Source organism: Convolutriloba macropyga, chromosome 15 (assembly GCF_964194025.1).
Source record: "Convolutriloba macropyga chromosome 15, txConMacr16.3, whole genome shotgun sequence".
Lineage (NCBI taxonomy): Eukaryota > Metazoa > Xenacoelomorpha > Acoela > Convolutidae > Convolutriloba > Convolutriloba macropyga.
In genome coordinates this window covers 33,048,034-33,192,212 of record NC_134482.1, presented here as the reverse complement: position 1 = coordinate 33,192,212, position 144,179 = coordinate 33,048,034, and the positions used below count along the sequence as shown (strand labels likewise).

General features: G+C 35.4%; 3 protein-coding genes across 3 annotated transcripts; 1 reads left to right on the top strand and 2 right to left on the bottom strand.

Moving 5' to 3' along the window:
• Positions 1-2,822: 2,822 nt before the first annotated feature.
• LOC142354160 (uncharacterized) lies at positions 2,823-6,331 on the bottom strand. Its single transcript, XM_075406424.1, has 4 exons — positions 6,284-6,331; positions 4,434-5,895; positions 3,652-4,137; positions 2,823-3,499 (listed from the first exon to the last, which is right to left on the bottom strand). Exons 1-4 carry the CDS (start codon positions 6,329-6,331, stop codon positions 2,823-2,825), a joined length of 2,673 nt encoding a protein of 890 aa, XP_075262539.1.
• A 30,572-nt stretch (positions 6,332-36,903) lies between these two features.
• LOC142354429 (uncharacterized) lies at positions 36,904-102,125 on the bottom strand. Its single transcript, XM_075406724.1, has 9 exons — positions 101,920-102,125; positions 89,016-89,067; positions 88,772-88,862; positions 77,179-77,292; positions 76,549-76,686; positions 71,989-72,239; positions 59,275-59,383; positions 38,460-38,611; positions 36,904-37,158 (listed from the first exon to the last, which is right to left on the bottom strand). The coding sequence occupies exons 1-9, from the start codon at positions 102,094-102,096 to the stop codon at positions 36,995-36,997; spliced, it is 1,248 nt and encodes a 415-aa protein (XP_075262839.1). The 5' UTR covers positions 102,097-102,125; the 3' UTR covers positions 36,904-36,994.
• LOC142354430 (myosin-2 essential light chain-like) lies at positions 45,733-50,171 on the top strand. The gene is made up of 3 exons (XM_075406725.1): positions 45,733-46,007; positions 48,542-48,732; positions 49,858-50,171. Exons 1-3 carry the CDS (start codon positions 45,924-45,926, stop codon positions 50,039-50,041), a joined length of 459 nt encoding a protein of 152 aa, XP_075262840.1. The 5' UTR covers positions 45,733-45,923; the 3' UTR covers positions 50,042-50,171.
• Positions 102,126-144,179: the final 42,054 nt, after the last annotated feature.

Genomic DNA, 144,179 nt, shown 5'->3' with positions numbered 1-144,179 from the left:
TCATGTTTGCCCTGTTTTTAAAACATTACACGCTTTGACCGCGTTTCAAAAATTCTGCTCGTTTCTAACTTGATGCATACTACTCCAGACAAAATCCGTACGGGCCGGACATTTTTGGAAGCCTGATTTTCTCGGCCCAACAACACCGGGGTGGGACGTCTAAATTTTTTAGAAATTGGAATAAAATGTCCCCCCTTATTTTTAGGTTTTAGTCAGTTTTTTTAAGATTTTACGGTGCTATATTATTATTTCATTCGTCTAAAATTTTCTTAGGCTAATTGAAACCAGTTCTAATTCTTTGCAACTTTCGCAACTTTCCCGCCAAAAACTAAGCAGAGCTAGACATAGGCGCGTTAATATGTCCCACTTTTATACCACTTATCTCGCCATTTCTACGCAATATTGTTCGCCGCTGCTAACTTTTGCAAATTTTAAGCGTGCATTTATCCGATTTTAACAAAACCTAAACAGATTTTTAGCCAAAAATGTTCCAAATTTTCGGTTTTTTTGGTCCCCCTCTAGGTTTTTGCGGCAAGATCTTAGAAAAATTTGCCGACAGATCAAAAAATCAAGATTATGGAAACCTAATAAAGGGTTTGGGGGACTCAGGGAAACGAGCTTGAAAACATTTTTGGCTTAAAAAACACATAAAGGGGGTTAAAAAAACATTGTCTAGATCAAAATTGTGTGATACATCGTGCTCCAGAATTAAACTTTATCATTTTCCTTTAAGCAGCTCTGGATCAGTTGATCAATTTGTTAGTATAAAGCCAGATCTTAAATATTCAGAGAAAGAAACAGTTTATCTTTTGATCGACTCACTCACTTTATCTTCAATCTCCAGGAAACCAGTCAATAATCGAAAGCGAATTTCTCAATACTTTTCTTTTTCCAAACAGAATAATTTTCATTAAGTGGTGGGGGGAAGTGGATGTGGAGGTGGGGGAGGAAGTGAAGGTGGAGGTGGGGGAGGAGGTGGAGGTGGAGGTGAAGGTGGGGGAGGTGGAGGTGGGGGAGGAGATGGAGGTGGAGGTGGGGGAGGAGCTGGAGGTGGAGGTGGCGGAGGTGGAGGTGGAGGTGGGGGAGGAGGTGGAGGTGGAGGTGAAGGTGGGGAGGTGGAGGTGGGGGAGGAGGTGGAGTTGGAGGTGGGGGAGGAGGTGGAGGTGGGGGAGGTGGAGGTGGAGGTGGGGGAGGAGGTGGAGGCCAAGGTGGGGGAGGAGGAAAGTAAATTCACAATGTCCTGTAAATAAGAGGGTAGAGGGAAATTTCACCAAACAGTTCTTGAGTTAGGGGATTTCAACAGGTTTCAAACAAATGGTAGTGTAGTTCTAGATAAAATTTCTGAAACAAATTGAGAAATTCGCGAGTTTTCGAGCAGCACAAGCCCCTTCTTACAATTTTCAACGGAAGAAAACGTTTGCCATGGAAAACATAAAGGTGAGAACTGATAGTAGAAACAAGCAAAAATACTAGAAAGAGGTATAATCATTTTTTCAAACTCTTTTTAATCCTTGGATATCGAGTAATTTTAATCGACTAATAGATGTTAGTCATAGGACAATTCTGACATTTTTTAAGGTTGAATACATTTGGTTTGTTCTATTGGGCTTCAATGACCTTAAATTTCTTATATCTGTTTGCGGGAGTGGGGGTCAATTAACAAAAAAATCTTGTTCAACTAAATGAACGAACCTGTTTTTTTAGTCAGGATCAGACACCTGTCATTAATAGATATCTGCTACCACATTTAAGATGGTTCCAACAAATGTGAAGACTCCACTAAGACGTGAGTTTCCTGAATTTGTTATTTGTTTAATGACATTTTGTCAAATGACAGCATTGACAAACGTTTCAACAGAGTTGGTCTCTTAACTTTGAAATGACTCTGGTTATAGATTGAAAAAGTCTATGAAGCAGGAAAACCTGTTTTAATTTTCTTTTGTTTAAGCTATTAAATTGTGTCTCAACCGTGGGATTTGACCTCCATATTTGCCACTGTGGAAAGGGCAGGAATCCGAGGATTTTTGATATTCAAGATCGAGTTATTCAAGAGGGTGCAAACGGACAACTTCATATTACTCTACGCAACCATTGAGTAAGAAAAACTTGTTATTGCATGGGTTAAGGGTAGGAACTATATGCTCTATCCTGTTTTTTTCTGTTTAAATCATTCCTTTTTTTATATGAACCGGATAAAGGGTAGCAACTTTGGCTTTTAGAAGAATCTGGCTGGGATACATGAATATATTGCAAGCTTTTAAAAAACTGCCTCTCTCAATGTGTGTCAGTGTGTTTTGTGCTCAACACTTGCTTTTAGAACGTTTAGCAACAGCGTCAATTACCATAACTCCACTGAGCTATTATATATATGAAGTTTAAATTAGACATCACAAGGCCTAAAGTACACCAGGGACTGAAGGGGGAAGAACCACGTTTGATCAACCTAGGCTTTCGGGGTTGTGATGACCGATTTAGTACCCCGGAAACCAACTTGATTAACAAGCACCACCATCACAAAAATTTACGAGTGCCACAGTTTATATAAAAAAAATTTAAAGGTATTAGATAAGCGAGGAGGGAAAAAGGTTTTGTTTAGCTTCACCGGGGGTGAAGTGAACTACCTTTTTCTTTGTTTCATAGCCAAGATGAAGAGAATCAACAAAGTCTACTACATCACTGAGGTACGTATTAGTTTATTCATCTTCGCTACTTGAGTCCATTATCACAGCTCGACGTTTTTTCGCCTTCGAAATTCTAGCTTTTCTCATGTTTTGTCTTTTACTTTTGTTTTGCCTGTGATCTGGTAGAGCCATTTGCTCCACTTAATGACTCTCTGTGTCTGATTCTACCGCTTGACTTAGTATAAAACCATCACAAGCTGGGTCTGTAGAGGATCCACTGTCCGATAACTCTGACAAATTGTCAAAATCTACCAAATTTTGATTCAATTCGTCCTCACTATAATTTCGCTGGTGAAAACCTGGGTCGGGAATTGAGTTTAAACTTGTGTTGAGAATACTGCTTGAATGTGTAATGTTCGTTGTTTGTTGTGTTTGCTGCTTGTTTTTGTACTCTTGTTGCTTGTGCTGCCTGCTTTCCAGCACCTGCTGCTGGCTTTCCTGCGGCTGCTGCTCGCTTTCCAGTGCCTGCTGCCCAGCTACCGAAGCCTGCTGCTTGTTTTCCTGCTCGCTTTCGCCCGAGTTATCCGCGCCCCAATCGGGCTCATTCATTATTGACTTTAAGAACATATCATCTCGTATCGAACGATGACCATAGGGCAGCATGGAAACTTGGTCACTCATAATAAACCACTTGTCATCGTAGCCTGACAAAGACTTCTTGTTTAAAGCAATTGTGTGGAGCCTGTGGTTGCTTGAAGCTATTCGAGTGTTCAGCAAACGCACCACCTCGCCGCCCAAAAGAGTTCGTTTGTACAGCTCGTGGGTCATACTGCGGCGGGCATTTTTTGTCACTCCTTTTGCTGACTGCTTAGCAGGACCTGAAAAAAAACTTGATCATTTGCAATTCATCCGAGCTTTCCTGCCAGCAGAAAAAACTTGAACTATCTGAATGCCTAATGCGCGCTTGTTTTTATAGAATGATTGCGTTTGGATGGCGATACAGTGGTACTGAAAAAAGACTTATACTTGCCTTCAGCGAGCTTGATTGAGTACAGCTTCGGCTTCAGACCACAAAACTCTGCAATTGGCTTGCTCCCCATTTCGTCTTTGAACTCTAACGTGACTCGGGCACTGTCCCTGCTGTACAAGGGGTGTTCTGGTGGAAAATTTGTGAAATCGAACTGCTCAGCGACCCACTTTTTCCGCTGTAGCTCCGCAAAAAAGTCTCGTGAACGCACCTCATATACGAAGGAGTCTGTGTCTGAATAAAGCAAATTGCAATCAAAGTTTTTCTTCATGACTTTGTAGTGAAACTCGAACATGAACTTCTTTGCCAAGTCCAATATATAGGCACCCACTATGGTTGGCTTGTCCCAAAGTATTTCTGATTGCTGAAGGCATACAGTGACAAGATCTTCACTAATAAGTTTTGACGATTGGTACTCGGGCTTGTCTGTCCACTTTAGCGTTTCCTCTTCAGTGCGGGTTAATTTGACTTTCATTCGGTTTCGCTTTCCTTCACAAGTTTTTCCAAAGGACGAACTAACCATCAATTTAAAAAAATCTTCCTCAAATTTATTCTTTGCTTGCTTTCGCTTTTCCGTATTCAGTTTCACGTATGGGGCGAGCCACTTTTGCTGTTTGAATGAAAGCACTCTATGGAGCTTGGTCACAACCAATCCTAGTTCGACATAGAGTTTGAGAGTTTGTTAGTGCAGTGTGTAATTTTGTTTATCAAACAGCGTCTGAATGAGCTTTTTCACCTGCGGTGGTTTTTTAATTTGCATATCGGCCAACAAGCTGCTTTGGTACTCGCTGAGCCAGCATTCATCAATCGCTTCTTTTGTGGGTGCCAAGGAAAATCAGAATGTAGATCGTGCAGGCTGTCGGGGTAACTTAAATCGATTTCAACTATGTATCCCTCTTCATCGTCATCAGGCGTATTCAATATTCGGCGCAAAATTTCTTGGGCCTGCTCATTGGTCCATTCACTTTTGTCAAACATTTCGAATTCATGGAGGGGTAGGGAGAATTTTTCCATGATTCCTCCGTACAGATTATTGGCGTCGATCATTATTATAAACGAAGAAATGTTCTTTGGTTTGTAGTCCGAAAGAAACTTGTTGTTTGCGCGACAAAGCCGCTTGCTGTATACCGAGCTCACGCCTCCTCTTATGAGACTTTCAACCATGTCAAGGTGTTCTCTCTCTGTTAGAAGATGTAGTTTGGGATTGCATATTTTGAGCATTGCATCCCCTGACAAGTTGGAAGCGGTGTAGTACTGACAGCAGTTGAGTCCATACGTGTCATAACAAACTTTTCGAAAACACAGTACTACTGCAGCGAGGAGAAACACATCTGCTGTCAAATACAACTTGTAGTAGTCACCAATGTTCCGGCACTCGAATAAATTGAACACTTCGATGGCTCGCTTGTATTCATCTTCACTCACTGTTACCTCGTACTGCTGCAAACTGTTTGTCCATTTATTGAGAGGGAGAAGCTGAGCCTCTTGTAATTTTTCAAAGCTATCGACGAAGCAATAAGGGAATGAGCCTTTTTGTTTTAACAAATTTACCGACTTCGTTGGCCGAGATAAGAAATGTTGTTCCAATAAGGTGAATTGATTAGCTGGCAGGTTCTGCACCAACTTGTCGAGCGACGCATTCATGAATTTGAATGAGTCCAATAGTCTGATATACTCATACTGACTGGTCCAAACACCTTTCTTGTTTTGTGTTGTTTTCATATGCACTCCAATTTGCAATGAGATGAATTTCTCACTTGTGCTTGGCACTACCAAAATTGTATTTTTCTCATTCAGGTTTTGCAGTGCCAATACTACGTGATGAAGGTCGTAGTTTGCCAAGTTGTGAGCGAATAGTGGTGTGAAGTTTAAAATTTTGCGTTTCAAGTTGCACTGCGCATGTGCCCATCCCAGAAATTTTCCTGTGAAGTGACAGTGGTCTAGAACAGTGGGATCTTTTGAAGATGTATTTAGTTCGGTTTCACAAATCCAGCACATGGTAGTCTCATCTTTAGTGATTGTTGGTTCGCCGGAAAAATTTTTGTGTTGTTGTTTCACATCGTATATATCCCTAGCAATCTGCTCCAGTGACTTAACAAATTCAACCATGACATTCGGACCACATTTGAGGTCGAAGTAAAATGGCTTTGTTTCATTCAAAGCAACGAAGAGAAGAGCATAGCTGCATGGTTTATGTTCCTCCAATGCCCTAGTAACTGAGTTTTGTTGTGTTGTAATTGTGGACAACTGGTTCAATTATTGACTCCAGATCGAAAAATCCAACTATCGGCGCAAACCATCGGGCTTGAATATTTTTGAACTCAAAGTTTTGCTGTTCCACTTTGGGCATTTTTATTATTGCTTGCGTGTTTTGATGACAAATTTCTTGATGTCTCCCATGTCTATCCAATGAAGTGCTGATATGGAAACAGTTACGACACAAATGATTGTCAACGCGCTGGTTTTTTCCAAGATACGCATGGATAAGCCCCCTGATGTTGGTGATCAGGACATAGTGATGCATTGAACCATCACTTAGCAAGAGCAGATCCAGGTTGAAACTAAAGTTTCGATTATTTGATATGCGGAAAGGAATCAGTATCTTATTCGAGTGTCGGAAAACATTAACGCGTACCTGGTTCAACTCTTCAAATTTTTCCATTTGGTGAAAAGCCGTAGGCATCATGAATTCACCAACTGGTTGTTTTGCTCTCAGATTTTCCGAACTGTACATGATTGGATTTGTTTTTGTCTCCATGGAGCATTAGGCGGTATCAATTGTGGCCCAAATGTCTTATGAAATTGAGCTGTATAGCAGTAGAGAAAACATTTCTCGTCTTGTCGGTTGCGAATATTCAGCAGGTACTGGCTTTTTGCTAGGTCAGTAGGCAAGGCCAAATACGACGATGCTGCGATCGGCTTTGATCTGTCGAGTCTCAGTTCAATATTTTCAATTCTATCTACTGTCCAACCGCTACCATGGGATGCAAAGTTGTTCAGTGCGAGCAGCATTTGTTCAACCATTCCAGCGAAACAGGATTTGCTCAAGCCTGTGAAGTCGACCCGCTGCGTTTTTGAGTTCATGTATAATTTGATGCGATCTGGCTGACTGCTAACGTTTTCATCATTCGATGGTTTTGTGAGTTGTACCAGTGCGCTAAACTGAAGTTTTTGTGCTTGATTTTGGGTGTTGAGTTGAACAACGTTTTCAATCTCATCACGTTTGCTACGCATGAAACTAAGCAAGTCTATTTCATGCTCCCCCACTTGTATGTCATATGTTTTCAACACACCGCCGAATGCTTGCTCGGAATGAAGAATTCCCAAGTTTTGATTGTTTTCAGAATCAGCATCCCATACTGGCAGTCCATGATTTTTATTAATGTGCTCCATGTACTTGAGGTTGTCTGTGAAAAACTTGTTGCAGTATAGGCAATAGCGTGGGTGGGTTGAGTTGTGTTGTTGTCTCATATGCGTCCCGAGCTCGACAACTTTTTCATTAGCAAATGCGCACTCATCGCATAACTTGATGACCTTCTTGACGGGGGCATAGCATTGGCTCAAAGGAGGAGTTTCATCGATACTGACATCATCAGAAAAATTGTTGGCAGGCAACGGGAGGCTTTCCGGGGTTTTGGTTTCATCACATGGCGACTGATCAAAATTCCAAAAACCAGATATTTGCTCAACTTCTTCTAGCTGCCCCAATTGATTCTCCCAGATTTCAATGCAGTCATGATCGTAGTCTGCAAAAAATTTTCTTGTTCGCTTCGCCAATTTTTTCACATCCTGCTTTTTTGTTTGAATGGGAGTAATACATCCATAATATCGATGACCATACGGAGACTCTTCTTGGCCTAACGATTTTTCTGGCGTTTTTGTAAGATGAAATAAATCGTTTTGTTTGTGTATTCAAGTATTGGTTCAAGGTAAGTAACTGGAACAATAAAGCTGTTTTTTATGTGCCATAATTCTGTCTTGTCATCAAAGCTTTCCTGCACAAGGACAATATTTTTGAAGTTGTGACACATTCGCACAAGGGTTCGAGTGCCTCGCTCACTTGTCTTTGCAATTTCTAAATATTCAGCAGCCATATTGCAGATGATGGATAAACAATTGAGATGTTTTTGTTCCGATTTTACGGATTTAAATGGTAACAGAGCAAACAGTTTTCTTTCAAAGAAATTTTTAAAAAGACTTAACAGCAGAGTCTAGAACCAATTCTAGTAAGATCAGAACTGAAAAATTGTTTTTTATATGGTATGGAACTGCAAGGAAAAGCAGGATGAAAGCAAATTCAAGAAGAAGGTTAAGTAACAAAAGACTTGCAGTAATGTAATAAGATGCCAAAGAACTAAACAATTTTCACATAACTTATATTGAACAACAAGAAAGAACAATGGCGGATAGATTGAAAAATTGTTGCAGACGTTTTTGTTTATTTGACTTAGCCATTTCATCATTATTCCGTCATGTCTATAAATAGAATTATGTCATATTGAACTAAGTTGAATTGGGGTTCTCTCGGGAAATATAAATAGACTCGAGGAGGCGAGCTAATTTATCCATTGCTAATGAAAATTTGTCAGTTTTTAGATTTCAAGGTCGGGACTTGTAAAACTGTTTTCTGCTATGGCCTTTATAATGCTTGGCCCGGCGATGTTGCATTAGTGAATGGAAATTTTTAAATTGCCTTGGACAATTGTGAAATTGAATGGGTCTTGATTCAGCAGGGTATATTTTTTTCAGATCTTTTGAATTTCATATTTCGTATAAACATCAGAGCTGATATAGAGGAGTATAGATTTGTTTACACGCTAGGGTGGGTGGGTTTGTTTGCTCAGCTGTTATATTGTCTAGACATTTTGGCGTGGGGTTTAAAATTGTTTACATTCCAACAAACAGTAATGTATTAGTCATTCATCATTTCAGATTACTTTGATACAGTTTTGCCTCGATATATACAACATTATGGGTAATGTTTTGTCTAAGGATGCTGAGTACAGCGACTTTCATTTGGATCTCTCGCTCAATGAAAAACGGCTTGTTAGGGCTGCTGTTAAGACTTATCATACCACTGGCACCTACTTATCCTTGAAATTGTTCAAACGTGATAGTAAACACGTCGATTGGGATTTCAATCAAAAAATTACACTTTCGGCGCCAGAGTTTCGGTTGATATGTCAGAACATAGAAAAACTAGAACAAATGCTTGATTAACCAGTTGGCTTGATCGATTAACTTCTAAAACCCGATTCAACTGATGACTCAAAACGTCCAGCAAAACGAGCCGGCAAAACACCAACTCAGCGCCAAAAGAATTTACCAAAAACGTCTGTAAAAGTCGATGAGGATTCGGAATAATTTCTATTATACCTTTTGCTTCCTGTCATTGTTTATGCATTCATAGTTAGTTAATTAGCTTTTTCTTTTTTTGTTCGATATGGTTGAGGCAATGTATGAGAACAGTCCCGAATATTTCAAGAAATTTCAAAAACGTTTCAAGTACAATATTTGTGAGACGGAACCAAGACTTGAAAACACAACAATTGAAAATTATGCATATGATTATCATTCATCTGCAACAGTTATCGAAGGTTGTACATTTGGCTCCAATCATTATCATGTTATGCATGAATTTGGTTCGCAGGATGATAATATATTCGATTCTCTTTATGTACCTGCGGTGATACCGTGTCTCGTTAACTGTTTCAAATTACTTATTCAGCCAACGCAAAAAGACTTTGTTAAACGTGGTGCAATTATTTCACGACTACATGTTGCTATTGAGTGCCTTTCAAAATCAACTTCTTCTTCAGTTACCAAGAACCAGAAACAACTTCCAGCACCCTTGAGTAAGGCAACAGCGAAATCTATTAGTACTTTTACGGCCAACAAACGTTCGTCTACAGTCCCTGATGTAACTTTGAAAAGATTCTGTCAGCTTATGCAAGGTGAACACTCCTCAACTCTTTATCAGATAATGGATATTCTACTTAGTGGCCACGGGAGTTTTGTGCGAGAAACCTCAAACTCTTTCATAACCTTTCAATTTTGTAAAAATTGATATTCAAAAAATGTTGTTGTTTCAAAATTAAATTAAATTTTACTTCATATGTTTTACAAAAGCTAGCAACTCTAATTCATTTACATCAGGTATGAATGGAAATTTCTCACTATAAAAATAATTAACAATATATAAGCAAAATAAACCACAAAACTGGGAGTCCGAGGATTGCAATGGAGACTGAATGTCTCTTCTATGTTCCATGATATCCATCATTATCTCCAAGTCTTTACACTGTTGTAAACGGTTGAAAATATCCTTGTAGGTAGTCAAGGGTAGAGCCAATGGATCTGCAAAGTATATTATTGGGTATGCATATCGTTTAGCTAGCACTACCCAGTGGGTTCCAATAGAGTTGGATCGTGATGCATTAACAATGATAAATGTATTGGTTTGCAAGTTCAGCGGAAAATTATCAGCGGCATAAACCCCTCTGAATTTGAATTTGAGATGTTTACACTTTTTCACTTGATGATGAATTTGGTCTTCGTCCATTAGTATGTGATCATGGGAGGAGCGTTTTTAGATGCGTTTCTTGCGGAGTCAATGTAGATAGTAGATGCTTTTTCTCCAAGAAAAAAAATTTCAACGTTATGAGCTAACGCTGCATCGAACTTGAGTTCAACGGACAAAGATGAATTTGTGAGCTCTGGATGAATAAAGTCATGAGTTGCCTCTTGATTGCTGGTCAGATAAAATACCATTATATAATGGTTTGCGAACTCACTCAGAGGTATTCCGTGGCCATTTTCTACATAGGCTAATGCACTCATTGAATTGTAGTACAACCTCTTGTTATCAGTTGTTGACATTGGAGTTCCAGCCGTCGCAAAACCATTTCGATAAATGGTTATCTCTCTTAAACCAAATTTTTGATAATGGAATGGATTAGTGGTGTTGGTACCGATGAATGCTGTACCAACGCATAATGCAACAATGACTCTTCTGATTGGCTCTTTAGTGAAACTGTTTCCAGCTTTGTTGGCCTGTTGTAGCCAAGAATGTTTTTGTAATTACTTCATTGTATCGGTAAATTGCCGGAGTTTTCAATAATGTCTTCTCAATTGCACCTACAACATTATCTGACACCGTCATCTTCCTGATAAATAAATTAGCCTCATCTATTTTGACCTTGTAGTGTTTCGCTGGGTCCTCGCTGATGACGGCAAAGTCATCTTGAGATCTTCTCATTTAAATGCGTAAGGTAACTCCACTAACCAAATGTTTCTCACACGAAAAGAAATCAACCGCCAACTTTCCATATAACGTTATACGTGCGGATTGTCGCACTGTTCTTTTTCTTATATCTGATATTGCTGTTGGAATAGTGCCGGGGTTTTCTTCATACTCGTAACCCTGACATTTTAGCCAGGTTTTCTTTGCGTCTGTACCGTGAGAGAATTCAGTTTCTATGAAACTTTTGTGTGCATAGTGTCCATTAGCTGTTGAAATTTTGATACCAATTGCAGAAACAGTACAGTCGGCGAAAAGTGAATGAAGGATATTATTAGCAAAATGTGGAAGATCACTGGCATTAGCGTCACCAGTTGTGTAGCGCAAATCCGTTCCATCTGTTTGAAGTATTCGACACTTGATCTCCAGGTAAATTTTTTGCAAGTCAAAAAAATTGTTGCGATCACCAACAACTTCAAATTCCAATGATGATCCTGAAGGCGAATAAAGCGGTCCTGTTTTTTGCTCGAATGATTGATCAAATGTTACCAACAAAGGTGGTTTTTCAAATAAGTCTAAAGAACTGTGAGTAGCTTCAGATGGTATTACAATATTAGTTCGCATTTTTCACTGGCGAGAAAAAATCCAGACGACTCCTTTTTGGACGGGGTTTTTGAGAAATGATTCTTCTGGAGATTTTTCGTTTTTGGTTTGAGAGAGGTCTCGTGTATTGTCGTCTTTTTCGTCTAATTATTTTACGACCTCATGCAATACGTGATTGAAGAGATCCACCTATTTGTTTGCGAGCTGTTTTGGCTACTGTACTTTTCAGTGCTTGTTTTGCTGACTTTCTTTTGGTTGCAACTTCTACTAACTCTGGTGCTCACTGAACCAATAAGTCACGCCCAATCTTTTTTGCTGCGGGCCAGAGAAATTTGCGTGCTAATGGCAGAGCAACTCTTCCAATACCTGCAGCAAGCGCTCCAAAACCGCTGCCCCTTTGTCTCTAGTGTCCGGAAAAATGCGGCATTGATTGAGATGCTTGATTGTTGTAGTATGCTTCCATATCAAAAAATTTTTTGAAATTTTAAACTGACTATAACTTTTCCGGTTCCAGTAAAAGGAATTAGTTTTCCAGTTTCGTTTCTCAACTCTACCTGGATGTTCTGAATGTTTTTTGATAATATTGGCTTGTAATCCAAATTTGTGTAGGACTTGTGTTGTATGGGCGTCACTGTGATTATGCTACCGTTTCTCAAACGTCTTTCAGACTCAATGATTTTTATTACCGGAGCTCTCACATCACCAACGTTCTGATGTTCAATTATATCAATGTATACAAATATTAACTGTGATCCACAAGTGATATCAACTGGAAAATCTCCAACATGTCGGTTCAAAGAGTTGCCTGCATTTTCTGACTTGTAACCAATATGAAGAAAACCATGATTCGAAATATCTCTTATTCCTTTAAAACCAAGAATACTGGGTACTTCTTCATCTTCGAATGACAAACCTTCGTTAGGTCCAAATTTCAAAAATTACTTTTGCGTTACAGTGTCAAAATCATAGTCAAACTGTTTCAATTGAGCGATTCGAAAAATTTCTTCCAGAAGCTCTTCTGATCTGTTGTATATACCTTTGCGAATTCTTCGAAGTTGTCCGGTGCGGTTATGTGAAGCATCAAGTTCAGCGCCAGAACTGACATACGCAACTATTTCGGCTGAGTTTACATTATTGATGTTTGATGGAAATGATATTGAAGCAAGGGCAACTTGCCAATCTCCATCTAACTGTAATGATTGGGCAAGTTGATTTCGAAACTTGGCCATAGTATTATTGGTAAAAATTCACATTGATGCATTCAATATCAAATCAATAGTAAATTCTTTATTAATACTCATGTTTAGTCTTCGACAGGAATGACGTTCACTTGGACTAATTCTGGTTCATAAAATTTACCTTCAATTATAACGTTGTTTGCGTCTATAAGGTTGTATGTTGGTGGACTGAGGGTGGCAACCTTGAATACTGTGAAGACTTCGTCTGTGTAATTTTGTTTATAACCTTTCCTAAATATTTCGTCTGGCTTTGCAATCCGAACCAGGTCTCCTTCTTCGTATTTCAGCTTGTACTTTTTTGTGCTAATTGCTAGGGATATTAGAAACGGTTCATGTTTTTTAAAAGTTTTATTAGGTGCAAGTTGGGTAACACGATTAACACGACTGTTTAGAGTATTTACAAACTGGGGCAATTCCTTAATATAAGTCCAAGTCCAATTTTCCTCCAGGTATTTGTGAATAATGTTTTTGAGCGATCGAATATTCCTCTCAGCAAATGCCGACTTGGTTTCGTTTTCTGTTGTATATAAATGAATCTCCTTCTTTTCACAAAATGTTTTGAATTCACCTTTAAACTCGGATCCCTTGTCTGTCCAAACCCTTTCTGGTTTTTTCTGCTTTATCATTTTTTTGAACGCTTCAACAGCATCTTTTGCATATAAAGCCTTCATTGGTTGCACCCGTAGGTATCGCGATAAAACATCAACAGCCACCAGTAAATATTTGACTTCACTGTTGTGTTGGGCAATTTTATCCATATACTCCACATCGACAGACCAGATTTCGTTTATTCTGTATGCAACAGCTTTTAGTCTCGGAAAAGTTTTTCTGAATTGTTTGTATTTTGTGTGTGGGGCTTTCGACTAAAGGTATTGAACCACTTTGGATCTTGGTAAACCACTGGCTTTCTTCAAGTAAGCAATGCTACCAAAAGCTGCACTACCTTTTGTGTATAATTTGTTCAATTGTTTAACGTGAGAGGAAGTAATTTGTCCACGAGCTAGACGGTTGGATTTCGTCTTTTGCATCTTCAAAGCTTCCTTCATCGTCGCCAGAAGCTTTTGATTCTTCTGTTCTCGAGACTCCTGATTTTTCGTTTTCTGGTTCATCCTCAAACAACTGTAACTTTTCGTTTAGTGATAAGGCAAGAAATTTTTTTGCTTATGTATTACAAGTTAATAGTGAACTGATATCTAGAAAAGTCAGGACTTTGTAATGTTCAAGTGAAAGCTTAGATGTTGTTTGTTGTAGATCGTAAAGAAAATCTGCGACAAGAATTCCCGTGCTTGACTTATTAACCATTAGTCTTGATGTCTGATCCAGCGATAGAGATTCTGACTCTTCTATTTTTTCCAATATTATGCTCGCTTTTTCAAACTTTTTTCTGTCAAGGTGTTTAATATCTCTCAAAACTCGCTCCCTGGAAATTTTTGTATCAATTTTGTCATCTCTAGTCTCATTCAACTCATCTTTGATATTCTCTAAAATATTATCGGTCTGCTGTTGCGTGTCTTGTTGCGTGGTAGAAGGTGCTGGTGGAGACTTGCTTCTTTGCAACAGTGATATTTATTTTGCTTTCTCTCGGACATTTTTATTGTTGAGAAGTTGGGCAATTTGAGGTTGTTCATTCGCATACATTTGACGGTGAGTTAGCACAAACTCTTCAGTGTGCATTTTGCTCCAGAAAAGCAATAAAAGGTAACGCAATCAGTTTAATTAGACGAATTCCAGAGTCTGATCGAAAGATTTTGATTCTCTCACTTTTTTCAACTCGCCTGTCTGCAAGTTTACGTAGTGGTTTCTCGAATTTTCTTAATTCAACTTTATTGATTGGTACAACTCCAGAGAGCACGTTCATCACACAGTCACTCAAGAACCAAATGAAATCGCCCTGATGTAATATTTCTATTTGAGCTGTGTTCTCATTCCTCTTATTTGCCCATTGCTTCAGCATAAGCAAATGTTTCTTTTTCATTTGTAATTGTTGTAATGACTGCTTCAGGGGACGAAATGTAAGAAATAGAAGGATCCGGTCCAATTAGTTGCGATGAAAAACGTAAACCCTGACTGATTTTTGGGTCGAGATCAATCATCAAATGTCCAAAGGGCTCCGCAGTTGCTAGTTTGTATGCTTCTTTTATCAGTTGGAGACAATTCAACTGTTTTCCAAGATATTCAATTTGTTGAATGTCACGAAGCGACTTGAATAATATTATGTGTGTTGTATTCAGATCAATGGTTCTGGACCATTTGCTTTGATGGAACAAATTATGCTTGACGTATATAACATGTAATTCGCGATGACGTCCTGAGGTAGCTATTTTTACAAATTCCTTATCGTTGAAGAATTCTTCACATGAATCGTCATAGATAAGCAGACAATGTGATAGATTTTTTGTTATATCAAAGCCCGAGTATTTTAGAAACTCAATCCCTGGTATAACTCGTTGCATATCTTTGAAAAGTGGTTGGAACTCTTTGTAAAAATAATAAATTTTTTCAAAGCGTGGATAAAAGGTCGAACCTTTTAGCATTCGAAACAAGAGTTCAGTTTTACCACAACCACTTGGTCCTACAATAGACATGAATACCCTGTCATGTGTTAGAATAACTTTGTTCATAGTTTGGGGTTAGTTAAAATGTAACCAACTAAACTCGATAAGAGAGCAATCCAAATTAATTTCTCTTCACAGTTTTCTGATAATAGAAAGAGCATAGAGAAGCAAAGAATGATCATTAAAACAATGATAATAACTTGAACAAAAAATTTTACTTCGGACCTTGGCACTGTTGAATTTGAACAACAACGCCATGGGGGTCTCTCTTTGTTGTTCACATCAAAGACTAAATTACTGATACCGGCGTCAGCATCGTCTCTTTGATTCATTGGAGAAAAATAATTATTTGAAAAGTGAATTGAAACAAGGATGATATAAAATGTTAAATTTTTGAATTATTTACTGGGCAACTGTTTCATGTACCAGAACTCAAACAAATTGAAACCTTTAATATGACTTTTTATCTCTAGTTTATAACAAACGGTTGATGAGTCATTTTCCTCGAACGATGGTTAATTGAAGACTTTTTCAACTTCGGGGTGCTCCAAGACATATAACCGCAACTCATTCGGCATCTCATTAAGTGATATCTCACGTTCTGGTGGTGTTTTTTTTTTCAATCTAAATTGAGGAACTTTTTTGTCCGCCCATTGCTTCCAACGTGGGATTCGCTGCTCTTTGGGGTACTGCATAGGCTTCTGATTTGTTTTGTTCATAACCATAATTGATCTCATTCCGATATTCTCGAGCTCTCTGTTTATTTTTTACGTACAGTTGGAAGTGATAGAAATTATCTATCACGGGCAGGAAAGCCCTAAAGCTGTCCAGCTCGTCGGGAGAAAGAGTAATGGTTGCAAAATAACGTTTTGCTGCTGCACTATAAAGTGAGTTGTAACGCGGTTGTTGTGCTGTGTTTGGCTTGTTGTTGAGATAGTTCGCTCGGTTCTGTTGATCACTTGAAAAATTATTCTGTATTGGTGGAGAGGAATCCTGAACTCTGTTGAATATTACAATCGGCTGATCGTCAAGTGGAGTCAAGCAAGTGAATATCTTCAAGTTGTCTGACAGATAAGTTGTTAAAGTTGCTGTGTCTTCTCTGTGCATCACTTTGTGTCCACTGTGAAAATGTTCTTGCTTTACCTTCCCCGCAGTGGTTTGATAATTGATCGTTTGTTGAACGAAAGTTTGAATGATGATAACAGGAGGGAACTTGTTCTTCTGATATTATCTCTGAGATTCGGGGACAATTTAGATCCTCCAGATTATAAACAGTTTTTTGTAAAAGCTTACTGAGGAGCTCACACTTTTAAATGCCTTTGGCAAAAAAGTTTTTCCGTGTGAATCGGAAACTTAAACTCAGACAGATTGTTTTCAAATCACAGTAAGGTATATCACCTTCGTCCCAATCAAGACCGTGTAGGTTATTGGTCAGCCAAATAGCAGTTTGTCTATCGTGTGCGGGTAAATCAGCGAATTTAAGCTGCGGTTTGAAAAATATTGTATCGTTGTAACTGGAACACAAACTCAGTTCTTTTGTAATGGACCCAAGTGACTTGAGTTTGAAACCTTCGAGATCGAGGACAATAATAATTGTGGTTTTGCTGCCAAAATTTTCTAGCATTCCAATTCACGAAACAATTGTGAATGAAAAATTTTCACTGATAGAATGAATAATATTCCTGTCAGGTGCCCGAAAAGACAATTGTTTACTGGTGAGTAACGGAAAGCGTAAACATATCCAGGGCCTTTGTTTCGGCAATCTTTTATAAATCCAGCGGCGTCATGCAATGCAGCATGAAGTCGTAGCACTTTGCTCCGTTTCAATAAGGGATCTAGTATTGAATTATCAATTCCAATGAAACCACCATAGGGTCTAAATTTAAGTGCTATTTCTCCGTCAACTTCTGGATCTAACAAAGAACAAGCAGCTACGAAATATAATTGTCGATAAGATATGTGTGTATAGTTTATGTTACCTCTCAGTGATAAAATTTTCTCATGAATGAGCTTGATGTCTTTTGTTCCTATTGTGTTCATTATTTACTGTTTACTGAACGTGAGCGTCTAGCGTTTTTGTTTATAAATCTTTCAATTCTGATTGGTTGTCAACTTGAATAATAAATCAAGCACTCCGATTGGTCAATTTGTTTTGGAAAGTTTTGTGACCCTGAACATGTTTGGGCATGATCTGATGACTCTCCAATTAATATATCATTAATGATTTTATACATCTACTAACAGGTTAGTTGTTTTACTGTTGTTTTCACACATTTATGTATGCATTTATGGACATAGGTGATTATGACCATAATTGTGTACATACTTAGGTAAAAACTTGTTTTTCTTGAAATCTGTATGTATGTATGTATGTATGTATGTATGTATGTATGTATGTATGTATGTATGTATATATGTATGCATGTATGTATGCATGAATCTATGTATGTAGGTATGTATGTTTGTATGTATTTATGTATGTATGAATGTATGTAGGTATGTATGTATGTATGTATGTATGTATGTATGTATGTATGTATGCATGTATGTATGTATGTATGTACGTATGTAGGTATGTATGTATGTGTGTATATGTATACATATATCAATACATACATATATAGACACTCACATACACATACATGCATACATATGCATACATAAATACATTCATACATGCATACAACAAAACACACAAATATACATACATACATACATACATACATACATACACATATATACATATACACGTTACATATATACATGTATATACATATATACATTTACATAATACATACATACATGCATACATACATACATATACATATACATATACATATATACATATACACAATACATATATACATGCATATACATATACATAATACATATATATACATACACATATATACATATACACAATACATATATACATGCATATACATATATATATATATGTATGTAAATATGTAAAATAGGGGGGACATTTTATTCAAAATTTTCAAGTGTCCCACCCCGGTGTTGTTGGGCCGAGAAAATCAGGCTTCCAAAAATGTCCGTCCCCCCCGGTGAGGTTCTAGTCATTTTTTTATACTACTATGATATACATACAGCAAAGTATTTTGGATCTCAGTTAATGCAAAAGCGTTAATTGTGTGCATTTTTTCTAAATTAGTGGTAGGTTCGAAAATATAAAAAAGATATCTTGCTTCAACTAGGTTTTGGAAAAGCAACTAAATTAATGGAATTTAATCATAATATTAGACCTTTCTCTGAGTATTTTGAAAAACAGAAAGCACTTTTAGTTTTCATTTGGATTTTAGTAGTAAACTGCCGTACAGTAAATACCACTGCGTAAAATCGGCGACAAGAAATTCTGATCACACTCAGTTAACGAAGTCGAGGGTGAAATTTGTTTCCGATATCAATGTTGGGTTGAATCAAACGAACAATTTACATATTTGAATTTTGGTCGTTCTTTTTGTCCTTCTTACTTGACGTACATGGAAAAAAACTAAGAAAGAAACTTTAGTTCCGGTTAAAGAGATTATTTTTCGAAAAAAATCAATTTTAATGTTTTTATATAACTATTTTGGAGAGCGACTGGAAGAATTTTTTTAAAATGACGATTTTAACTGCTGAGAATTTGATATGATTTTTTGCCATACCAAATTCAATGTTGAAGTAGGAACTGTTCAACTTCAATTCCAACTCCAAATTATCAATGACTCATCGAAAAGTTCATATCAATATTTTGGCGAATTAGATGGCGAGCAAGCATAACATCCGAGGAAAAGAAGGGTTTATAGGTTCCCTATATCTATTGAAGATCACGGTGTTTTTTTGGGTTTGCATTTACTGTTATAACCTGTGAGCCAAACTGTATATCCATTAGAAACTTACAATTGTTTTGTACTAATGTACGCTTCATTTTCAGTAAGTGGTAACTCTGAAAAACTTTCATAGAAGTTTTTATTCTGTCTTTTGACATCATACGGCTTCTTACGACAAAAACGGTCTCCCTATCTCCAAAACAAGCAAATCAAATTTGATCGGTAGCTAGTGTAAATCATATCGCTGTCAAAAAGCAACAAAAATATATATCAAACTTAAGTAAAATTTCGCAAAAATGAAATCCCAACTTTATTCAGTCAACAAAAAACTTTTATGAAGAGAAAGGAAAACAAGTAATGAACATCAAATGAAATTGTATGTCAGAAGAAAATAGTGAGCAGGTTCGCTGTAGGTAGTTTGCTTTAACCCCAAAAAGGACATCAAATTTCCAACCCTGGTTACCGCCATTTGATTGTTTGCTATTCAAATCGATTACCGCTGGTCTAATCAATAGGAACTGTTTCACAACTGGCTAGTCCATACGTATAAACAAAGGAACAGCGTATATTACAATCCAATAATTGGATTGTATTGGGGCGCTGTCTTTTTTAAGATCTGTTCACACATTTTCATGATTTTTGAAGTGAAATTGGAATAGTGATTTCGGTAACGCTGAAACAGGAAATTGAGCGGAAACGTGAGTCGGTTTGCGGCATGAAATTTTCCAGTCGATTTTTCAAGTAGAGAGAGAAAACGGTGTTTGTACAACAATTCACTCAGTCGATTGTGATTTTTTTTGTTCAAGTGCGGTAATTTGTCCTCTGTTTTTACTTTTTTGATTTTTATGATCGCAGTTTTTTCCAAATGGTTTTCCCAATGCATTCATAGTCCATTATAGCTATAGTTTTTTGTTTAGTCACTGAAAATTCTTTTAATTGCAAATCAAGACTCGACCGGCTATGTTTTGTTTTATTTTGTTGTCAAAATTTTGTTACAACCATATGACGTCACAATTACTTCAAATATGTTTTTTGTTCGATCGTGCATGTAATTTCAAATCAAACGTCAGTTTTCACTCTCAGTAGAACTAGTTATTTTGTTCATTTGCTTGATTAAATTGTTAGTCACACGTGACTTACTTCACTCTTGATCATGAATTCCTCACTCTCAAATTGACTTTTCTGTACTTGAATTCAGAGAGAGAGAGAGAGAGAGAGAGAGAAAGAGTCAAGTGAGTGTGTGTCACTCTACTTGAAGGATATGTAAGAGCAGCTAGTAGAAGCACCATTAATTTGTACATTTTTTAATCAAACTGTAAAATCTCAGCCTTTAATGAAAAGATAAAAAAGTCGTGAACTATCTTTTTGAGACTGTAGATCTACGAAGCTGCTATCGTGGATAATTTCTGGCAAGCTGCCAGCTATGTTTTGTTTTAAGATCTTCCAACTTTCCAACTTTTTTTCGGTGTCTGCACCTTGGTGAGAAATTAAATTAGACCGGTGATTCTATTCACGCTGGGTTGTAAACGGAGCACTAAAAATGAGTAGGTTTTCGTTTTTTCAATTTTTCAATTTTTTGTTCGAAGTACCTCTAAAATTGATTGAGAAATTGCAATTTGAACAAGTTTTTGGTTTTTGAAAGCAATTTTCTTCATTTGTTCACGTGCGGCAATTTTCCTGGTATTCAGTTTTTCTTCTCTTGAGTGCTATCAGAATGATAGCTATGTGTTCTATATTTGGCTATTTGCAAATACGTGAACTCATCCTCGGACAGTTATTGCATTTATGACTTCGACACTATTTATTGTCATAAAACAGCCGTTTTTTGACTTTTGCCCAATTTTTATTAATGTTCGTTGTCTTATAGCCTAGTATCATTATTGACAAGTCTCACTGGTTGGCAAAGAGGCATAAATTGACCTTAATAACGGATCGAGTTCCTGACTAGTGGTTTTCGTGACTTCGATACTATTTAGTCTCAAAATATTTTTTGAATTTTCAGTTTTTGAGAACATTTGTTGTCCTTTGGTTTTAACATTTAATTTCATTGAGAACAGATCTTGTGATAACCCTGACTATAGGGTACAATCGTGCTGTGAATCCACGTAGATTTAGATGTATGGATTCGAGGTACGAATCCAAGTTTCCAACGTCAATTGGATTGTTACTTTTAGAATTGACTACAATCGCGGTGCGAATGTAGGTAAAATAAATGATGATGGATTTCGCCTTCAAATCCGCTAAGTTTTTATCTAGTGGAAAAGAGATTAGATTGTGAACGACTGAATTCAGTAAGAAGATTCAAAAGAATGAATAGTTGAGTAAAAGTGGGAGGTGTGAACAGTATGAAATAATGACTTTTTAGTCGGCGGTAATTTGTAATTATGTGAACATTGACTTTTAGTTTTACAAGGACAAGTATAAATTAATTAAGTAAAATTTACTAAATGAGAACTAAATTATGGTACAACCGTACCACATATCCTGCGCTGAACGAAAAATTTTAAACTGCATCAGTATAAAATTTAGAATAATATTAAAATATGTACTGGTTATTATAGATAGTATACATAATGAGTAACGATAAATGAGTGTCGTAGGGTTAGTGTATTTGAGTCTCGAATGTAAGAGAGAACGAACATAACGGAAACTGACGACATATGCAGTAAATTTTATGCACGCGATATAAATTAATGCACAAACGTGATGCGAATCCATCCAACTTTATAATACGCGAATTAGCGTTACAAATGCAACATCAAATTAAAGGAATGTAGAACTAACACACAATGAGAATTAAAATTAAACGAAAACATGAAATGAATGGAAAAGCAGGGCAATTCCGAAATGATTTTAACAATTACAGATTGGAAATAATTCAATAAGTTAACAATGACAGTTTGAAATAGTTTTAATTTGAATTTGGTTTTCCGCATCGAATACACTCATGCTAACTTCACGAGCGTAATCGTCTTAATTGTATTCTTCAGGGGACCAAGTTCCCACTGGTGGTGGTGCAGAGGGGCTTGCAATCGTCAATTCATAGTCTGTTTCGGGAACTGGCGGCCGTGTAGCTTCTTCATGGAGAATTGTTTCGATCACCGGATTTGTTCGTTTCGGTTTCTTGGAAACCGGAGCTGTTGAATCATCACTAACCGAATTGACCGAACTTTCGAATCCGTAATATTCTGGGGCTCGTCGGTTTCGTTTAGTATTAGTATTTGAGGGAGACGTGGTTGAAGACGTTACTGAAGGGGCGGCAACAGACGATGCATTTGACGTATTCAGACTCACCGATGTGTTACGTGATCGTTTTCCCCCGACTTGGGGCTTTCGTGGTTTTCGTGCCAACATTGCTTTTGAAATGTTGCTGTTTGCAGATGACACACCCGATGCTGCATCTGACTGTGTTGGACGGTGTCGAATTTTGATCTCCCCGCGAAACTTCTTCTTTAAGTCCTTCGTGTGCTGTGAGATTTTCTCTTCCGTGGTTTTATCGTAAGGGAGGGGTCGACGTTGCGCATATTGCCATAGTTCAGTATTCCTTTCGGCGCGAGTACCGAATTTAGCAATATCGCTATTGCGAACACTTACTTCAGGTACTCCTGGTTCTTTGATGACGGTTGTCGTATCTGATGTACGAACAACCGTACTTCCTGGTGCCAGTGTTTCCCAAAAACCGCGAAGGTCTCGTTTGGAGCGTTTAGTCACCTTGCGCGCGAGCTTCAAGTCCAGTGACTTTTCCGATCTGGGGATGGGGTTATTCAGTTTTGGATGTAATATGAAGCGAGAGACAGATTTGTTGTGTTCGCCGTTGTAGCGGCGTCCGGCGTCAACTTGTGCCCTTTGCATTGCCTCTTCAATCAGGATGTCGCTTCTGTCTCCCGTCACCCATCCATTTTCATCCAGGTAGTCCTCAACAGGGGCAGTATCAGCGTCTAAATAGTGGTGAAGAATGTTTTCATATGACAGATTAGATGATTTAGGTGTTGTACTTATATTACTTAGTGGTGTGTTTGGCTTTCGTCCAAAGTGTGCTTGGAAAGGTGTTACATTTGTAGTCTTTTGTTTACATATACGTAATTGATATACAATTGGCTTTATTGCTTCTTTAATTGTGAATGTTTTATTTCTATTGTCTAATTTCATGCAGCCTAAGCGTCTTTTAATTGTTTGTATCAAACGCTCCACTAATCCTATGGCTCTATGATCGTTTACAGGGGCAGGTAGTATGTTAATATTATGTTGTTTGCAAAATTTTTTAACTTTATAACCTATTAAACATCGTGCTTGATCAAGTCTAATATTTCGGGGAACACCGTGGATTTGAATGTAGTCGTCTAAAAATTTTAGTACATTTGGTCCATTAGCTTTATCAAATACTTTTACAGAAGGATATTTGGAAAAACGATCAATACATGCAAGAAAATATGTGTCTTGATCTTTTTCATTCGTGATAGGACCTCCAAAGTCAATATGTATTTCTTCATTCGGCTCTTTGCATGGCAATAAAGGTTTCCAATTTGACGCCGGAATAACAGGTTTAAGGTTTTTACCAATATCCGTGCAAGGCTCGCACGTGGCCGCTTTATTTAGAATTTCGCGGTGCATGTACGGCCAGAACGCGTATTGGCCAAGCGTTATCATCCCTCAACTTCCTGGATGCGTTAAGTGGAGGCTTTCCAAGACCGCGTCTTGAATGGAGTGTGGAATCGCAACGCGTTCGTCCACACAAACACATGCTGAGCGGACGTGCAAGTCTCGCCAGTACAAAAATAGGTACGGGTTGAGTTCTTTGCATCTCTGGGGGTCATCTTGAAGTATGCAATCCCGTACCTCCTTCAGAACCGCGTCCTTGCTGGTCAGTACTGCCAGAAAGCCTTTTGTGAACAACTGTGTCAAGTTGTTCTCAAACACCTCTTCTTTTGACAATTCGACACTAGGGGAAGGGTGTCCATCATTTGAAGATCGGGTCCTTCCTGAATTTGGAGTGGATTGAAATGTCACTCGGCTGTGGGTAGGGGGAGTTTGCGGGTTTCGGCTGTGGGAAGGAGAAGTACTCATTTTGTGGTTTTCAATTACGTGGATATGAGTTTGGTTGGATCTAGTATTTATTTGTGACTGGATTTGAGTTGAATTTGTACTGGTATTAGAATGAGATTGCAATTGTGCTGCGTGTGCAGAGTATTTAAGAAGCAACTGATTTGTGTTTCGATTAATGGCAGAAAGCAAATTGGAATAGTTTGTTGAGCGAGGATGTGAGGCACGTGTGGAATGTGTGTTAATGACGCTGTTAAAATGTCGTGATTGGCAGGTTTGTGGTGTGGTATTTACATAAATTGCTGCAATTGCGTCAAGAATGCGGGTAATTGTTGCTACTGCAAATCCCTCGTCATATTTGTTTGTAACTTTTGCTTTTTGATTTGGTTGGCGGGAAATATAATCTACCAGCCCCATTTTTGCACCGGGGATATGTTCAATGTTAAAGTCAAAAGGTAAAAGACGATCAATCCATCGTGTTAATCTACCAATAAGATTTGTTTGATCTGTGTTCTTTCATGATTGAGAGTAATGCTCGATGATCTGTGATGATTGTAAATGATTTGCCAAATAAATAATATTTAAAATATTCGACGGACCACACAACACCTAGTAATTCAAGTTCGTTAATGCTATAACGTTCCTCATTTGAGTTAAGGAATCGAGATGCAAATGCAACAGTATGCCAACCTGTAGGTGAACGTTGTTCTAGTGCTGCTCCTAACCCTGCTCTAGAAGCATCGCATTTGATCCGCGTTTCCAAGTGAGGATTGTAGTGTGTGTTTTCTGTGGCGTTTGCTACTCTATTTTTAATTGCTTGGAAATGTGTATCATGTTCTATGTTCCAAATAAATTTTGTGTTCTTTTTTAATAATGGACGAAGAGGATGACATAATTGGGATAAGTTAGGAATGAATTTACCAAGGTAGTGTACAGAACCTAAAAATGATCGGAGTTGTTTTAAATTTTTAGGTGCTGTTAGTGATGCGATTGCCGCTGTTTTTGACTCAAGTGGAGCTATTCCAGATTGACTGAATTTATGTCCTAACCATTCTATTTCGGTTTTTGCAAAATGACATTTAGGTAAGTTGATTCGTAGATTATCCTTATCTAATTTTTGTAAGCACTGGTAAACAAGTTTTAAGTGGTCTTCTTTGGACCCACGGCTAACCACTATAATGTCATCTAGAAAGCAGTAAGTATTTTTTAGTCCGACTAAAGTATAGTCCATTACTTTTTGGAATGCTGCTGGCATATCAGTTAAACCGTAGAAACCTGTAATGAACCGATATGTTCCCGTTCTCTCACCGCTGATAATATTAAAGTTACAATGTCTGGCCGTTTCCGGATCTAATTTAATATGGCTGTATGCGTACTTCAAATCCAGTGTGGATTAATATGCTGTTTCCTGTGATGCGGATGTGTTTAAGTTTTGCTGAATTGTGTCAATCAAATTATCAATATTTGGCATTTGATATTTGTTTTTGTGAATAGACTTATTTAAAATTTTTGAATCTAGTGCTAATTTAACTGTTTTATCTCTTTTAACTGTAATAACTATAGCTGAGATGAAATTTTTGTCGGAACAACTATTTATTTTTATGATGTGTTTTTCATCAAATAATTTTTTAAGTTCTATGTTAACTAATGGTTGCAAATTAATAGGTACTCGTCTTCCTTTTTGATGAGTAGGTGTAAATTCACTATGAAATGTAGACTTTACTGAATGTTTTAAAGATTTACCGACGCGGGTGATGAGTTCAGGAAAGTCAAAAGAAATTTGCCGCTTAATTGGGCATTGATTTTGATCAATGTTTGCCAATTGTTTTGATTGGATTACTGAGAAACCTAGTTTTGGGAAAAGGTCTCGTCCAATGATTGGTCGGTGACCATCTTCAACGACAGTTACATCAACATCTGTGGCTATCCAGTCGTTACACTTTATTGATGTCTTGATTATACCTATTATCTTGATTATGTCATTGGAGAAAGTTTTTAAATCGTGTATTTCAGGGGACTGTATCCAATAGCTATCTTTGCATTCCGATACCACTTTGTCTGCTAGACTTTTGTTTACGATCGTACAAACACTTCCTGAATCGACCAATGCTTTGGTGCTTGTATTTCCAACTCGAATGTCCAAATTTACGGGTTCTACCTCACGGGTGTCGGTATTGTATGAGATTGCCGCTACACAATTGTCATCGTAATCATCGTAGTCGGAATCGTAATTGGCATCGTATATGCTCTTTTGTTGAAGAAGTTTGCTAATATTATTTACTTGTTCGGTCACTGATGTCGTGGTGCCGACTGTAGCCGCTTCCGAAATTGAGTCATCTACGTAATTTACTCGAGATCTAGGTTTGTTAGCTTGTTTTGGTTTTCGACAAACCTTAGCGAAATGGTTAGAGATTCCACAATTTTTACATATTTTCCCACCGGCGGGACAATTTTGTCTATGAGAGGGAGTCCAACCATACCCACAATTTGGACAGATTGTCGGTTTTACGAATTGATTTGTAGATGGTCGCTTTCTATTCCACGATCCTTGGACATTGTTTATCGAGTGAACTTCATTAGTTGAATTGGTTGTTGAGGTTCCAGAGATTTTTAGTTGTGTTTGTATGCCCGTTTCGATACTGATCGCTACTTCGAGAGCTTTTTTAGGTTCTCGTGTTTCTTTTAGCAATTCTCTTTGGATTTCTCCATCTTGAATGTTAGCGATAAACACATCCCGTATTATCGATTCCTCACGGCTTCCTAAATCACAATTTAGGGAAAGTTCTCGAAGGCACCCGTAGAACTTTTCCACTGGTTCGCCTTTCATTTGTTTTCGAGATAAAAATGTATATCTGTCAAATGTAATATTCCTTTGTTTGGTGAACACTTCATCAAGGCATTCCCAAAGAACTTTCATGGTCACTCTGTCAATTTGGATACTTGGTTCCTGTGAACCAAAAATTCGTCTCCCTTCAACTCCCAGGCTGAGATACGTTAGGGATACTGCTTTACTGTCACAGTATTTCCAAGGCTTTTCCCCATATAGTATGCCCACAAGTTCTGCTTTCTGGCATCGGTTAAGCCATGAGTTTTTTAGCTGTTCATTCCAAGTACGTCTGTCTCTTTCGCTTTGAGCAGTGCTGTTTTGAACGTCCTCCTCGTAGATGGGTTCTGGAGGAAGGGTAACTTTGTCTGGGGGGTCCTCAAGAAGAGTACGATTGATATTCCTTCTTTAGCCATGATGGCTAACTTTAGCATGACCTGCCATCTGTCCCATTGCAATGGAGGTTCCAACGTCGGTTTTTCCCAAAAGGGCTCGATTCCCAAGAGTGCGCGTTCTTTTGTAGCTGACTGCGCCATGTGATAACCCTGACTATAGGGTACAATCGTGCTGTGAATCCACGTAGATTTAGATGTATGGATTCGGGGTACGAATCCAAGTTTCCAACGTCAATTGGATTGTTACTTTCAGAATTGACTACAATCGCGGTGCGAATGTAGGTAAATTAAATGATGATGGATTTCTCCTTCAAATCCGCTAAGTTTTTATCTAGTGGAAAAGAGATTAGATTGTGAACGACTGAATTCAGTAAGAAGATTCAAAAGAATGAATAGTTGAGTAAAAGTGGGAGGTGTGAACAGTATGAAATAATGACTTTTTAGTCGGCGGTAATTTATAATTATGTGAACATTGACTTTTAGTTTTACAAGGACAAGTATAAATTAATTAAGTACAATTTACTAAATGAGAACTAAATTATGGTACAACCGTACCACAGATCTAATAGATTGCTTATAGGGTTTATTTCAATTGCTTTTGTTTCCGTTCGAAGGTAAGGCTTTCTTTGACTTCGACACTAATTGTTTTCAGGAAAAATTATTTTTTTTTGTTTTGCGATTTATTCATGTTCCCAGTTGTGTTTTTTCTGTTAATCGCATTATTGAAAAGTCTTATCTGTGGCGAAGAATGCGCAAATTAATTGGATGATTTCTTTCTGATCATATCTACTTTTTGTGACGCTGTTAGCTTTCAGAATGTTTTAGAAATTTCTCATTTCTGCTAGTATTTCTTGTTGTTATTGCCGTCTTATCACGTTATGTCATTAATGACAGCTCTCATCGGCTGCTTTTTTGAACAATTTAAAGGAAATAATTGTTTTATCACGTAATTGTTGCTTTCCATGACTTTTCCTATTATTTGATTTTAAAAATTACACAACTTCGGATTTTTTTTTGATATTTAGTCAATTTAATGTCTTATGATTTGGTCTCTACAGTGACAGGTTTTGTCGCTTGCGAATGAAAAAAAATTGACCTAATTAGTTGCAGGAGTTCTTAACAGTCGAGTTTTTCTCTTTTGGCACCTTTTTTTAAAAAAAAATTTTAGTTTTGTTGTTTCCTTTGTGGTCTTTTCGGTTAGTCTTAAAAGTTAAAAATCAAATTCAGAGCTGCCAGGTAAAATATGTCTTCTGAGCGCTTTATATTATGCTGCGGTTTAGGATATAGGCATATAGTTATGCGGTTCTCTTATCTTGACGCCACCGACAGAGATTCTGATTTTACCAATATTCTTAGTTTTTGTCTCCTTTTTGATTTGTGCCATTTTTCTACAATGTCGTTATTTTGTGTACACACTCTAAAGATACGTAGAGTCAAATTTGCCCTATTGTTTGAGTTTCTTAAAGCACTAAGTCTCGAAAAACGTTATTTCTGATTTTTCCGATTTTTTGTGTGATTTTGTGTGCATATTGGGTCAAGTGTTTTTTTATCTTTTTTAAATGCCTGTTAAAATGTTAACTGCCAGGTCCCTATTTATTTCAGACCTTTGGATTGACATTTAGGACTTTTCGTGCTATATTTTTTTGTAAGACGTTTTTACATTTTTTTCAATGACTAATCTTTCAAAACGGGATAAATTTCATTAGCCCAAAGCTGTTTTTAGTATTCCCTCAAGTGCTTAGAGTTGTGCAGCTGCTGAGAAGGCCTTCAGTTGAATTTAGTGTGTAGTTTTTAGGATTTAGCTCAAAACAGAGCAATTTGTCACGTTTTTTGTTATTATCGAGTTTTTTGTTTAATTAATGTTGGATTGAAGTTGATAAAGATCTCCTGTAAGTAATAAAAACAGGAAAAAATTATACATTTTTTTCAAATTCTTTGTGATTGAGTTTTGCCAGCCTCACGGGCCTCTAGTGTTTGATAACAGATTGCTGCATAGTTTATAGTGGCGATGGACTGGTTTTTATCAGTTTAATGTCATGAATTTTGTTTATTTTTCAAAAGACTTTCAACTTTCAAGGTTTCTAAAATTTTTATTATATTTTGAGATTTACCAGCGTTAGGGGCAAGAAAACATCCTCTAGAGTCTGTTTAAAAAAAGTTACTGAATAATTTTAGTGGTTAGTGGCAATGGAAATGATTTCAGCATTTTATAAATATTTGCAACTTTTTGAAAAAATTTGAAATTTTTTCGTGTCATTCTCGTTTATCAATCTTACTGAGCAAGTAAACATTTTATTTTTGTTACAGCGTAGCCTCTAAAGACAATGAAATGGTTCTGAATATATTATTATTCGACCTTTAGCAAAATTTATCAAACACCGCAAATGTTTTCAGATTTTTTCTTTTTCTGAATTAATCGCTCTTTGAGGGACCTTGAAACTTTTTCATATGTTGCGGATGGGTTACTTGACAAAGCTCAGAGACAAAAGTGGTTATGAATGTTTTATATTGCGAAATTAAGAAACTTTCTTACAATTGCACAATGTTCGTTTATCATATTTGGACTCTGACTGCGGCCTTTGCTTAAACGTGTCTTCACTACTGTACTAACAGCGTTCGACTGGAGCTAGGAATTAGAACCAAACTCGTGTAGAGCCGCATGAGAAAAAATAGTCAGAGCCGAAGGCTTAAATTTGACTGCCCAAATTTGACTACCCTGATCTGCTTGGTTAAAATTGAATACAACTAGTCTAACACATGGCGAATTAAATTATCTTAATTGTATGGTCGGTTTGCCACCAGGGGAGAATATTCGGAGTATCGATTAACGAGAGGGAGACCTTTTCACTGGCCATTTATTAATAAAACGCCGCAAATTAAGTTAAGATGTTTCAAAGACTGAACGAGGGCCATTTAACACACAAAAGTCAAGTAATGAAGTGAAAAAACGTCAGACAAAAATTGCTGTATAAAAGAACAGAAAAGACTGGAATAATTGCTGGAGACTTAGTCAAAGAGTTATCAAAAGCCTTTATATCACAAAGCTGCTGTTGGGATACCGAAATCCTGGATCAGAACGGTAATAGTCTCGATTATGCTCCTCGGCAACTAAATCAGGGAAGGTAGACAGAACTCAAAAACTGACAAGTAACTCTGGAGAACCACACAGCTCAAGCTCGTGATTAAGTCATCAAAACATGGCCCAATAATTTCAGGCGAACTGCTCTCAAACAGGAGGCGGCGGAGAACAGCGATTGCTTGCTGGATACTTCAGCCGGCAGGAAGGTTCCTCATTATCCAGCTTATTTTATATTAATGTGCAGATTTAGAGTGAAAAAGCAACAACTTTGACGCTTTTTTGTCTTGAATTTCCTGAGTAAATGGGTAGCCTGTCGAGTTGAACCGTTTAACATTCTGATTGAGAGCAAGTAAGCTGCAAAAATAAAAACAGGAGGACAAGTCCTGACGTACAATTCAAAGAATTTTCATTGACTCAACAAAAAAACCAGACATTGCACGAACTATTAGAGAATTGAGAAAACAATTTCTACAAAAAATCAGTTACAAAAAAATAAAAAAGAAAATCAATGTCAAAAGCCGCATGAGAACAAAAAACCACCAGCGAGAAATCGAAATTTGATTCAAACAAAAAACTAGGCCTAGAATGAATTAAGAATGGATTGGGAAAACCATTTAGAAAAAAAACCGAGCCAAAAAATGGAAAAAACATTAAAAATTAAAGTGAAATTGCCTCATATGAACAAAAAAGAACACTAGAGAGAAGGCGAATCTTTGTTCAAACACAGTTTACTCACTCTACTGAAAAATTAGAGCGAAAAAATTTAACGCCCCAAAACTACTCGCTTTTTCGCTCCACTTCCTGTTTCGGCGTGACCAAAGTCACTACTCCAAATTGACTTAAATTAAAAAAAGACAGCGCCCTATTACAATTCAAATTCTTTGAATTGTAAAAAAATCAAGAGGCACCATAAGCGACTAATGTCCACCGAATTGCTCACTAGCAACAGTTGCGAGCTCAATTCTATTGCAGCCAGCTTTAGTGTGGAGGGAAGGGGGAGGCAGCAAGGCTCTTCAGATCCTAAACAACCAACTAAACTGCTCTCAAGCAACTGACGAGCAACAAAGAAATGTCCTTCACATCTCAATTTACATCTCAGCAGCTTCGATGCACTTAGAGACTGAAAAGCCCTAAGGGCGCTGCGCAGAAAATTAATACATTCCGGGCTTTACCTGTTTTTTCTGTGGAAAAAAATGCAACAAATTTTTTGACGATTCAGATGGTAAATTGAGGGAAAATAGCTCATATAGTTCTATTGACATATAGACACATTTTTTTCTTTAGAAAACAATCCTTTTGCCATCAATTGCGATACATTTAGTTAGACTCACGTAATGTACGGCTGCCCTCAAATAATCTGCAATTATAGTTAGACGACCTTAAATCCTTCTATTAAAGTAAGCAAAAGTCAACTTAAGAATGAGGAACAGTCTCTCATTCTGAGATGTGGCACGTGTGACCAAATATTTATTCTCCCGCACGAACAAAAGAATAACTCCAAAATGAGTAAAATTGACGTCCACCACACAACTGTCTAAAAACTAGATAACTGATTGAACAAAAGCCGGCAGGAAGGTTCTTCATTGACCAGCTTAAAAGACCAATAACAGCTGAGCCCAGCTATAGCTGCTATTAAAATTGTCCGTTGACTTTTAGCAAACTGCCGCTGAATGTTCAGCCGCTCGAAATCGTAAATTAGGGAGCAATTCAGATCAAGCAAAAAATTAAAGGGCGCAAAAATCAATCGAGAAGTCAATATAGTCAAGCATAAAATTCTGCATAAAAAACGGACGACTACTATTGCTTCAAACATGTTTTGAAAGCATTTAAAAATTCACCCGAAAAGTCAGAATCAGAATTGCTCAAAAAAATTACGTGACCCAAATAAAAGTTTCGCCTGAACTATGAGATAAACACACCCGGCAGATTGCCGGAAAATAGCCGCCGTTGATTCCCATAACTCTATTGGGATTGGAAGAAAAGAAAATATCAACAAAATTGATTTTTCTATGAAAACATAGCCGGCAGATTGCCGGAAAATAGCCGCGATAGACGCTTGGGGGCCTTCCATGATTTGAAACAACTAAAGAGATTAGATAAGAGATCACTAGCACTAGATTTTTTGGGTTAGCTTTGGACTGTCGTTTTTATGCGACAAATGAGCCCTAAGGAGAAAGCTTTAATAGGGCTTTTCAAAAATTAGGATTCTTTCCCTTTTGTGCCACCTCAGCTTAGTGGGCGCATATTATTTGCACCCCTCAGATGCACGTGCAATAATTTTTACAATGACTTACTATGTAATGGCACGTGCTCTGTAACTGCGGGGCGCATAACGCTAATAATCAAGAATTAGGGCATATATGTTTGGCACTACTTAGATGCACACTATTGACTTTTAACAAGTAAATGTTCATAAAACTTGAAGTTCCATAAGTCAGTTCGGAAATCATTTTTTGAGTGAGGTAAGTCACGCAATTGGCCTAAAAGCAGAAATGACGTCACGCACACAAATTTTAACTGCACAGCAGTAGAAGTCACTAAAGTCAATTCCGAGAAGTCGATTCCAAGAAGTCAGACCGTAAGAATCATCGATGGAGACGACGAATTAAAAAAACATAGCAGGACAAGTCCTGAAATACAATTCAAAGAATTGAACGAGAAACTTAAAAGTACTCTACCTGGCCAGCAGATCAATTGAACAAAGCCAGCCAAAACAAACAAAATCATCTCAAAAATTGAGAAACCAAAACAATCAAACAAACTAAACAAAAATACACTCACTACTAAAACTCTTGAAGCGTTTTTCCCTGAGGCAAAATGTCATCCCTTTAAAAATACATGCTTCAAAAATATGTTCAAGACCATTTTTTTGTTTTTGAAATCGGTCCAAAATTATATTTGCATGACCTGAAAAAATTAGTTGGCCCTTGAAGATCGATTAAGTCAAAAACGACCAAAAAATAAAAAAGGAAATCAATTGGAAAATTTAATAAAATTTGATAAAATTTGATAAAATAAAATTTGATAAAATTGTGATATTAATATCTTCAGAATCACTTCAGTGTCTCTGGAGGCTATCCATTAACCCGATTCCAAGCAAGTTAAATTTTATCAAAAAATAGCTAAAACTCGTGTTATTGAAACATTGATAACCAATCCATTTCCTCTAGCAGCTATACAGTAACTTATTGTCCATCCCAGAGGAGGTTCCTGTACCCTTGCTGCCGGAAAAACTCGCTGCTGAAAAAAATTAAGAGAAAAATCTTGAAAAATTGCAAGTTTATTAAAAAAAACTGCTGAAATTCAAGATATTAAAAACTTGAAAACTATATCCTTGTCGATAAAAACCATGTTGTAACTTATTATCAAACCCTAGAGCAGGTTCCCTGGCCTTTGAGGTTGGAGAAACCAAAAAAATGAAAAATTTCCAAAAAAAACTTGCAGGTTTATCAGTAAATCGGTAAATCGCTTGATTTGTAATATTAGAATGTTGAAGGCCATTCCATAGCCAATAAAAATTATTCAGTACCCTATTATCAAACCCAATAGGAGGTTTCCTTGCCCCTGAAGCTGGAAAAACTTAGATAATTACAATAAATGTTAAAAGATGTGAAAAATTTGCAAATTGTTCTAAAAATTGCTTAAATTCGTTATGTCAAAATGTTGGAAACCATTCCATTACAACTAGAAACAACACAGTAACCTAATACCAAACCCTGCGGACATTCGCTGACACCGAGGGCTGAAAAACTCAAAAAATTACAAAAGTTTTCAAAGGAATAGAAATAAATTGTAAAAATTAGTATAAATTTGCGTGTTTCTTTCGAGTACCAAAAGATATAGCTCTTAAAACAGTCATTAAAAAATTTTTTCTTGCAAATAATCTTTATGAACCTTACAAATTCTTTTACTTAACAAATAAGTCAAAAGAAGTCGAAAAAACGCGAAAAATTCCAACATTTTGGGCTCAAAAATTCCTAAAAATTACATTTTAACCTTGAAATACGGACTTCCCAGTATATTCGCCACTCTAAACACCTGAAGGACTACTAAACGTTAGTAAGGGCCTCTAATGAAACTTGATGCCCGCTGAGCTTTACCTGTTTATCTTGTTTTGAAAGCTCAGAGTCATGAAAAAAAGGTGTGAAAACATCTTACAAAAATAAAAATAAGACAGAGCACCAATACAATCCAATTCTTGGATTGTAAAAAATTTAGGAGCGCTATACTTGGAATTGAGGACGCGGCTATTAGACATTTTATACGATTTAAGTGCAATTTATTTTGATGTCATTTCGTAATTGAACATACTTCTGTCTCTCAGTGAGAGGCTACAGGGTCTAGTATCAATACCAATAAGCATTATAGATAGTAACTAAAACTTATGAGAACAAAGTTCAAGTACAGGGCATCTAAAGACGGGCTTTATGGGTTTATGCCGTTTCTATTTCAGACTTTGATTTTTTTATACTGACTCTCTTCATTTTGAATTGCTTAGCGGAGCAGCTGCTGTTTAAAAGGACTTTGAGCAGATTGACAGAAGAGTGAAACTAGCCTAGAAAAGTCAAAAAGATTTCACGCAAAATGTCGAAAAGCGGCAAAATGGGTAAAGCGAAAGAAAAGTTCGACGAAGTTAAAAAAACATAGCAGGACAAGTCCTGACGTACAATTCAAAGAATTTTCATTGACTAAACATAAAACTAGACCTAGAACGGACTATGAATGAATTGGGAAAACTATTTAGAGAAAAAACCGATCCAAAAAATCGAAAACAGTAAACTTCAAAGTGAATTTGCCGCATCTGAACAAAAAACCACTAGCGAGAAAGCGAATTTTTGTTCAAACACAGTTTTCTCACTCTACTTTAAATTTAGAGCGAAAAAATTTCACGCCGCAAAACCACTCGCTTTTTCGCTCCACGTCCTGTTCCGGAGTGACCAGAATCATTTCTCCAATTTGACTTCAAAAATCATTAAAATGTGTGAACAGATCTTTAGAAAAAGCCAGCGCCCAAATACAATTCAGATTCTTTGAATTGTAAAACAAAGCCGGCAGATTGCCGGAATAGCTGCGAAAGAATAGACCTGCGTACCATATAATAGGGATAGAAACAGATACAGATCTAAATTGAAAAAAAAATCGACGCAGCTCAAAAAAACTAGGTAAAAAACATTCAGCGATAAATTAATAACGCTTGTTAAAATTCATTCCACAGAAGCCTTTTACTAGGGACCTTTACTGCACATATGAGTTCCTTTGAACTTAAACAAATTCAATTTAAACTTAAGTTTTAGAGCGCAAAAGTCATTTTATTGAGTGAGGTAAGTCACGTATGATCAAAATCTAATCACGCAAATAACCTAAAAACTTTTGCTAAAGCGTGTGAGAAATGACGTCACGCGCGCAAATCCCGTTAGTGAGAGGAAAAAGTTATTCAGAAAATTTGACTTTTTCAGCTTTGCTGTGTGAACAAATGTAAAACGAAAAAAGAGCGTCAGACGAACCAAAAAAACATAGCAGGACAAGTCCTGACGTACAATTCAAAGAATTTTCATTGACTAAACAGAAAGACTAGACCTAGAACGGACTATGAGTGAATTGAGAAAACCATTTTTAAAAAAATCAGAACAAAAATTAAGAAATAAACAGAAAATCATTGTCAAAATACCGCATATGAACAATAAAACCACTAGCGAGAAATGAAAATTTAATTCAAACAAAAAACTAGGCCTAGAATGAGCTGTGAATGGATTGGGAAAACCATTTTAAAAATATCCGATCCAAAAAATCGAAAAAACAGTAAAAATCAGAGTGAAATTGCCGCATGTGAACAAAAAACCACTACCGAGAAACCGAATTTTTGTTCAAACACCGTTTTCTCACTCTACTTTAAAATTAGAGCGAAAAAAATTCACGCCGCCAAAACCATTCGCTTTTTCGCTCCATTTCCTATTTCGGCGTGACCAAAATCACTACTCCAATTTGACTTACAAAATCATGAAAATGTGTGAACAGATCTTAAAAAAAAGACAGCGCCCCAATACAATTCAAATTCTTTGAATTGTAAAAAACCAAGAGCACTGCAATATAGCTACGCTCAGCTTACAGCTTCGCAGCTATAAAAAAAAATAGGAGCGCTATAATAGCCGGCTGAGAAGATGAGGGCGGCTATTAATCAAGAAATAGTCCGCATGATTTCTTGCTTGAATAGCAAAAAGTTCTGCAAGTTGGTTTAAGAGGTAAAATTGCTATATACCTTAACGAATAGCGATTAATCTCTGCCCGACAACATTCTCAATCAAGTTCGTTATGAAAAAAGGGTTTAAATCGGACACTCTTCTAGACAACTTCGGAAGTAAGAATTAGTCTGAGAACAAAATAATGAGGAGAAGGCTGGCAAGAGCCTCCAAGACGCTATCGATCAACCTTAACTATCAGCAACACAAAACAATTTTCATAAAATCATAATTCATTATAAAAACTAATAGAAAAATCGTACAATAAATATATAATAAATTTCGGTTTTAAAAGTTTGTAATTCATGACGGTTCAAAAAACGCTAAACAGGTGAGAGGTTTGAGGTTGCTCTGTTTCTGATGATGGGAAGAGGATGGGAAGTGCTTGTCCTCTTCAAGGGGTGGCCACTTCTGCTTCAAGACACCTTTGCTCAGATCCCAGCACCTAATTCGTCCATCCGATGACACTAAAAATAAACTCTCATTCCACATTAATCCAGAAAAACAGAATGTATACTATATCTCTTTTAAATATTAGACTTTGGTTAGCACCATCGGATAGTAAAAACATAGCCGGCCCCGGAAAATAGCCGCGATAGACGCTCGTGGCCTTCCATGAATTGAAACACCTAAAGAAATAAGATAGACAGATCAACCACCAGTCCTTCAATAGACCACTAGACTTTTCGGGTTAGCTTCGGACTGTCAATTTTTTGACGCATACGTTCTATAAGGAAAAAGCCCTTAAAGAGCTATTTCAAAATTGATATTCGAAATCAAAAACTCAAGACTAATAATCACGAATTAGGGCATACAAGATTGGCACTACTTAGATGCACGCTATTAACTAGTAAATCTTCATAAAAAATTGAAGTTCCATAAGTGAGTTCAGAAGTCATTTTTTTGAGTGAGGTAAGTCACGCAATTGACCTAAAAGCAGAAACGACGTCACGTACATAAATTTTAACTGCAAAGCAATAGAAGTCACTGAAGTCAATTCCAAGAAGTCAGGTCGTAAGAATCATCGATGGAGACGACGGATTAAAAAAAAACCCCGATGTCCCCAATAATAGCCGCTATCGCTTCGCGGCTATTAAAAATATTTAAACATAGTTAAAAAAAACTCAGTGCCGTATGCTCAGAATACCAAAAACAGTCTTCGACTTTGCCGCAAAATTGCACAGATTGCTTTGCAGACCTGCAGTGTCAAACATCCATCCATGCATCCATACGTTCCAAAACAGCGCAGCTTGTTACTCCAAAATCATCCAAGACTAAACCGTTAACAATGTCTCTTGAACATAGGGGTCGAGTTTTATTCAACTTTCTGTTGCAAAAAAAGGTCTTGATAAATGCTGAAAAAATGACTTGGCGTAAAATTCAGAATCTTGTCAACCGTTTCCAATATAGTTTGATATTGCAGAACAGTGTAATAAAAAAACTTGTGTTCAAGTAACCTGTTTCTTTTTTTTTCGAGGCGTTTCATAAAGATACGAGAGTATCGCCAAACGTCCACTCCTGCTAATCTATATCGATTGATTAATCCGTGTCGTTTTATCATTTGAATGGGAGAAATTCAATTCAATTCAATTCAAGTCAGGATTGGAACCTGTAAGCTGGCAATAATAAATGTACAAAAGCTAAATAATTTGTCTCTATTTGTCTAAATTTGTCTAAATAATAATAATAAATTGGTATAAATTTATCAAAATTTGTCTTCCAAAGTTTTCAAGCTCCAATTTCATAACCTGATTTGTTTATATTCTACCTGTGATCAAGTGTGCAGAGTCCTTTGTGAATGCACAGTCCCAGTACCAGTTGTGGGCTGTGATTGGGTCCTCAGAGAGAGTGTAGAGCAGATTGAAGTCAGTTGTGGTCCACACTTTGCCACTACTGTCCGCACTGCACGTGGCCAACAAACTAGACAACAAAGATCAAACATAGGTACATTGACTACTTGGGTGATAATTAAAGCATTATATCGAAATATCTACCATAGAGACCAAAATAAGTCGCTATTTTTTCAATGAGACCCTACATGAAACATTTCGTGGTTTTGAAAATTGTTAAAACAGGGGCATCGAGGCTTTAAAATATTATTTTCGGATTAAGGACTTTATTGTATTTGAATAATGTTTTTGATTTTTTTTGGCGCCACAATCAACAACCATAACCAACTAACGTCGGAAGAATTCTCTTATTGTTTGTAAATAGCAACGTAAGCTTAGGGAGGCTAGCCTTAATGGGATCCTCGCTTGCAAAGAATAAATACAACATAACAAAAATCAAACCAAAACAGCAGAATTTACAATATAATATCATAAACATAGCCGAAAAATTGCCGCCGTTGACCCGCTTGACGCACATTGCGATTGAAACAGAAAAAGAAAAAAAATGAGAGACAGCAATTGAAAGAATTTTTCTGAGTGTCAAAGTTCTTATGTGGTGTTCAAATTCTGCATATTCTGTTACATTCTAAAATAACACTTATTCAGCTTCTAAACTGAACGCTATTAGGCAAGACAGTAATGCAAGCTAGTAATTGCTTTAATGAACTTTGATAACCTAATGAATTATGACCGAGCATTATATGATTATCCCGTTTCTTTTCATTTTGCTCTTTTGACTTTGACCATATTCACAAAATTACGTAATTCAATGAGCAAACGAACTTAAAATCCACTCAGTTGAAACAGTGAGTAAGGTAAGTCAAACGTGAAAAGGGTGACTTATGTAAAACGAAAACCGTGATCAAAAGGTAAAGCTAATTAAAAAAGGAGAGCGCATAACTAATAGCGGTTGAGGGGGGCTATTAATCAGCAAACAACATTAAACTTCGAGCAAGAAAAAAAAACACGCAAAGAGGTCGTTCGACCTACTTCACAGCTTGCCCAGAAATATACCGATTGATGCAGGAACACGTGACGTTTGCTTCTGTAAGCGTTAATATGCCATACAGGCTGATAACAGAAGTGAATTGTTAAAGCATTAAAAATTTGCTCAATGCTTTGAAACAATTTTTTTTGAAAATCTGAATCTAACGTTTTTTGATAACTTGATCATCTATAATACAACATAGAAAATTTTTTCAAAACTTTTTATTTCAGAAAATACTTTTTCAAAGCATTGAACAGAACATAAATGCTAATATTTAACAATTCGTTATTGTTTTCAGAATATATGGCATAATAAAGCTTACACAAGTAGACACCCAGATTTCCTTAATTAATAAAACTTCTTAAAAAATGCAGAATGTAAGAGAAAAACGGTTTAAAAAACATCTTTAAAAGATAGAAATATTAACGCTGAAATCGAATCGCAGTCCCTTTTACCAAGGCACTAACTATTTTGGGGTAAATTTTAATTATTTTGTAAAGGAAGCATCAGTAAAAACAGGGTTCTCAAAAATCAGCCATAATACTTCACGTTCTTCGTTTCCAGGAAAATAAATTAGGATAGGTCATAGAAAATTGGCCAGCAGTGGAATTTCCAAAAGAGTGCTAAGAGTCTTTCAACTTTCAAAACAATGAACAATATTGTTACCCGACGACCTAAAGATGTTGTTCCAATTTAGAACTGCATAAAGGCATATTATGTAACATGACTTGCGCAGGTCTTGTTGATAGGTTGTGTCTTTCGAACTGAAACATAATGTTCAGATATTCGCCGGCATGTAAACTGTTTATAGATATCAAAATAAAATTCAGCAACTCATAGATGCAATTCAAGAAGTGATAGAATATTGCTTCCGCTTAATAGATCTTCGCTTTGATCAAAACGTTTCCAAGAGTAAATTAACTTAATAGTTCTCTTTTGTAGCTGATGAAATGAAGCTAAGAAAGCAAATATCGATTATCATTACACCAATATTACACATTATATTATAGACATGACACACTTGTAATGATCTATTAACTGATACCGTGAAGCAAAATGACTTAACTATGATATCACACCACATTGCCTACCAAATCTTGCAATGACAAAATCTAAATCAAAGCAATACATTAAATTTGAATCAATTATATTATTTTGCCTAGATATTTACATGGTTCCAAACTAATTTTGTCCGATGATATGTGGAATTCCTCTATGGAAGCACTTGCTTCAAATTTTAACTGAGAATTGTTTCGCATAGAGCTTAATTTTTTTTAGCATTAAAAAGAGCTGAAGCATTATCTAAGTAGCTTTGAGCAGATATTGGCGAGCAGCCAAATTTGCAAAGGCTTGTATTATCAGGAAAAATAATAAAACAATTTGGTTACACACTATAGCTAAACTTATTTATATAAATGGGAAACAGAAGCGGTCAAAGAATGGAGCCCCGAGAAACGAAACAAGTCATGTTAACGAAGTTGAGGTCACGTCAGCTATAGTGACCGTTTGAGCTCTATCAGATGAAGGGCTTGCAAACCAATTCAAGCAATTGTGACGAAAACCGTAACTATTTCGGTATAAGTTATGTGATTCTGATGAAGTCACTGAGAAAGTCTAGCATTAATCGAAGCTGTCCCAGAATTTCAACAGAGTTTCGAATGGACTTTAGCAGAGTCAAGTAGCCTTTTTGAAATACACGCTGTGCAAGTTAACTGAAACACCTTTACCTGCAAAACTGATTTACAAATTTTCATTGCAAAAAATAAAACTTTGAAAATCCACATCCCCCACCCAATAAGAACTTATAACTGCACCCACACTACAATTGCACTCTCTTGCCAGTAAGCTAAACGCCACATTGTAGGTTAGGTTGTAGGTGATTTGGGGGGAAACAAATAGCTGCTGATTTTTTCAGTAAAAACCAGGAAAATTACGTTTGCGGACAATCAGCCCTTTTCTTTTTGTGATGAAACTCTTTTATGAACCATTTTTGACTTCTGAATCAATTTGGGATCTTTTCCGTTTGCTTCTCCCCAAGCATAGAGGGTTCTATATGTTTAAAACCCCAGATGCATTTCTTAAATAGTGATTAAACATATAGCAACATCTCTGTAACTGGGGGAGCATAATGTACTGGCGGGTGGTGCACAAACGGATGAGATCCCATTTCTGCTATATGTATATATTGCATTTTATCCAATTGACTGTTTTTTTTCAAAAAAAAGAAAAGGGTTAATTTTCCTAGTCAAAAGATGGCAGACGAGGATACACCACTGGCAAAAATGACCTGTATATGAAAAACTTTAATGGCTGTAAAAACTTTGGGAGTGATCAAAGTATTGATTGAGATGAAGAAAGATTCGGATTCTGAACTCTTTGGAAATTCGATCGACGGATCTTTTTTGTTTTTGCCCCCTGTCACCCACAATACGTTATGCATCTCCCCCGTTAGAGAACATCCCCAGTTTAGTGGGGTTCTATGTAACAACTGTACATTCAATTTCAAATGAAACACACGGTTTTACGTGTTTGAGTAATTTAAGATCTGGCACTGTATAATCAAAGATCTGGCATTGTTAATATCTGGCCTTCTAAAACTTGCACATGCGTGTTTCAACTTATCAAGCAGAATTTGATGATTCGTGAAACAACGCTTTAAGATCGAGAAAACTTTATCCGTATCAAATTTGCTTACCATTATTTTTTCCGTCAATTCTGCCAATGCATCTATAGTAGAGTGCTTTTTGCGGAAACCATGTCCCGAAGACTAAAGAAAATGGAAGTTTTCCAGGTATTTCTAACCTCTATTGAAGATTGCAAAGAGAAAAGCGCCTATAATTGTTCTATTTTCTCTTCTTGTCTTGGCCATCTTTGTATAAAGGAAAATTACTTTCGCTTTTTTGAGCTCAGTTGGGAAAATTTCTTCACGAAGGGACTGATTAATTAGGATTGTCAGGTATTTGATGACAACAGATCTAGTAGTCTTCACTACAATATTACAAACCTTATCTTCAGCGGACGAGGATTTATTCTCGGAAGTGATTCAATAATTGCACATATTTCCGTTCCAGAAACTGGATAAATCCTAAAAGACAAGGATTTATTCTCGGCTGCGATTCAATAATTGCACTTATTTCCGTTTCAGAAACTGGATCAATCCTAAAAGACAAATTAACCCCAATTGGAAGCGTGATTGCCTCGAAGAAAAGTACGCTGAAAATCTATGCCTAATTAGAAAAAACTAAGCTATTTGGAACTTTGACGAATTGAGTCCAGTATCAGACGTGCAGGAAGAAAGATTAGGGAAGCATTTTTAATTAACTTCTTTTCTGGCAGCTAATTTACAAGTTTCAAGATTTGTCTTGAGTTTCCGATACATTTTTCAAAAAATTTTTACGATACCCTTTTCGCGGCTTTGAACAATTTTTCCAGTTAAAAATTAACATCAAAAAAAAAATTGCGCATTAAAATATTTGCCTTAATTGCTTTACATTTCCTTTGCATAATATTCTACTGCGTTCATGTTTTTAATTTTCTTCTCCAACTATTTGGGACGTTGACTTCCGTTTGCGAAGCGTTATACGTTTCAGTGGAGAAAACTGCTCAATAGCGGATTGAAAAAATGTCATGGGGGTATTAAAGAATGAGTGGGCACAAACATTGTATGTTGAAAAACTTAATGACGTTCGTGATTCAACCGAAACAGGTACTTTTTAGCAATAGTGCAGTCAAGGAAGAGATCTATGCAAGCCGCTGGAATGTTTTTAACACGGGTAGGTTGATTAGGTGTTATTAAAAACCATTAGAATGAATGGCATTTATTTATTTATGGGTGAGCAAATTTTGCTTCCTTGTATCAATGTTAATATCTCCGCAAATAAAAGTTTGTGCATTTTTGGTATTCAAATTTCCCAACACTTTGTCTAAACAGTTGACAAAATCATGTTTGGTGGCTCTTGTTTCGTTGTATATTACCAGTAGACGGAATTCATAACCTTGCTTTTCCATGGTCAAAGCTATAGACTCCTCAACCATACAATCCAGTTTTTTTATATTCAGCAGTTAGCTTAAACTTGAATCAGAAGCCACCCCTTTTGGGTCACGAACTTTGAGCTAAATTTTGGTGTCTATTTACAAGTAGTGATTTTGGATAATCGTTTCTAGAAAGACAATTTTCAGTTCGCCAAAGAAATTCCGCGGAGACTCTAGATTGCGTAAAGCGCTTCCAGCTCCTCTATGCTTTAGCGTAGGTTGTACGTAATTTTAATGAGAGATGCACGTAGTTTTAATTCTCTGAAGTTTTACAAATTGTTTTCCTTTTCGACAATGAAAGTTCAAATGGTCCGAGGAAAATGTCGAGCGAAAACCGAATAAAACCCCAGAGTCCATATAAATTCTTCAAGTTTTGTCTGAGAGCAATTTATTATAAAAAGAAATTTTGTTGCAGAGTTTCAAAGAGGGAGTTTTTCGCATGACAATGCATTTATTATCCAAATGCAATTCAAAAATCTGAATTTTGATCGAAAATTATGAGCTTATTTATTTCATTTCTCCATCAGAAAGAATTTGATTTTTTCAGAAACAGGTTGAAACTGATTCCAAGCCATACAAAAATTTAGCCGGCATTGGCCGGGAGTTCATACTTTTGAAAAACAAGAGTGCTTTGGCTCTTTTTCTCAAAATTATATTTGGGTTAAGGATCTCCTTTGTCTTAGAATTGTATGTACTATATTAGTAGTGATAATACCAGTGAAAGTATCAGAAATTAGAACATGACCGAGTGAGTAAGTTCGGACGAATTTCTCTCAAACGGCTAACGTCGTCCTGGCTTTAATTGTAGCTAGCTTAAGGTTGGAAGCTTACCCCCACTTTTTTATCCGCAGGCATGGTGTGCGTGGGTGAGCGGGGGTCAAAAAATGCCCTTTGCAATATGAAACTATGCTTTCTAAGCAGTTTTGGTTGACCGTACCCTCAGAGACCGTACCCTCAAGAGAGTTGCGCGATGACTCAATACACTCAGGACAAAATGTGAAAATGTTCGACAAAAACATCGGTCAAGAGAAAAACGACCATAAAAACCACCCCAAATATTTTGTTTTGAAATTGGACTAGAAGTGCAAGCTCCTCGCTCATGAGAAAGCAAAAATTGCTGGCAAAATTTCAAATAACCGACTAACGTCGAACGAATTGCTTCCAAATGACTGGCGAGCAGTTGGCTTCGTCAGTTGCTTGCGGCAGCGTAAAGAGGCTAGCCTAAGCTTATAGGGCAAGGGGTGGAGGCGGGGTTGGGGTTTAGGCTGTTGAGCGGTGTGTTTGTGTTGGGTGCGGGAGTGGATTGCGGAAAACCGCGTTAGAAAAGTCAGCGGGACAAGCATAATTGCAGCGGGACGAGCAATTAAAAATTTACGTTAGGCGCCGACCAATTAATAGCCTAAAAAATGATCGACAGCTGTGCTATATCGCATGCTTGCTGTCATGAAATGTCGAGTCAACAGTCCCAAGATTACCAGATCTCATCTTCTAAATGGATCAGAGATCAGTGGGTATAAAATTTTCATCACAAATGTAGATATCTCAAGACAATGTTCGAATTATTAAAAAAACGAGTCTCAAATTTGTAATTTTCCATCTCCTTTAACTCAGCTACCTAATAGGATAAGACTCGACTACATTGCTGAGGAAACCAAAAGGACCTTTGCAATTTTACAAATTTCGGCTGAGAACAATTAAATTCTATTTTGTCATCACAGACGCCAGGATGACCTCAGAGCATAAGATGGTTGAAAACTGGTAAACCAGTGGAAAATTCCAAATACTATCTTGTTTACTCGCACTATTAGGGAACACATCAGACACTGAAATATATTCCTAGTTGTGTGTTTCAAATTACAGCATGAGTTAGTAATTTTCAATTCTCGCAGAGAAGAAAAATTTCGTATTCTACTTTAATAGTTAATTTAAAATGTATGAAGATCAACGAACAATGCAGCAATATCAAATCTTGAACCTGATGCTTAATACCAAACGCACTACAAGAACAAACTCAAGCCTGTATAACAACACACCGTCAAACTAGCACCGCATTTAAAACCCGACCATAGCCTACAAGAAACAACAGCCGATCACAACTTCTGATTTGAGCTAGCTACTACCTAAAGCAAAGAGAATATTTGCTCAACATAGAGACTAACAACATACGAACGCATTCAAACATCGACTAAATTCAAATATCGGTTTATTCAATTCAATTTCATCTTGCAATCCCAATATAGTTCGGTCTCAATTCACTCAAACGTTGATTTATTACACAGCAATTTAGCATTGGCAATTCATATATTTTAGATATCATTTCGATATGTCTCGAAATTACTTGGGAGAATCTGAAATGCGTGATTATTTTTCATTATTTGACACGAGAGGGGACAATAAAATCGCGAAGGTAGGTGCCAATTATCTTGATAAAACAAAATAGCATGAATCTGAAACATGCCAGGAAGATTGACTAAAAACAGCCACCATTGATTCCCATAACCCCCGGTTGGGATTGAAGGAACACAAAACCTGAAATTGACTGTGGTACAAAAACATTTTTAGGTTCTGACCATTCTGCCATACTGGACACTAAACTACATTGAGAAAGCGAATTTTTGTTCAAGGACCGTTTTCTCATTCTACTTTCAAATTAGAGTGATAAAATTTTACGCCACAAAACCACTCGCTTTTTCGCTTCACTTCATGTTTCGGCTTTGCGAAAATCACTACTCGAATTTGATTCAAAAATCATGACAAAAAACATTGCCGGAAGAAATCCGGAAACGACTCCAATTCGTCTCCACGTAGAAAACTAGCCTTTCATATAACCAGTATCTACCGATAGAACGCATGAAAGCAGAGAAAATAACAATCTTAAGTTAAAGAGGATTAAGGAAAATTTGATCAAGTAAATTAACCTAAGAAGTATGAAAACTCAATTACTTTTTCAGATAGTAAAAATACACATACAAACGAAATACTGTTTCATGCAATCGAGACTATACAAATGCTCACGCAAAATTGGGTAAGCCATAATAAGCTCACAAATATATCAAATTTTGCAAAAAGTGGAGAAAAAACTAAACTGAGAAAAAAATGCAGATAGGAAAACTGCTTTGCACTCAAAAGAACTCAATTAAAATCGCAATACAAAAAATCTAGAAGAGTCAGTGTTCATTTCAGTTAAAGATAAATGCGAAACCATTGCAACAGGTAAAATATTCATAAAATATCCTAAGAAATCCGCAAAATTGGTGAAAAAAAAAACAGCAAACTAGCGTAAAACCCCCTTTAAATGCCAAACGCATTAAAACGCTATCGAAACAACCCAAATATTAGTAGTTTAGTCTACAATAACCTTTTAGACATCACAGATATTCTAAAACTCGAAAAAAGCAGCTTGATAAATCCGCAGGTGGAAAAAAAATGCTAACTCAGTCAAACCTTACTTCTCCCGCTGTGTTTCAAAGAGGGAATTTTTCACAAAAACTTTTTCAATATTTATTCACTCCAAGAACTTCCAGTTTTTACTGATTAAAAAAACATAGCCGGAAGACTTCAAAACCGAATCGAAGTAAAACCGGACTTTGACCATTGTCAACCATTTATACCACTTTTTATTATTTCATTGAACTACTTCGAAAATGGGGAAAACCAGCAGTAAACCACATTCTGAAATCAACTTTCCTCTATAAACCTCCAAAAGTTGTTACTCAAATCTTTTCTTCTTTCAACATCCCACAAAATTTTTTTCACGATGTGTTCTCAATCAGAGACTACCACCGCGTCCCAGGACACAATAAACAGCAATAAACACAGAAAAGCAAAAAACACAATTTCACTTATTTCAGTCAATAATGTGCCCTATCAAATGACACATCCCTTCGAACTCGTGTAAATAAACAATTGTAAAGTAAAATTGTTTCAACAGAGCTGCTTTTGAATAAAATTTATAGTCATTTGTATATCACTCTTTCCAATACAACTGAAACTGCACTTCAATGGTAATGACTTAACAAGTCTACGTCGGATGAATTGCTCTAACACGACTGCCGAGGGGATGGTGTTAGTAGTCACTAGTCGCTACCTTTACTGGATGAGCGAGGGGGGAGAAAGTGGCGGTGGGGTGACAAAAGTTAGCGTGAGGAGTATTCAAACCACCTAAAATTGTCCTTTTCAACGCAGGTTTAGGCTAGGCTTACACAGTTGTCCGCTGGGAGGCGGCGTTGTGGTGTAAAGGTTAAATGCTGTAGGTGCTCGAGACAAAAATTCACAGCATCTCAATGGTCAGACGGAAAATCGTAGGACGAAAAATTGATAGTGCTATAGGTCGCATAAAATAAAGACAAGCAGAATTAATATAATTGCCATAAACTTCGTTTGAGAGCAAATTTACTCGCTCTCAAACAAATTTTGTGGCAGCTATATGAACTCTGCTGGTCTTCATAGTATGCTATTTCACGTACAACCGATTTTTCGTAGCTCCATTTTTTTTCGTTTTGACTTTAGAAGTGAACACTCTATCAAACAATTCAATGAATATGCGGTTATCGTTTAATGTGCTACGATGACAGTGCTAACTGAAATTCTTCCAAAGCCTCAAAAACGGCTTTAAAATTTTAACAATATTTGTGTTTCTTTAGTGAGAAATACCTCCATTTTGTGCGACAGAAGAAATTTATATTTCCACTGAGAAAATTTTAGATTTAAAGATGTAACTCAAAATGAAGTTGCATTGTATAAATTACCTTTATGAAACCAAGTTTAAAAGCAAATTTTTAGTTGAATACTTAAATTTCTTCCCCTCGGACAATCCGTAGTAATTTACGAGTTAAAGGTCATAAAAGTACCCAAAAAATTTCAGAAATGTGAAAAATAATGTAATCATGGCCAAATAAATTCAACTGAAAGACAAGCTGAAACAAAAATTATTTAATGCAGGAAGAATTTGGCAATGTGGCGCGAGCCCTGGGAGCCAATCCGACAAATAGAGAGATCCAGACTCTGATCAGTGGAACGAGTAATGAGAGACTGTCCTTCGAGGACTTCTACCCCATGTGGCAGAGTGTGATCAAAATGGAGGAGGAGAGATCACAGAAAAACGACCAGGACAAAATTGTCGCCGGATTCAGGTACTCTTTTTAAATAAGTTCAGTTGACTACTTTAGCCCCACTTTTAGTCCCAAAAAATTATATCTAAAATTAAGTCTAAAACTGAAATCTTGGAAAGAAATAGGACAATCCAATTGTTTTACACTGCAAAACAAACACTAACAAAAAAATTCTAGCTATCTTCTTGAATAGTTGCTACCTTCTGTAAATGAGCGTGTTGCTGCACTACATACTAGAAGGTTGAAAATAAAACCAAATGTAACTTGTGTACAGGATACATTAGACACGGATTACAAGAGTAGCTGTACTGGTTCGGCGTAAATTGACTACATAATTAAATATTTACAAACCAAAAAACCCAAGAGAAAGGGTTTTAGGACTTGCTCAAATTCGGGAACTTTGATCTTTTGTATGGTGTAACACACGTCAGTGAAGAAGTACTAAACATAACCGCCTAATGTCGGAAGAATTGCTCTCGAACGACGAGTGGGAGCTCTAATCAATTGCAACCTGCTTCAGTCCGGGAAGGCGGGTAGCATAAATGGGGCTGAGAAATTCACTAGAGGGCTTACATATAATCTCAATAGAGGTTAATATATACCACTATTAAGAGTTAAAGTGAATTTCGGCGCACTTATCATTTGACTTTTAGTATTAAATCGCCGCCAATTGAGTTCAGCTGCCTGAACTTGCGATTGAGAGAGCACTCGAAAATTCACTCTCCCCTTTGCATACTAGTTGCACCAGCTTAGATCACCTTAGTTGCACCAGCTTAGATAGGTGTCACAAAATGTGGGACGGAAAATAGTAGAGAGCATCAGATAGAAAGAAGAAACAGCGTTGAGAATTTGGGAACAAAACAACAGCAGGTTAACTTTAGAATTAGTGTTCTATGAGTCGCTTCCCATTATATAACTATTGCGAAAGCACCAAAAGACTTTAGGGTATTGATAGCAAAACAATTGCCGAAAAAATTTTTTGAACCTGAATTTTCATTCAAAGATACTAAGATAAACGACAATTTCATTAATGAGAGCGCTACTCTCCCAAAATAAGATGGTTACTAAAAACATGATTTGATTGAAATAGTCAAAAAGAGTCAAAATTTCGTAACAATCAGGGATTCACGAACACTTCAATTTCAGAGCCTTCGATCGGGAGGGCAACGGCCTCATAACCCTCTCCGACGTTCAGGGAATTCTGGAAAAACTGGGAGAAAAGCTGAGCTCTGAGGAGTGTGCAGCTATTCTTGACAAGTACGTGGATGGAGAGGGAAAAATAGAGTACGAAAAGATGGTCAACACTATTCTCAATGACGATTCCCGATAAGCAAACAAATATTGCAAAAAAATTGCTAACAAAAATGAGCATTTCTAGAAGGGTCGCTTTTGTGGAAGTGAGATAATTTGGCATTAACTAGAAACTCATGCAAATTTTAATTCAATTTCTTTCAACCTTATTGACTTTTAGATTGAAAAATAATCAATTAAAAGGAAAAGCTAAGCGCTGTCTTGTGAAACCAAGGGAAAGTTTCATCCTTTTCATAAAACGCAAGGGTTGAAAATTAAGTTTGAATTTTTGGGTCTTCCCCATTATGACCCCACCCCCACACTACAGTCCCCCTTTTGGTATGTTTAAGTACGGCGGGCTGTACGTCGTTGGAGCACTAAGCTGGGGGCGGGGGCTATAATTGAAAAGAGCCGAACTTTTTTTCCGTTCATATGCTTCTTATGGTAAGACCAGTTAATAAACATAGCTGGCAGATTGCCAGAAAATAGCCACAATAGATTCGTAGATCGGCAGTCTAAAAAAAAAACAGTAAAAAAGACAGACCAAAAAAATTCGTCTTTTCATTGAAGGCTGATCTGTTATATTTTGATTAAAAATCTGTATAAGTTTTTGCTGCCTCTATTAGCTGATCTCAAATAACCTTCATTACCCATTTGACCTTATATCTTTGAATTAAAGTAAATAAAAGTCAATTTCAAATTGAGGAAGTCATTTTTGAGAGTGAGGTAAGTCAAGTGTGACCAAAAATTTAATCACGCGCATGAAAAAACTCGCTGCACTAAGAGCGAAAACTGACGTCACAAATGCAATTCAGTTGAAATTGCATGAACGAATGAACAAAAAGTGGCTGTGACGTCATATGGTCGTGACAAAAATCATGACGAAATAAAAAACATAGCAGTACAAGTCCTGACGTACATTTCAAAGAATTTTCATTGAAAAAACAGAAAACTAGACCAAGAACGGACTATGAATGGATTGGGAAAACCATTCAGAAAAAAAAATCCGATCCAAAAAATCGAAAAACTGTAAAAATCAAAGTGAAATTGCCGCATGTGAACAAAAAAACCACTAGCGAGAAAGCGAATTTTTGTTCAAACACCGTTTTCTCACTCTACTTTAAAATAAGAGGGAAAAAATTTTACGCCGCAAAACCACTCGCTTTTTCGCTCCACTTCCTGTTTCGGCGTAGCCAAAATCACTACTCCAATTTGACTTCAAAACTCATGAAAATGTGTGAACAGATCTTAAAAAAAAGACAGCGCCCCAATACAAATCAAATTCTTTGAATTGTAAAAAAAACCAAGAAAAGGCCAATAATAGCCCCAGCTATCGCTGTGCGGCTATTAGAAACGACATCTTGCAAAAATAGTACAAGTCTTAGATCGCAATTCAAATAATGCTTATCGAAACAGCCTTATTTTTAGTGTTTTAATTTGATCCACAGTTTCATTAGATTCAATGAAGATGATGAATTCAGCTTTTAAATTGGAGGACAATAATCTTTGTACTAATAGCAATTAGCAGTATAATCTAAGGAAATTTGATTAGTTAATGCAATTTGTTCTCAACCATTAATTCTTATTGCCCGGACTTTATTGGCTTATCCCGTTTCTTTTGATTTTGCTGCTTGACATTGACCGCATTCGACTACATCTCTTGAAAGAATTCTAAATTCTATTAAGTGGAAGCAGTGAGGTAAGTCAGAACGTACAACGTTAACGTTGTGACTTATGTAGAACGAAAAACAGGCAAAACAAATAACAAAAAATCTAAATTATAGTTCAAAAAATTGAACAGCCGACGAACGTCGCGCGAATTGCTGTCAAACGACCGACAAGCGGTTGTCTTCGGCAGTATCTAGCCACGGTTTAGTGCGGCAAAACTTAGCTTAATTGAAGGGGGCGTGAGGTGAGCGAAGCGACGGGGGGAGGGCGGGTGCAGCGGGTGGGGGCAACAGTGGGAGAAACCGTGGGAGGGTCTTTGGCTGCCCTTGCGGCCTGAACGATGTGCAGGGATGGAAATGGGGGTAACGTGAGGGGGGCTGATGTTGGGGTTGTTGTGGGGGGAGGTCAACTTCTAAGAAACGCCCTTCACATCATAAGTATAAGTCTCCAAAACAGTTTCAATCAACATTTTTTGAGGACGAAAAGTCAAATGGGTCAGAGGAAAGATCGCATAAAAAGACCAACAGGACTAAAATAATTGCTACAAATAAGATACCCGGCAGATTGCCGCAAAATAGCCACCGTTGATTCCAATAAGCATGATTGGGATTGAAAGAATAGATATTGAAAAAAAAAATTTTTGTACAAAAATATTTTTTAAGTCCGATTTATTTTGATGGCATTTCGTAGTTTAACATAACGTACTTCTGTTTCATAGAGAGAGGCTACAGGGGCTACTATCAATACCAATAAGCATTAGAGATGGTAACTAAGACTTATAGGAACGACGTTCAAATAGCGGGCATCTAAAATTGGGCTTTATGGGTTTATCCCGTTTCTACTTCTGACTTCAATTTTTTATACTGACTCTGTTCATTTTGAATTGCTTTGCTCAGCAACTGATGTTCAAAATCACGTTTAGCAGAATGAGAGAAGAGAGAAACTAGCCTAGAGAAGTCAAAAAATATCACGCAAAATTTTGAAAAAGCGGCACAATGAGGTAAAGCGAAACATTTTTCATTCGACGAAGTAAAAAAACATAGCAGGACAGGTCCTGACGTACAATTCAAAGAATTTTCATTGACTAAACAGAAAACTAGACCTAGAACGGACTATGAACGGATTGAGAAAACCATTTAGAAACAAATCCAATCCAAAAATTGAAAAAAAAAACAGTAAAAATCAAAGTGAAATTGCCGCATGTGATCAAAAAACCACTAGCGAATAAGCGAATTTTTGTTCAAACACCATTTTCTCACTCTACTTTAAATTTAGAGCGAAAAAATTTCAAGCCGCAAAGCCACTCGCTTTTTCGCTCCACTTCCTGTTTCGGCGTGACCAAAATCAATACTCCAAATTGACTTCAAAAATCATGAAAATGTGTGAACAGATCTTTAAAAAAAAGACAGCGCCCCAACACAATTCAAATTCTTTGAATTGTAAAAAATAGGAGCGCTATAATAGCCGGCTGAGAAGATGAGGGAGGCTATTAATAATAATAATAATAATAAAAAATAATAATAATAATAATAATAAAAATAATAATAATAACAAGTATGGTTTCTGCGTAATCACAGCTGAACAGCATTAGGCCACATCGGCCTGTTCTCAGTTGCCCTTTTTCTTTTTTATTCCCACATTTCAGATTAAACTTTTTATGAGCAGAACTGCTCTTTTTTGGTGACTAAAGTTACTTTTTTTGCATCTGAAACTTTCACATAGTACCATCATTGCAGCCAACATTGGTCAGGCTTTGATCAACCTGACGCTATGTTTTAGTCAGGGCTCATCCTCACACAGAAAGCTTCACGGAGGCAGGGGATTGAACTCTCAATCATTGGCGTGTGAACCACACACCTTACCTCTAGGCTATCAGGCCACTTCGTTTGAGAGCAAGTAAATAGGAAAACCTGACTATCAGTCTCCGTAGCAGGACAACTTGAATATATGACTAGTCATAACAGAATATTAGAATATACCAACACGAAAACGAAATTCAACCAACGAAAGCAGGCGAAAATAAAAGTAAATAAGATCTCATTTATTTAAACAAAGGGTTTCAAAGTTGAACCACAAGTTACAAACAGGAACCAATGAACACATTCAGTCTTTCTCGTGTGTATAAAACAATTAGATCTGTCAATAGTTAGACTAAGAGCAAGAAATCAAAACATACCCGGCAGATTGCCGGAAAATAGCCGCCGTTGATTCCATTAAGCATGATTGGGATCGAAATAACAGAAGATACTAAAAAAAAAGATTTTTGTACAAAAACATTTTTTTAAGTCCGATTTATTTTGATGGCATTTCGTATTTGAACATACTTCGGTTTCTTAGAGAGAGACTACAGGGGCTACTATCAATAACAATAAGCATTAGAGATGGTAAATAAGACTTATAGGAACGACGTTCAAATAGCGGGCATCTAAAATTGGGCTTTATGAGTTTATCCCGTTTCTATTTCTGACTTCAATTTTTATACTGACTCTGTTCGTTTTGAATTGCTTTGCTGAGCAACTGATGTTCAAATTCACTTTTAGCAGAATGAGAGAAGAGAGAAACTAGCCTAGAGAAGTCAAAAAGATTTCACGCAAAATGTTGAAAAGGCGGCAAAATGAGGTAAAGCGAAACATTTTTTTATTTGACGAAGTAAAAAAAATAGGAGCGCTACAATAGCCGGCTGAGAAGATGAGGGCGGCTATTAATAAATTAACAAGCACTGCCATTTTTTAGAATAAGTGGTCTCAAGGGAAGAATAACAATAAGCCAACAAAATGAACCATGAGCAGGCGTTATTTATTCACAAAAATAATGACACCTATCGTTACTCAGATTAAATAGCAGGACAACAACAAAAACAAACAAACCAACTTATGTGGGATGAAATGCTATCGAATGGCAGTAAGGGAGCAAATTAATTTACGGGTGTAGCACAAAAACTTTATTGATGGGTGCAAAACCTCGGAGTTCGAACCCGACTTCTCCAGGATAGCAGTCAAATATCTTAACCACTAAGTTACAAAGGCTTTCAGACTCAACCGCTAGCAATAATTTCTATCTTAGAAAACAAAAATTATTTCGGAATGAGAGCGATTGAAATCACTCGGAATGAGAGCAAATGAAGCGTAAGAAGTCAATTGAGAAGTCACAGAACATTATACATAAACTACAAAAGCAATAAAAACTCAAAAATCAGAAATTTTTGAACAAATCGTAATAAAGTCGTTAAGAAGTTCCATGTGAATTGAAACCATTCAAAGGCTAAGAAAACTGACGCTAAGTAACTGGACAAAAAACTACAAAACAATGTAAGACTAAAGAATTACAAACTTTTTGAAAAGAAATTGTGACAAAGCAGTTAAAACCTTTACATATTTAAAACTATTAAATAGCTTCTTTCACGTTTCTTTAATCAACCAATGAGTTCAGTCATTAATGAGACCGCAAATTATGACAACGATAAGAACCAAAAAAGCGCAATATCACTGAATAATTACTGAAACAAAAGACAACTATACATGAATGTAACACCTTTATGTCCCCTCAAAATGCCGCACGTGAAGAAAATTTGCTTTCAAAAACCAAATTCACTCCACTTAAAAAACAGCTTGAAAAGAAACTTAAACTAATGGTTTTTTCGCTCTTTTTAATTCTCTAGTATGACTAAAATCGCGACTCTAATTTCACTGCTCATTGACAAAAAAAGTTTAAAAAAGTGTGAACCATCTTAAAAATGAGAGCACAACAAAACAATTCATATTGTTTAAACTAATAAGAAAGGAGTACCTTAATATCCTTTGAAAAACGAACGGAAGCTATTGAGAATTAAAAAACATTTATCGTTTCCCTTTAAAATTTATGCACAAATTTGCTTCTGCGCTAATTTGATTGCTTCGGACTTGGCTGAAATCACCATCCCAAATCAACTTTTTATTGACTTCCAAAAAGCAAAACATCCAAATCAAAACTTAAAGACAAAACTGCCGATAACCGAAACTTTAAAGCATTGCTACTCTAGTAAAAAAAAACTGATTAAAACAAACATGCATTTACCAGTCTCAAAAAGGACCAAGAAAAAAATTTTGTTAGAGTCACGGATCTGAAATCTAAATTTGTACACAAAAATGAGCATGGATCGCAAAATTGACAAGCTTCTGTGGAATATTGCTGGCCACTAAATAAAAAACCATGCCCGGCAGATCATCCCGTTTCTTTGAATTTTTTTAATACTGACTATGTTGATTCTAGATTATTTGCTGAGCAACGACTGCTTTAAGGCACCTTGAACAGAATGAGAGAAGAGTGAACTAGTCTAGAGAAGTCAAAAGGATGTCAAGCAGAATGTTGAACAAGCTCTGAACTAAGGTAAAGCGAAACAAACTTTTATTCCACAAAAATAGCAGGATGACCTGAAAAACAATACAAAGCTTGAATTAACTAATGATCTGACAATTGATATATTTTAAAAAACCGAACAAAGATAGTCAACCCATAACTCTATATACTCGAAAATGAACAAAAATCTACAATTAAACAAGTTCTTTCCCCAGGAAACGGTGTTAAAAAAATTATTAAAAACGCCAACCTTATCTGAATAGTGACACCAAGCATCCTTGGAATGAATACGTAATACAACAATTTCTGTGGGAATGAAATAGAAAAGGCAAACGAGGAAAAAATTGGCAAAAATCAGAAAACTTCGAATGTAAGTGACGTCAAAAAATATACCACATAAATACATGCAAAACCATGATTACCGTAAAAAATCAGAAGTCATAAAGCGTCTTTTGCCAGTTCAAATGGCTGGTCAGTTCAAAGTAAAAGTGACACTAAAACTGCAAATGACGGTGAGATCCAACAATTAACTCACATATTTCAAAAACATACGGTATCTCAGTCAATGACAGCGTTAACTAAAAATTAGAGCAAACAAATGGACCCAAAATACTCCACACTAGAAAGCACTGAGATCTATTATTTTGCGACTAAGCAATAAGATTACAACAACACCCCGCCAGACTCAAAAATCGACTTAGTTTTTAAGACAGTATTCAACAAAACAATAGCTAAGAACTCAAGCGACCAAATAGATTCAGTTATGCCTCATTAACAACCAATCACACGTGAGCAGTGAGAAAAGGGGTATTCTAGCGCACAGTATAGGATCGCTGCGCCCCAATCTCGAATTCGTGTAAATAATTTTATTAACGTAAGTGATTTTGATAGCCATACACACTGAACCGTTGGATACATGTTCCTCTTGGTTGAGTGGTTAAGGCTACATCTTAAAAAATGAGTAACAAAATAACAGTACACCAGAAGTTTTTTTCAAGACTCATAGGTAGAGGGAACCTTAGTTATCTGTGCGGTAATCCCTCCCTTAATTCTCACTATTCACCTGTCGGTAATAAATGATAAGCAAATGTTACGCCCCTATTTCGTACCTGTTACGTGAGGTTTTCCCTTAAATATCCATATAAATTGCTGTAAATTAGTTCATTTTTATACAGTTCTCAAGGCCATATTCGGTCGCTATTTCCATCTAGGTCCGTAACCGCTTTTATTTGTTTATGTTTATCGAAAATAACTAGAGATTGGCCGATTACTACTAAACATATCACGTACCCAAAAACCTCTATTTACCTTTTAAGTTCGGTAAGATGAATTTGTAGAAATGGTAAATATAGTAAAAAGAAGTTATGTACTTGGTGAAGTAATTATGCTGATAAATTAGGTGTTAATACGGAAAATGTATATGTACTCAGCCAACATCAAGAAACGTAAAGCCGGAAATAGCCCAACTTGAAGATCAGTAAAAATTTAAGAAGGACCAATACAGCCCGAGGTATAACTCTACGGAATCAATGAGCACCAGAACACCGAATATCCAGCCTGACAATTAGTTGATAACTCAGTTGAAATATCAGTAAAACTCGCAAAACAATATTCTTCATTTTTTCGGACATAATAATAAAAGATGGAACTGGAAAACCTTTGTTGAATTTGCAGTTATAATGGACACCGACGGAACTGAACTATAGCAGAAAAAACTATTAAAACAGAAGGCAACAAGTGGATATATAACGCATCTGAGCTGCTCAAAGAAAGGCTATTACTAGCTAATTATATTAAAATTAAATCCACAAAAATTGCACTAAGAAACAACCATAATAAGTCCCTGTAATATGGCGATAATTTTAGTTTATTACTCCAAATAGTACTCTCCAAAACACTGAGATAAAAACAATAGAAGCTGGTGCGTATCAAACAAACAAAAAGTACAGACTAATCAATAAGACGCAAAAATACAAAAACTCAAAACTTTGCTTAATTTTTTTTATAAAAGGAACAGCGCATAAGTCATGGAAAGCAATAGATATAAACCTGAGAAACAAAACTAACTAGACTAAGTAAACTCAACTTAAAATTAATAAAGATATTTTGACAAAATTATGGTGTAAAGTCATAGCAACAGTTAGATGTGCACTGCGCTTACTATTTCATATAAATAAAACCTCTTCGGCAAACGACGAGAACTGCCATAAACGAGACTGAGAGATAAAAGAACAAAATGAACGAAGGTCGCAAAAAATGAAATAGTTCCTGATAATAATTAGTGTCAAAATCATAGAAGACAAGCTAAAAATGAAATAATTGAAGAAATCCTAATCTCCATTAGCAAGCTCTGCGCCTTGTGATTGATGAGATTAAATGATAAGACAACAAAAGTTACAACAAATACACGCAGACCTCAAAAATACGAGAATAAACTTTCTGAACAAATAGTGTCAAGCCATGGAAATCAGTAGTTTTGAACTCGAACAATTAATTAGATTCAATTATGCCTAATCGACCTGTCAATATTGATACTAAATGAGACCTCAGAAAAAACTAATATTTTACGCCGACAAAGTGACTGCGTCATAAAAAGCATTAGCTGCCCGTTGAGGAATTCAAGCAATTGCAAATTGGCACAATTAGAACACATGTGTTATCAAATTAATAGCACTCAAGCCCAACAGGACCCAAATAATTATTTAAACTTCGTTTGAGAGCATTAAAACATTTTCATTAAAATAGCAGTCAAATTGGACAGTTAAAAAACTTGCATGTTATAGAATACTGATCGACATAAGTAATAGCTTCAAAAATGCTTATACAGCACTTCCTATAAACATAACCAACTAAACGACCGAAGAATTGCTCTCGATCGACTAGTGGGAGCTCTAATCAATTACAGCCTGCTTCAGGCAGGGGGAGCCTAAATGGAACTAAGAAGTGCAATAGTGGGCTTAAAATAACCACATAAGAGGTTAACATATACCACTAAGATTTAAAGTGAAAAATGGCACCTTTTCATTGACTTTTAGTACTAAATTGCCGCCAGTTGAGTTCAGCTACTTGAAATTGTGATTGAGAGAGAATTTTAGACTACGCAAAACGCAAAAAGTCAAGGGCGTAAAAGTCACTCGAAAAGTCAAAATTGTCAAGCGAAAATTTTGCATAAAAAGACACACATTTACAATAATTGCTTCTCTACGAGAGCAATTAATAAGGCACAGATTTTAATCACTCATATGACAAAATCTAGGAGAGAGAACTAACGTTGAGTCGTCACTAAAGCAGCACTTGAGGCCATAGCTTTCATGGGCTTGGAAGCTCTTCCTCGGATAAAATTTCTGAGATGAAACCACATGTGTTGAAGACCCCGTTCCTGAAAAAGAAACCTTTCCACATAGACAGGAATTAAGTTAACTGAACAACAAATCTTATTAAACATCTACGATTTGAAGATCAAAAGGTAGAAAATATCAGCCAATGAAAGGTTTGTGTAAAGTAATGCATAGAGGCAAATTTACCAAAAATAACAGCACCACTTTCCTATTTATTTTACCTCATTAACTTTTTGATTAAGTTTTAGAGCAATGACAATTCAAATTTCAATGCTTTTCGGATAAAGTATTCGTGCCTTGACAAAACTGATAACCAACAATAGATAACCCAACAAGACGCAAGAAAGGACAATACGCTCAGTTTTCGCAGAACTGGTTATATCTGCAATGGTTATATCTAAATTTGAAATAATGCACCTTAAATTTCAAAATACAACCAACAAACATAGGCAAATTGCTCTCATACGAATCCCAAGAGTTCGGCTTTGGTAGCAGGTACCTTAAGGAAGCACGTTTCTTTGGCAAAAGAGCTAGGTGGGGGGTCCGAATTGACCTCAAACTAATGACATATCATCCTCAGCCGTCTTAGTAAAACGTATACTTGAACGTATCACTTAATCCGACTCGGAAGAATCCGCCGGCAATAAAATCTCTACAACAAACTACAACAAGCAAATTGCCGCTTGACGCAAATTGGGATTGAAAGAGAAAAAAATTAAGAGGCAGAAATTGACAGAACTTTTCTAAGTGTCAAAGTGTTCTCATTTGGTAAGAATCTTCGTATTCAGTTATATTCTAAAATTGACGGCTCTTAAGCATAATACTAATGCCAGCTAGCAATCGCTTTAATGAACTTTGATAACCTAATGTACTATGACATAATGACCGGGCTTTAAATGTTTATCCCGTTTCTTTTCATTTTGCTCTTTTGACCTTGACCGTATTCACTACATTACGCAACTCAAAACGCAAAAGCATTTAAAATCCATTCAGTTGAAACAGTGAGTGAAGTAAGTCAGAAGTCACGCATGAAAATTGTGACTTATGTAAAACGACCAACGTGATCAAAAGGTAAAGCGAAATAAAAACATAGCAGGACAAGTCCTGACGTACAATTCAAAGAACTTTCATTGACTAAACAAAACACTAGACCTAGAACCGACAATGAATGAATTGGAAAAAAAAATTAGAAAAAAATCAGATCAAAAAATTGAAAAATGTAAAAAATCGATGTCACAATGCCCCATGCAAAAACATAACCAACCAACGTTGGGCGAATTGCTCTCAAACGACCTAAAAACCTCACTAGGGTTTAGTGAGGCTAACTTGGGCTCAATTGAAGGGGCGTGAGGTGAGGGTAATAGCTGATAAAATCACGCTACATAACAGCACCTGAAGTGCCGCATCAAAAAAAAAAGAGTTAAGTAAAGAGAGGAGAGAGAGAGAGAGAGAGAAAATGTGAACGAGAAAAAGAACAAAGAAACCCAAAACGACAGAGAGGGAGAGAGAGCCTAGAATATTTTTCAAGATGAAATTATTCTAGTTTTCTAGCCTTGTTATTAACTAAATCATATAGAAAAAACTGATAAGTACAAAACTCAAAAAAAGTTTCCACATTTCGCAGTAAAAAAGTTCAAAACCATTTTTTGTCTCTTTGGTTTTCGCAGGTAACCCATCAGCAATTTGTGTTGGCCAGTAATGATAGTTAAACTCCGGACAGAAATATTTAAACTTAAAAATAATTGAAAATTTTAACAAAATTTTGCTAAAACTTGTGATATTAATATCTTCTGAACCATTTCATTGTCTCAAAAAGCTACCCAGTATCTCCATTTCAAGCGTTAGAAAGTTTCACTTGCTCAAAGATCCCTAAACTTAAAACAAAAATAATTTTTCGAAAATTTGAAAAAATTAAATTTTATCAAAACATTGCAAATACTCGAATCATTCAAAAATTGATAACCATTCCATTAACTCTAAAACCTATTCAACAGCTTATTATCAAAGCTCGGAGGAGGTACCTGGGCCCCTGGTGCCGAAAAAAAATCAAAAATATTCGAAAAACTTGAAATTGCGAAAAGTTTCAAAAAATTGCTTAAATTCTTGATTAAATCTTGAAAGGTATTCCGTTCTATCTAGAAACTATAAGCTACTATCAAATCATAGAGGAAGTTACTTGGCTCTTTAGGCTGGAGAAATTGGAAAAAAAATGAAAAAGTTTCAAAAACTTTGAAAAAAATTTCAAGTTTTATCAAAAAACTGCTAAAATTTGTGATAATTAGATGTTGAAAAATACTCCATGGCTCAAAAAAATTCTAAGTAACTTATTATCAAATCCGCAGGGAAATTTTCTGACCCAATGAGGCTGAAAAAGCCTGAATGACAAAAAGTGTCAAAACAATTAAAAAAAATTGCAAAGTTTTGTCCAAAAAAGCTTAAATTCGTGATGTTACAACTAGAAACTATGCAATAACCTAGGATCAAGCCCTAGGGGAGGCTCCTTGGCTCTTGAGCCTTTAAAACCCTAAAAGATAAAAAAAATTGTTTGAAAAATTGAAAAAAAAGTAAGTTTTATCATAAATTGCTAAAATTTGTGATATTAGAAATTTGAGAACTATTCGATGGCCAAAACAAAATTTTTCAGTAACTTATATTATCCCATAAGGAAGTTTTCTGGCCCCTGACTCCCGAAAAACTTGAATAATGACAATAAATGTCAAAAAAGCTAAAATTCTTGATGTTAAAATCTTGATATCAAATCTTTGAGGAGGTTCCTTGGCTCTTGAGGCTGGAAAAATCTAAAAACTGACATAAAATTTGAAAAATTGTGAAAATCAGTATAAATTTGCGTGTTTTTGTTTGGAGTGCCAAAACACATAGCTCTTAAAATGGTCATAAAAAGTACTTATGTCATTTTTAGGAGTTTTTGATCCCAAAATGTTGCAATTTTTTGTGTTTTTTGTCATTTTTGTTGGACCAGTCTAGAATCGAAGCTGGATAAAGATGATAACGGTCTTTTGCAACATTTTGGGATCAAAAACTCCTAAAAATGACATTCCAACAGGACTAATATAATTACCTTTCCTGCTGCGGCGTGACCAAAATCACTACTCCAATTTGACTTCAAAAATCATGAAAATTTGGTGAACAGATCTTAAAACAGCGCCCCAATACAATTCAAATTCTTTGAATTGTAAAAAAAGAGAGCAACTAAATAATAGCCGTTGAGAGGCTGACGGCGGCTATTAAAAAAGCAAAAACAACAACCAAAAGTATATTGCCTCAATACAGAATCAATCTTCAAATTGGGCATTAAGGATAGGGTTGTGTGTGGATTTGTATAGCTGTGGGGATAGTATGGTGGCACTGGAAAACAGGTGCCAGGAGGGATATGGGGAGAGGTAGGTGGAGTAGGAAGTAAACTGAGTACTTGAAACGCATACAAAGTTCGAAAAAGGAAGTTAATGTTCCGAAAGAAAAAGTTCAAGCCAAGAACAGAAAAAACTCACATAAAAAGAGGAATCATTTTCGATGTGTAAAAAAACAAACACGAACCAAAATAATTCAAACAAACTGGTTGAGAGAAAATAAACTACCGAATTAGATACGCCAAACAAATCGAACAAGTAGGGCGTCTTTCTCTCGATAGACTGTGATGCGGCAACGGTTTTCCTAAGGGGCTTCAAATAATGATATTAGAGCCTATGAACCGCCACTAGTATGATTCAACTGCTGAAAATGGAAATGAGAGAGAAATTTAAGCTACTCAAAAAACAAGGCACCAAGCGTGGAAAATGTCTCAAACAAAAAGTCAAAACGGTAAAGTGAAAATTTTGGATAAAAGACACTCGACTACAATTGTTTGAACATTTTTAGAGGGCAATTAAAAACACCGCTTTTGAAACCAATCCTTTAACTACAAAAAAAGACGGACGTTAGATGACTTGAGAGTTCACTCAAGTAATTTAATGCTAATTAAACCTTAACAAACCAAAAATTCGTGAACAGAAACATGTGAGCTGAAGAATTAGTAAAATTTATTAGATATCATAGAGAGAAAACGATGCCATGCGCAAATATAGAGCTTGATGGCTACAGAACAGACAGACCACCGAAAGCGTGAGTACATGTAGTAATATTATCTTATTGTTCCCACCACATCTTAGTGGGGGGAGGGCGCATATGCTCAGGTCGTTTTTTTAGATCTACCAATTTTGGCCGATCGATAAATTCACTGTAAAAAGTTATCAGTGGTATTATTAGAAAACCCGTATAACAGTATATATAATTAAAAGATTCAGTTGAATTTCGTTTTCTCCAAGAAATTGTCGATGTTTAAAGTTTCGTGAACATTCTCCTGATTTCCGTTGATTTCGTTCACAAATTCTGTGATTTTTGTTCAAATTTTCCTGACGTTTGCTAAAATACGATAAAATTATTAACTGCAGTGTTATTGGTTATACCACTAAGGAAAGAGGAAGGTTGCTGAACTGCTTGATCCTGAAAAATTCGGCTAAAGTTTTCAACAATGAGACCTTCATCGTAATTTGCCTAAAAATGCTTCTTTATTTCCGGCAACTTTGAACTAGGTGAACTAAGTAACCAATCCAATTTTCGATATAAATAAATAAATAACAGGCGTATTTTTCCATTTCCAGAGCGCTCTCATACGAAGTGAAATTTAAAATAGCCCTCTCCTATGATTACAAAGATTGTGTCAGCAGTTTTAGGCCTTTATTTCCATCAACTTTAAACCAAGTGAGCTGAAGGCCCAAAACTGCTGACACAATCTTTGTAATCATAGGAGAAGGCTATTAACTTTTACTTCGTATGAGAGCGCTCTGGAAATAAAAAATTACGATGGCTTTTATTAATTTATATTGACGATTATCCAAAGTGAATTATTTATTTTTCAAATTGACAAATTGAGTCTTATGCCCAATTGTTAATTTAGCTACCGTTGAAAACAAAATAATTTGGAATTCATTGGGGCGCGCTTCTTCAATTTTTTAAAACATTTTTCTTGGATTTTTATTGCAGCCCAGGATCATCTCATATCAAGGCTCAATTCTTATTTTTATACGAATGAGGCCAATGAAAGTATTTTATGATTGCGGAGAAAAACTCATCGTTTGTATATGTGGACCAAAACAAGTGTTTCCGTAAATTTGCATTGAATTTGTATCTGATTCCATTTGATGTTCTTTTGCAGTCTTATGTAGTCCTAACAAATGAGCCTTTGGTTCTGATATTACAATTAATAGATATTTGCCCATCAGTGAGGTTTTTTTGTTGCCTTGTCAAACTATATCGCTTGTCACGCCAATGATAAGACCCATTGACGTTGAAAAAAGATCCAAAATAAACAATAACTGCCAAATTATCATACTCTAGCAAATTCAATCGAATAACAACTTCCGATAGTCAACAGAGCGCACACCAAAAAAATAATTTCCCATTTTTCTTTACATAAGTTGCTTGATCTAAGCAATTAAAATCATTGGCAGCATATCAAGTATTTACATTACGAGACGTTAGACAGTTACCATCAGAAATGAACACAACAAATAAAAAAGAGAAAAATCGAAAAAGTTGCGATCATATTCATTAAAACAATTAACTGACACATCAAATTTTCAGACAATGGAACTTTCACTAATTAGAAAGCATAAGAAAATTTTGTAAACACTTATACGGGATTGTAGTAAAACTAAACACAGCAACAACCAAAAAACCACTAATTTTTGCAAAGAGAATAGTCTCAAAGTCAAACATGACCGTCAAACAAAGTCAAACTATAAGAACTGCCCTTCAAACGATAAATTTATGTTTCCAAAACCGTTTCGGCCAATTGCGTACTTAGAGTCTAGTGATTCGAAAGCCTCTAAGAGCTCTTAATGCCCTCTCGGTGTTACCTGTTTCTCCCGTTTTCGAGGACGAAAAATTAAAATAGTCAGAAGAAAAATCGGTGACGCGAAAAATCGCATTAAGATCACAGAACTAATATATTTGCAACGAACTTCATTTGAGAGAAATAAAAAATCAGTAACAACAAACTGATACAATTAGACAGGCTCAACCTAGTCCCAATGATGAGCCAATGAAACTTGTAAAAACAGACACTGAGAATCCAAACACATTAACAAGCACTGTCAAAACAAAATAACTGGTATTTTTTAAAATGTTCAAGATTATTAACATAGCCGGCAGATTGCCGGAATAGCAGCGAAAAAATAGACTTGCGTGACATATAATAGAGATAGAAACAGATACAGATCTAAATTGAAAAAAAAATCGACGCCGCCCAAAAAACTAGGCTACAAAACATTCAGCGATAAATTAATAAAGCTTGTAAAAATTCATTCCACAGAAGCCTCTTATTAGGGTCCTTTACTGCACATAGGAGTTCCTTTGACCTTAAACAAATTCAAATTAAACGTAAGTTTTAAAGTGCAAAAGTCATTTTATTGAGTGAGGTAAGTAACGTATGATTAAAATCTAATCACGCAAATAACCTAAAAACTTTCGCTAAAGCGAGTGAGAAATGACGTCACGCGCGCAAATGCCGTTAGTGAGAGGAAGAAGTCATTCAGAAAAATTGATTTTTTCACCTTTGCTGTGTGAACAAATGTAAAACGAAAAAAGAGCGTCAGACGACGAAACAAAAAAACATAGCAGGACACGTCCTGACGAACAATTCAAAGAATTTTCATTGACTAAACAAACATCTAGACTTTAAAAGGACTATGAGCGAATTGGAAAAACCATTTTAAAAAAAATCAGATAAAATTTTTTTTTAAAAAAAAACCGGAAAATCAATGTCAAAATGTCGCATATCAAGAAAAAAATCATTAGCGAGAAATGGAAATTTGGTTCAAACAAAAAACTAGGCCTAGAATTAACTATGAATGGATTGGGAAAAAAATTTAGAAAAAAAACCCGATCAAAAAATCGAAAAAACAGTAAAATCAAAGTGAAATTGCAGCATGTGAACAAAAAACCACTAGCGAGAAAGCTAATTTTTGTTCAAACAGTATTCTCACTCTACTTTAAAATTAGAGCAAAAAAATTCACGCCGCAAAACCACTCGCTTTTTCGCTCCATTTCCTGTTTCGGCGTGACCAAAATCACTACTCCAATTTGACTTCAAAAATCATGAAAATGTGTGAAAAGATATTAAAAAGACCTAGAACGGACAACGAATGGATTGGAAAAACCATTTAGAAAAAAACCCGATCCAAAAAAATTGAAAAAGCAGTAAAAATCAAAGTGAAATTGCCGCATGTGAACAAAAAACCACAACCGATAAAGCGAATTTTTGTTCAAACACCGTATTCTCACTCTACTTTAAAATTAGAGCGAAAAATTTCCCGCCGCAAAACCATCGCTTTTTCGCTCCATTTCCTGTTTCGGTGTGACCAAAATCACCACTCCAATTTGACTTCAAAAATCATGAAAATGTGTGAACAGATCTTAAAAAGACAGCACCCCAATACAATTCAAATTCTTTGAATTGTAAAAACCAAGAGCACCGCAATATAGCTACGCTCAGTTTACAGCTTCTCAGCTATAAAATTTTTAGATACTAACTGGAATTTTAAAAAAGCTTCAATATCGTTTAATCAGAAACTCCACGAGACCTTTCTTTGATACGACTATGTAACAAGAAACAAATACAAGCACACAAAACATGAAGATAATAATTTTAGAGCCACGTTATACATGAATAACTGCAAGGTCGATGAATAGCTGTTAAGGTCGTTAGATACGTTATACATGAAACCAAAATATTTAAAACATTTATTTAAGACTCATTTAAGAGACGAAGAAAACTCCCAATAACGAAGACTAAGTGATGAGGAAACAAGAATAGCTTCAAAAAAAGTGAAAAAAATCAAGAATTTACTGATAATTTCTAAGAACAAGTAGTGTCAAATTCGCTAAAAACGTAGATAAGTAAACAAATCTTCAAAAAAGCTTCAATTATGTCTCCTTAGAGAGCCAATGAGACCTGCCATAGAGATCAACAGAGAACAATGACAAGAAATAAAAGCCAAATTATAGGTTGTCGGAAACGTTAGACCAGTAATTGATGAGACCAAAAAATAATACTACAAAAACAAAACTAAAAAAATGGAAAAACTCACTAGGCTACTAATAACTTTTCAAAACAAGTAGTTTCAAAGTCGTTTAGACATGTATTACAACCCCTGAATAGGTTCCCCGCTTATTAGATTGCCAGTAAGATTGAAAATGAGAAATTGCCTTGAGACAGTACAGCGAACAGAACTACAAAAACGAGCAAAACTCAAAACTTCGATAACATTATATTTAAAACATAAACCGAATAATCGTCGGAAGAATTGCTCTTGAACGACAGGCGAGGCAATTTAATTCAGGGGCTGTAGCCTACATAAATTTTTCGTTAAGAGTGCAAAAATAGTTGACCACGCCGGGATTCGAAACATTGAACTCCCGCTCCATGGTCACAAGCACGGCCCACTCGGCTATCAGACCCTTGTTCTTGCTTTCGCAATCGATTTTTTTAGCAACAGGCTTTACTTCGGAGTGAAAGCAATAGATATCACTCAAAAATGATATCACGCGAAAAATTCACTAGAGAAGTCAAAGAATGTTCTGGAAGAAAAGCGCAAAATTGTCAAGCGAAAATTTTGCATAAAAAACATAGTCGGTAGAATACCGGAAACGACTCGAATCGTCGTGCATTATAATCTCTAACCTAACCTTATCGAAATCAGAAATCAAAATAGACAAGAGGAAAAAACAAAAGTAGCCCAACAAGCCACACTAAAATGCCGACAATTTTTTAGGTGCGGGGGAGCTAGGTGGAGTGGGTGGGTAGATAGGTTGGGGAGGTGGGTAGTGCTGGGGTAGTTGGGGGGTAGGTGGGGGAGGGGGGTAGTTAAAGAAAGGGAGGGGGTAGTTTGGGGGGTAGGGGTAGGTGGGGGGTAAGTTGGGGCGGGGGTGGGGTAGGCAGGTGTTGGGGGGATAGGTAGGTGGGTGGGTAGATAGGTTGGGGAGGTGGGTAGTGTTGGAGTTGTTGTGGGGGGGGGGGGGGAGTTAGGTGGGGTTAGCTAGGTGAAGGGAGCGGGTAGGGGTGGGAGGGGGTAGGGGTGAGTGGAGGTAAGTTGGGGGAGGGTGCGTTGGGGATGGGGGATAGGTAGGTGTTGGTGGGGGTAGATAGGTGGTGGGGGGGGTGCGGTGTAGTTTAGATAATTAGGAATGACTTATATAGGAACAAAAAACCTCAAAATGACCTCTTCACCTTGAACACTACCAGCAGATCCTAATTACTATAAATTACAAACTAAGCTATTGTTAAAGTCCAATGTTTGAAAAAAGAAGTCAACAATCAAAACCGGAGGTAGAAGCCAGAATAGAAAGAAGTCAAAATTCAAGTCATGAACAAACTTGCTTTCTGCTAAAAAGACATAGCAGGACAAGTCCTGACGTACAATTCAAAGAAATTTCATTGACTAAACAGAAAACTAGACCTAGAACGGACAACGAATGGATTGGAAAAACCATTTAGAAAAAAATCCGATCCAAAAAAATTGAAAAAACAGTAAAAATCAAAGTGAAATTGCCGCATGTGAACAAAAAACCACAACCGATAAAGCGAATTTTTGTTCAAACACCGTATTCTCACTCTACTTTAAAATTAGAGCGAAAAATTTCCCGCCGCAAAACCACTCGCTTTTTCGCTCCATTTCCTGTTTCGGCGTGACCAAAATCACTACTCCAATTTGACTTCAAAAATCATGAAAATGTGTGAACAGATCTTAAAAAAAAATAGCCGGAAGAATTCCGGAAACGACTCGAAGTGAAAATCCATTTAAACGCCATACAACTACTCATCAAACAAAACCTGCCTTCACTAATTTATGATTATCTTGAAACAAAGTCATGAAACAGAAAATTAAAAACATTAAAATCAAATCTGTTAAAATATGATAAAAAATCTGATCAAATTTTGTTATAAATTGAGATCCCGAAAAAACTATCTCTGCCAAAATAACTTCATGAAAACAACTAGTACTTACAAAAACCACTTTTGTGAATTTTGAAAATATACTTTAGTCTAAATTATGAAAAAGCTCTTAAAAGCAACTTTCACTGAAAAACTGGAAAAAGTTACTAAATTTTTTAATATTTCGAAAAACATATAAATCAAAAGAAAAATTCTATTCAACCAATAGGGCATCCAGATGCTCGGAAAACAATAGGCAAGTCATAATAGGCAAAGAAAGTTAGCTAAAAACAGAAAAATAAACGAAAAACTGCAAAAAAATAAGAAAAATAGTTCCAATGTTCGCCATTTTTTTGTCATATTTCTTAACAAAAAAAAGATTCTTACACACAAAACTATAACCAATTGTTATGTTATCATAAATTTGCTCAAGTAGAAGGGGTTTCTTCAATACCCATTTCAGCCAGTAAAACAAAACAATCGTCAAAAAAACGCAAAAATTAGCCCGAAAATCAGCAAAATTCATTAAAAACCTCCGAATTATTATAAAATTCATATGAAATTTCAGAAACCTTCAAATCACTACCAAAACCAGCCTAAAATTAAAACAAAATCATAACCAAACCTCTTAACCAAAAAAAAATTGAAAAAACTGCTTTAAAATGCCGCACGTGAACAAAAAAACCACAACCGATAAAGCGAATTTTTGTTCAAACACCGTATTCTCACTCTACTTTAAAATTAGAGCGAAAAATTTCCCGCCGCAAAACCACTCGCTTTTTCGCTCCATTTCCTGTTTCGGCGTGACCAAAATCACTACTCCAATTTGACTTCAAAAATCATGAAAATAAGTGAACAGATCTTAAAAACAATAGCCGGAAGAATTCCGGAAACGACTCGAAGTGAAAATCCATTTAAACGCCATACAACTACTCATCAAACAAAACCTGCCTTCACTAATTTATGATTATCTTGATACAAAGTCATGAAACAGAAAATTAAAAACATTAAAATCAAATCTGTTAAAATATGATAAAAAATCTGATCAAATTTTGTTATAAATTGAGATCCCGAAAAAACTATCTCTGCCAAAATAACTTCATCAAAACAACTAGTACTTACAAAAACCACTTTGGTGAATTTTGAAAATTTACTTTAGTCTAAATTATGAAAAAGCTCTTAAAAGCAACTTTCACTGAAAAACTGGAAAAAGTTACTAAATTTTTTAATATTTCGAAAAACATATAATTCAAAAGAAAAATTCTATTCAACCAATAGGGCATCCAGATGCTCGGAAAACAATAGGCAAGTCATAATAGGCAAAGAAAGTTAGCTAAAAACAGAAAAATAAACGAAAAACTGCAAAAAATTAAGAAAAATAGTTCCAATGTTCGCCATTTTTTTGTCATATTTCTTAACAAAAAAAAGATTCTTACACACAAAACTATAACCAATTGTTATGTTATCATAAATTTGCTCAAGTAGAAGGGGTTTCTTCAATACCCATTTCAGCCAGTAGAACAAAATAATCGTCAAAAAAACGCAAAAATTAGCCCGAAAATCAGCAAAATTCATTAAAAACCTCCGAATTATTATAAAATTCATATGAATTTTCAGAAACCTTCAAATCACTACCGAAACCAGCCTAAAATTAAAACAAAATCATAACCAAACCTCTTAACCAAAAAAATTGAAAAAACTGCTTTAAAATGCCGCACGTGAACAAAAAATTTCGCTCGCTTAGAGAAAACTTTATCACACATCAATTTCTCGCCCTCTCAAAAACAGCAGTATGGACAAAAACCACTCTCTTTTCGCTCCGCTCTTCACTTTAGTTCAGCACCAAAATCACTCCAAATTTTTTCACGCGTTTCATTTCCCGCTTCAAAAAACACTCCAATAAAATTGATTAAAAAAAGGACTTCTCCAATACTCCTCTTCGAGTCGTAAAAAACGCCCCAATACAATTCAAATTCTTTGAATTGTAAAAATTCTTTGAATTGTAAAAAAAATAGGAGAGCTATAATAGCCGGCTGAGAAGATGAGGGCGGCTATTAAACACGTTTACAATAATTGCTATGAAATTTGTTCAAGAGCAATTAATAAGTAGGATCTAAGTGAGAAACTATTAGCTGCTCTTTGACGATTTCAGAATATGAAACATTAGAGCATTAGAATACATGGGACACCTCTTAAAAGCATTTGTGAACAAAATTTCCTGAAAAACAGAAAAATAATTCAAACAGTATTTTCTCAACCCATTTTAAAAGCAATTAGAAAAAAAAACTTCGTGTTAAAAATACTCGCTTATCGCTCTTTTTACTTCTCTAACGTGACTAACATCCCAACTCTAAACTGACTTCGCACTGACAACAAAAATTCGAAAACATTCTGCGCAGGTATTTTGTGAAAATTGTGAAAAAATGGTCAAGAAACGGGGGAGCTGGTATCCAGACCACCGAAAAATTACCAAACGAACCACCGAATCTATTTTGTCTCCGTGAACATTTTTAATTACCCCATGTGAACATTTTTAATTACCCCATATGAACAAATTATAGCGTTTTTCTTCACATTTAGTGGTTTCAGGCGCCTGAGAAGAGGCGTTATTATCAATTACAATTTACCGAGACGACACTTCCACCAATTCCGTACCTGAAACAGCAGCATCCTCGCTACTTGTTGCGTCAGCCGAAGAATCCGTTCGACCACCTGCCGAGTCGGCAGAATTGGAATGTTCCGGTTTGTACGTGACGAAGCTCGAAACTTGCCATATATGGCAGGTCCCCTTGTTGGTAAGAGCAGCGAGCATTGTGGAGTCCAAGTCGAGAGCCAAGGATTGAACTGAGACAAAGGCTTCGTCAACCAAGTCACTCTCGATTTTGAACTGGGTAGTTACTGCGTTCCTTAAAAAAGGCCGTATTACAGGAATAACATGGCCGGCAGATTGCCGGAAAATAGCCGCGACAGACGCTTGTGGCCTTCCATGAATTGAAACAACTAAAGAAATAAGATAGACAGATTGACCACCAGTCCTTTAATGGACCACTAGACTTTTTGGGTTAGATTCGCACTGTCATTTTTATGAGACACATACGCTCTATAACGAAAAATCCCAAAAAGAGCTTTTTCAAAAATAATATTCAAAATCAAAAACTCAAGACTCTAATACTCAAGAATTAGGGCATATACGTTTGGCACTACTTAGATGCACACTATTGATCTTTAACTAGTAAATTTTCATAAAATTTAAAGTCCATTAAGTGATTTCAGAAGTCATTTTCTTTTAGTGAGGTAATTCAAGCAATTGACCTAAAAGCAGAACAAATGACGTCACGCACACAAATATAAACTGCAAAGCAGTAGTAGTCACTGAAATCGAAAAAGTCAATTTCAAGAAGTCAGGTAGCAAGACTCATCGATGGGGACGACGAACTAAAACATAACCGACTGACGACGGGCGAATTGCTCTCAAATGACCGGCGAGCGGTTGGCTTCGTCATTAGCTAGCCACGGTTTAGTGAGCCTAGCTCTAGCTTGATTCGAATATGCAACTTTTAGTTTTCTAGCTTCGTTAGTAAATAAATAAAAAAAACGATAAAAATTTGCAAAATTTTGAAAAACTAAAAAGGAAAGCTTCCAGATTTCTCAGTGAAAATGTTCAGAACTATTTTTGGCCCCGGAGTTATGTCGAGTAACTCATCTGCAAGACTTGAAAAGCTTCGTTGACCACTAATGACCGTTACACTCAGAAAAGGACAAAATTATTCAAAAAGTTCAAAAACAATAGCAAATTTTAAAAATCTTGCAAAAATTCACGGTATTAAAATCTTCAAAACCATTTCATTGAGACTATTCGGTATCCCTATTCTAAGCTTTAAATAGTTTCACGAAGATCCATAAACCTGGAACATACCAATTTTCCAAAAAATTAAAATGAAATTTTATCAAAAAGTGTTAAAGCCGGAGTCATTAAAATATTGATAACCATTACATTAACTCTTGGAACTATGCGACAGCTTACGATCAAGCCTTGAGGAGGTCCCTAGGACCCTGCTGCCGGAAAAAATGATAAAAATTTCAAAAAGATTCAAAAAAATTGCAAATATACATATTTAAATTGCTATTGAAATAAAACGTTCCACTACATTTAGAAGCTATGCAGTAGCCTATAATCAAACCCTAGAGGAAGTTATGTGGCTTTTGAGACTAGAAAAACCTAAAAACAGACAAATTTTTCAAAAAACTTAAAAAATGCAAATTTAATAAAATTCATAAAATTTGTCATATTAATAAATTGGAAGCTATTCCATGGCAAATGAAATTTTTTCAGTAACTTATTATCAAACCCTTAAGGACGTTTTTCGGCCCCTGCGTCTGGAAAGACGCGGATATTAGAAAATAAATGTCCAAAAAATTGAAAAAATTGCACGTTTTGTCAAAAAAATACAAAAATTCGTGATGTTAAAATCTTGAAAAACAATCCATTACATTTAGAAAAGTTTTCTGGCCGCCTTAAGGAAATTTTTTGCCCCTGCGTCTGGAAAGACGTAGATAATGAAAAATAACTGTCCAAAAAATTTTGCACGTTTTGACAACAAATTCTAAAATTTGCGATGTTAAAATGTTAAAACCATTCCACTACCACTAGAAACTATGGAGTAAACTATTATAAAACCCTAGAGGAGGTTCCTTGACACCTAGGGCTGAAATTACTCAAATAATGACAAAAATTGTCGAAAAGCTTGAAAAAATTGTGAAAATTAGTATAAAAATGCGTGTTTTTAGCGAACGGTTGTTCGTCGTCGGGGGCGGGGGGTGAACCGGGGGGGGGGGGGGGGCTGATTGGAAGGAGGAGGGAGCATCAGTGGGGTGGGGGCAACAGCGTGGTGAGGGCAATAGTGGGGGGGGTCAACAGTGTGGGTGTCTTGATCCTCTAAAAACCGCCCTTCACAACATAAGTTTAAGTCTCCAAAATAGTTTGAGCTGAAACAGAGTCTAAGAGCACTTAATGCCCGCTGGGCGCTACCTGTTTATCCCGTTTTTGAGGACGAAAAGTCAAAAGCGTCAGACGAAAAATCGGTCAAGCGAAAAATTGCATTGAAAAAACACCAACAGCACAAATATAATTGTTACAAACTTCGTTTGAGAGCAATTAAAAAATATAGTCGGACAAGTCCTGACGTGCAATTCAAAGACTTGTAATTCACTAAACAAAAACCTCGACGGAGAACGGACTATGAGTCAATTGAGAAAACCATTTCCAAAAAAAATCAGATTCAAAAACATAGCTGGCAGATTGCCAGAAAACATAGATCTGCAGTCTCAAAAAACAGTAAAAAAAAACAGACCAAAAAATTCGTGTTTTTATTGAAGGCTGATATGTTATATTTTGATTAAAAATCTGTATAAGTTTTTGCTGCCTCTATTAGCTGCTCTCAAATAACCTTCATTTAGAGTGACACACACCCATTTGACCTTATCTCTTTGAATTAAAGTAAATAAAAGTCAATTTCAAAGTGAGGAAGTCGTTTTTGAGAGTGAATTAAGTCAAGTGTGACCAAAAATGTAATCACGCGAACGAACAAAAAACTCGCTCCAAAAGAGCGATGACATTACGCACGCACTAGTTGAAATCGCATGAACGAATGAACAAAAATCAGAATTGAAGTGGTTGTGACGTCATATGGTCGTAACAAAATCGCGACGACGAAATTTAAAAAAAACAAGAGAAGGCCAATAATAGCCCTAGCTATCGCTGTGCGGCTATTAATTAAGAAAAAACAGACAATCAAAGTCAAAATGCCGCCTGTGAACAGAAAACCACTAACGAGAAAGGGAAATTTTGTTCAAACAAAAAAACTAGGCCTAGAATCAACAATGAATCGATTGGGAAAACCATTTCGAAAAAAAAATCCAAGCAGTAAAAAGCAAAATGAAATTGCCGCATGTGAACACAAAAAATCACAAGCGAGAAAGCGAATTTTTGTTCAAACACCGTTTTCTTACTCTACTTTAAAATTAGAGAGAAAAAATTTTACGCCGCAAAACCACTCGCTTTTTTGCTCCACTTCCTCTTTCGGCGTGACAAAAATCACTACTCGAATTTGACTTCAAAAATCATAAAAATGTGGGCACAGATCTTAAAACATAGCCGGCAGATTGCCGGAATAGCTGCGAAAGAATAGACCTGCGTGCCGTATAATAGAGATAGAAACAGATTCAGATCCAAATTGAAAAAAAAATCGACGCCGCTCAAAAAACTAGGTAAAAAACATTATTCAGCGATAAATTAATAAAGCTTGTTAAAATTCATTCCGCAGAAGCCTCTTATTAGGGTCCTTTACTGCACAAATGAGTTCCTTTGATCTTAAACAAATTCAAATTAAACTTAAGTTTTAAAGTGCAAAAGTCATTTTATTGAGTGAGGTAAGTCACGTATGATCAAAATTTAATCACGCAAATAACCTAAAAACTTTTGCTAAAGCGAGTGAGAAATGACGTCACGCGCGCAAATGCCGTTAGTAAGAGGAAGAAGTCATTCAGAAAATTTGACTTTTTCAGCTTTGCTGTGTGAACAAATGTAAAACGAAAAAAAGGCGTCAGACGACGAAACAAAAAAACATAGCAGGACAAGTCCTGACGTACAATTCAAAGAATTTTCATTGACTAAACAGAAAACTAGACCGAGAACAGACTATAAATGGATTGGGAAAACCATTTACAAAAAAAATCCGATCCAAAAAATCGAAAACAGTAAAAATCAGAGTGAAATTGCCGCATGTGAACAAAAAACCACTACTGAGAAACCGAATTTTGTTCAAACACCGTTTTCGCACTCTACTTTAAAATTAGAGCGAAAAAAATTCACGCCGCAAAACCACTTGCTTTTTCGCTCCATTTCCTGTTTCGGCGTGACCAAAATCACCACTCCAATTTGACTTCAAAAATCATGAAAATGTGTGAACAGATCTTAAAAAAAAAGACAGCGCCCCAATACAATTCAAATTCTTTGAATTGTAAAAACCAAGAGCACCGCAATATAGCTTCGCTCAGCTTACAGCTTCGCAGCTATAAAAATACAGCTCCCCAATGCAATTCAAATTCTTTGAATTGGGAAAAAACCACAATGTCCCCAATAACAGCCGCTATCGCTTCACGGCTATTAAAAAGACTATTTCTCACATTTATTTATGTACACCGGAGATCACTTACTTGGACAGGTCAAGTACGTGTATAGTACCCTGATGATCTCCCACTATTAACTCGATTTGGTTTGGATGAAGAACAGCACAGTTGATAGGACCACCACACTTGAGGTCATGTTTCAACACAGGTGAAGATGAATCTTCTCTGAAAAGCATTAAAGCTATACTACAACAGAGCTACAGCTGCCAGTAACAGAGTTCATTCAATCAGTACAATTTAGCATTAGACAAAAAGGGAATCTTATTCACGTAGAAGAGCTTGTGAAAATTTTGTTCACAGGGAAAGAAAACGGATTCCCGTCCGCTTTTTCAGCACCTTTAGTTACAGCCTCAATCATTGATCACCAATGTTTTTACGCCTCCATCATGTCACAATTTTTCTCCCTTAAGTCAATGGTGTAATTGGTGCATCATTCACACTAAGGGATACATAGGGTTTGGGTTAAAGAGTTTAGGTATTGTTGGTCAAAAGTGAAGATTCGCAGGGTTTGGGGAAACAATTTTGTGTGAAGTTTCCGGGAAGCAAAAAAAAGAAGAGGGTTGAAAGGACACCATGTTACAATAAGTGGGGTAAAAAAAGAACTAAAAATCAGATAGCAAAAGATTTAACTTTTAAAAACCCACCGCAACGTCTAACCTTATCTCCCATATACGAACAGTGCCATCCTCCCCTACTGTGTACATCCACGACCCTTCCTCCTGGAAGCCCAGTTGCATTATGTTCTTTGTGAAGCCATTGAACTTCATCACTCTTTACACATAACAAACAAAAATGTCGCATAGCATGGCACCTGTGTTTTTTAAAACGTTGGTTGAAAATGTATTGCTAATTAGCTGACAACTTTGGGAAAACTTTTTAAAAAGACCTCAGATAGAAGCAACACTGATACTGAAACAAATATGTAGTATATTTATTTATCTAGCATCTAATTGGAGTTGTTCTAATGTGAAGTATGCGCAAATATTAGGCCAATAATTCAGCAGAAATCATTTTTGGCAATTCAGTATCGATTCTGTGATACGCTTGAGCGTACTTCCATCCCATCTCCTATATCACCTCAAAGTTAAAAACGCCTGGCAGATTTCTGCGCACATTGGCTTCTGGCTCAAATACTTTTTTTGCTCCGTAGTATGTAGATAGCAAAAAACACAGAAATGAGTTGATGAAGCTGTCAAGAAACCATGAAAATATTTCAAGGAAAAACACATATTGCTCGATTCCGTCCACTCCAAAAGCCTTTTCAATAGCAGTCTTCAGAATAAAAGTGAAAAAAATGCAAGCAGAAATGAGAGTACCATTTACAGCCATACACAACCGACTACTGCCAGAATTTATGTAAACAAATTTAGCCACTGCTTCGTATGGAAAGATAACTTATACATCCACTTAAAATTTAACAAACATAGAGTTGGGGCCAGATTGGCAGAAAATAGCCGCGGTAGCTTTGTAGACCGAAAAAGAAAATTCTCTTTTTTACTGTGATGTTACTTTTTGATTAAGAATCTGTACAACTTATTGCTGCTTCTATTAGCTGCTCTCAAATAATCTTCAATTAGATGACACACATTCAGTTGACTTGAATTGAAGGAAAGAAAAGTCATTATATGAGTTTTTTAGAGTAAGTCGCGTGAGACTAAAAATTTAATCGCGAGAGAGGCTTAAGTTGTGTGCATTGACTCTGACAATAGTCGGATCTGTATGGCTGTAAATAGGATTCTCATTTCTACTTTTAGGTATTTTCAAGCTGAAAAGTTGAAATCGTTTTGCATTCATTTGCAGTTCGATAAACGGAAGGATATGTTTTTTAAAATTTGAAATATCTTGTCACTGGTTAAAACTGTTTTCTCTCTCTACTTTAAAATGAGAGTAAAAAACCAGACCGCAAAACAAATTACTTTTTCGCTCCACTTACTACTTTAGTGTAACCAAAATCACCACTTCAAAAATCATGACTATAGATCTAAAAAAGACGATGCCCCAATACAATACATATTCTCTGAATTGTAAAACAAAGAAGAGGACAATAATAGCTCCAGCTTTTGCTTTGCGACTAATAGAAAACAATAGGTTAGGTAAAACTAGCATACAAACGAAAAGCATCAACTTACAAACATTCCGGAAAACAAGGTCACAAAACAGTTAAGCAGAAATATGGAACAAAACAGGACTTAAAATGCAAAATTTTTTGGGAACCATTAACAAAATGAATCGGTATAATTCTCTCAACACAGGAAACTCGAATGTCATTATTCTTGGTCCGTACTGATTATGCATTTTAAGTGTGTGATTGAGTCTAACTCAGAGAAAGGAATAAGTTTTTATCGTATCACGAAACTTCTCACAATTGACCAATAAAATTGACTCCAAAGCTCGTAAAAAATAAAACTAAGCACATACAGTCAATTCCGAAGCATTCAAAGTTGAAGTTTTTTTAAGATTTCGAGTAATGATAGTAACGAAAATTGATATGATACATAATAAACCTGAGTTCAAGAATTCCGAAAAACGAAACAAAAAATCATAAATGTTAAAAAGAAAAATGAAACGTAAAATATCAACACCAACGCCAGAGAGCCCGGTGAGACGAGATATCAAGATATCGAAATTCAGTCCCGCGTGTTATCATCCAATTCTAAAAATTTGTGAAAAAACCGGATTGAAAATAATCTTCCTAACTTTTATCAGCCTGATTGAATGCTTGAATTGAACTTTATTATGTAACACAATTAATGGCCACATTTAAAGAACTGGCTGCAGTTGTCGATACAACAGAAACAAATAAAAAATTCAAAATCTTTACTTTTAGCGAAAACAACTTGTTAAATCAATTGGAAAAAAAACTTTCTACCAGCCTACCTTAAGCAGTGGTCTTATATTGACGTTGAAAGAATATAGCTTTTAAAGCTTTGCAGCTTAGAACAAAATAACCATAAACCAACTAACCTCAGATAAACTGCTCTCAAACAACAGGCCGGGGCAATTTAATTTAGTGGCATAGCTGAACTATAAAAACGAATAAGAGGACAATAATAGCTCCAGCGTTCGCTTTGCGACTAATAGAAAACAATAGCTTAAGTAAAACTAGCATGCAAAAAGCATTACTTTACAAGCAATCCAGAAACACTGTCATACCAGTTAAGCAGAAACATTTCACGAACACAGGAATTAGGCAGAAGCAAAAACAGCGTTTTCGAGCCATAACCAAATGAATATGTATAACTCTCTCAAGGCAGAAAACCTGGAGATCATAATTCTTGGTGCGCACTGATTACGCATTTTAAGTTTGATCGATACTAACTCAAGAGAAAAGTTCTTGGAGCCAGTTCTTAATGAATCAGGAAACTTCTTACAATTGAATGAAAACTCGCACCGATCAAAGCCCGTTCAAAACTACACTGAGCCATACAGTTAATTCGAATTATTCAAAGTTAAAATTATCGTTTTTTGGAAACTTCGCGTCATGATCAAATGGTCAAAAAATTTGATGTGATACCATCTAATAAAACTCAGTTCAAGAATTCCAGAAACAAACCAAAACATGATGTTGAAAAAAATGTTAATTATTACCAACCCGACTAAATGGACGAGACTCGGATTAAAAACTGAAACTCTAAAATGACAAAGTAAAGCGTGCAAAAATCATTGGAGAAGTCGAAGAATTTCCTACAACACAAGCGCAAAAACGGTGGAGCAAAAATATTGCAAAAAAGAACCAAGACATTTACAATAATTGCTTCAAACTTCGAGAGCAAATAAAAAAGTTCTACTTTGCCAATCGAGTTGTGTTCTGGCTTCTGATGAATAAACTGGAACTTCACTCTCCTATATTTTCGCTCTATGGCGCAAAAGTACTTATAACAATCCCATATTTGCTGGGAGCAAGTCAAAATGGATGTCTTTCCTTTGACTCCCCCGAACACCTTTTTAATAGCCGCGTCAGCAATTCCAGGCGGCTATTATTGCGCTCTTAATTTTTTACAATTCAAAGAATTTGAATTGTATTCGGGCGCTGTCTTATTCGGGCGCGGTTTTAGGATCTGACTACACATTTTCATGATTTTTGAATTCAAATTGGAGTAGTGATTTCGGTCACGCCGAAACAGGAAATGGAGCGAAAAAGCGAGTGATTTTGCGGCGTGAAATTTTTTCGCTCTAATTTTAAAGTAGAGTGAGATAACGGTGTTTGAACAAAAATCCGCTTTCTCGCTCGCTAGCGGTTTTTTGTTCACATGCGGCAATTTCACTTCGGTTTTCTTACTGTTTTTTCATTTTTTTGGATTTTTTTCTAAACGGTTCATTCTAAACATAGTTCATTCTAGGACCAGTTTTTTATTCAAAGTAAATTTAAATTTCTCGCTAGTGGTTTTTTGTGCTCGCTACCGAAATCTTGACATCGATTTTCTGTATTTTTTTGTTCCTTTATGAGTTTTTTAAAATGGTTTCCCAATTCACTTGCAGTCCGTGCTAGCTCTAGTTTTTTGTTTAGTCAATGAAAATTGTTTGAATTTACGTCAGGACTTGTCATGCTATGTTTTTTTTTACTTCGCCTTACAGATTTTTGTTTTGTCTTACCCTGCGTCCCCCGTTTTTGTTTTTTTGGGTCAATTGCGTGACTTATTACACTCAATAAAACGACTTCTGAATTCAATAGTGAGCATCTAAGCAGAGCCAAACATATTTTCCCTTGATTATTAGAGTCTTTAGATATTGATTTCGAATATCAATTTTGAAAAGCCCTATTAGGGCTTTCTCCTTATAGATCTTATGTGTCTCAAATGACAGTCCGAATCTAACCCAAAAAGTCTAGTGGTCTATTTAAGAACTGTTGGTCGTAGCCACAATCATCTATCGCGGCTATTTTCCGGCAATATGCCGGCTGTTTAATTTTTTCGCGAAAAATTGGAAAGATCATTTGCTCAATTCAAGTATGCACTATTACGAAAACTCAAATATACTCTAGTGAAAACTCCGGCTTTGAATTGATATGGAGTAGAACTTGACATGGTATTCAGAATCAAGAAACAGGAAATGGAGCGAAAAAGCGAGTGGTTTTGCGGCGTGCAAATTTTTCGCTCTAATTTTAGAGAATGAAAACGGTGTTTGAACAAAAATCGGCTTTCTCGCTAGTGGTTTTTGTTCACATGCGGCAACTTCACTTTGGTTGTTGTTGTTGTTTCATTTTTGTTGGATTTTTTTCTAAATGGTTTTCCCAATCCATTCATAGTTCATTCTAGGACTAGTTTTTTGTTCGAAGTAAATTTACATTCCTCGCTAGTGGTTTTTTGTACTCGCTAGCAAAATTTTGACATTGATTTTCTGTATTTTTTATGAGTTTTTTAGAAATGGTTTCCCAATTCACTCTAGTCCGTGCTAGCTCTAGTTTTTTGTTTAGTCAATGAAAATTCTTTGAATTGTACGTCAGGACTTGTCATGCTATGTTGTTTTTACTTCGTCTAACAGATTTTTGTTACCCTGCGTCCCGCGTTTTTGTTTTGTTTAGGTCAATTGCGTGATTTTCCACATTCAATAAAAATGACTTCTGAATTCAATAGTAAGCATCTAAGCAGTGCCAAACATATTTTACCTTGATTATTAGAGTCTTGAGCTTTTGATTTCGAATATCAATTTTTAAAAGCCTTATTAGGGCTTTCTCCTTATAGCTCTTATGTGTCGTGTCTCAAAAATTACAGTCCGAATCTAACCGACAGTCTAGTGGTCTATTAAAGAACTGGTGGTCGTAGCCACAAGCATCTATCGCGGCTATTTACCGGCAATATGCCGGCTATAATTAATCTTTTCGCAAAAAATTGGAAAGAGCATTTGCTCAATTGAAGTATGCAATATTTTGAAAATTCAAATATACTCTAGTGAAAACTCCGGCTTTGAATTGATATGGAGTAGAACTTGACAAGTTATTCAGAATCAATTCAGTATTTTTGAATTGTTTCTTTAAATACCCTAGTCAAAGTGCCGCCCGTGGACAAAACCACTCGCGAGATTTTTTTTCTAACACCGTTTTCTCTTACTACCGAAAAATAAGAGAAAAAATCGGACCACAAAACTACTCGATTTTTCACTACACTTCGTACTTCAGAGTAACCAAAATCACCCCTTCAGAAACGACAAATTGCAAAAAAATAGCCGCCGTTGACGCACTTTGGGATTGAAACACTGAAAGAAAATTTGAAATTGACCGAAATTTTTTCCAAAAAGTGTTCTAATTTGGTGTGCAGTTTCTTAGATTCTAAAACTGTATTTAACTCAACTTCTAAATTCAAAAGCTATTAAGCTTAATACTAATGTCAGCTAGCCAACCCTCTGTTTAACTTAGATCACCTAATGACTTAATGTCCGGGCTTTATGAGTTTATCCCGTTTCTTTTGATTTTGATCTTTTGACCTTGACTGTATTCAGTACATAGCGTAATACAATGCGTGACAGAATTTAATATCAAATCAGTTGTAACAGTGAGTGAAGTAAGTCACGAGTCAAGCGTGAAAATCGTGATTTACGTCAAACAAAAAACGTGATCAAAAGCAAAAGCGAATTAAAAAAACAGCAGGGCAAGTCCTGAACTACAATCCAAAGAAATGAATAAAAACTGCGAAGTAATGTACCTGACCAGAAGATCAATTGAACAACTCCAGCCGAAAAAAAATAAAATAGTAGTTGAGAAACTAAAATAATCAAACAGACTAAACAAAAAAACATAGCAGGACAAGTCCTGAAGTACAATTCAAAGAATTTTCATTGACTAAAAAAACTAGACCTAAAACGGACTATGGATGGATTGGAAAAACCATTTAGAAAAAAATCCGATCCAAAAAATCGAAAAAAAAAACAGTAAAAATCAAAGTGAAATTGCCGCATGTGAACAAAAAACTACTAGCGAGAAAGCGTATTTTTGTTCAAACACCGTTTTCTCACTCTACTTTACATTTAGAGCAAAAAAAATTCACGCCGCAAAACCACTTGCTTTTTCGCGCAATTTCCTGTTTCGGCGTGACCAAAATCACTACTCCAATTTGACTTCAAAAATCATGAAAATGTGTGAACAGATCTTTTAAAAAAGGAAGCGCCCCAATACAATTCAAATTCTTTGAATTGTAATAATCATTGATAAAACTCTTGAAGCTTTTACACTGAAGGCCAATTATGATACAATAGAGCCTACTCATTAACTCAAGCACAAGCCTTGATAGAGATTTATTTGTCACTAAAGGTCGATAAAAACAATAAAAATGACCATTGCTTCAAAAGAAACCTGAAAAGTGCAAACACTGAAGATAGTTGAAAAATTGCGTTGGCCAGCAAAGATCGTTCAACTCAGAAAATGACAAAAAAATATAAACAATTGCATATTTTAAAATCGTGCTAAAATTCGGTGATATTAATATCTTCAGAACCATTTCACTGTCTCTAGAGAGTACCCAGTATTCCTAATTCAAGCCTTAAAGAGTTTCACGGGCTCCTAAAAATCAATAAATTTGGAACAATGAAATTCAGAAAATTTGAAAAAAAAATCTATCAAAATATTGCAAAAATTCGTGAAATAAAAACAGTTGAAAACAATGCCCTTGCCCCTAGCAACCATGCAATAGCATACTATCAAACCCTAAAGGAAGTTGCCGGGCCACTGCGGGTTTTAAAAAATAACAAAAGACGAAGATTATAGAAAAAATTGAAAATAGCAAATTTTATCAAAGAATTGCTAGAATTCGAGACAATAAAATGTTGAAATCTAATTCATTGCCACCAAAAACTATGCAGTAACCTTTTATAAAACCCTAGAGGAGGTTCATGGCTCCTGGGGCTGGAAAAATTTAAATATTGATAATGAACATTGAAAAACTTGCAAGTTTCATCCAAAAAATATTCGTGATGTTAAAATGTTGAAAACGAATCCCTTACCATTAAAAAATATTCAGTAAACTATTATCAAACCCTAAAAGATGTTCCTTGACACCTAGGGCTAAAACACTCGAAAAATGACAGACATTTTGAAAACATGACCGACTAACGTCGGGCGAATTGCTTTCAAACGACCGGCGAGCGGTTGGCTTCGTAAGTAGCTAGCCACGGGGGGGGGGGGGGCATTATGATACAATACAGCCAACTCATTAACTCAAGCACAAGCCTTGAGAGATTTATTTGCCACTAAGTTCTATAAAAACAATCAAAATGACAAATGCTTCAAAAGAAACCTGAAAAGTGCAAACACTGAAGATAGTTGAAAAATTGCGTTGGCCAGCAAAGATCGTTAAACTCAGAAAATGACAAAAAAAATATAAACAATTGCATATTTTAAAATCGTGCTAAAATTCGTGATATTAACATCTTCAGAACCATTTAACTGTCTCCAGAGAGTACCCAGTATTCCTAATTCAAGCCTTAAATAGTTTCACGGGCTCCTAAAAATCAATAAATTTGGAACATGATAATGAAATTCAGAAAATTTGAAAAAAAATTTATCAAAATATTGCAAAAATTCGTGAAATTAAAACGGTTGAAAACAATGCCCTTGCCCGTAACAACTATGCAGTAGCATACTATCAACCCCTAGAGGACGTTGCCGGTCTACTGAGGGATTTAAAAAATAACAAAAGACGAAGATTATAGAAAAACTTGAAAATAGCAAGTTTTATCAAAGAATTGCTAGAAATCGAGACAATAAAATGTTGAAATCTATTTCATTGCCACCAAAAACTATGCAGTAACCTTTAATCAAACCCTAGGGGGGTGTATCAACCTCTAAGAACCATCCTTCACACCATAAGTATAAGTCACCAAAACAGTTTGAGCTGAAACAGAGCTGAAAGGCTCCAAGAGCACTTAATGCGCGCTGGGCGCTACCTGTTTATCCCGTTTTTGAGGACGAAAAGTCAAAAGCGTCAGACGAAAAATCGGTCAAGCGAAAAATCGCATAAAAAAAGACAGACAGGACTAATATAATTGCCACAAACTTCGTTTGAGAGCAATTAAAAACTTCAAAACAATTAGTAAAAATTTGCGTATTTATGTTTGGAGTACCAAAACATAGAGCTCTTAAAATGGTCATAAAAGTAATCATGTCTTGCAAAAGACCTTTACCAACTTTTAAAAAACTCAATTTTCGAGTGGTCTAACAAAAAATTTGAAATGACAAAAAAAATTGCAACATTTTGAGCTCCTAAAAATTGACAATTTAACTTTGAATTACGGCCTCACCAGTAGCTTCACCACGCTAAGCACTTGATGGACTGCTAACTGCGACCTCTAATGAAAGGCCTCTAACGAAACTTAATGCCAGCTGAGCTTTACCTGTTTATCCCGTTTTGAAAACTCAGTCATGAAAAAAGGTGTGAAAACATCTTACAAAAAAAGACAGAGCACCAATACAATCCAATTCTTGGATTGTAAAAAAGAAGAGCGCCTAAATAATAGCCGGTGAGAAGCTGACAACGGCTATTAACTTTAAAAAATCTTTAAAAAGACATTGCCCGAATACACTTCATATTCTCGGAATTGTAAAAACAAAGAGCACAAAAACAGCCCCAACAAAAACGGACTAAAACCAAAGCAAAAACTTTGATTTGGAACCATTAACAAAAAGAATCTGTATAATTCTCTCACAACAGGAAACCTGCAGGTCATTATTAACGGTGCGCACTGATTGCGCATTTTAAGTTTGTGTAATCGATTGTAACTGAAAGTTCTTCGTGGAGTAAGGTATTAACGTGTCGTAAACTGCTAACAATTGACTGAAAACTAGCACCGAAGCCCGATAAAGAACTACACCGAGCACATACAATCATTTCAAATTTATAAAAGTTAGATTTTTCAAAAATAAAGATTATTCCATCAAAATTTTTCGAGTCATAATCAAATGATCGAACAAGTTTAGTGTGACGTTACCAACTAGTAAACTTGTGTTCAAGAATTCCGGATACCAAAAAAATAATGTTAAACAAAAATCATGAATGTTTAAAACATACCCGGCAGATTGCCGGAAAATAGCCGCCGTTGATTCCAATAAGCATGATTGGGATTGAACGAATAGAATATATTGAAAAAAAAAGATTTTTGTACAAAAATATTTATTAAGTCCGCTTTATTTTGATGGCATTTCGTAGTTGAACATACTTCTGTTTCTTAGAGAGAGGCTACAGGGGCTACTATCAACACCAATAAGAATTAGAGGTGGTAACTAAGACTTATAGGAACGACGTTCAAATAGCGGGCATCCAAAATTGGGCTTTATGGCTTGTCCCGTTTCTATTTCTGACTTCAATTTTTTATACCGACTCTGTTCATTTTGAATTGCTTTGCTTAGCAACTGATGTGCAAATTCACTTTTAGCAGAATGAGAGAAGAGAGAAACTAGCCTAGAGAAGTCAAAAAGATTTCACGCAAAATGTCGAAAAAGCGGCAAAATGGTAAAGCGAAAAAAAGTTTGACGAAGTAAAAAAAAAAAATACGAGCGCAATAATAGCCGGCTGAGAAGATGAGGGCGGCTATTAAAAATCAACAACACCTGTGTTCCGGGGAGGCCAAAACCGAAGTATCGAAGTTCAAATCCGCGTCTTATCACTTAATTCTAAAGTTTTGTGAAAAACCGGATTAAAATTCGTCCTATTTTTTAACAGCCTGATTGAATGTTCGACTTTATTGATAGCAACATGGATAGAACTGGCTTGCTACTGTTGTCGATACACTATAAACATACCCGGCAGATTGCCTGAAAATAGCCGCCATTGATTCCCATAACCAAGATTGGGATTGAATGAAGAGAAAAAACTAGTGAACAAAAAGAATTTTGTACAAACAATTATAAAGTGCGAACTATTTTGATGTCCTTTTGGAGCCGAACAAGCTCCTGTTTCGTAGTGAGACCACACAGAGGCTAGTAGCAATACCTAACATAGCTGGCAGATTGCCAGAAAATAGCCGCAATAGCTTCGTAGATCTGCAGTCTCCAAAAAACAGTAAAAGAGACAGACCAAAAAAATTCGTCTTTTCATTGAAGGCTGATCTGTTATATTTTGATTAAAAATCTGTATAAGTTTTTGCTGCCTCTATCAGCTGCTCTCAAATAACCTTCATTTAGAGTGACACACACCCATTTGACCTTATCTCTTTGAATTAAAGTAAATTAAAGTCAATTTCAAAGTGAGGAAGTCGTTTTCGAGAGTGAGGTAAGTCAAGTGTGACCAAAAAATTAATCACGCGAATGAACAATAAAACTCGCTCCACTAAGAGCGAAAAATGACGTCACACACGCACTTCAGTTGAAATTGCATGAACGAATGAACAAAAAGCAGATTTGAAATGGTTGTGACGTCATATGGTCGTAACAAAAAGCGCGACGAAATAAAAAAAAAACGAAGAGAAGGCCTATAACAGCCCCAGCTATCCCTGTGCGGCTATTAATAAGCATTAGAGATGGTAACTAAGAACAAAGTTCGAGTAACGGGCATCAAAAATTGGGCTTTATGGATTTATCTCGTTTCTATTTCTGATTTCGTTTTTTGATACTGACTCTGTTTATTTTGAAATTCTTTGCTGAGCAACTGCTGTCTAAAAACACTTTTAGCAGAATGAGAGAAGAATGAAACTAGCCTAGAGAAGTCAAAAAGATTTCACGTAAAATGTCGAAAAGGCGGCAAAATGAGGTAAAGCAAAAAAAATGTTTATTCGACGAAGTAAAAAAATAGGAGTGCTATAATAGCCGGCTGAGAACCTGAGGCGGCTATTAAAACAACCAAAAAAATCAATATCTTCACTTTTTTTACTTTTTTAGCAAAACAAAATTCTGTCGAAATTCAAAGTTATTTCAATTTACACCCAAAAAACTTTTTTACTAACAGCGTCCCGTGAGCAGTTGTCTTATATTGACCTTGAAAGGGTATAGCTCTTTAAGCTTTGCAGCGTAGAAAAATGTAAACGAAAACCGACTATCGTAGGATAGTTCTTTTTCCAACAGGCGGTGGGCTTTAATTCAGGGTAAAATTTAAGAGTACCGCTATATCGCTAAGGTGCGCCAACAGCATTGGAGCTATAACAAAGAGCTCGCTTAGCCACGAGCTGACGGCAGAATGCACCGGCGGGAAAAATGGAGCTTTTCAGAGCCCACTTCTGCTTCCTATCCACTACACATTAGCTTGACCAGAAAAACGTTTAATCCCGAAAACAAAATTCACAGCTTAAAATTTCCAGAATGTATAATAGCTTATTTAATTTTGTGCCATGCCTGCCTCCAGCAGCCGGAACACCACCAGTTCCAAGGGGTCCTCCAATCGAGCCAGAGCCATTGAAATCGTAAAGTTGAACGTGTTGGTAGCCTGAAAAACTACGGAATACGAACATCTAGAAACTGAACGAAAAATTGGCCAGTGATCTGTTAAACCGACAGCTTTTTTGAAGGAATATCATAATCGAAGGATTCAATCAATTGCTATAGAGAGGCAATGTAAACAAACTTTTCTCTAACTCACCCCCGCAGGCAAGGAAGCGACGATCTGGTGATATGGCCATGCAATTCACCTGCTAAAATGCAGAAAAAAATACGCAACATCTACCAATTGTTTGTTACAAAAAGTGCTCATCAAGTTGTAGTCGCTTAATAAATATATTATTTGAACTTGCTTAAAACCTATCTGTCTTATGAGGCGTTCGCGACTATTACGGTATGCTGGCTCATATTAATGCATTGAGTTTCTCAGTTTAAAATGAATTCAAATGTATTACATTTATTACTATGAATTCATTACTAGTACTTATACAACCGAGCATCCAAAATTTCAAGCCTCTGTTATTTAAAAGAGTTCTTTGCACCCTTAGTTTTCGCCCATTATCCCATGTTTCTAGAGAAGTATGAGCTCCTTTAGTTAAAGACAGCACAGCGCTTTAATTCTTTTCACAGGAAGCTTATCCAAGTCTTGATGTTGCCCTTTTAATTCTGTGTGTTGCCACCAAGATAAGGAGATTCTGTTTTCATATCAAGTAGAATTGTTTATTTCTTCTCAATAGTGGATCAAAACAAGCAGTCGGATTGTTTTTGAACTCAAAATTGAATTGACTGGTTTTAGCTTTTAGACTGGTTTAATTATTGGCAATCCGTATTTGGAGAAGAATCTTAGTCACCGTTCATGCTGAGACTGGATCTTTGCTAGTTCGATTCTACATAGCGAAGCAGTTAGGTTTTTAACATAGCCGGCAGAATGCCGGAATAGCTGCGAAAGAAATAGATCTACCTGCAGTATAAGAGATAGAAACAAATATAATTTGAAAAATAAATCGACGCCGCTCAAAAAGCTATGTGAAAAACATTCAGCCATGAAGCTGAACTAAAAGAAAATGGTTAAAATCCATTCTGTAGTAGCTTTTCTATTATGGACCTTTATTTCATTGGACCTTAATTTAATTCAAAATAAACTTGAGTTTTAAACTGCAAAAGTCATTTCATTGAGATCAAAATCTAATCAGTGAGCGAGAAAAGACGTCACGCGCGCAAATACCGTTATAGAGAGGAAAATTTGACTCCAAGCTTTGCGGTGTGAACAAAAAAAGAAAAGGAGAGCGACCGACGAACATAAAAAGTTCTGAAACAGTTCAAAGAATTTAGATTGAGTAAACACAAAACCTAGACCTCGAATGGATTATGAAAGGAATAGGAAAAACCATTTAAAAAAATTTGAATTAAAAATCTTTAAAAAACCGTTAAAACCAATGTCAAATTGTCGTATGAACAAAAAACCACAATCCAGAATGCGAAACTTTGTTCAAACACTGTTTTCTCACTCTACATTGAAATTGGAGCGAAAAAATTTACACTGCAAAACTACTCGCTTTTCCGCACTTACTGTCTCGGCGTGATCAAAACCACTACTCCAATTTGAAAAACGAAAATTAGGAAACAACTTAGAAAGGAAAAAAAATGTGTAGACATATTCTTGGCAATTTTCATGAGTTGCGATTCCAATTAAAATTTTTGAAAACAAATAGTCTGGTATACTCAATTTCTTTTCAAAAAACAGCAAACGTTAGAAAACATACCCAGCAGATTGCAGGAGTATAGCCGCCATTTATTAGCAAAAACCCGACTTTAATTAGAAAACAGGAAGAAAACTCCTTCTGTACAAAAATATGTTAAAGTCTGAACTGCGTTCACACTATTCCTCAGTTTGAAATAGTCCTGTTTTCTGTTGAGGTTAGTATCAATACCAATCAATGCCAATTAGAAGTTATAATAACAAAGTTCAAGTAGGGGAAATCTAAAATTGAAATTGGGTTCTATGGGTCGACCCCTTTTCTATTTTTTATTGATTGTTCAATACTGACTCTACTGAATCTACATTGTTTCTCTGAGCAACTGCTGCTCAAAGCATTTCGAACAGAATAAAAGCTCAGAAGTTCAATAGATTTCACGCAAAATGTTGAACAAGCTGTGAAATGAGGTATAGCAAAAAAAATGTTCGACGAAGCAAAAACTGAGGTCCATTACAACAGATGAGGGGTTAGAAAGATGAGGGCGGTTTGAAAAAAACAAGCAAAAAATTTGGAGAGAACAAATAAAAAAGCAAAAAATCTGCATTTCCTAGAAAACATACCCAGAAGTTTGCACGAAAATAGCCGCCACTTATTACCATACAACCGGTTGGAATTCAAAAATGAAGAATATTACTTTTGTACAAAAATATTGAAAAGTCTGAACTATGTTCATACTATTCCATAGTATGACATAATCATGTTTTCTGATGAAGGTTAGTATCAATACGAACTAAAAATTATAATAAAGTTCAAGTAGGGGCAATCAAATTGAAATCGGGTTTTAGGGGTCGACCGCTCTTCTATTTTTGAAGTGATTTTGCAATACTGACTCTGTTAAAACTACATTGTTTTTCTGAGCAACTGCTGCTTAAAGTACTTTGAATAGAAAGAAAGGAATGAAAAAAATTAGAGAAGTCAGATTTCACGCAAAATGTTGAACAGGCTGTAAACTACGTAATAACGAAACAAATTTTTACTCGACGGAGCGAAAATTTAGGCCCATTATAATAAAAAAGAAGGCACAAAGATGAGCGAGTTTGCAAAACATACCCGAAAGATTGCCGAAAAATGGCCGCCGTTGATTCCAATAAGCATTATTGGAATTGAAAGAATAGAAGATATTGAAAATAAAATATTTTGTACAAAAACATTTTTTAAGTCCGATTTATTTTGATGGCATTTCTTAGTTGAACATAAGGTCCTTCTGTTTCTTAGAGAGAGGCTACAGGGGCTACTATCAATACCAATAAGCATTGGAGATGGTAACTAAGACTTATAGGAACGACGTTCAAATAGCGGGCATCTAAAATTCTGCTTTATGGGTTTATCCCGTTTCTACTCCTGACTTCAATTTTTTATACTGACTCTGTTCATTTTGAAATGCTTTGCTGAGCAACTGATGTTCAAAATCACTTTTAGCAGAATGAGAGAAGAGAGAAACTAACCTAGAGAAGTCAAAAAGATATCACGTAACATTTTGAAAAAGCGGCAAAACGAGGTAAAGCGAAACATTTTTTTATTCGACGAAGTAAAAAAAATAGGAGCGCTATAATAGCCAGCTGAGAAGATGAGGGCGGCTATTGAAAACACAAGCGATAATTTTGCAAAAAAAAACAATGCAAAAAACGGCATAAGTTAGAAAACATATGCAAAATTTATTCATCGAACCATTCATGTTGCGTCCCATACTTCAATCTCCCTTTTATTCAACTCTGTATTAAAATGTTAGAAAATCTATCATGAAGACACATAAAAGCCATGGCCCTTCCAGCCTGGATGCCAACGAAAAGCGAAGGCTTCTAACATCGTTTAAGTCGTCCTCAGCTGATCTATGCAAAACGATTGCTAAACAAGCAATCCGCGTAGCTACGTCTCATTTCACCATGCTTCTTCAGTGTAATTCATGCGGGTTGATAGCTCTTGATAAATGACCCGGTGGATGACCGATTAGAATTCGGGATGGCCTCAGGCGAATTATTGGAAGAACTATTGTCAAATGTATATGTTAGAAAACATACCGGGCAGATTGCAAGAAAATAGCTGCCATTGATTACCATAAAACCGGTTGGAATTTTAAAAAATGAAGAAAATTACCTTCGTAAAAAACTATTTCAAAGTCTGAACTGTGTTCATACCATTCCGTAGTTTGACATACGCCTGTTTTATGCTTAGGGATACAGCGGCTAATATCAATACCAATTAGCATTAGAGACATTAACTTTATAATAACAAAGTTGAAGTAGGGGGAATCTAAAATTGGAATTGCGTTTTTTGGTTAGACTCTTTTTCTATTTCTTAATTAATTTTGCAATACTGACTGTTGAATCTATAACCGGAGCAACTGCTGCTTAAAGCACTCTGAACATAAAGAAAAAAGCTTAGAGAAGTCCAAGATTTCACGCAAAATGTTACACAAAATGTGAACCGATGTATAGGAAAACAAATTTTCATTAGACGAAGCGAAAAATAACATCCACAATAACAGATAATAAGGGTATAAAGATGAGGGATGGTACAAGAAACACAGGCGATAAATTTGGAAAAAACGAAAAAGACCAAGCAAAACAATGACTAAAGAAGCCTGTTAAATTTTTCAATACAGTATTCCCCCAACTTTTAGAGTCTCAACTGACTTACCAACGCCCAGTTTCGGCTGGTTCTTTGAGCAACCACACAACACCCAAATGCAATGGAAAACACTTAAATGACAAAGCAAAATCTACAAAACAGCAGAATCGGTTTATTTATCTTATTTTAAAAAATGTGCTATCATCAATTCTTTAAGTGTTTTCATTGAGTTTTCACGTACATCCAACCCTAATTAAACAAATGAAAAGAAATACTCAGGCAGAAAAAACAGTAATTAGTCCAGAAAAAATATTGAAACAAATTGTGATAATTTAGACTGTTTCCTTGATCTGAAACAAACTTCAAAAGATAACAAAATTAAAAGAGCATGAAAACCCCACATGATACTTAAAACATGGTGAACACTACAAAAACAATAAAAAAGCGAAATCATAAAAATAGCTCAAGATTGCTTATAGATTACTAATTCATGATCCAGACGGTCAAAAAACTCCAAAACAAACAATTAGTTGTTAATATTGTTTAGAACAACCACTTTCTTTGAAAAAGAAAAGTTAAAAACTAAAGAAAAAAACTGCTTCAAAACAGCAGCACGTGATCATAACATTTCGCTCGCTTGGCAAAATTTTTTACGCCTACTTTTCTGGCTCTCTCAAAACTGCAGTATGCACTGAAAATCACACGGCTCCCCAATTCGTTCATCCATTCGGCCTAAACACTTAAATTTCACGAGCCGCGCGGACTTTTATATCCTGTTTTAAATAAACTCCAAAAAAGACGCTCAACCAATACACCTCTTCGGGTTGTAAAAGGACAGCGCCCCAAAACAATTCAAATCCTTTGAATACGAACACCGCGATATAGCTCCACTTAGCTAACAGCTTTGCAGCTATAAAAAGGACTTTACATCTCTTCGATTGTGAGGGCAGTTCAACTGTTTCACTCCAAAACTCTACTGGCTTCAAATTCTAATTGAGCTAATTGAGTTCACGTTCCATGTCCTGGCTTTAGGTAACCACTTTCAACGTTACTGAAGAAAATGTGGCAGCGTTCAGTTTCATTCTGGATGTTCACGAGAGATTCAGTGTAAAGAGCAATAACTCTGGCACACTCATTTCCGCTTGAGGAGGTACACAAAAAACATTATCCGTAGTAAATTGCCATGTTTTCTATGTATTCTGTCACTTTGAAGCGTACATATGGTTGTCCAATATGTAAGAAAGATAATAAACCGAGGTTTTGCTCTCATATATTTTCACTCCAGAGCAAAAGTACTGATAACCTCAAAAACAATTTCACCCTTTAACTCCCCGAACCCCATTTCACTCCTTTTGTAAAAAAAATATGGAATGAACATTTGCTCATTTTGAACATGCAGTTTTTATTACTAACACTACGACGTAATCGATTAATTACCATTATTAGCTTTATTGGTTAAAGCACTATTTGCAAACTCAAAGTGCTGTGCAATAGATTTCTTAGAACAACGAAGTTTTTTTAGCTTTTCCAGAAGGCTTTTCCGTTTGCTAAAAGTTTTATTTCAAAAGGTAGTCAACTCTATACGCGAGGGACTGCATCTTTTTCCGGAAGCGGTCTTCATAGCTGGAGTTTGAAAGTTGTATACGTATTGAGGTCTTGTCACTTTGCCATTTCGAGATGCCAGCAAGTTAAGATAGCCTGGAATCCGGGTGGTGAACCAGACGACGACCCATCAGAGGAACTTTGAAAAGAGCAACTAATTAATAAAATTAATAAGTTGATGTGCCAGGTGATAGTCGAAAAATTGATCTGCATACACAGTACATTATCCGTAGTAAATTCTAAAGGAGACGTTGGGCAACCCACAATAATGCGAATTACAATAGTCAAGCTTAGTGAGAATCAAAACTCTCACTAGTTCAATTAAGGAATTGTTTGGATTTAGGTCTCTGATGGAAGAGACTTTACGTAAGAAGTAGTAACAACCTGAATAGACTGAACTAACTTCCTTAGAGAGAGAGAGAAAAAGAGTATCATCTAAAACAAACCCCAAAAATTTTAAAATATCCAAATCATTAGAATCCATTGGCAGCTCAATATTACAGACTATCGAGCTCTTCCGCGCAACATTCATAAATTCTTTCCTTTGTGCCCAACACAGAATCAAAAACTTGAGTCAAATTGTTGTTGTAGACAAAAAACAACCGAGTCATCAGCATAAATATGAAAATTCACGTTGAGCTCTGATGGTAACAGATAGCAAGACCAACGAAGAGCGCCTGAAACAGAACCTTGCGGAACACCCATTTCATCAGACTGCGTTGATGAGCAAACGTCATCAATTGAAAATTTTTGTATTATACCACTGAGGTAGCTCCTCATAAAGTTGAAAACACTTAAGCTCAATTCCTAGACTAATTTCATGAATAGATAGAAGTATATCATGACCAATTTTATCAAATGCGGCTGATCATGCTTTTTATCAATTCTAAAGGTAGCAAAATGTCAAAGGTTGCATTCAGCAGAAAATAACTTTCTATTAGCACATTGCAATTTGCATACAAATTTTTATCTTCAAGATGCTCTCTCAGTTGCTGTAACACAACTCTCTCCAAAAAATTTGAGATAAAGCTTAGATTCCATAAGCAGAAGGACAATAATTCTCTAAGTCTTCACAATCAAGATTAAACTCTGATCTGGGGTTTTACCACCACTGTTTTAAGAACCTGTGGAAGAACTCCAATCTCTACAGAAGAAATGTTGAATAGCATGGATCGATAAGAATAATGAAATAATTTTACGAAACGCATCGGGATTCTGTCGATCTCAAACGTACTGATAGAGAATTCTGAACACAATTTTCTCAATTCGTTAAGAATTAAATGCCCAGAAAAACTCATCCCGCTCCTTATGCATTGATTTTCATGAGACGCGGCTCGGTCTTTTGATGAAACAACATCTTTAATTTCTGCAATGAATAAGTTGAATTCGGCGGCAAGAGCTTGTTTGATATCATATCTTGGCAACTCACATTCTTTGTTGCCTTAGAGAGATATCAGTTAAGTAAAACTCGGGCGGCTAGACTCATTCATCGGTGTTTTTAGGATATACCTAGCACGCTTTTGAAGAAAACACGCTCTGATTGTTTTCTTCCTATTCAGATTAAATAAATTGTCAAAAAACGGACATATGTGAGTTATCAGTGTCATATATTTAAGCGGAAAAAAAGTGTTCAAGATTGTTTCCTCTGCCGCTAGATAATTACTCCAAGAACTGTCAACATCGGTCGGACAAATTTTCTTATTTTCGAACAGTTTAAAAGAGCTTCAAAAAAAACAAGGGTTAAACTTGCCCAATTTCGGAACAAAATTAGAGCGTAGGCTTAGTTACACATAATTTGTTCAACGAGAAACAAATTACAGAATGGTCTGAGGTTATAAAGATTGAATTTGTAACCTCAATGGACATATTTTTGGAAGAAATGACATGATCAGAAAGCCCCTTTTATGAGTTTCACTATCTGCGTGTTGAATTAAGCTGAGGTCTTCAATAAAAAAATTCCATTAGAGTTGAGGCATCATTGGTTATCGTCAAAGAGATATTCAAAACATCTACCACAAGAACTGTCAAAAGCAACCTTTTCAACAAACCGATTCTTTTATTCAAAACGTCTCAATAAAAGAATGAAGTTTCCTCCAAGAATCCGATAGATAGCAATTAATAATAAAATTATTCCTTCAGCCTTAAGTATTATGAAGTAGCGCACAAAATATTCGAAAAACATCCAAATTTTCCAGTAGAACAGATCTGTAAAACTGAAGATTCCTCCACCTCTTTCATTGGTTCTTGGGGCACTATAATACTTAAATGCGGTGGGACATTGTTGGAGTAGAAAGTTGTCACCAGACGAATTATTCATCCCATATTCCAATCATACACCAATACGAATTTCGTTTAGCTCTAAAATGGCACTTAATTATTCCATATTCTCAATAGCTGATAATCTGTCAAGGGCTGATAACTCAGCAGCAGAGCTTGGCGAGCATGTTTCAAACGACCATAAAATCATTCCTTGTAAATTTGAACAGTTAATGATTCCTATGCCAGTATAATGAACGTATACGCTCTTAACACAATTCGATGTTGTTTGTGGATTACATTGCTGCAGACAAATATCGCGTTGTGGCTCAGTGGGCGGTGCCATGCTCACTTTGGTTTAAGTTGGGAAATCAGTGGGACAAAAGAAAAAGCCCGTTAAGGGGCTCGGAAATTATTCTGTCAAACAGAGGCGGGGAACTCCCATGCCAAACTTTTAAACTAGTGAGAATAAACTAGCGTAGCTAAAAACACGCATATCAAGCAGATGCGGAGAACTCCCACGCAGTAAACAAAGTTAAATCAAGCATTTTTTTCTTCCGCCGGAATCTAAGATCCCCGATAACTGGGGCTACTCGGAAACAATGTTCGCCCTCTGAATACACAAAAAATAACAACACACAAGCTGAAACGAAGTTAAATAGCCTCCCACGTGCAACACGAAGATCATTTATGACATCACTTAGGCACAGTCAATTCGTTCAGTCCCAATGCGTCTACTATCTCGAAATCTAAAATATCTTCTGGTGAAAGCTCAGGCTTAGCATTGATGTAGCAGATCTTGATAATATTCAGATTTCAGAATCAAGTCATTTAAAAAAACTTTGTTTTATGATTGCAACGTATGATTGGAATCAAAAATGAGGACTTGAACATCTTCACAAAATTAAGACTTACAGGGAAATTTAATTGATTCTTCTTTGCAGTTTATTTTTTAATGAAAAGCAATCAGCATCTGTTCTTACGTCCTCTGCATCTGTGTTCACCTCCTTTTCTGTAAGTTATTTCACACACCGATATTTTTAGTCAATTTTAAGTAATAGCGAAGCAGTAAGGGACAAGGAAAATAGGTTTAGCGTATGGAAAGGTTTCAACGTGTTTTGAAATTCAATTATGTTGTTTATTTCTCTTGATCTTCTCATGAAGACTTTAATGTGATGCATATGCCATTATAGTCTTAGTTTAAAATTTATCCCTTAATAGGCAGCTTAAAGTTTTCATTACTTTGACACTATTTTTCAAAAGAAAACTGAGTTCTCGCTGCAACTGTGCTGCTCCCCATTGTTATTTAGAAGTGGACACATCCCAAACAATCGTTCTTTAATCACAATCGACGTGGAGTCATCCATATCGATCGATAAGTTCCAATCATACTTACATGCAATTTGTTTCAAATCATTAGCTTCTTTGTTTAGTTCTAGAAATTTCTTGGTTGTTATGACTACCTCCTAAGATCTACCGATATCCCATGCCCAAAAGATTCAAACTAAAGCCGCAATTTCGTATTTTCACTCCCTACCTGACCATCGTTTATTCTATTCCTGTCTTGAAACTCAATGCGGCGTCCATGAACAAGGCAACTATCGAATAAACATATTGGGCTTCAGCATGACCATATAAATAAAACCATAGAACGAACAATTAGAAACCTCGATTGTTAATCAGCTGTTTTCATCACTTAAAAAATTGCTAAATGTGTACTGTATTGTTTACTGCCAACGCCAAGGCTCCGATATATTTGATAAATTACTAACACTAGACATAGTTGTTCTTGAAATTACAAAAGATATCAGCAAATCAGAACAACGGAGCAATACTTTGATTGAGAACTACAGAGCAGGACATTGGTAACGCAATCTAACAATCTAAAACAGATCTCCAACTGCCCAAGTCACGCAGATCACATGGAGATCGTCGACAGACAAAAAAACTGGACGACAGAAAAGGATAGCTTGTACAGTCCACGACTCAGAGTCGCCATTGCGTTTCTGGTTTTCCTCTCCTTGTCTAGTGATCTTTTTTCGTCCCGGACTCAAAGCCCCATCCACTTTCGTGTTACTCTCACCTTTTGTACGATGCGGTGACAGGTGAGCTTTTAGGAGTCCCGAACCCGGAGCTCCAACCACAATGAGTGCCAAAGAAAAACAAAAAACGCAGAGTACTGCTCATCACGCAGTAGTGACATCAAGAAAGCTGAAGCTTCTTCCGACTGTATTGCTTGTCGATTCAGCATACATTTAAAAGATTGTACGGGCCTGAACAATTCAGGGAATTATGGAGCACTAGCACTAGGTTTCAACGCGCTACTGTTTTGCAATGCATGTGTTTCGCAGGAGTCGCACGAATCAGCACCCCGCAAAGATAAGCAAAAAAATGCAAATGATCTATATTAGTTAAAGACAATCTCTGATGAAAACTATTTACAAGTAAGGCCAAAAGTGAATCCAGGATCCTTATTAACGGAAAAGAAACATCGTTTACCTATAACGACATTAGAAAATCTACCAGGCACTAGAAACCTGAGTCGAAGTGGAAAGATTCTCGATCTACACAGGAGCAGGTTAGGTCTGAAGGGAAACAAGATCATGATTCATCTAGATGTAGACGCCGGAATCGTAGATACTGCTAAGCTTGAAGGGCATGGGGACAATAGGAATCGAACCATACTACTAAAAATCCCAAAGGCACAGCACAGATATGCATTGATCTTCGCTTCTGCAAAAAAGCTGAAAAAAAGTTTATACATGTTCGTAAGTAGGCAACTGCCAAAGAAAAAAGAAGCTTTAATTCGAAGGAGAGAGCTTGTTACTGGAAAAAGAGTCAGAAGAACTTGGAGTCAAAGATAGTATAAATTTCATCAACAGAACAAAGCGAAGATGGAAAAGACCGCAAGCCTAGTCTGATGAAGGACAACCTCTCTAACTAAAGTTGCTGATATACAATGCAAGAAGCATCCGGGAGTTCCAGCGAAGAACGAAATTTTCAAAACCCATAACAGCTAAAAAAAATTGCAATTCATTGCATAACGGAAACATGATTGACAGAAAGCATTACGACCGCTGCAATTGTTTTATCAAGATTTAAGATACATCGCAGTGATTGTGTGAAAATCCAAGAATGGAGGGTGTCTGATAGCTGTGACTAACAATATTCCTAGCTGTCGAATGGAAACGGACACCGCACTTGTTTTTATTCCTCTTCCACAATTTTCTGCTGCTCATGAAAACAGCGAACTTATAACAACTGTCTCATTGCAACAATATAAGTCTTTCAAATAACAACTATCTACCAAGAAATGATCAAACACCGAGGACGCATGATGAGATGGCACAATTTTTCAATGGATACTTTCAGTCTCTCCTCTCGAATTAAAATCATAAAAAGCGAAGGTTCAAGTAGAAGGTAAGATTAACAATTTGTATTTCACACAAATTGAAATACTGGAAATCTCAAAAAACCACAAAAACAAAGCCAACGGACTAACTAGGATTTGAAACATTAAAACGTTTTGCTATGTCTTTGTCAGATTCCTTACATTCTCTTTTTAATGCCATCACAAAAATAGGAACTTTCCCTGCAACTACCATCCAGCCGATAGGAACTACATGTCTGAAGGTTCAAAACTTTCCATTTGGCAGCACATCTTTCAAGAATGGACTTGAGTTTTATTGTCTCAGAAACCCTAACCTGGTCAGAACATGCAAAAAAGTGAGTACAAAAGTCATCGAAACCTTTTACGCAATCAAGAAAAATTTGGTTAACACAACTTTAAGAAGCAAGAAAAATGCCTAAAAGAGTTACATTGTGCACAGTGTCAGTTATGGTTCACAACTATTGAAACTAAGCACCACAGATTCGACTATAATTAAAAACGTTCAGAGGAAAGCAGTAGCATGGATTTTTGGTTCAAAAGACAGCAATCGCACAACTGTAGTTTAGCTATTATCAGGATTTTACCATTATCGCTTTATCAAGAGTTACACGTCGTCACACTGTTTGCTAACATATTAACGGGAAAATTTGACACCTGCTGGCACAAGTATGTCTCACTTGAAGATATCGGGAACAAAAGAGCGCAGACAACTCGAAATTTTCATTGCTCCAATTTCCGTCTAAAGAAATACGAATCCGATTTTTGGATGCAAGCTTTTAACCTCTGTTTGAACAATTCTGTTTGAACAAGACCAGAAGCTTAAGATTTTGGATCCCTACTTTCTGTACTTCTACAAAATACGACGAGAATATGTCATGCACCTGGAGAATTGTTTGAGGATGTTTTAATTGCAAAGAAGTGAAAAAACTCAATTTTTAGACTATGAACTGAGAACTTTTTAAAACTGAGGGTCTGAGGACCCCTGCTATTTTTGCTCTAAACTTATTATTATCATTGTTTTGAGAAAAACAACTAAATCAGTCCTTTATTTGTTGCTCTTTTTGTACTCTGTACATCGGTTCCATTTATGAGAAGTATATTGGTTTCTAAGAATTCTATTTGTTAACAATTGGATGTTTTTGCATGCAGCCAGTGACTTTCTTAGCCTCTTGTTTTGTTTCCAATTTGTTCTTCTATACCCCTTAGGACAGTAGGGGTTAGACGGTACTTGATTGGGACGGAGGCGAGGACGATACGTCTCTACACTAACCTTAAGCTGGGAGGTTGTAATGGGAAAAACAACACTTTTCATAGTGGCTTATTTTGATGCCTTTGTTCAGAAGTTCAAGAAGCTGCAACCAAATGGTTTTTGCCTTCAGGGCAAACTTATCGCAGAACGACGCTCCACTGTAATTTTGTACAAACTATTTGAATTGATCCACTGTTTTGTTGACATACAATGTAGGGCACAAATTACCCGGTACAAATTTGCCTTATATACGATGAACGCTAAGATATTCCAAAAAATTTACCGAATCTGCATGCTGTATTTCTTTGAAAGGCATTCCACTTTGCAGTGCATCTGGATTCCAAAATTTGATAGTCCTGTCATAGCTAGAAGTGACCAAGACTATGTCATTTGTAGGAATATGCATGCCAGCGAATGATCCAATACCGGCAACATGTTTGGATGCAACACTCGGAGTCATTAAATGTCACTGAAAAGATGTCACCAGATTTCAAAATTTTTCAACTTCTTTCTTTAAAATGTTTATTTCTCACACTTTGCTGGATCTCCTTATTGCTCGAGATCTCCATATAGTAGTAGTAGTAGTTAAGTCTTTACTGCCACTGCATCCAATTGAATGATCTTCTGCTCCTCTCGAAACTTTACAAGGACATTGAGGAGCACAAAATCAACCTACCCATTCAATCATGGAACAACAGAGGGCAAGTAACGCTGAAGTTAAATAAGACACTAACTGAACAAAGAAGGACAGAATTTGTCTACAGAACTGCTAGAGTAGTGAACAGAATACATGAGCGAGTCGACTTTGATTGCGAAGTTGGACTAAAGAACAGAATCATCAATCTTATGTGGTGGCACGTGGAAAATCGGTTTTCCGAAAACAACGTCTGCACGTGGCAGCTATGCTGCGACTTTGGGTGTTGCAGAAACAACTGGACAAATGTCTGAACAGACAGCGGGAGCATTGGCCCCTCCAGGCCAACTGGGAATCCAAAACAACAACAACTGCTAGGATCAAGGGTTTTCAACTATTATACACAGTCAATACAGTTTATATCTGTCTAACTTTGCTCTGTATATTGCAATGTCCACATCTTCTCTATGTACATTTGTTTTCTTCGTTGTATGTTCTTTCGAAAAACTGTTGGTAAATCTTCTGAACAGTTTTTAAAAAAAGGAACGTCAATTAAAAACTTTCTTTCGAACGTTTTCGAACTCGTCGTCAGGTACATCGTCAGGTTATAAAGAATAAAATGCTAAAATAAAAAGCCAGAAAACCAAGATGCGAAGAAGATGTCAATTCAAACTTAAATTGATTTTTTAAAAAAAACGAACGTTTTCAAACATTGCGTTCATCGTCAGGTCCAAAATCAAATAAAATCATTTATAAAGTCTATAAACTTGTCTTTGACTCTATTTCTAAGAAATGAGTTTAAATTGCAACGAATTTCTGAAATTATTTGCAGTTAAAATCATATTTACAATAATTTACTTAGACTTATTACAATGAAACTATTTCAATCTCTATTCCTGAGTTTTTGAAAAAACCGGGTTTATTTTTTCCATTCCTGATAATGAGTTTTTACTTCTATTCCTATCTAATGTTACTTTTTATTTGTTGGGAATGACAAAAATTCGAATTAACATGTACCGGATTATTTCTTGAATTCAAAAAGTCAAATTTTTCTATTTGAACTAATACTTCAATGTCAATTCCCGCCCCGGTACTAAGCTTTTTGATATAGATCGCTTCTATTGTCATTAGTTTTTCTACCCCGCGACATGCATCAAGTATCTCCCATTCAGTATTATGCGCTGTACCACAACATTCAACGAGGTGGTGTCCCACAGGGGAATCCTTCATTCGATGCTTCGAATTTCTAGTGGTAGTATGTGGGCTGGTTTGGCCAACATAGATCGAAGTGCATTCATTATATGTAATTTTATATACCACATGGGATTTCAGAATCTTATCAAAAGATGATTTCAGGATGGGCATGCATTTTCTAATTTTCTTATTTTGAAATCGATTTTAATATCACACATTTTTTTCAGTCGACTTGCAAAATTTTGAGTGTTTTTTCTTCTGTATTGAACAAAAAGCATAGGTTTAACCTCTTTTTTGTTAAGATTTTCAAATGCTTTGAGATGCTGCTCTTTTGTTGGGTTTTTGTAACCTTTTTCATCATGAATATTTTGTCCAGCTTTTCACTTGCAATATTAGATGACGACTCAGTGGTATACTGATTTTGAGTCCAGATCTCCTGATTTTTCTTAAGAGCTACATCGAAGGATTGCCAGTCACTGGCTGCGTTAAAAATCCTATGTACAGTCCCTTGAATCAACTTTTATTTATATTTAAACGGTGGACAGCTACGGAAATTAAGGTTGATTCCCGTATCGGTCGATTTTGGATGCCATTGACAACAAAATTTTCTATCTTCGCTTAGGTTTATATTTAGATCTACGAATGCCAGCTCCCCACTACCATTCGATATCTCAAGATTGAATTGTAAGCTATTGTGAAGAGAATTTGCATACTCAAGGTTCCCCATGACACTGCACAATATGTCATCCACATACATCTTGAATGATTTCAACTCCTGTGTGTCCTCTGTCGTACCGTTCCCTGAAAAATAAGAACAGATCCAGACAATTTCTTGAATGGCTTTTACTCAGTGTCAGTGATCATTTGGCATTTTAAAAGAAACCACCTTTTGCTTGTTTCGCACTCGACTTTTTTCCCTCGGAAAGTAACGCGTGGGTTAGAATCAATGCACATTCCCTTCGTTTCAGGGGTTTTGTTCTTCCTTCCCTTATCTGGTTTCTGCAAGGAGTTTTCGAAAGTTTAAAGTTTTCAACCACGAATTTGCCATAACTACCGCCAGCGAAGCACCCAATGCTAAACTGTCCCCTTGAGCGTACCACCTTTTATTACACTTAAAGTGAACATTCTTTACGGCTAGTCTCCAAAAGTTCTTCATAGCTGACTTCAAAATCTCAGGAGCCTCGTAACTTTAAAGGCTATTTTATTTGCTTCCTTGACCGGTGCATTGCTGTACAAAATTTAACATCGAGAGATACTACTAGCTCAACTTGATCCAATTAGTAGCCTCTAAAGCGGTTCTCGCATCCTTCGAGTTAGTTTCAATATTTGCACCTGGTAATCTCTTGAAAAAGGGAGAAACAATTATATTGAGGATGTCGTAACTGCTACTTGGTATTGAAAAAACTGGCCGAGACGATGTACCGTTTTTATGCACTTAGCAAGTCCATAAAGCTGGACAGGTGCGATCCAATTGTTCTGAAACTGTGATTTTGGGGTTGAAAGAAAGACCAGATACTATCTATTATCTTTGTCAGGAGTCTTTCTTTTCACTATGCAGAAGATCTTTTCCTGCGTGATGAAAAAAGCTACTAATTTCCACTAAATTGTACTCATTCAAAAAAAAAAGGCTAAATTATACCGCATGACTAAATTCAAATTATTCAAGAAAATTAAAAACGAATTTTTACATATCTACAACCTTATCTACAGAACTTTACATCTGAGTATATATATATATATATATATATATATTTATATATATATTTATGTATATAAATATATATATATATATATATATATATATATATATATCTATATGTATATACATATATATATATATATATATATATAAATATATATATTTATATATGTATATATATATATATATATATATATATATATATATATATATACATATATATTTATATATATATATATATATATATATATATATATAAATTCGATTTGATGAAGCAATTGCATATCGACACGTTTTTAAATCAAAAAATCATACATGAACCAAATCCGATTTTTTTTCAATAGTAAAGATGAAAGTTTCGTTTTGTAACGGCTCTTTCCTTCAAGTTGAAGTTTCAACTCCAAAATAAGTTTTCAGTGTCAATTCCCGTGTTAGAATTTGTCGCGCGTGTGTATGGCCGGTGTCAGCGTTCGTATAAAAGCGCCTCTACTATCATTAATTTAGATTGGTTGCCGCACTGGTCTGATATCTTCCACTGCAAAGCTGCTTTCTCAGCGTTGCACTCAACAGCCTGTATTTTGTTGGTGAATCCGCCATGGCATGCTCTTCAACACTTATGTTAATATGTCGGCAAGTCTGCCCTACATAGATGAATTTGCATCCATTCAAGTGAGTTCAAGAAACACACGGGTTTCAAGGTCTTTATCAAAGCCAGATTTAAGGCTAGGTAAAGACATCTTAAATTTTTGAGTGGTGAAAATTTTCTGTAAAGAATAAATTTTGTTCAGCTTTTTTCATTTTTCATTAGAAAAATTGCCTCTCGTCTGCATTATAAATTGTTTTTTTTTCAGTTTTGTTCTGCTTTTTTACGACTACGCCAGCGTTATGTCCTTTTCTTTGTTCTTTCATTCGCAGCTGGTTAATTGAATCCTTGAAAATTTTCCCTACCGAATGCCAAGGTTATTGATTACGTTCCCAAATTTTTTCATTTTTTGTCAATGCTTCATGGAACGCTTCCCAATTACTACTGCCTGGGAACAGCCGGTGTTTTTTTCCCTATATTATGCCTTCCTTATGTTGAAGGGGCGCACAGCTTCGATAATTCAGAAATTTTCCAGGATCTGATTGTGTCTGATTCCATGTGCCAATAAATAGCAAACTCGTTTTGTCATCCGTTGTTTCTAAGGTAAATTGAAGAGTTGACTGGAGGTTAATGATCGCATCTACTAGTTCTTTGGTTTCACCTCTAACTGTTCTCACAATATCGTCGACCTATCTCAGACAAATTTTGATTCGGACAAATGATTAATGTCAGTCGTATCGTTTTAAAGGCAGAATGAGCACAACCAGAACTGGTTTTTCATGCTATCATGTTCAGTATTACTGACTGGTTGAATTTGGCGTTGAACCATCTGTTAAGAAAATTGAACTCAAAGCCAGTGGAACGCACGGTTACACGATGTTTGTCATTGCGACAGGTGTTCAACTGTTCGTTGGTTTTACAATTAGGTGTCTTCATTTTCAATCGTGGCTCCCACGATTTCATTCAAAGGCTTGCAAAGTAACTGCAAAGGAAATAACATTTGCCAACCCGTTTGTATGACAGAACCAAATTTCATTGCATTTGAAGTAGACGTTTGTCATGGCTAATTCAAGCAGACGTTTCATTGTTTTTCTAGGTAAGTCTGGTTTATCTTCCCCAGTCTAAAGCAATCGCAGGGCAATGTTAATGCATTCCTTTACAGGAACCATTGGTATATAATTTTTTACATCCAATGATAGGATTTGTTCATCTTTTTCCTTATATGACCTCAATGGTTTTTATTGCCTTTCCAAAATATTGTCATTTTTCCCTGCAGTCTTTGATCAGAACTAACTAATTGATAGTGAACTCGGTTGTACAAAACAGACATTATGTAGGGCAATAGACAATTATCTAATTTTTTATGGAGAACTTTTTGACTAGCAGCTTGCTTACAGACCTTTGAAATTTTATTTGAAAACTATGCACCGGAAAAATATCTGTTTCTGGAACACAAAAATTTGAAAAATCCTCTATGATATCTGTGCTAAGGCAAGTTTTCATAAAAATTATACTGCCTCTGCTACTTTCATTTTTACAAACATTGTTTTCATAGTCCAATTATGGTTTCCAACAGTCTGTTTTGCAGAATTTTTCTCAACTACTATCTTTGCAGTTTAAACATAGATAAAGGTTTGTTAAAGCCCTCCGATGTAAACACCAAATGAGGCTTTCACTTACCACTGAGCATTAGCTTTTTCCTTGCCTAACGTTGATAGTTGCGCAGTTTCATTACCCCCCTGTTCCGGCATTTTCCGCAGATTAGCTTGATATTTCAACAATAACCTCAATGATTTAAGCACAATTTTGGGAACCTGATGTAGCTGGAAAAATCTGCAGATGATGTTGGTGTTCTTTTGTACAGTTTTGTTGCTGAGAGTCGGATCACAACCTTTGTATCCCGGGAAACATAGTTAAAAGGGTTGTGACAGCCCTGAAAATTACGCCATATTATTAACGCAGTAATCTTGTTTTATAATATTTGCTCACCCTAAAAACCTAGTTATACAATATTTGTTCACCAAAAAGTTCCACTAATTGAGGTATGAAATTTATAAAACTTTATATAATGTGAAGAAATTCTACCCCTTATATAATGTGAAGGAATTCTCTATTATTTATGATTTAAAAGAGGATCGTCAATTAAAAACTTTCTTACAAAAGTTTTTGAACTGTGAGTTCATTGTCAGGTTATAAAGAATACAGTTAGCTCAAATGAAATACCAGAAAGTAAAATATACATAATTAAAATCCACTCATTCAAGTAAATTAAAAAGAAATTTCAACATATCTACAGTCGTATCAGCAAAATTGTTTTCTGACTATATATACCTTTTTCCATTTGACGTAGCAGATGCATGTCGACATTTGAAAAACCATACACAAATTAACCTAAACTTTTTTGCTTTTTTTTAATTGTGAAATTGAAATTTTTGTTTTGTAACGTGTCTTTCCTTCAGGTTGCAATTTCATCTCCAAACTAAGCTTTCAGTGTCAACTCTCGTGTTTGTATTTGTCGCGCGATTTGATGGCCGTTTTCGGCGTTTTATATAAAGCGCCTCTAGTGTCATTAACTTAGATTGGTTGCCGCACTGGTCTGATATCTTCCACTGCAAAGCTGCTTTATCAGCGTGCACTCAACAGCGTGTATTCCTATTGTTGAATCCGCTATGGCATGCTCTTTAACCCTTGTGGTAATATGTCGGCAAGTCTGCCCTACATAGAAGAATTTGCTTTCATTACAAGTGGGTCAATAAAACACGTATTATTTCAGGTCTTTGTCAAAGCCAGATATAAAATACAAAAGCAGCTCTTAAGTTTTCTTTTGGTAAAAATTGTCTTTACACGATGTATTTTGTTCAGCTTCTTTTCAATTTCATTAGAAATATTGCCCTTGTACTGTAAAACAAATTGTTGTTTCTTAATGTTTTTCTGTTTTTTATGGCTACGCCAGTGCTATATTGTTTTTTGTATTTCCTTATATCTTCTACTGCAACGCTGTTTTATCACCGTTGCGTTCAACAGCAGTTGTTCCCATTGGCGAGTCCGCCATGGCATCTTCTGCAACCCTGTGTTAATATGTTGGCAAGTCTGCACTACATAGATGGATTTGCCTCCATTCAAGTGAGTTCATGAAACACACGGGTTTCAAGGTGTTTATCAAAGCCAGATTTAAGGCTAGGTAAAGACCTCTTAAGTTTTTGAGTGGTGAAAATTTTCTGTAAAGAATGAATTTTGTTCAGCTTTTTTCATTTTTCATTAGAAAAATTGCCTCTCGTCCGTAATACAAATTGTTTTTTTTTTCAGTTTTGTTCTGCTTTTTCACGGCTACGCCAGCGTTATATCCTTTTCTTTGTTCTTTCATTCGCAGCTGGTTAATTGAGTTCTTGAAAATTTTCCCTAACGAATGCCAAGGTTATTGATTACGTTCCCAAATTCTTTCATTTTTTGTCAATGCTTCATGGAACGCTTCCCAATTACTACTGCCTGGGAACAGGCGGGTTTTTCCCCTATTTTATGCCTTCCTTATGTTGAAGGGGCGCAAAACTACGATAGTTCAGAAATGTTCCAGTATCTGATGGTTTTTCATACCATGTTCAATAAATTGTACCCCCCCCCCCCGCTTGTATGTTCATTGACATGTCCAGAAATGGCAAATTGTTTTTGTCATCCGTTGTTTCTAAGGTAAAATGAAGATATGGATGGAGGTTATTGACCGATTCTAACAGCTCTTAGGTGTCAGCTCTAACTGTTCACACAAAATTATTGACCTATCACAAAAATTTTGTTTTGGACGAATGATTAATGTCAGCTTTATTGTTTTCACGGAAGAATGAGAACAACCAGAACTGGTTTTCCGTGCTATCGTATTCTGTGCTACAGATTCGCTGACATTTTGAGTGAAGCCATCATATGCAAATTTCACACTAAACACCCCTGGAACCTGTTGTTACACGGTGTTTTTAATTGCGACAGGCGCCCAATTTTGCGTTGATTTTACCATTAGGTGAGTGTAATTTCAGTTGTAGCTCCAAGATTTCATCCAAAGGTGAGCCAAATTCACTGCCAAGAGCACACCCATTGCTAACCCGGCTTTTGTCAGTACCAAACTTCATTGCATTCGAAATGGACTTTTGTGACCGGTAATTCAAGCACACGTTTGATTGTTGTTCTAGGTATGTCTGGTTTATACTCCCTAGCGTAAAACAATAGCAGGGAAATGCTAATGGTTTCCGTTAGGGGAATTTTGGTATATGAATTTTGACATCTAATGATAGGATTTGTTCATTTTTTCCTTAGGTGAACTTGGTGGCTGGCCTTGTCTTTCCGAAAGTTTGTCAAGTTTTCCTGTAGTCTGTGCTTAAAATTAACTACATGGTTGCAAATTCGGTTGTGCAACACAAAAATTACAAAGGGCAACAGATGATTATCTTAATTTTTAAGGAGATTTTTTTTTGACTAGCAGCTCGCTTACCGACCTTAGCAGTTTCATTTGAAAACTATGCACCGGAAAAATATCTGTTTCTGGTTTACAAAATTTTAAGAAATCCTCTATTATGTCTGTGCAAAGGCAATTTTTAAGAAAAAAACTTTATCTTCTACTTTCATACTTACAAATAATGTTTTAATAGTCCAAGTATGGTTTCCAACAGTCTCAGTTTTGCAGGATTTTCCCCAACTAAAATCTTTGCAGTTTAAGCGTAGCATTAAATCTAGCTTTGAAAAAGACCTCATTGCAAATCCATCTATATAGGGCAGACATGCCGACATATTACCACAAGGGTTGCAGAGGATGCCGAGGCCGACCCACCAATTGATGTGAACACACGCAGTTGAGTGCAACGGTGACAAAAGAGCTTACCAGTGGAAGATATTAGACCAGTACGGCAATCGATCTACAAAAACGACACTAGAGGCGCTTTATAGGGAAACAAGAAAACCGGCCATCAACAGCCGCGACAAAAACCGAACACGAAAATTGACACTGAACGCTTAGTTTGGAGAAAAATCTAGAACCTGAGGGAAAAAAATTACAAAACGAAAATTTCGATTTTCTAATTGAACGAAAGCGAAGCAGTTTAAGGTAATTTGTGTCTGATGTTTTAATTTTAAAAAATATCGATATGCATCTGCTATATCAAATCGAAAATGTATATAAATTCTCAGAAAAAAAGATTTTTCACCGGAGGGCTCTCACAAATTTTGAGCTAGGTAAACAGCTCTTAAGTTTTTGGGTGGTAAAATTGTCTGTACAGGATGAATTCCGTTCAGCCTTTTTACAATTTCATTTGAAATGTTGCCTCTGTACTGTAATAAAAATTGTTGTTTCTCAGTATTTTTCTATTGTTTTACAGCTACGCCAGTTTTTTAGCCTTTCCTTTGTTCTTTCATTCGCAGATAGTTAAATTTGTACTTGAAATTTTTCCCTGCCGAATGCCTAGGCTATCGATTACCTTCCCAATTTTTACATATTTTGTCAATGCTTCATGGAACATTTCCCAAAAACCAGTGCCTCGGAACAGGCGGTGAATTGTTCCCTGTATTATGCTTTTCCTAATTTGCAAAAAAAAATTGTACCCCCGTTTGTACATTCATTAACATGTTCAAAAATGACAACCTGTTTTTATTTCATCCGTTGTTTCTAATGTAAATTGAAGATTTGGATGGAGGTTTTTGACCGTGTCTAACAGCTTTTTGGTACACCGCTAACTGCTCTCACAATATCGATGATATATCTCAAAAAATTTTCGTTTCCGACGAAGGGGAATGTCAGTCGTATTGTTTTCAGGACAGAATGAGCACAATCAGACCAGTTTTTCCATGCTATCATATTCTGTATTACTGAACCATCTATTAAAAATTTTGCACTCAACGCCCCTGGAACATGCGCTTACACGGTGTTCGTCATTGCGACAAGTGCTCAATTTAGCGTTGGTTTTACATTTAAGTGAATGTAATTTCAATTGCGGCTCCCACGATCTCAACCAAAGGATAGCCAAAAATACCGCCTAGAACGCAATATTTGACATACCGTGTATCTGACAGTACCAACTTTCATTGCATTTTAAATGGACTTTTGTGACGGCTAATTCAAGGAAACGTTCCATTGTTGCTCTAGGTATGTCTACTTTATTGCCTATAGCACAAAGCGATCGCAGGGCCTTGTTAATGGCTTTCTTTACGGGAATGTTGTAGCATAAACGCTTTTCTCTTTTCTTTACGTCTTTTTGTAAACACCTAAACATTAATTTTACTATAATTAAGAACAACGGAAATCGATTGCACCCAAGAGTTGCTTTGTTAGAAGCGAAAAATCAAATTGTTATAAATGTAAAAACATGCCCACTATGCCCACTTTTATGGACAAGAAGCACATAGAGTCAACCCAAGCATCCCTTTGTACAAAGATACTCCAGAGCACATCCTGTGCCATTATACAAACAGGCATCAAAAACACCACACCAATGGTATATTACAAAAAGATGGAATGGATACCCTATAGCACTAATTCTTGAGTCACTGACAACAGATGTATCAGCTTTGAAAGAAGCGCACATGATGAATGATTCAGTGAAACACTTGAAGTTCCAGCAGCTTTGCTAAACAGAAAACTTTGGGGCAGCCCCAAAAGTTGACACCAGCAAAACATAACTGCCACGCATTGCTTTTCCCAATCTGCAATAGAAAAAACCGAACCAAGCTTGGAGCCAAATTGAAAAGCTGCTTAGGGCTTTGTTCAGGATTCTAACAAGAATTACGATAATTAAGTCCAAAAATAACAAGTCAGCCTTCCTGGCAAGACGGCAAGATGGGTCTTCAGTGTTTCTACGGCCTACTGCGATTTGGTTTGCGGGATATCAGCTACCACTACATGTCATGAGAAACTTCATTGACTCTTCAAACTTAGTTAGTCATTCTTTTAACTGTTGCAGTAAACTAATAATAGCAATGAAATGATAGGCACTCAATCAATTCGTAACAGCTGATAAACAGGCATCTAAAATCATTGTTAATTGATATTCGAACCAATTGGTGTGCGAGAAAATAACAATTTGTTATTGTAATAATTTTCTATACTTAAAGTCAAGAAAAACTTCGTTCATCAATTATAGTCATTAAAAATTAATCCAAAATAGCGCGCGCTCAGATAACAGTCGAACCTTTTGGCGGAACTGAAAAAGGAAAATCAATTCAGTTTGAGCAATTATTTCGGGTTATCGTAACGGTTTTCGACTCCAGTTCTGCAATCAACAGTTCCAAGAACTTTTTTGCTCAAACTAGAACAATAAAAAGTTCATTCAAGGACACGCTGGAAACTTTCCTTGTGAATTTACAGCAAAAATCAATTCATAGTTATCCAACACCAAATTTGTCAGCTGCTGTGCCAGTTGGTTGAGAAACGGCAGACGCAGCAATAGAAGATCCACGTTTCGTAAGGGAGATAGCGCACAGGCTAAAAATAATTGATGCGGTAACAAACCGTAGAAATGAACAAATGAAACGTATGTTTGTACGAGTCATGCCAAATTGACTGCAATTGAAACTGATGGAGCAACCTACAGTTGCTCCAATTGATGATTTGTGTAATCTCTCGTGACGCCAGATAACAATTCGAGTTGTTTAGGAAAGATGACTATCTAGACAATGTTTTTAATGAAATAAATGAATTTCAACTGAAAATCTGATCAATGCTCTGTCAAAGATCACAACATCTCAATAGGATTTCGGAAGGAGATTCATCGACCTCTATCGAAAATAAATTTGACAGACAAACGGCCATCGAACACTCGAAGCGGTGCAAGTAGCAGCAACAACAATTGTAAACAAAAGCCTGCAAAGTCAACAATTTGCACATATGTTAAGAAATTATCAACCAAATCATGGAGGAAACTTCAAGAAATATCAATTAACTACCGTCCTGCATTTCAAGTTGGAGCTTTATATCACAATTAAGCTTTCAGTGTCGATTCTTGTCTTCGGTATCGCTTGTTGATGGCCGGTTTCAGCGTTTTTATATAAAGCTCCTCGAGTATCACTTTTTAGATTTTTTGCCGCACTAGTCTAATATCTTCCACTGGAAAGCTGTTTTATCACCGTTGCACTCAACAGCATATATTCCCGTTAGTGAGTCTGCCATGGCATGCTCTGCAACCCTTGTGGTAATATGTCGGCACGTATGCCCTAAATAAATGGGTTTGCATCCATTACATGTGAGATCATAACACACGTGAAGTTTGAGGTATTTATCAAAACTAGACTTAAGGTTAAGTAAACAGTTCTTCGATTGGTGAAAATTGTCTGTACAGGATGAATTATGTTCAACTTCTTACATAAAGTGATTGCAGGGCATTGTTAACGGGAAGGTGGGAGTATATTTTCTTTACCTTTTTGTTGCATTTCTTTGTAAACACTTAAACCTTAATTATATTACAATGGAGAACAACGGAAAATGATTGTATTCAAGAGTTGCTTTGTTCGGAGCAAAAAATCGCATTATAATCAAAGTAAAAAAAATCAAAAATTGCAATCTCACTATACCCAGTTCTAATAACAAGAAGTAAATAGAATCAGCCCAAGCATGTCTCTGTTCGAAGATACTGCAGAGCACATCCTGTACCATTATACAAACGGGCTTCAAAATACACCATACCAATTGTATATTACATAATGACGGAATGGATACTCTTTACCAATACTTCTTGAGTCACTTGCAGCAGATTTGTCAGTTTTGAAAGAAGTGCACAGGATGAATAATTCAGTACAACACTTGGGAGTCCGGCAGTTTTTCTAAACAGAAAAATTTTGGAGCAGCCCCACAAGTTGATACCAGCAAAACATATCTGCCAAGCAATGCTTTTTCAAATCCGCCATAGAAAAAGCCCAATCGAACTTGGAGCCGAAATGAGGAACCACTCAGGGCCTTGTTGATGATTCCAACAAGAATTACGACAATTAGGTCCATATATAACATGTCAACCTTCCTGGAAAGACGCCATGACGGCTCTTCAGTGTTTTTACGGCCTACTGCTTTTTGGTTTCTGGGATATTAGCTACCACTACAGGTCTTGAGAAACTTCATTGACTCTTCAAATTAGTTAGTCATCCTTTTAACTATTGCAGTAAAATAATAATTGCAGTGAATTGATAGGCACTCAATCCATAATTAACATTTGATGAACAGGCATCTGAAATCATTGTTAACTGATATTCAAACCAATTAGAGTGCGTCAAAAGAATAATTTGATAGGGTAATAATTCTCTATAGCTAAAATCAAGCAAAACTTTGTTCATCAATTATAGTCATTAAAAATTAATCCAAAATAGCGCACGCTCAGATAACAGTCGAACCTTTTGGCGGAATTGAAAAAGGAAAATTAATTCAGTTTGAGCAATTATTTCGGGTTATCGTAACGGTATTTGAATCCATTTCTGCAATCTACAGTTCCAAGAATTTTTTTGCTCAAACTAGAACAATAAAATTTTGATCCAAGGACACGCTGGAAATTTTCCTTGTGAATTTACAGCAAAAATCAATTAATAGCTATCCAACACCAAATTTGTCAGCTGTTGTGCCAGTTGGTCCAGCAACGCCAGACGCAGCAATAGAAGGAGCACGTTTCTGAAGAGAGATAGCGCACAGACAAAAAATAATCGCTGCTGTAATATACCATAGAAATGAACAAAGGAAACGTTTGTTCATACGAGCCATGCCACGGTGACTGCGATTGAAACTGATGGAGCAACCGACAGTTGCTCCAAATGATGATTTGTGTAATCTCTCGAGACACCAGATAACAATTCGAGTCATGCAGGAAAGATGACTATCCAGAGGATTCATTAATGAAATTAATGAATCTTTATCTGAAACTCTGATCAATGCTCTGTCAGAGATCACAACATCTCAGCAAGCACTCAAAAAGAGTTTTATGGACCTCGACCAAAGGTTAATATGACAGTCACAGGAACCAACAAACAGTCACACAGTGCAAGAATCAGCAAAACCAAGTGTGAAGAAAAATGTCCAAAATCAACAAACTGCACATACGTCGAAATTATAAACAAAATCATAGAGGAAACTTCAAAAAACTTATTAATAAATTATCGTCCTGTATTTCAGTGCACTGCAACGCTATGAGAGTATCAGGGGTTTCAGTACGTTGACAGTACACAATCGCTTAAATTTTCTCCTCTTTAGTTTTTTTTAGTTCGTAAGCTCTTGCATACTGTTTTGTGTGTTATTGTTCAATTTGTGACTCCAAATGCTCTCTTTTCCAGATTATATGGCACAACTACTTCAGTTTTTGTGCCTAATCAGTCCCTGGAAAGAAGACTCTCAGCATTTATCAAACATTTTTCTTTTGGGTTCAAAACAATATCCTGGAACAGTTCTTATCTTCGACAGAAATTTCAGTGCAAAATGACGTGGGTTGGCAACTAAAAACTGAAACACTCCGTAGTATCTATAATAACACTTTAATTTTCATTTTTTAAATCCCGACCGAAAAAAAAACATAAATTTTAAAAATCATATCTGTCGTTCTCATGGTCCGTAAGAAACTAAATCGGCAACGTCTTAAGGTGCAGAAGAGATAAAGGAAATTTAATTTTAAAATATCTTCGATTGGTAAATACAAACATTTTCGAACTTAGCGTTCCTTGTTAAGTTGCCTCAAAATTGATGTACAATCGAAAAGTATTTACAAAGCTTCTACAATTATCTTTGTCTACAACTATCTATTTCTAAATTTTATTTGAAAGAACTACCCGTTTTTGAAGTAAACTACGTTCCACCTATTCCAAATTGATGTTTATGAAATTTAAGAAAGAGTTTTGTTCAATTGGCAGAAATTTGGCAAAAAAAGTCGGGATTCACGCGCAGAATTCCAGAAATCTACTATTGGTTCGATTGTATGGAAAAACACCTCTAGTCTATCAAAAGGCGGTAAAAACTAGCTCAAATTGTGAGCCTCGAAAGTAAAAAGTACTTGCATAAATTAAATCTCTTCAGCGTTTGTCTAATTTTTTCTCTCGGCTAAAATATCTCGGCTGATGTTTTCAAAACTTGACAGATGGTTGAGAAGGTTATGTATAGAAAAGCCCGCTCCTGTAGGCGAGAATAATTGATCGAGTGAACTGTTTGTTTCAAACAGGAACAAAGTGTTGTAGGGGAAAATCTGTATTTTTTGCTGCAGTACAGTCATGAAAAAAGAAATCCCGGTGTTGATTTCTAAAACGGCGCTGGTTTGAAACAGAGGATTTTGAATTTCATGAGGAGATACGTTGATGCTAGATTCGATATGCGAAACGTTTTAACATTGCTTTTTTGTGATTGCAAAAAATGCCGATCTCAATAGACATTAATCTAAAAACGGAAATTGGTCTGATCCCTTTAGAAATCCTGCATTAATACAAAAGGAAACATTTAATCGTTCCTTAAACCGCTAGGTTTGGAGAAGAATTTTTGCTCTGTTTTTCAAATCGGTTTTTTGCATTGTGAAAGCGTCCTATGGTCATGCTGTCTCGTTATGATCGTGTTTCCGTTTTTTGGATGGCGTTTTCGGCTGAATTACAATCAACTACAATCACTGCGAAAGGAAGTCATACCTTCTATTTGTTTTTTTTTGAGTTGCGAGGTTGGTTGAGAGTAGCCCATTGTTCAGTTACTCATTAGGAGTCTGGAAGAGTTTAAGCTTTGAGTACAGCATCACTGAAAGATGCCGGACACAAAAGAGACAATTTCAAGGTGACGCTATGTTACACCCTCTAATCTTCTTTTGCATTAGCTGTATACGGGTAACGAGTCTGACTAGCATAAACTAAGATTGATATCACATGAAGGGAGTTTGAATTTTTTTTCGTCAAATAAGCTTGCCTTAATTGTGATTTGAATGATGTCGACTCGAATACATAGCTTGAACAGTTTTGTTGCTTCGCTCTGGATGCAATTTTTCTTCCAAGCTAGCAGTTTTCATTAATATTATCAAAATATTTCCATTTTTCTCTCTGTGGCAGCGTGATGCCATTAATATTTTTACGCATTGGTTCACAAAATTATAGCAAGCAAAAGTTCCAGACGAGTCTTAGATTTCTGTACTTTGTGAAAACAAAGACGTTTTTTTTTCGTCAAAGCTATGGGGAGAACCTTTCACATAGTTTAATAGGCAACAGGTAACAATTTTAATATCAACCCCTGAAGAACACCACTAGTAACTCCTTCTTTTCTTCAGCAAGAGTCATTGACTTTGATTCACTGGGTCCGATCACTGAGATATGGGCTAAGCAGTGCCAGTAATTTAACACCATTTCTTTAGTTTTAGGAGTTTATTTAAAGAAGTTTGTAGTATGGAAAAAAGTCAAATGCTTTCGAGGATTCGTGATAGACGACATAAAGTTCTGTTACAATTGCAACAGTTGAAATGTTTGTAGATCTTATCTCGAATGAGCATTGTTGGAAGTACAACAACGGAAGCCGAATTGACTTGTGCGAGTTTTAGTCGTAGCAAAAAGGTATAGCAAAAATGCATTCTTTATTTTGATAAACTTCGGATCACTTCCTAATAGACTTATTGGACACTAGCAGGTTCTGTCTATCTTGCTGTCTACGTTATGTAGTTTTGTATCTTATGAACTTATCCAGAGATCAAGAAACACTGCTTTATTAAGAAATGTCTCAAAAACAGATGAAGCGATTTACACATTTTATTGGAAATCATTTTCAAATTAAGTTTTACTGATGAATATTGATCAGTCCAATTGTTTGATGAGACTTTTTATGACTCGTAGGTGATCATTTTGCAATGTCGTAGGTGTTCATTTTGATGTTAATCTCCAGCAATTTTGGTTTGGAAATTCCCTCTGCGGTGTGCAAACACACCAGCTCAATCTTAGTTGAACGAAAAAATTGCGTTAGAAAAATCTTTTCGATTGACATTTGATTTTTGATGAAAACAGTGAACATCCCGAGCACTTATGTTCCGTGAAGCTGCTAAAAAATTGAACTGTGATGATAGAGAGTTCGATTTAGATGACAAGAATTTTAGCATCAGAAGAGGCGGTGTAATTGAGGTTGAACTTGCAGACAAGCACGTTTGGCAAACTTTTACTTTAAAATTTGATATGTTTTCACAATGTTTTTTCAAAAAGTACTTTTCTACACTCTTTTCCACAATAAATAGGAGTGGACAAGGCCATACACCATTATCCCTGCCAATTAGGTTGAATTAATGATAAAACATGGGACCGGTATCCCTTGTGATAGAAGCAAAAATGATTTTTTTTTCAATTCCCCTTTGAAACTCTCTTATCGGAGTTGTACAATCTCAGCCAGCAAAAATCAGCATGGTATTGAGAAAAAAAGACTTTTTAGTTATTTCAATAATTTTCTGTTTGTTATTAAGTAAAGACAAAAGCTACAAAAATAGTAAGTGGAGTTCTCTGGTGTATTAATCAGAAGCCAAACAAATTTTTAAAATTTGAGACACACAGCAAGACCAAAACATTATTTGTGCTCAGTTTATATTGAACATCTTTAGTATTTGTTGTCTTTAATCCTCCCGCAAAATTAGCATTGGCATGAAAAAATAACTTGTTGAGGAGTGCGGTAGATACGCAAAACAGAATTCTTATTGTTCCGACCCCACTTGTGGGGGGAGGAACTATATATTCAAATGGGTTTTTTTTGTTCAGTCAATTTTGGCCGATCCATGTATTCATTCTACAGAAATGTAAGTGGTATCATTAAAAAGCTCGTTCAGCGCAGAATTCAAAATTAAAAAGAATTTTTTTTTGAATTTCGTGTTTTTCGAAGAGTTATTTAGGTTTAAAGTTTCGTGCGAACACGCATATTTGCATGGTTTTGATCACTTTTAGCGAAATTTTTATTCAAAATAAGGCCTTTCAATATAAATATTATTTCAAAATTACATTTCACGCTAAAAATTCAAGCCATTTTGTGTTACCAATAGACCGATAACAAGGCTAGTTCGGGTCTCTTGAGGAAAATTACTATAAAGAAACGTCGAACTCAATTTCAGAGCTGTTTTTTTAGAAAAATTTCCTGTTTATTATTGTTTTTTTATCAGTTAGATACTAGTCACTTTTCATATCGAGGCTCTGTAAAAGTCAAACCTAATTTATAGTCAACTGATACCCAATGAATAAAATATTCCTTTTCAAGAATCACTCATGTTTTTTTTTGTCTTCGAATCAGTGTTTTCGAAAATTTTAATAAAATTTTCATTTTCTTTTAAGATTTCGCTTAATTTTGGGAGTCGTATGGGATAGACTCGATAACTAAGAGTGCAATCAACTTCCTACTGTTTATTACGTAAACTTATATAGTGCTTTGAGTGGATAGCTAATGGCTGCTAAGACTTTGACAACCAATTTTTTCGATTTTGTTTTGAACTTTTAATCGATAGTAAACTTAATTCCTTGAACAACGAATCATTCTCAACAATAACAAGACCACCTTCTTTTTTACTGCAACTGAAATAATCTGAGGTGGTTTTATCTGATAACTATTAGTTTAAGAACTTTGATAACACTAGTTTTCATATTTTCAAAAAAAATTCGGATTTTTTTCGTAATTTTGATTCCTTTTGAAATGTTTTCCCATTATCCTCACATTGATGGCTCCCATTGGCTTAGAAAAAACGGCCGGTGGATCAGAGATAAAGTTTTCAGAGCAAACATTTTTGTTTAATAGGCATCGAAATTTTCTGGAAAATTTGGCTGACTATTTGTTGGTTTTTGCCTGTATTTGTCGTTGTCTTCATAATCATTGGACTAAATGTGATGTCTTATTGATATTATATTGATAACAAACATTCCACTCTCCCCACTGAGGCATAAGATAGCGTATCTTTGGATTTACTTGAAAGCTCTTGAATTTAAATGCCGTTAAGACTTCAAAAATAGTTTTTTATAGTTTTTTTCAGGATGTTAACCGAAATTAAACTTTTCTTCATGAACTGTAAGTCAATCTCAGTAATAAAATGACCGCTTTTTCGGGAACTGCAGCTAAAATGAATCTGGTTAGCGGTTGTATTTTCTAACTATTGGTTTTTGTGACTTCAATGCCACAGGTTTTCATAATTTTTTCAAAAATTTTTGGAGATTTTAGTTTGTAATTTTTGTTACATTTCAGTTTTTATCACAGTATTCTACTATTGATAATTCCAAGTGGCGTAGAGAAGATTTTTAATTGATGGTAGATAAAGTTAGCAGAGAAAAATTTCTGATCACGATTCAAATGGCTTCGACACTTTCTTACATTATTGTACTGAATTTTTTGGGTTTTGACTGCTTTTTTTTGTTGTTTTCAAAATCAAAAATTTATTGTGCTGTCTTTTTGCTGAGTTAAAAATTAACATCCGTATGTTCCTATCGGGGAGTAATAACTTCCGCTGAAAGCTATTGAATTGAGAGGGTGTTACCACTTTTTAAAAAAAAAATTTGGAACGCTAACCTTTATTAAACCTATTTCCATGATATTTCAGTAAATCTCAGTCATGACTAGACCATTGTTTTTATTGCATCCAAAATTATTCTGGTAAGTGGTTTTAACTACTAACTATTGATTCTATGATCTCGATGCCTCGAGTTTTCGTAATTTTAAAAAAAAAATTGGATTTTTGCAATTTTGGCTCGTTTTGACATCTTATCTCATTATCACATTATTAATAGTTCCCATTGGCTTAAAGAAGATGTCCAATGGATTATAGATAAAGTTTTCAGAGAAATGTTTATGGTTTGAATGGCTTCGAAACTTCTTCGAAACTCCACTTGCAAAGACCAGAAAAATACTGGTTTTTTTATGTATTTGTTGTTGTTTTTATTATCATAACACTTATTGTGATGTCCCGGTGATTACTTATGATTGACAAACATCATTTTTCTCTGATTGAGGTATAACTAAGAGTACTTTTTGACTTCCGTTGAAAGCCATTGATTTTAATGGCGTTCATATAACTGGTTTTCTCAAAAGTTTCGTGGTTTTATTGTTTCTTTATACTTTTGAAGTCATGTTGTAAAAAAAAAGAACAACGCCATTGCTATTAAAGTACATAGAAAAATTTTCAAAACTTCTTTTTTATTGGGTTTGACACTTTTCTCGCTCAATTTTTTCTGAAATTTTCTGAAATTCTTATTGTAGTCGTGAAATGCTGACTGGTCTCATAGGCTTCTAAGTAAGGATTAAATGAAAGATTATACTCAATGCAGTCAGTTGATAGCGAATACTATTAAAATTTATGGTATTGTTTGGTTTCAAAGACTTTTCATAATTTTCAGTTTTTGTCCTTTTCGTCAACTTGTAATTTATTCTCATCAGTGAGATGTTCCATCCAATTCATTGTAATTCAAGAAACCATTTTTCCTTTGATTTCATGTCGTAACTTATGTTTTGTTTCTTGTACAATATGCGTTTCCATATAAATTTTGTGAAGGGTCAATATTTGTATTTCTTTTTTATTCTTTTAGCACATTCGCTAAAAAATAAATGTTTTGTTTTTTGTTGTTTGTTAATCGTAGTCTTTCTAGTGACAGATTTTCTGAGCGCTCTAATGAGGCGTGGTGTTAGGTATTTCAATTGGTATTTCGGTTGTGCAACGATTAGTTTAAACTTAAACATCTTTTTTAATCATCTCATCATTAGGTTGACAATTATGTTAAAAATGTTGATGAGCTCGGGTCGGAACATCAAGTGCGAAGGCACATTAACGAGCATCCTTGTTTCGTTTAATTAATACTTTTTGGGTGTCTTGAAGTCTGTTTTATTAACAACTCAATTTGTAATTACACAGTCCGATATGCTAAAACTTAATTAGATACTTGAGTAGACTGGATTTTTCGATGAACATTTTTTTTTTGATATTATCCCGGTTAGGAAATACTATGAAATCCCTCATTTTTGGCATTTTTAGCACTCTTCTGATACACGATTTGACCCTGTTAATTAGGCCGCTAATATTTTATTAGGCCATTAAAACATAGAAGTCCAGTAACAGGTTCGCAGCATATTTTCATTAAATTTGTTGAGAAACGACTTTGAGCGTGACACGGTTTCTTTCATTAACCAGTACATATGAACACCTGTAGATACCATGCCCAGAAAAGTTGAAATGAACATTTGAGGCAACAGACATGGGGCCCAAAATTGGGGAAAAACAACATATAAAAGTATTTAACAGAAACTTATCTTGAATTTAAAATTTTCAAATGAAACTTCATTGTTACTTAACTTAATTCATGAAATATTTGATTGACCCATTTCCGTTCAATGTAGCAATTCGGTCAGCAACTCTTGTTTGTCTTATTAGGTAATCAAAGTAAAAAATCATCATTAGCAATTCAAATAGCAAGTAAGTATTTGCAACCACGGAACTTAGAAAGATAGCAAACTTTCTTGTGAATTGTTTTTGACAAAACCTCGCAACTGAGACCAAAACGAACAAAATATTGGCGAGAAAAAAATTGATGTCATAATCACGCTAGAATGAACGTACTTACGGAGCGCAATCAAATTGTGGACATGCGAGAATGATTCTTAACAGCAACTTCACTACATAGTGGTTACAACATTCTTAATTAGTAAATCTTGTTTCATGAACACTTAAAAAACCACGGCTTCCTCTTGGAACGTTTCTTTGCATTTATTCTTTTGTGTTTTCATGATGATAATTTAAGCACAATATATGCTCAATTAAGTTTTAAACGGTCTTAAAAAAGGCCAATCGCTCAGTTTAAAATAATCGACTTCTACTGAGACTGCACAAAAAACAGGAAAAATTGGAACTTACGGTTGATTAATCAAAATTACCGCCTTAACGGTCTTTGGTTAAAATAAAGAATGAAAAGTACAATGAATCTGAATTCATAATAAGTTTTCTCCAGAACAGTTTTTCAAAAAAACTGAATCTAAAAAAGTTGTCTAAGAAAGAGTGTTGCACTGTTTTTAGTTAATTTTCTTTGCAGCATTAGTTTTAAACTGAGGTCAACATTGACTGGGTAATTTCAGAGTGTTCTTCATCAAACTGGAAGTGATTTTTTGTTTTTCGTTTATTGATTTTTTTGTGAGAGGTATAGTGTCGATTCTCAGATCCCTCTCGATTGCTCAATCGATTCCTCTTTTAGACATAATTAAGTTATAACATTCATATAGATGTTCACATCTGATAGCTCCTGGCAAAATTTCGAATGGTTCGTGTACGCGGAGGGTACAAGTAGAAAGTTTCGCCGATGTTTTTTTAAGAAAATTCAATTGCGCTAAGTTAAGGAGAGTTTCTTATTGATAATACGTTTCCACACATTACCTATAAAATGTTGGGTTTGAATTTCTTTGCACCTGTTTCTGTATTTGATAGAAAATTGAATTATCAAGCTTGCTTTTTCGAAAATGGTCTATGTGATTTTGAAAGGACAAAATTGTTATAAAGTTCAACGCATAGTTAGTTCACACAAATGTTTTCCTCCATTCAGTCTGCGTTCCAATTATATATTTTTGTCCGATAACCGGTTGGGTACTAATGGATGGAGTTGTTTTCGGTTTTCAGGTGTCATTTTGTAGTACTCTAACGAACCTTATTTAAGCGTTTCGTTTGCTCATTTTACCAATTTTTTTTTGTTTCGTCAAATATAGTCAAGTTTTATTTTGCTGAGGTAGTTTTACGATATTGCTCTCAAAAAATAGAAGCTAAAGTGGTCCATGTACTGATCTTTGTGGAATGTTTTTGCTGTTGAAGGGGTTTTTTTCCTGTAGCAAACAAATTGCTCCGGATTTTCAAAAAAAGAGAGATATTTCTTCAATTTTGCTTCTGAAGCCTTAATGAAAGCATCTTTTTAACACTCTGTTGTGATCCTCAGTGACACAGCCATATGGAATTCAATCGAAGTGCAATGAGCTGGAACTTTTTCCATTGATTTCCTCAGCTTTGTGATCATTTTTGTTAACGCATCAATAGTTCATCTCTGGCTGAAGTAGGTGTACTGTTTTTATGCCTAGCAGTAAAGACATTTTCGTTTGATATTTTTGGATGTTTGGCCAAACACCGTTTTCAATGAAACTGGTCATTAGTTGTATAGTTAATTTGATGACCTAATCTTTAGTACATTCAAGTTCTTGGGGTGGCCGGTTTCATCTATGATTTTGCTATAACTCTTTCCGAGGTATGCACTTACGACAAGATCAATTGCTTCCACGAGAAACTTTTTCAAACCAATGCAGTTAGATTTGTGTTTCCCAAAAAATTTGGATCTTGAACCGAATTTCTTCACCTTCTATAGGCTTCAAAACAAAAAAAAACGGACAATCAATTTACTATTTTCCCATCAGATTCTTTTTTGACTTTTCTAGCAAATGTGTGATCAATTTTTCCAAAAAAAAATTGAGTGATTAGGAAACAGTCGTTTTTATTGCTTCTTACTTTCCAATTGTTCTTGAGCGGCATAAGTTATAGGTTTTTTGTATTTTTTATGTGCTTTAAGAAGTCCTCATAAAATATGTAAAAATCAGGAAAAAATAAACATTTTAATTCTGAAATTGTACAATCTACAGTGTAAACTTTTCGCACTTTAATAGCTGAATTCACTTCCCATTTACTTGGACTTGCCTTCTTTTGCGCCCCTTCTGCGTTTGATACTCTCCGTTTTTTCTTATTGGCATTACTTTTCCGATGTTGTCGCCAGGTTGCTTCACCAATAAAAAGTTCTTTGAAATTTATTTGTTGCTAACTTTCTAACCCGAAGGCAATTAATAACTACTGTCTTCTGAATGTTCGCTAGGCTGCTTGTCGAGGCGAAATTCTGCTTAACTGCCTCGAACAACATTGAAGCTTTTCATTGAAGCTTATCATGCAAAAAAGCGTTCTTTTGATGCAAACATTTCAAAACTGATCAAATGCAGATTAGGACTCATGAAAATACCGTCCTCAATCAATACTGGGCATGAAATGAATGTGAGCGACCTAAAAGGGCGCCGAAAATATTTTGCATCAAAATTAAATACACCCAAATAGGTCAACCTAGATAGTGTATTAGCCAAAAAAGCCTCTAGGCAAGACATTTACAATTAGGGAACACTTAGACCAAGCATTGGCTCCAAAAAAATTCTTTGGAAGTTTTATCGTTCTCTATAGCACTGCCTCTTCAAGGGCCTTTTTTTGACTTTTTGAAAAAAACCGATGAAAATCTAAGATCTCAGTAATACTTTTTAGTTGCTGCAAAATTTTTTAAACAATTTAACTGCTCTCCAATTTTTCTTTGGTTTAAACATTCATCAATTTCATACCCAACAAAAAATTGAAATTATCTTTTTTGTCGGCTTATACCCAGATTCAGGCATTCCAATGTTAATTTTTAAATTACATCACTTTCTTTGAGATTAAAATGAAAAATTAGATGATTCGGTTTTTTTTTGACGTTCATTAACCGGTATAGTATGTTATTTAAGGATTTTTTTATTCATTTTAAAACAGCATTGGGATCAGGGTTACATCTGCTGAACAGCAGTGCAGATCATTTGAATAGTATTACAAATTGCAGTCCATTCAGAGTAATTTCAACCTATCTAAGCACAAAAATATGCAGTCGGAAATTTTGTTTAAGGTATCTAAGCAGAAAACGCTCATTTATAGCTGTTTTCGCAAAGTTGTTAGCCAATTAGAGTTGGAGATAGTGTTTTTAACGTATAATTCTGCATCCCATGACCATTGCTGTATTTTAGTCTTTTTTGGTTTTTCAGATAGATTCATGGCAAGCTATGGGGCAAAAACCGGGTATCTGTCAGCTGCGTTTTTTGTGTGTTTCGAAGCTGAAATTTTAAAAAGAACAGCCATTCAAATGGTGATACGATGCAATGGAAAACAAACTTTTTGTGAAGTAAAAAATTGACTTCGAAATTGATTCCCCTCGACGCATCCCTTGGCTGTACCTGTTAAAATTCATAAAGCTTCGTACTCTTCCGGGGTAATGTCAAGGATTACGCGTGAGGGACGTTGAGCTGCTGTCATCACGGAGTCACCTTTCTTTATTTGCTATTTTTCTCTGCTACTTTGCTAAGTTTTTTCTCAGATGAAAACTAAAATAAATTATTTCGTTTTTATGAATGAAAAAAGCAACTAAATTAAAGCTAAAATTGTTTGCCGATTAGTTTGGGCATTGTTTTGAAATGTTTGTACATCCGATTTGTCGCTGCTCTTCTTTGTTACTGGTTGATTCAGAGATGACAAAGATGACGGCAGCCTCTGTTCTTCTACGGCACGTGTTTGTTCACAGATGACAAGATGGCAACCTCTGTTCACCTTCGTCAGGTCTTGATTAACAGATAACAAGACGATGGACTTTGTTCCTTCTCATCACGTGTCGATCCCAGTAGACACGGTAAAGGCAATTCCCGATACTCCTTGCCACTGAAATGAAACAGGTTTGAACGAAAATCGAGACGAACTTCTATATAAACTTTGAGTCGTATCATTTCTTTTTGTAAATTTTCTATATATAATTTATAGTTAATTGAAAACAATTGTTCTGACCTAACAAACCTCTCCTAAGAGATCTCAACTGCAACCAGTAACAGGTTTACTCAACTACTGACAGGCTATCTACTTTGATTTCAGACGATAAAGGAGACACAATGGAAAAGCGTACACTTATCATTGCCAGTAACCTCACCAGGAAACTTGCAGTCACTTTTTTCCTGTTAGTCCCACTGGTACTTCAGATTAGATTTCATACTATTCCTACTATTCTCAATGCAAAACTCGGACTTCTCGGCAAACTTTTGAAACGTCAAAGAGAAACTCATTTAGATATCACAATGGAGCTGCACATGTAAAAAAAAGTTTAATTGGAACTAATTACGCTGAAATACTAAATTTAAAACTGACTCATGAGGGCAGAATTGATTTTTTCAATAACAATTGTTTTGCTATTGTTTCTTGGGAAACCAAGAAAAAAAAACCAAAAAATCAGGCTATGATCTTGACTTGAGAAAGTTAACTTTTCCTGGTTGACAAACCCCAAACCTAGTCAGGTAGCGATGATGAAATTATTAAAACCTAAATTAAAACCAGTATTAAATCCTAAAAATAATTTTTTTTTGATAATTTGACCTTTTATTGACTCATGGAAAGAATTTTGTTAGATACATTGATCCATGAAAAGGCCCTGTATTGAGCCATGGAAACAATTTTCTTGACTGTAATATACCTTTGTAACATATTGATTCTGCTCATCAGAAGAGCTGGACCTTCTGTGAAAAGATCATTTATGGTCACATAAAAAAGTGCATATCAATTTTAGGTTTGAGTTTGACCGTGTAGGGTTAATATCGTTCCCCTTTGACTTTTTGTGTCTCTTTGTTTTTTCACTCATTTTCGCAATCATTGAAGATCATTTCGGAATCATTTCGCAATCGTTATGTTTTCAAGTAAGGCAACTCAACTAAACAACTTGTCTACTGCTACAAATCATAATGCCACTAGCCAACAGAGGTTATCAGCTTAAGCACAAGAAAAATTGAAAATGCATTTATTGAATTTTGTTATGCGATTTTTGCTAAAAACTGAAACTTCATTTTGCGTACAATATATATATAATAAGATGCGCAAATTAGTCTGTGCCGAACTGAATTATATGAACTGAATAATTGAGCAAAAATATGGAAAAAGTGGAAATCATACAAAATTAAATTTGATGGCCACGTTTGCACCTGTTTTGCAAATCAATAATGAGAAATGATTGATAACTTTTGGCGGTGAAATATGTCTGGAAAGTTTCTAGGCAGACGCTTTTCAGCTCAGTGATTAAACTTTAAAAACAAAGCGACGGCAGCGCGGGGAAAATTTATTTTTTAACAACAATACAATTGATTTCGATGAAATTTCACTTTATCTGTTAATTTTTTGTTTTAAGTATTGTCGTAACCGAGTTAAACTTAAGTTCTATGCGTACTTCTTTTATTGCTCATTTTACTCAAGTTCGTAAGATTTTAGTTCGTTTTCACTCAGATTTTACAGTACCCGGGTCACCACTTCTTAGTAGTCATACAAGTATCATATATGACATCATACAAATCATAACGTATTTCCTAGTATGATCTTTGTATGACTACTAGGAAATCATATATGAACCTTTTATGACTACAAAAAATCATATACGATCCTAGTATGAATACCAAGAATCATGCATCTACTTTTCATAAAAATTTCACCATTTATGTCTTTTAAAAATTTCATTCGGCAAGGACTCACTTATTTGATTCACCGGCATCACTTTGCGATCCGCCAAAAGACGTAAACGCACAATATCATTTGCAAAGTTGGGCACTCAATTAAAGAGTAAGTCCAAATAGATAAATAAAGTTCTGATATTCTCTGAAGCCAGCTTATACCTATAATTGACCATTTCTTTTGTTTTAATTGTCCCCAGTTTGTTTCTAATTTGGCTGAAATTCTGGAACAAAATCAAATTTTTCATTTGGTGGCCATTTGATTGCTGAGAAAAAATCTCTTCAAAATCATCTAAAAAGAATTCAAAATGAAACTAGCTTGTAGAAATCAATATGGTTTCTGCGAAACGTTTTTAGTAGGTAAACGCAAAAAAACCTGATTATTTTTTATCTGGTCGACTATTGAACTGTGAAACGGAGAACAGTTATTTTAAAACAATGTACAATATTTTTCTAGGTAACAAAAAGATTTTTTTTAAAACAAACCTACATAAGTCTAAAACACGACTTCAAATAAAAACAGATCAAACTTCTATATAAGATTATTAAAATGCAGTTAACACAAAAAACAAATAAGCTTCAAAATTTTCGTTTCCAAAATTAAAGGTCAAAGTCTAACAAAATATTAGAATGGAGTAATATCTGTAATTAATTGCTCCTTTTTTGTAAAATTCTTGAAGAAATCAAACGGTAAAAACGTAGAAACAAAACTTTACACAGAACAAGTGAACAAAAATTTTGGATCAAAAATTTTTCTGTACCTACTTTAAGTTTGTACATAACACTACAAAGTTCCGAACCCCGTTTTTTGGGACACCTCTACTGCTCTCACATGAAGGAAAATATTCTGTAAAGGTGATTTGCAAATTTTTCAGAAAGACCGAGCAGAGCTTTACCAAAAATGCGAAATGTCCAAAATCTGTGAGTGTGTTTAAACATGAGCTAGATGAAATTTGACTAAAATGATTACGCTAAGCTGTCTAGCAGAACTCATGTTAGTAAATTTCACCAGTGGCTTAAATTTGAACAAAAACCAAACTTTGACGGAACTCAGATTACAGTAAAAAGTTTCACACAGTTTGTATCTGAGCTTCTTTCAGAACTTCATGGCCGCAATAAAGATATTTCAAAAGTAAATTAAATTGTTTACTTTTGGCAAATTTCTTGTCAAATTCAATTTCCTCAGGACAAAGTGACGTTTAAAACCAACAATATTTGAGATTCTGAGAATAATTTGGTATGCGTTGCCTCCATAATTTTAGAGAGATATCCCCAGATTTTGCGAAGGAATTAGTTCGCCATAACTTAAAAATTTAGAGGTTACTCAACAACTGTTTCTCCTACTATTTCCAGAACGAAATTCAAGAATTCCCAAAAAACTGGGTAAAACAAGTCAAAGATTGGACAGAAATGGCAGAAAATTGGTTGAAAATCTTCTCTAATTCAATTCACAATGATAGCAAAAAGTCATTCTGAAATCCCCTCATAAAAATTGCTACTTTTCAGAAATGATAGATATAAGAACGAAATGCATAAAAATTTGAACAAATCATAGTATCTTCAACTTTTACACAAAATACTATTTGCAAGAAAATTAATTCGCCAGACTCAAAAGGAAAATCCAGACAACTTAGTAGAACCGTAAGGGGGGGGGGGCAAATTTTGTTCCTCTCGACTCAGTGATGATTTGTTATCTTGTTTCTCAGAAACATTATTTAAATTCGTTGGTTTAAGACGTGATTTCAGGGTTCGTATTTTTTTTGTGTTTTGAATCATTATTTTTGCTGTACAACAATTTTGACAATTTTGTGGCAAATACTTTTAGCGTCAAGGTATCAAAGATCTATCGATAGAACATTCGATAGAACCATCGCAAAGAACAACCATTGCAGACACATTCTGATTAAAAGCGGCTGCGTGAATCTTAACCTGTTCAGACTACTCTGCGACTGTAGTCCTTGTTCAACCACATATTGTGGGTTGAACATGGGTTACATCACGCGTGTTACTCAAGATGATTTGACCAGAGTTCGCTTGGGTCTGGAACCACCACTTGTGAATGTAATTTTGAGAGCCTGTATATACAAAAGGAAGGGTCAAATCTTGCCCTGAGCCCCGAATTAGCCACCGTAGACTCAAAACAATATTCAGATTTCGTACCATTCTAATTCACATCAACGCATGCAAGAACCTTAGATGCAGAGTGTTGAGAAAGAGCAACGAATAGTGTCCCTGAATGAAAAGATCAGCGTGTTTCTTGTGAGGATCTTGTTTAGAAATGGCTCTGTTCAAAACTGGCAGTCATTACTCACCGTGAAAATGTCTTAAAGGATTGCAAAATGATCTAACTGATTCAAAAACGAACCAGTTAACGAAAAATATTCTAGGCTAGCAGACAAAATAGAAGTTTGTTTTTATAGTCACAGAGATATTTATCACACAGTAGTTTTGCAACGGTGATAGCAGGGATGATTTATAAAGAGAGTATTTTCTACGCGTTTGGTCCCGACAAAAAAGGCTCTTTATGTCCCAAAAAAGGTCGCGAAAGACTTGATGCTCTCGGATCACAGTCCCTCAATTAGATAAGTCTGGAGATGAACACAGCAGCTATGCTTTGGTTTCTTTGGCTTGAATTTCATTTTTCTAAAAACTAGTAGACTAAAGAACGGAGACTCTGGCTAAAGGAGAGGTGCATCAACATATGATTTAATTTTAACCTTGTTCTTATTTCTATCGATGCGGCAATGAACAAATGTAAAAAAAATGATGAAAAGTTGGTGTCCAAAATGAAAATATTTATCGTTGAGTATCTTCAACTTTTACACAAAATACTGTTTGCAAAATAATTAATTCGCCAGACTCAAAAGGAAAATCGAGACAACTTAGTAGCACCGTAAGGGGGGGGGGGGGGGCAAACTTTGTTCCTCTCGACTCAGTGATGATTTGTTATCTTGTTTCTCAGAAACATTATTTAAATTCGTTGGTTTAAGACGTGATTTCAGGGTTCGTATTTTTTTTGTGTTTTGAATCATTATTTTTGCTGTACAACAATTTTGACAATGTTGTGGCAAATACTTTTAGCGTCAAGGTATCAAAGATCTATCGATAGAACATTTGATAGAACCATCGCAAAGAACAACCATTGCAGACACATTCTGATTAAAAGCGGCTGCGTGAATCTTAACCTGTTCAGACTACTCTGCGACTGTAGTCCTTGTTCAACCACATATTGTGGGTTGAACATGGGTTACACCATGTTACTCAAGATGATTTGACCAGAGTTCGCTTGGGTCTGGAACCACGACTTGTGAATGTAATTTAAGAGCCTGTATATACAAAAGGAAGGGCCAAAGCTTTCTTCATAACTGGAATTCATTTTCTAGGTGTCCAAATCTCGATTTAAAAATCTTCTGTGATTATCAGAGCTTCAATGATCTTAAATATGCACCTATAATAACCTATGACACATGCTTACTGTTATACCTTATTCGATTATATGACTAATTTTTTTTTATCTTTTCAATCGTTTGATTCAAATTTTACTGCTCCTTTTTTCGAATGGTCATGAAATTTCCTTGTTATCGACCAACTTTTCTGTTTGTGAATTTAATTTTGCATCAGATTATACGTGGAGAAACGTTCATTTTAGACCAAGAATCGAAGACAACCAAAAGCAGAAGGTAAGTGCTAGAAATCTACTTTTATTTACTTATAGCCATTTTTACTTACTTTTACTTAAAAATTTACTTTTAACCACAATAAGTAAGCGCAATACCAAACAGTAAAAATTTTAAATTTCTTCACTAAGGTTAATTGCAATAACGTTAATCCAACACTTTTTTCACGGGCATTTGTGTAATGGCACGTGCTCAATAACTGGTGGGCATAACGTATTTTTATGGAATGACAATATCGTATGACGAAAAATATCTTCAAAAGTTTGAGTATATCAATGTGGCCAAGAGTTGTTTTTCAATATTTTTCACGGTCGTTTTTGTTTTGTTTGTAAGATGCCGAAACGGTATAAATAATAACTTTGTTAAAAAATAACTTTTTCACATGCTTTTCCCGAAAATCAATTAAATTTCTAAATATTTTGTGGAGACATTTTACAAATCCCTGCTAAAATTTTTTTCAAAACTCGTTTCAAAATAAATTTCCATTAAAAGAGTCCTGCAATTTCTTGTAGGAAATTTAATTGCAGATTTGTGCAACTGTTGGCTAAGTATTGACAAAAACTTGACAAAAATGAGAGAGACTTGACTAGGCTTGACCAATTTTTGTGAATTTCTAGCATTTTGTTTGTTTGCATCAACAACAAAAACATACCTTTTAGAAATTTTACACAACGCAACGAAACTGTAAAATCTAGTAATCATTCCTTTATCCTTGAATTTCGACTTGTGTAGTTTTTATTTCTCAGTTACAACAGCTCTACTTTAAAATATTTTTGACCACAATAAACTTAGTGTGAAGAGCACTTACAATTATAAAGAATTAGCACTGTTGTGAGTGTCAATCAAAGAGACAGAGTAAAATGTTGAAAATCTCAATGTAGGTCGAATGCTACAAACAACCGGAGTTTGACCACAAAGCATTTCAGGACTTATTTATTATATTTGATTTATGTCCACTAGCTATTCAAAATATGTTAAGCGAAAACTACTCTTTCCGAATGCCAAACGTTTTTGCAGACTACCTCTATCTGTACAGCATGGTTTATAGGTAGACCTTTATTTGTGAAGCATGGATCGTAAACGGACTTTTGTCTGGGAAGCATGATTTATAAACCAATCTTGGTATGTGAAGAATGATTTAATATAAATCCTTCAATTTTTAAGCTTGAATTATACAGGCACTTTCGCTTCTGACTCATCATTTACTACTTTTCCATCAGCTTCGATATTCGATTTCCAAAGAAAACAATATTGTTGTGGTAAGACTAACAACTGTAACTAAAAGCTGTAACATCCATTATTTTAATTCATTTTTAGAACTGTTTTTATAATGGGCATACTGATTTTTTCATAATGTTTTCATAATTTTCACTGATGTTTTCATAATTATTAATTGAATAACGGAAAATTTTGCGTGGATGAAATTTATTTGGTTACGTGTCTCAAGATTGAAAATAAATTGACCAGTTGAACTCAAACCAAACGGTGGGGTGTGGGGATCATTGTTGCGGTTGCCGGGGGGGGGGGGGGATGGGGGAGGGTGAATGTTGCGGTCAAGGGGGACGAAAATCCTATAATGACACAATTCTTCTCCAATAACTTGTGGTTTTCTGCAGAACGTTCATGATTTTGTGTCATTAAGTAGTTTCGAATTCCCGGCCTGTTGTTGGCTGAAAATGAATGAGGCCGAATTAAAATGTCAATTCACGGTTCACAAAAGAGAACTAAAAAACTTTTCTTATCTTCGAAAAACCTGTGTCCCCAACCGGATTGAACAGTCAGTTTAGACCAGTTCAATGTAGTCATTGGGAAAACAAAAATCACGTTCAATTATTTTTTCAGATATGTATTGTTATGTAACAGCGATCTGTCCTTCAGCAAGCCGAATTAACATAGCAATTCGAAATGTAGTTTGTGTTGCCAACAGTCAAAAGGTAATATTCTCGGGATCAAAATCTCTACCAATCGCTAAAGGATAACTCGTTAGCAATTGAAAACAGTTAGCATTTTAATAATCATTTCATAGTTTTTCATTTCATCTTTACTTCACTAGCTTAACTTTCATTTCCCATTTATTATGCTCATTGTATAATTTTACAAATCATGTTACTTGTATTTTAAACATGAATATGATGCTCTTTTTTTTATTGATTTATGTGTTCCAAGTCAGTTTGTTTTGCCTCTTTAGAAGCCAAAGTGAACAAAGATAGCTTATTAAAGTGGTGTTTAAGTGGTAATTTTTGTGGGGAAATTCTCTCTCAATTTGTTCTCAAATAGAAGACTCATGCTTTGCAGACTGATACGCGCTTGATAATAATGGTTCACAGGCGATGGTCCGTTTAAAAGTTTTGTTCGACAGATTTTGGTCAGGTTATAAATCATGCTTCACAGACAAAGGTCTTGGTGTAAATCAGGCTGCACAGACAAACATCATGGTATAAATCAGGCTTCACAGACAAAGGTCATGTTATAAACCATGCTGAGAATTCAAAAACAGAATCCTTTTCTGAATGGTATCATGATCATAACAAGTAGTGTCATGATCAGAAAACTTGGAAGAGAAAAAATTATGACAAAAATGTGGTGATTCAGTCCCGAATTGTAATGTGAGATAGGTCCAGGCAGTGACCGATTGAACTGTTCAAGCAACATGAGACCCGGCAACGACAAAAAAAAACATTTTGACCTAACGGTTTTATATTGGTCTGATAGCCACATGCTTCGTTTAACAAATTTTGAGCACAAATTTGTTAAACAAAGAGTTTGTCGGTAAAGTCCACCGACCTATCAGTTCAAATTGGGAATATAGGATGCAGTGGATGTTTTCAATCCGGATTTTGGGAATATTTGTGCCATGCACAGAATCACGCCAGTTTTCTTGTTTTATGTTGTGGCTCAAATTTTCCTGATGCTATTCAGGATGACAATCTCATTTTGATTAGATGATAAATGAGCACGGATAAGAATTGAGCACTGATCATTTTGTTAATGGCTGAAAAATTGTTAACAATTAAGTTAATACATAATTTCTGACACATGGAAATTTCAGAGCGCACAACTACGACAACCAACAGCCAAACAAGATATTAAGAGGATCAATTCTTGGACGGCAAATCACAAATGACAACCAATTTTGTGCTAAACTCTGTGCTATACATTCTTCGTGCTTGTCGTACAATTTCTGCCACAAGAAATCATGCGAACTTAATTTTGAAGACATGCATTCAATCAACTTCTTGAGTTCAGAACACTATTTTGAAGACGATCCAAACTGTGTTTATGGAGGAATGCAACCAGGGAACTGTTTCCTCGTCCCCAAGTAGAATCTGATGATATGTAATTGAATTTCATTCTCTGTTATTGCATATTAGAACCCATATGCGATGACCCAAGGTGGTCTGATTATACCTAAGTCTATTACCTAAGGATGCCCTGCAATATCTCGCAAGGATCCCGCTCGCTTTTTGTAGGATTACGTTCTATCTTGCAAGATTTTTCAAGATTCCTGAAATATCGTGCAAGTTAGCCATCGAAAATGAAAGTTTTTTTGACGAGATAACCGACAATCATGCAACGCGCTTGAAAGATGAGCGTCATTTTCAAGAATCTTGCAAGATCTTGCGAGATAAGCGTCTTGTTATTCAGCGTCTTAGTAATCAAACCAATATGTCGGAATACATTTTTCATTTCACGGGGGATCAGTTCCTTAAATAGACTGTAAACCGTATTGTGAAGAAAACGGTATTTGGAGAAGTATTCAAAATGACTCCAATCCAGGTTTATGTGAAATCAACTTAAAGCGAAGGGACTCTGTACCATTGTACAGGGAGAGCAAAGTTGAAATTGACACTCAAACAGAATACAAATTGATTGCCGAGGACGTATGTTCCGGAAAATTTCACGGCGGAAAAACTTGCGTCCCGGAAAAAATTTATGTAGAATGGTATAAAATTATCGAAGCAACCAAGACCTGGCAAGTTGCGAAAACTAGCTGTGAAAATATGAGTGCAAAACTGATAACCCGTTTTAATGCAACGAACGATCACTTGATTCTGATTGGAAGAAAATTGCAGGATCGGTTCTGGGTTGGGGCGACAGACGTCGTGAATGAAGGTACGTATAAAAAAACGGAAAATTAATGATTGTAATTCGTGTGACTTTTTAGCGCGATTTAGAACAAAAATATCCGTTGTATAAACGAATATTTTTCAAAACCTATTGCAACTTTCAGAAACATGAACTTATAGTTACTGTGTAGCAATTTAATCCACTCCTCCTCTAAGGAATTAACGTCATTGGAAGTACTTTTCCGCGCAATAGAGCCCATTTAGCTTTTTTCTCACCACGATTCAACGATTTTCACCTAGTATTTTCAAGAATTATTAAACGAAGAATAATTTTTTGATATTTTGGGGTGAAATTTATTTCTTTAGAGCTTTGAAAAATTGATCTTCAAACGCATTTGCGCGAACGAGAAAGCTTCTGGAAAAAAACAAAATTTTAACCATATTTTTTCGATTAGAAAATTGGAGTAGTGGATAAAACAAGGGATTCAACCACCAGCAAAATTTGTCCCTTTCTCCTAACGCTAATCGCGCATGTCGAATCGGGCCAAATCTTACTGTTTGTTGAATCCTTTGTTTTATCCACTACTATATATTAACTCTAAATTTTTTAAAAATTAAAATTAAAATCAAAAATAAAACAAAAAATCAAAAAATCAAAGCAAAATTTACATTTCACTCTTTAAGAGTGATTCACTTTTATTCGGAGTGATCCCCAGTAGAAAAGATCGCTCTTTTTCGCTCTTAAAGAGTGAATCCCTCTTTTTTGATATTTTTTTATTTTTTTATACTTTTTATTTCAAATTATCTATACTTTTCAATAAATTTATATTTTCTTTTATTTTTTCTATATTTATTCCATTATTAATAAGAAATGATACAAAATTATAGTATTTACATGAACAAATTTCCTCTGTTTGCTTAATAACTAAAGGACTTACAGCTCTAGGACTTTGCCAACTAGGATTAATTGTTTTATCCGCGAAGCGGTTACACCGATCAGTTATATCAGGGAACCTGCTTTGAAGATTTCTACTAAATCCTCTAGTCAGTTCTATATCTGGATGTTGTTTCTTTACATGAGCCCGTATCCCATCATATCTCACAACAGAAGTACAATATGGCAATTAACTTTAGTTGAAGTACAAGTTCTACATGTATACTTACCCCCATCAAAATTATTTAGTGGTTTTTTATAATTACACTTATTACAACATCTAGTTAATACTTCTGAGCTTGGGTTGAGGTTAGGGTTAGGGATAAGGTTAGGGTTAGGGTTGGGGATAAGGTTAGGGTTAGGGTTGGGGTTAGGATCTGAGTTAGAGTTATAGTCATAGATAGAACCAGAACCAGAACCAGAACCAGAACTTAAGCTAGAACTGGGGTTAGAACCAGAACCAGAACTAGAACTAGAGCTAGAACTAGGGTTAGAACTAGAATTAGAATTAGAACTAGGGTTAGAACTAGAACTAGAATTAGAATTAGAACTAGAATTAGAACTAGAACTAGATTCATTTTTTAAAGAACAACCCCATTGAGAAAAATCATTAGCACAAATACCACTTAATATTATATTACCACACATACATTTATCAGTTTTATCTTTATGACATGATTCATAATGATATTTTAAAACAGCAATGTTTCCACATTTATAGTTACACTCTAAACACTGTAAAAGCATTTATAATAGGGTAAATTTTAATATTTACCTAACCCTTCTCAGGGTAATATTATCTTTAGATGTGATACACTCTGCTAAATATTTATTTCCTAAAGTATTGAGTGTATTAGTTTTACATCTCTTATCTAGAATCAATTCAAGGTCTAATTCTTTTTATCTTTAACAAAATTTATAATCTCTTCTCTAAACTCTTCATTATTTATATATAGTCTGGTTAAAAACTTTCCTCCCTTTCTTTTCAAAATTCCCATCTCTTCATTGACGATTTCACAGTTACACTTGTTTATATATTCCTCTTGGATCATGGAACCTGCTTCACAGATTGTATTTCGTGAAGAATTATTATTGGTGTAACCACTTCGTGGATCCAACTCTTCTCCATATCCAACATTAACTAATGTATTTACTCTACTCAACATTGTGCTTGCTCCCATTGCTACAGTTCCAGCATTTCTCGGTATTGTATCAGGATAAAAAAAATAAACATAAATAAACCTGAGCCTATAATTCCACCAATAGCTGATAAACTTTTTATACCCTTTCCCAAAATCACTTCTTTAGTTAGAACATCATTCTGTATTTTAATATTATTTAAAGTGAGAAGTTTATTAAAAAAAAACTGATAATTATCATGATTAATAACATTTCTATCTGTTGCATTAATCATTAGTGGTTTCATATATGCCATAAGTTTATTTATATCTTCTCTTTCTAAATCATCTTTTAAACTAAGAGCTTTTAAATCGAGGAAACCAACTCTCGAATCATATATCATTGATCTATTGCTATTAATAATAATAAAATCATTTTCCTTTTTATTATATTTAATTATACCATAACGAAGTTCATCTGATATTCCATTTGTACGATTATAATGGTTACTTTTTAACTCATTAATTATTTTATTGAAGTCATGTTCACATTTATATATCTCATTAAAGTTTTTAAATAGATCAGGTCCATTATAAGTTGTTAAATAAATAGTATCACAACTCATTCTTGCTGTATTAATTATTTGAGCTGGTTTATGACACATTACAATCATTTGAATATTATAATGTCTACCTTCAGTAAAATAATAAGCTATATCCTTATTTAACCTATCACCCATATCATCAAGTACTATTACACAATTTTGAAATTTATGCATATTATTTTTTGTGATCATATTTATATCACATTTATTAAACCCAGTATAAAACTTATTAGACTCAGGATCTATCCAGTCTCTGTCATCTTTACACACAATAACTATGCACCTTTGGTCTTGAACTTGATCTTGATCGGTGTAACCGCTTCGCGGATCTTTAACTTGAACTTGAACTTGATCTTGAGTTTGATCTTGAACTTGATCTTGATCTTGATCTTGATCTTGGTTTTGGACTGAGTATAACATTAAGTATTGTCTAAAAAAATATGTTTTACCCGTTCCAGTTCCACCATAAACAATAGTATGTAGTGGTGACTTTTCATATTCAAATCTAACTAGACTCCTATTCATAAGTCCACCAAAGCTTTCTTCTAGTTTTGTATATTTACTTGTTCGTGAATCATATATTATATAATAAATTCCAATTATAATAATAAAAACAAAAACTGCAATACTTGTTTCCATTTTTATATAATAAATATAGATTTGATTTAGATTTAGACTTAGACTTATAATTAGACTTAGATTTAATAAATTTATTATATAAAAATGCTCATCCTAACTTTTGAGGAATTCAATAATAAATTTAATATTGATAATTTTGCTATGAGTGATATCAGAATAAAAGATATAGGTAAAGATATAAGTCTAACACCAATTGAGATTGTAATGAGAGATCAAACTCCAGATAGTATCAGGGATCCTAACTCTAACATTATTGTAAATCTACATCCAACTGAAGGTACACATTGGGTTTTAGTTATAAGAAGAGAAGGTGGTCCAACAGATTACTTTGATGGTTTTGGTGTGGAAACTCCACATTTATTTTTAGAAGAATATGTTGATCTAGGCTCTAATGAGAGAATACAACAATTTGATGAATCTTATTGTGGGGCTTATTGTTTATATATGATCTATCTTATTGATAGAGGATTTAGAATTAAAAGTGCTTTGAATATTCTTGTTAATCAATGTAAATATCCAGGAGTATATAATGAGTGTTCTTGTTTAAGTTGTAGTAGAGGTGGTGATAAAGGTAATGTTAATGTTAATGTTAATGATAATGATAATGTTAATGATAATGATAATGTTAATGTTAGTGATAATGATAATGATAATGATAGTGATATTGTCATTGATAAAGATCTACGAAGTAGCTTTGCTAATAATGATAATGTTAATGATAATGACAATGATAATGATAATGATAATGATAATGATAATGTTAATGATAATGATAATGATAATGGTAGTGATAATGATAATGTTAATGATAATGATAATGATAATGTTAATGATAATGATAATGATAATGATAATGATAATGATAATGTTAATGATAATGATAATGATAATGATAATGATAATGATAATGATAATGATAATGATAGAGATAATTTTATATATATATTTGATGAAAAATATCAAAAGAGTAAATCTAATAGGAATAGCAATAGTAATAGCATTAGTAATGGTGAAACCTGGACGAAGTCCCACAGTCCTACTAAAAATATCCGTGAAGCGGTTTCTCCGATATCTGTAAACATAAATGATGATCTATATTCACGCCTAAATGATGATGATGATATAATTACTAAAGCCGCATTCCCAGATAACTTTAGATGTATAATATCTGGTCCTAGTGAATGTTGTAAGACATTCTTATTAAAAAAACTAATTCTAGCTAGTATATTTTTTGATAAGCTATACATCATTGGACCTACTGGTGATCAGTACCATGGTATAGAAAGAATAGACCCAAAAGCAGATGTTGAATTTATTAAAGATATAAAAGATTTACCATCTCCTGATAAACTACCCAAAAACTTAAAGAAACTAATGATATTTGATGATGCTGGAGCCAAAGAACCATTTATTAATGAATACTATTGTAGAGGTAGACATAATAATTGCAATATGATATATCTTAATCAAAACCTGTTCTCTCTGGATAGGCAGAGTGTTAGAGAGAACTGTAATCTATTTATTTTATTTGAACAAAGAGGCAAAGTCCTCATATCTATATATCAAGATTTCTTTGATAATGTTGAACTTAGTTATAATGATTCTGCTAATATATGCAATAAGGTATGGAAAGAGCCTGATAGTTACATTGTCATTGATATAACTAATAATAAAAATATTAATGGTAAACTAAGAATTAATTTTATAGTTTAGTTTAAGTTAAGTCATAAAGATAAAGACTAAATTAGATCAACGAAGTTGTTACTGGTTACACCAGATGTAAAGTAAAACTTAATACATCACCATTAAAGTCTATAGGTCTTCCATGCTCATCTTTAATATGAAACTCTATATATTCTATTCTATCTTTAGTTACATTTTGATATAAGATATTAGTTGGTATAATATTTATCAAGTAACCTGGTGGTTCAGTTAGATTAAAAGTATATAGTATGTCTGTATCTTTACCGTTATCTTTAGTTCCAGATATCACATTACAATGAATGTTAATAGTACTAAAACACATAATATCAATAATTTTCTGAGATTTATATCTACCTTTTTTATAAATTATTTTTCTAAATCCTAGTAATGAGGCTAGTGAGTTTTCTATATCAAAGCTGAGTGCTCTTTGTTTTATTTCCAATAAACATTTCATCGTATTCTTATCAGGTTCTATTATAACATTACCATCAGTTTCTTCTTTTATTAATTCTGCTATATCAGTTAACTCATATGCTCCCGGTGTAATAGTTGAATATAGCAATGGGATTCCTTTAAATTATGATTAAGTATAGATGTAATGTTTGGGCTTGAGGTAGAGATAGGGTTAAGGTTAGGGTCAGAGCTAAGAGCCCGAGGTAAAGCTTCATCATCTTCTATAACTGTACTAGCATATAAGAATTGATTGTTTCTCCTATCCACCTTAAACACCGAATTATAAACAGATAATCTAATTAAACCTAATTTTGTTGTATTAAGTATACGTTCACTAAAGTTAAACTTTTCTGTTGGTTTTATCATTCTAAATATAAGTGTATGCTCTTCTTTAGTTTTAGTTAAAGCTTCATGTATCTTTTGTAGTTCATATAATATCAAGTTGTCTGTCATTTTTTATCTAATAAAAATGGATTTTAATTTGGATACAACTTATGGTTATAATGATGATATACATAAAAGTAAGATTATAAAATATAAACCAATTAACCTGGCAACAATGAATACGGTTAATACTAACATTAATATCATACTCAATAGAGAAGAGAATCACTTAAATTTACGTGATTCATATCTAGAGATAGAGTTTGTTGTATCAAATGATGCTGGTGGTGTATTTGCTAATGATGCTAATATCAGATTAGTTAATTATGGTATGATGGCATTGTTTAGTTCAATTAAGCTTGAAACTAGTGGTGGTAGGACTATTGAATATATAGATCATTGTCATCCTAATCTATTGATGTATAAGTTATTAACTACTACTGTTGATGAATATGAGAGTGGTTTTGTTAGAAATCAGGGCAATAGAGATAGTCAACTTAAAGCTGACCATATTGCTGCAGAACGAGGTCATATGTATATGATGATTAAGATGAGTGATCTATTCGGTTTCATAAATGATTTAGAAAAGATTATATTTGGTTTAGGATTTAAACTAATATTAAAAAGAAATAATAATGATAGAGCTCTATATAGAGTTAATGTTAATCCTGGTGCAGTTGCTAATGATGGTAATATAGAAATTAGAGATATATCATGGTGTGTGCCCAGTATTGATCCTAGTAATGATAATAGAATTATTGTGCAAAAGGGTTTATGTAAAAAGAATAATGTAGACTTTGGCTATTGTGAAAGAAAGACATTTTATAAGAATGTACCCAATGCTACTAACTTTTTGTTTGATCTAGGTATGGAAAGTGGTATAGAAAGACCACAATATATAATAGTTGGTTTTGAAAATAATAATGTTAATGAACAAACTCATGATGCAAGTACATTTGATACAATGAATGTTACTGAATGTTATTGTAAGATTGGTAGTGAGTTTTACCCTGAGGATAGAATGAATATTAATTATGGTACCAATAATTATAATGAGGCTTTTAAAGAGATTGTTAGCTTTAATAAAGATTATAATGGGCTACCACATAATATAAAACCATATATAAATCATAGAACAATCAAAAGTAATTATAGAATATATGTATTTGATACTAGATATCAAAGTGATCATATAGGTCCACAACCAATACAACTTTATTTTAAATTTAGTGCTGCAGTTGCTGATGTAATATGTCATGCATTAGTATTAACTAGAAAGGTTATTAGTGTGAATAGTGATGGTAATAAGATGGATGATATAATATCATAGATATAATTTAAGTCGAAGATATAATTTAAGTCATAGATATAATTTAAGTCATAGATATAACTCTAGCGATAATTATAATTTTAGATATAACTCTAGCGACAATTATAATTTTAGATATAACTCTAGCGATAATTTATAATTATAGTATAATATAGTTATTGTTATAATTATATACTTATACTTATACATAACCATATACTTATACTTATATTTATAGCTAGTCAGCTCTAATTGTTACTCTTTTTAATGCCCAACTATTTCTTATTAGTATTAACAAAACCTTTAGCATAAATAA

Coding starts and splice junctions, on each gene's coding strand:
- LOC142354160 (XM_075406424.1), bottom strand. CDS start 6,331: ATGCCTACGGCTTTTCACCAAATGGAAAAATTTGAAGAGTTGAACCAG. Junction 5,896..6,283: donor AATTTGAAGAGTTGAACCAG/GTACGCGTTAAT, acceptor TAATTGAACCAG/TTGTCCACAATTACAACACA. Junction 4,138..4,433: donor GATGAATGCTGGCTCAGCGA/GTACCAAAGCAG, acceptor AAACTTGTGAAG/GAAAGCGAAACCGAATGAAA.
- LOC142354429 (XM_075406724.1), bottom strand. CDS start 102,096: ATGACTCCGAGTGTTGCATCCAAACATGTTGCCGGTATTGGATCATTC. Junction 88,863..89,015: donor TCGCTTCCTTGCCTGCGGGG/GTGAGTTAGAGA, acceptor GTAGTTTTTCAG/GCTACCAACACGTTCAACTT. Junction 37,159..38,459: donor CTCTGCACACTTGATCACAG/GTAGAATATAAA, acceptor GTTTATTTTTAG/TGTCATCGGATGGACGAATT.
- LOC142354430 (XM_075406725.1), top strand. CDS start 45,924: ATGTCTCGAAATTACTTGGGAGAATCTGAAATGCGTGATTATTTTTCA. Junction 46,008..48,541: donor GGGACAATAAAATCGCGAAG/GTAGGTGCCAAT, acceptor TATTTAATGCAG/GAAGAATTTGGCAATGTGGC. Junction 48,733..49,857: donor AAAATTGTCGCCGGATTCAG/GTACTCTTTTTA, acceptor CTTCAATTTCAG/AGCCTTCGATCGGGAGGGCA.